Raw genomic sequence first — 144,179 nt, 5'->3', positions numbered from 1 at the left:
TTACATCAGGGTGCATTGTTTATACACCTGGCCTTTACAGCCGAGTTGTGTATGTGTATAATTTTCACTTTATTGCACCAGTGTGCACATTTTATACACTTGTTTGGTCACTTTATTGTATTTCCAGTGTGCACTATTTATAGCATTCTACTAGCGCTGAGTGCTTCTTGGGCTTTTCGCCATCAGGCGTCAGTGCTGCAAGTTTGCATGGTGGCAACTTGGTCGTCTGTGCACACGTTTACAAAATTCTACAAAGTAGAGCTGTTGGCATCTTCGGATGCTTCTTTTGGCCGCAAGGTTTTGCAGGCTACTGTTTAAAGAGAATCTTCTTTTGTTTCTATTTGAGGGAGTATGTTTGTTTTTTTTTTTTTTGTTTTTTTTTCTCCCCAAGGTGAGCTCCAATTGTTCCTGGTTCAGCTCCATGTTACCTGGTTGGCTAGGTTTAGCCTTTGGGGACTTGCATCCTCTTGCGTTGTCTGCCCACCCCTCATGTTTATACTGCTTTGGAACATCCCATTGGTCTAAAGATGATGGATCTGCATCTATCCATGAGCGATGGAGAAAACTGGATCTTTGTAAGAACTTACCATAAAATCCTTTTCTCTGAAGTACATCGACAGACGCAGCACCCGCCCCTCTACTTCTGAGTGAATGGGATTTTCTTGTCTTCTAAACACTGCTTGCAACTAAACTGATTGCTGATAGCAGAGTGTGTGGGGTTATACCTGCAGGGACAGTCCCATAGGTGTAGTTTAAACTTTTTTAGTGCCTATTCCAGGTAGGAGCAGCATAACCCATTGATCTAAAGATAAGGCTGCATATGTTGATGAACTTCAGAGAAAAGGATTTTACGGTGAGTTCTTACAAAAATCCAGGTTTTCCCCCTACAACTATTTACCAAATTAAAATGGTTTTACAAGCCATTTAAAGTTAACGCCGGAGAAGCATTCAGAACGAGGCCAGTTCTGGCAGCAGGTGGGAAGTGATCTGTACTGCTCGAAATACAGCACTGTATGTGGCTAGTGCTACTACAGTATCTTCTAGCGCACGTAGTATCCACTTAGTTATATAATAGACATGGTTTGTTTTAGGCCAACTTGCCCAAACAAAACTGGAGTCCTGCTTTTACACCAGATACAGTTGAATGGCTTTTTAAACACCGTCCAAATGCATATGCAAGAAATTTGAATTTCAACAAGGTGCTTTTCTTGTGTATTTAAAGAAAGAAAAAAAAAAGTACAGCATGTTGCATTTTTTTTCACCCATAAATGTAACTGATGCAACGCAAATGCATCTAAATGCAAAAAAAAAAAGCTTAAAAGTCTAAATGCACCACAATGCCAAAAAAGCCTAAAAACGCACCACAAACATAAGCGCATGTGGAACTGCACACTGAACGTGTGAGGATTGTGGTGTAAACAAGCCCTTGAAGATAACATTTTTATAGTTTATTTTTAAATAGAGATTTTACATTTTAATATAGGTTGTACCCGTGACACTGAAGTGACAGAGCACAACAACAGAAGGCTTTCTGTTGCCCCTCTAAATCAAGCAGACCAGAAGCAAAAAGGGTGGGGGGAATTTATTCATTGCCCAAACTTGTTCAGCTGTTTGCAAATTTAAGCTTGAATGGTCCAGCTTTGTAAACAGGCTTTTTCTTTCAACTGAGCAGCTAAGAATAAACTGGTCTATTATGAAGAAGGCTAGGGATTTACCTGCCAGCTAATGTAATACATGTATGTCACTTTTTTAATACTTGTAAAGGCTGAAAACTTTGTAATCAGGACTGTAATTAAGCCTAGGGTCACACTGTAGCGGGTCCTGTGTGCCGTGTTTGCACAGCAGCCTATTCGGCATGGAACCGCATGATTATAATCCTTTTGGCCTTGAAGGCCACACCTAAAAGGCAGAATAACATGGCACCTTTATATAATCAAAAATGCAAGTAGGAACTTACTCAAATGTAGCATCTAGCCCTACAATATGGTGCCCAGAGTATGTAGGTCATGAAGAGCAAACCGAATGTGGAGAAGTAACCAAATTACCAAATTGGCTGTGGTCCCTGCCCACTTCAGGCACCACAACACCATTTCTGTCTTTCTGCTCAATGGCAAAAATCCTAATTTCTCTAGCGCTCATTGACAGACGTAGTCCTCGGTGATACACCACCTTCGGGTTATGTTGCCTCCACAGGAGCAGGACTAGACAGGAAATTAAAAAGCTCTGGCCACACCCTAGGGGCAGTCCCAGAGGGTATATCCTCTCTCTCTCTGCCTCAGCAAATCAGTTATTTTCTGTCTAGTTAGGAGTAAGGACCTAGATACCTTGCTGGGATCTTAGGTCCTGGCAAGATTTTTTTCTTAAAGGATTTTTTAGACCGCTTTTTTTCTCCAGTGTTCCTGTGAGATCTTCAAGCAAGAAAGCTGAACTGGGGATCCGGTGGTCACCCCAGTTCAGCCTACGAGCGCGTGCAGGCCATAGCTCCGCGCTGGGTCGGCCGCGACAAAGTCCCATTAAAGGACTGACCCCGCGAGTTAAACGTCTCGCTGAAACGCCAAAGACCATGAGTCACGGCGTCCATATCGGTCGACAGCCCTCCCGCCCCGGTGGAGAGGGGTACTGTCAGGAGTTGGTGCCCACCTGGTTTCCGGTATGGTGAGTAGTATGTTCCCCCTTTTCCCCTGACGGGTCTTGTGGTGAACGCGGGCCCCTCTCTGTATGGTAAGATAGAGTCCCTCTCTATCCTATAAATGACACAGATCCTCCTACTTTGAGTGTGATTTTATGTGCAAAAAGCCAGGAGGCTTGGTTTGGGAGCTAACAATCTAATTGTATACATGTTAAAAAGATTATAATCTGTGGCATTCTGGGAATCTTACGGTGATAAGAATAAGCTACCTACCAGTCAGAAGCCACGGACATGTAGACTGCCTTCCTAATCAGATCTCCAGCTATTAGCAGGCCTCCCGAATGGCCATGCGGTCCGCCAGGGCCGGTACCGCCAACCACGCCAAATCCCCATGCAGAGAGAGTGTTGTGTGCCCTGCAGCACACCGCTATTCAGTACAGGCCGCCGCCATTTTTTTTTGCTGGATCGCACGAGCCGCCATTTTGGCGTAGCCTCGTGTCTCCAGCATGGGGGCGGCCATGTTTGAGGTGATCCAAACACCTCGTGGAGCTAGGGGAGGCGCCGGAAGGCGTGCAGAGGGGCGGAGCCGCCTCCTTTCTTCCTGGGCAGCCAGCCAAAAGACTTCCTGTTTGTCAAGACAGCGCTGTAACCTGTTGCAGTTAAACTCTGAGCATCAAGTGGTGAGCCTGGGGGTCTATCTCTCTCTCTCTCTCGATCGATAGGGATCCCTAGCAGGTAACACTAAGGGGCTTTTTGTGGCGCTGGGGGTCTGGGGAAAAAAAAAAAAAAAAAAGTTTTTTTATTTTTGAATTATATTATCCAGGAAGTGACTGGAATTATCATGGACCCTGCCACACATATTCCCCCACCTGTTTCCCTCGAGGGGGGCCACGGGACCCGCCGGTGCACAGAGTGTAGAGTCATTTACAGCAATTTTGGAGTCTATGGTGGCTCGGGTGGAGGCGGCCTGTCAGGGACGGGGGTCAAGGAAGCGACCCCCGCCTACCCCTATACTATCTGACACCTCTGACTCTGCTGATTCAGAGATGGTCACTGCAGTTGCAGGTTCCTCTGCAAAGGCTGTTATCCCAGGTAAAGCCCCCTCAGACAGTGAGGAGGACGCTTCTTCTCCTGCTATAATTCAGGAAGAAGCATTGGTGGACGCACTAGTTGTGGCAGTGCAGGAAACCTTAAAACTTGAGGCTTTACCGGCAGAGGCAACTGAAACAGAGATTCCTTTTGGTACTAATAAGCCCATCAAAACGGTGAAGGTTTTTCCTGTACCCAAATGTTTCGGTAATCAGATTAAAGGAGAATGGGAGCATTCTAAACGTACCTTTACTATTTCCAAGCGTATTGCTAGACGCTATCCGTTTGAGGAATCCATCATTAAGAAATGGACGGTACCACCAGTGGTGGATCCACCTATTTCCAGGCTGAATAAAGCCACGGTTATCCCAGTGGAGGACACTTCGTCCTTTAAGGATCCGGTGGATCGAAAGATGGAAGCAAAGTCCCGCACCATCTTCTCTCTGATAGGGTCAGCATTTAGACCAGTAATTGTTATTGGTCTAGTTTCCCAGACACTTACGGAATGGGCGAAAATGGTACGCCAAGACCTTAGGGGAAAAGATATTCCCCAGGAGACATCTGATTTGATGGAACAGATTATACAAGGGCTACAGTTTATCTGTGACGCAGCCTTGGACACTTCTCCCTTATTAGGGCATGCATCTATGTCAGCGGTCATCCTCAGACGTGTGCTGTGGTTAAAATGCTGGTCAGCTGACCTAGGTTCCAAAAAGACCTTGACAAATCTCCCTTTTCAGGGGAATCGTCTATTTGGGGCCAACCTAGATGAAATCATCAAGGATGCCACTGGGGGCAAGAGCACTTTTTTGCCACAGGCTGCTAAAGCTAAGGGACCTCGCAACAAGCGAGGACCTTTCTTTACCGCCCATAAAGGGCGCCCGGCTGGTACTAGCGGGAAAGGCAAGACTCCTCCAGTAGGGTTCAAGAAGGGCTGGTCGGACAAGCAGAGGACCAACCCAGCCAAACCCGAAGCAAAGGAGTACACAGCCTGAAGGTGCGCCCCCACCCGGTTTCAGGGTGGGGGGACGTTTTCACCGGTATTCAGGACATTAGATCGAGCTTCAACCACTACTACCGGTGCGATTCTTCCCTTCCAACATTTAAGTACTACAGGAAGCGGTAGTTACCGTTCCCTGAATAGATTTTTTCCTTTACCTTTTCCTAAGATTAGTCCCTATACCTCACAGGAATCGGATCTGGTTGACCAGATAGGCCAAGTAGCCTCTAGTCGGGTGACTTCGGTCCCTGAGGTTCAACCAGAAAAGATCACCCTTCCTGATAACAATCGGGTATCTGATAAATGTGTGGGAACAGAAAACGACCAGACTTTCTCGGATGGTCGGGGCCAGATACCTCTAGGGACGCCTGGTTCAGATTCTATCAGCGCCAGTGGTCCTAGAAATTCTAGGCTGGCCTCCTCAAGCCGGCCTGGCCGACTTGGACATGCTAGTCGCAGACGTTCCGTGGGAACTTCGTCTCAGGGAGTGTCTGTGGTCTCAAGGACCAATTTACCATCATGCTTTACAGTCGCTGGGTTTAATGGCCTGGCCATTGAGACCCAAGTACTGAAGGACAGAGGTTTGTCTACTTCAGTCATTCCTACCCTTATTAAAGCAAGGAAAGCGACTTCCAGCAAGGTCTATTATCACACATGGAAGACTTATATTGCGTGGTGCGAATCTTTAGGATTTCCTCCACGTACCTATTCGGTGACTCGAATATTGGCCTTTTTGCAACAAGGGGTTGAGCAGAAGCTAGCCTTGAGCACCATCAAGGGTCAAGTTTCAGCATTAGCAATCTTCTTTCAGAAACCTTTAGCTACCAAGTCCTTGGTGCGGAATTTCATCCAGGGGGTGCGGCACCTGGCTCCTCCAGTCCGCGCACCCTTACCGCCCTGGGATCTTAATTTGGTTTTGTCGGTTCTACAGAAACCTCCCTTTGAAAACATCAGGGAGATTCCCTTGCTTACTTTATCCCAGAAGGTGGCCTTCTTGGTGGCTATTACTTCTGCTCGCAGGGTGTCAGAACTGGCTGCATTATCATGCCAGTCCCCATACCTAGTGATTCATAGGGATAAGGTAGTACTTCATCCTAAGCCATCTTTTCTTCCTAAGGTGGTTTCAGATTTTCATCTGAATGAAGATATTGTACTACCTTCCTTGTGTCCTCAGCCCAAGCATCATCGGGAACATGCGTTGCATTCCGATGTGGTTCGGGCAATCAGGGTATACCTGAAAGCTACGGAATCATTCCGTAAGAGGGATTCACTTTTTGTGATCACGGATGGCCCCAGAAAGGGTTTGCCTGCATCTGCCGCGACCATTGCCAAATGGATTAGACAAACGGTGGTACAGGCTTATTCTATTAAGGGTCAGAGTCCTCCGTTCCCTGTTAGGGCGCACTCCACTCGAGCGCTCAGTACTTCCTGGGCCTTTCGCCATCAGGCGTCAGTGGTCCAGGTATGTAAGGCGGCCACCTGGTCGTCGGTACATACCTTTACAAAATTCTATAAAATTGATGTGACGGCATCGGCGGATGCCTCATTTGGCCGCAAGTTTTTGCAGGCCGCAATTTGAGGAGACCGGTGGTCTACCTCGAGGGTTTTTTTCTGTTTGAAAAAAAAAAAAAAAAAAATTTTTCTCTTTTTTGTTGAGTCTCATCATTAAGGATGAGCATTGTAAACTTCTAGTTGGCACCGGTTGGGCCTTCTAGATTGGGATTTGATTTCCATTTTCCCACCCCTCATTTGTGATACTGCTCTGGGACGTCCCGAAGGTGGTGTATCACCGAGGACTACGTCTGTCAATGAGCGCTAGAGAAAAATTGATTTTTGTAAAATCTTACCGTAAAATCCTTTTCTCTTAGCTCATTGACAGACGTAGTCCCCGCCCCTCTGTTTTTGAGTTGGGTTGGGTTAAAATCTCTAAAGACTGCTTTTTCACATAACTGATTTGCTGAGGCAGAGAGAGAGAGGATATACCCTCTGGGACTGCCCCTAGGGTGTGGCCAGAGCTTTTTAATTTCCTGTCTAGTCCTGCTCCTGTGGAGGCAACATAACCCGAAGGTGGTGTATCACCGAGGACTACGTCTGTCAATGAGCTAAGAGAAAAGGATTTTACGGTAAGATTTTACAAAAATCCATTTTTATGTGGAACGAAGGTATAGTGTCTGTAATAAGTTAAAGATACAGTTGTCCTTTAAGTCCGAAGGGACCACAGTGTTGCATCTCATACTGCAATCATTCAGAATTTTCATTTAGTTTGAAACAAGTTCTTTTACTGAGCACCTTTTTGTGTATTGGGTTTAGTACCCTGTTTTATGCATTTTAGTCCCGTTCGTTGATGCGCTGTTCGGGAAAACCGGACACTTTGCATGTGTTGCGCTTAACATATAATTCCCAGAGGTTACTGTAAACACATATTCAATTGATCAAGGAGCGACTTGACCTTTTTTTAGTGTTTTTTTTTTTTTTTTTTTTTTCTTTTAGCCTAGGTTCACATTTGGGCATGCACATTTGCGTGCGCACATATTTTTTTGCGTGGGCTGCTGTACCTGCAAGAAATACAGCAAAAGAAGTCCCCAACCCATTTTTTTTTATTTTTTTTTAAGTGCGTTGCATGGTACCACACGTCTGCTTAAAAGCCGCGTGTTATGAGCAGGTTGGAACTGCGTGATTAGGCGCACATTCCTGCCTTGCACATATGTGAACCTAACCCCTTCCCACCTACCTCAGCCCTTCAACTGGGTCTCAAAGTGACACTAAACGATGTCCTTTTATTCTTCAAAAAAATATCCATATACTTCCACTACTTAACGGTCTTGTAATTACTATATATATATATATATATATATATATATATATATATATATATATATATATATATATATATATATATATATATATATATATATATATATATATATATATATATATAATATAAAATAATAAATTGGACTTCCTAGTCACATGTCCACTGTAATATTGGCTATCAGGAGGCAGTTCTGATCAGAACTGGAGACCAGTCGCTGTGTTATGAATACTCTTATCACTGAAACCCCTGTCATCAAGGACCAACGTGTGGACTTTAGGGCTCACCCTCCTTGCCCCTACACACTTGGTCTGCAATAGGTTAAAGAGGTTGTAAACTCATACACCTTTTTTTTTTTTTTTTTTTTTTCGACCTGAAAGAGAAACACCTAATGAGCTAGTATGCATCGCATACTAGCTCATTATGCAATACTTACCTTAGAACAAGCCCCCGCCGTGCAGTCCGCTTACCTCTGACGGCAACATGTCCAGTCGCCCGTCTTCCGGGATCGCGGCATCCGGCCATCTGATTGGCCGGAACCGCGGTGACGTCACTCCCACACGCGGGAGCCGATGGTCACGGCATGGGACTCTGACGGAACGGCACCAGCGGCCGTTCCTTCAGAGCGCATGCGCCAGTGACGTCACTGGCTGCATGAAAGGTAAATATCTCCTAAACGGTACATGTTTAGGAGATATTTACAGTACCTATAGGTAAGCCTTATCATAGGCTTACCTATAGGTAAAAGTGTCAGAGGAGGGTTTACTTCCTCTTTAAGAACTTTGTTTTTTGTTTTGGTCTTTGATTTTAACATTTTTAACAGGGCAATGGATAAGACAATGTTTTTGGTTAGGAAAATAAGACCCTTTAGCGCCATGATTTTTGTTTTCTTATGTGCATATTTTGAAATTACTCATTGATAAAAGGTGAGCAGGACCCTGGACCAGATACCATTTTGCTTTCCATCACTACTCCATGGCTTTTCCCTATGAGTAAGGGAGAGGAGCAAATTCAATCAAACCCAACCAAAATGGATCATGGTGGTAAGACATTGCTTAGCCAGCTCAGAGAAGATAATGTCCTCCTTGCAGGCTGCTTACAGTCCTCTGCTTGAGTTCACAGTAGAAGCAAAAACCTCTTGTGTATTATATTTGTAGAATTTATGTGTTTTGTAAAGGTAAGTGGTGTTCCCCCCCAATTGTAATAAAACCCACCTTAAAAACAAATCAGTCAGGAAAGCATTTATTTGCAAGCAAGTTTTGGCAGCTAGTTGGAAGACACAGATACAAGGTTTCTCTACATCTTTCAGGTTCTGATCTAAGTAACCCTACATTCATGCCTTAATTTTCTGGCTCTACTAAATCGCTATTGAGTGACTACACGCAAGAGGCTTGTTTGCTGTGTGTTAGTTGAGCAACAAAATTCACACTTTTTTTTTTTTTTTTTAACTTTTTCCACCTTTTTTGCCTTAGGAAAACTGCCCATAGTAAATGACAGTGATGAACTAGTGGCCATCATTGCAAGGACAGACTTGAAGAAGAACCGTGACTACCCACTTGCCTCCAAGGACTGCCGGAAACAGCTGCTGTGTGGTGCAGCTATTGGAACCAGAGAAGATGACAAGTATCGGCTCGATCTTCTCACACAAGCTGGCGTGGATGTTGTAGTACTGGTATACATCAGAAATGTTCTTGTAGTTTTGTATAGAATTAGCCAGTGGGCTCCATTAGGTAGGTAGCTAATTAGTGTGTGTTTTTACTGATAGGACTCTTCCCAGGGCAATTCTGTTTATCAGATAAACATGATCCACTACATCAAACAGAAGTATCCTGATCTGCAAGTTGTAGGAGGAAATGGTGAGTTTGCTTATATCTCGGATTAGGCTTTGTTTTAAAGCTGCGTGGTTGATTGCGATTCAATGATTTTGCCTGATTTCACGGTTTTACTTATACGGTTTCCATTTTTCATTCTCATTAGCCTGTCTGTTTACAGATAATGAGCACACTTTCTGTACCTAAATAGACGTTTTGTGAAGGAAACTGTGATTTTAAGGCCTCTTGTCAGCTTTAATCTGTCCATGTGCACAAGATTTTGTCAGTTTTTGATGCCCAGGGATCCACATGTGGCACACACAGCCCACCATAGAATTGTATGACTGTACAGGCTGGTACGTGGATATACACCAATGCTTTTCTGCATTGCTGTAAAATGAGCATGTGTGAATTATGTATTTCCCTGAATGCAGGATCTCTGCGTTTTGGCAAATACGTTATACACCCATGCACATGTTTACATCAATGCACAAAAATGCAAGCGTGTACAGACATTTACCTCTATGGCTGGCTGTACATGCCATCCGCTGCTCTCTGGGCACGGAAATATGCTGGGATTCTAAGTCCATGCATTTTTTCGGTGTTAAAACCATCCTTGTACATGTGGCCTTTTATATCTATAAAATACATATATAATTTTAACTAACTTTTTTTTTTTTTTTTTATATATTCGTGTACAATAGTTGTAACGGCAGCACAGGCCAAGAATCTAATTGATGCTGGTGTGGATGCTCTTCGGGTAGGAATGGGATGTGGATCCATATGCATCACGCAGGAAGGTGAGAAAATTGTTAAACCTCATGTTTACTTGACAGATAAATTTCATTCTGTTTTGCCAGACTTGTGAATCAGGCATTCACCCAACCACACATTTTGGTTGATAACACAGCCTGCTATTTGGACATCAAGGGGCTGCATTGCTCCTCTCTCCTTCTGCCAGCACTTTAACATTGTATTTTTTTAATGTATATGCAACAGTGTAAATCTGGTTTATGTACTTTTAAATTTCCATTTTTTTTTTTTTTTTTTTTCTTAATCTAGTAGTGATTTTTTTTTTTTCCAGTACATTGTCAAAAACTTAGAATTTCTTTTGTCTTATTGTATTTATGGTACAATATTGCATGTGTCTAAATCTGACTTTGCTTGTTTACAGTAATGGCTTGTGGCAGGCCTCAGGGAACTGCAGTATATAAAGTTGCAGAGTATGCCCGCAGGTTCGGTGTCCCAGTTATAGCAGATGGAGGGATTCAAACAGTAGGACACGTGGTGAAAGCTTTGGCTCTGGGAGCCTCTACAGGTATGTTAGGGAGAAAACATTTTTACTTGTTCAACCAATGTTTGTAGTTCTCTCTAACTGTTCATCATCGATAACAAAAACTGCATGCCATTATTAACTTTTGGGGGCGGGGAACCTAACATTTACATATACATTTTCCAAGTTGAGTGCTGATTACTTTGACATGTGACCAAACACGTGCACACACACCACTTTATTTTTTTAAACCTGGAATTTCCAGTTATTACAAAGATCTTTTTTACTTTGTTTTTTTTGTTCAGTAATGATGGGTTCCTTGCTGGCTGCTACCACGGAAGCACCTGGTGAATATTTCTTCTCTGATGGTGTGAGGCTAAAGAAATACAGAGGGATGGGTTCGCTGGATGCCATGGAGAAAAATACCAGTAGCCAGAAGAGATATTTCAGGTATTTTCAGCTGCCTAATTTTTCACCAGTCATGTGATTTATTGATTTTCAGGAGAAAATAATTTTCTAATTTATCCAATAATGGGTATGAATACATTTTTAAACTTTTTCTTTTTTTTTTTTTTTTTTTCCCCCAGTGAACACCTTTTTAGATATCTGTAAAACTTTAAAGTATTTGTAAACATACAATGTTCTAGGCAATATCTAATACAGTTATATAAATGCAGGCACCTTAAGTGCTTTTTGCTTAAATTAAGATATGATCTTTTACCTTAGCTACAAGGTTGAAAAGCCCTGTCATGTGACTATTCATCACTTCTTCCTGATGGTGGGAGTTGGGTTACAGGAAACTGCAGACTTTATAGCCTGTTAAGCCTGAGGCAAGGTGCAGGCTGTGCTTGAGCAGGGGCCGTGTTCTACAGGGCGGGCTGTGATTGGGAGGGGGGTGTGCGGCAGAGGCGGGCTGTGATTGGGAGGGGGTGTGCAGCAGAGGTGAGCTGTGATTGGGAGGGGATGTGCAGCAGAGGTGAGCTGTGATTGGGAGGGGATGTGCAGCAGAGGCGGGCTGTGATTGGGAGGGGGGTGTGCGGCAGAGGCGGGCTGTGATTGGGAGGGGGTGTGCAGCTGAGGTGAGCTGTGATTGGGAGGGGGGGCGCGGCAGAGGCGGGCTGTGATTGGAAGGGGGTGTGGCAGAGGCGGGCTGTGATTGGAAGGGGGTGTGGCAGAGGCGGGCTGTGATTGGGAGGGGGGGTGTAGCAGAGACGGGCTGTGATTGGAAGGGGGGTGTGACAGAGGCGGGCTGTGATTGGGAGGGAGTGTGGCAGAGACGGCTGTGATTTGGGAGGGGGTGTGGCAGAGACGGCTGTGATTGGAAGGGGGGGTGGCAGAGACGGGCTGTGCTTTATTTGGGGGCACAGTGGCTGAACAAACTACCTCATACTGGTATGCGTTCTTCGGTTTCCTGTACCCCTGAATGGCAGCCAAAGCATGAACACTGACCACACAAAACAGATCAGCTTCTGTGTGGTCAGTTTAGAACAAGGAAGAAAGGTGACCGGCAATATCAACCAGGTACTTTAGATGGAAAAAGTACATGAAAATGGTAGACTGTTTTTGCTTTCAAATATTCTCTTTGGGACAAATCCTGGCCTTTTTGTAGATGGGCGTGGATCAGCATTTGGCCTTGAGTATGATCAAGAATCAGATCTTGGCACTTGCAATTTTGTTCCAAACCCTTACATTTTAAGACTTTTCTATAGGGTATTTCTAATCTGGCTTCCTACCAGTGTCATTCTTTCTCCACTCACGCACAAGGTTACCTTCCTTGTTGCCACCACCTGTGCGAGGCGAGTTTCTGAGCTGTAAGCTTTATTCTGTAAAGAACCTTTTCTAGTCTTAAACACTGAGACCTAGAGCTTTCTTCTGAAAAGTGATTTCAACCTTGCACCTCAAGCAGGACATTACTCTTTCATCCTCTCTCCAGCATCAGTTCAGGCAATTGCCTGAATGTAGTTTGTGTTGAATGCCTACCTCACAGCCACAGCTTTCATTGGAAAGACTGACTTTTTGCTATTTCTGATGGTCTCTTTATAGGGGTACCAACTTCCTTGGTGGATCAGACAACTAGAACAATAATCTAAACTTTAAGGTCTTAAGGATCAAGCTTTCCTGTCGAGGCATACTCTACTAGATCTGTGTGCTTCTTGGTCCTATTGGTATCAGGCAATAATTTCCCAGCATTGTTAGGCTGCTTTATCTAACGCCAGCTTTAGTCATAAGGTTTTTCAGGGCTCTGTTTGAGCTGCAGACAGTCCCCAGTTCTTTTTGTGTTGTTGTGGGCTTGTTAGTGTTTTGTCTTGTTTACCCTCCCTTTAGTTTGGTTTGCATGGACATTTCAAAAGCCTCTGAATTCCTGTGTCCCTCACTGAACGAGAGAGAAAATGGGGATTTCTCTACTGTTTGACACAGCTCTTGATCATCTTAACCATTGGGTTATACTGCCCCCCTACAGGAGAGGGACCCTAGGCAGAAAAAATCTTGACTACGCCTATGGGCTGTCCCAGGGGGTATACGTTCACTGTCGGCTATAGGCACAGGAGTAAGGACCTAGTTCCTTGCTGGGATCTTCGGTCCTGGCAATTTTTTTTTTTCCTTTTTTAATGGATTTTTCTATTTTTCCTGTGAGAATCTACAATCAACTGCTGGACTGGGCAATGGGCTGGATATTTGTTAAAATCCAGTGGTCACCCCAGTCTGGTCAGCGAGCATGTGCAGGCCTCAGCTCCGCGCTAGGTCTGCCTCCGACATAGCCCCGCTTTACTCACAGGCCAGCCCCCGTCAAGTCTCGCGTGGTCACATACAATCTGGCCTTGGCCTGAGTTGCAGCTTTCCTCCTGGCCGACAGCGCCCCCCCACCCCCATTTCAATGAAGAGGAGGTTCTGTCTGTAGCAGTGCCCACCCCTGGTATAGTAAGTAGCTGCCCCCCCCTCACCCTAGAGGGTTTTGGGGTCGACATGGGATGGGCCCCTCCCTGGGACGTTCGGACCCCCGGGTTCTCCTCCTTCCCATGCAGCGTCCCCTTTCTCTTGGTGGTCCCTGTGGACACTTCACCCCTCATCTGCCTACCCCCTTCCCCATGGGATGGCCATACCACCTTTTTCTGGTCAGTCTGGGGTGCTGAGTTGGCGATGGGGGGGTGGAGGTGAGGGGGGCTGCTGCCGGCAACTGGATCATTGGCCTTTGGGAGGGGGCTGTACCTGTGGCTGCAGAATCAGAGTCAGGATCTGATGAGGCGGGGGGGGGGGGGGATTGCTTTTTGCAAGCCCGTTTCCCCAGGACCAAATTCACCTTAGACACCAAAGACTCCAGGACCGCCGTCAGTGCAGTAAGGCATTGTGGGGACCCGGAGGGCCCAGCAGCCTCTGAGAAGGGGATCAGGTAGGGAAATGTGCTCTAGGGACTCCATGAGTGAAAAAAGGGGGACCCACAGAAAAGTGTAAAAACACTGCTAGGGACACCCCCACGGCGCTGGCAGCACCACAGGTCGCCAAGCACAGAGCACTGACCGATCCCATAACAAAGAAGGATCCACCAGACTCACCACCCACCGATCAGGCACCGCAGCACCAGGCTATCTGCACGCACATGCGGCGATCAGGAAGAGAAAGATCCAGGAGTCAGCACCAGGGGATAAGGAGGGGCGCCCACTGCCGAAATGTCCGCCCATATTTGCTTCAGTCATGGCTGCTGCTATTGGCAATAAGAAACCACTAGAAAATGCCCGCTGAGGCTACACAAACATGGCTGCTGAATCTACAGCACACAGGCTACAGGAAAATGGAAGCTCCCGTGGGCCCAGGGGGGGTCCTGAAAGCTCTGAAAATCGACACAAGCAGAAAGGGGGGCCCTGGCAGTTGTCCCAACCAGGTACAGCCCACTCCCAAAAGCCGATTGTCCGGTCCCTAAACGTTTTGCTATGCGGTACCCTTATGAGGACTAACTGCTTAAAAAGTGGACTGTCCCATCCTGTTTCTAGGTTAAACAAAGCAACCATGATTCCGGTTGAGGAGTCCTCAGCCTTTAAGGACCCGGATGACAGAAAAGCTGAGGCTGTGGCATACCATATGTACACTGTGGCTGGTTTTTCCTATTGCCCTGGTGTCAAACTCTGACCGAGTGGGCCAAGCTTTTACCCCGGGACCTGGAGGAGGAGCGGCTTCCCCCTGCCTTTGCTGACCTGGCAGACCAGTTAGTCCAGGGACTGCAATGTCTGTGATGCCTCTTTGGATGCGGCTCTGATTTGCGAGGCTCTCTCTCAGCAGTGGTTCTTAGGCGTGTTATTTAGCTTAAATGCTGGTCTATGGACCAGACTTCCAAGAAGGCCATATCTGATCTCCCCCTCCTAGGGGATCGCCTGTTTGGCACTTCCTTGGATGACATCATTAGGTACTCTTTCCCCCTGCCCCCCCCCCCCCCTTTGTGAGATCCTTATTTTCCACAGGCTAGTAAGGGCAAGGAGCCCTGTTGTAAACATTGGTCCATCCTTCTCGGCTCATACTTTTTTTTTTTTTTTTTTTTTTTTTTTTTTTTTTTTTTCCGTCCCTCAGGGTCTCAAAATAAAGGATCAAAATCCTTCAGGGCCTCCTCCATAGGATCCTGACGAACCTGGTCTGGCAAGCCAAGAGTCGGCTTCTCCAAACCTGTGGACAAGTCTCCCTCAGTATGAAGGGGCACCCTCACCCATAGCTGGGGTGGGCGGAGGCGTCCCTGGTACAGGACAAGTGGGGTCCACAAAGTAGTTTCGTTTTCTTCCCTCCAGGAAAGGTTGTTGTGTGTTGTTTTTTTTTTTTTTTTTTTTTTTTTTTTTTTTTGGCAGTAAACTGCTTTGCGTTGGTACAGAAGTTCCAAATGTAGTCCATTTGCACAGTAGTGGCATCCCTGCATCAGAGGGACCTTCTTGCTTCTATCGACATAAGGATGCTTACCTTCACATTCCAATAGGTGTTGGTCACCAGCGCTTCTTCTGCTTTGCCATGGGAGAGGGGCATTATCAGTTTGTGGCGTTATCCTTTTGGTCTTGCCTCCGCTCCTCGGGTCTTCACAAAAATGTTGACCCTGATGCTGGCATTGTTGCGTCAGCGGGGGATCGTGGTACTGGGGGTACCTGAATGATCTGCTGCTGCGAGCAGAGTCTCCATCTGCTCTGTTGGACAACTTGGAGATTACTCTGCAGACTCCGAAGGAGTTTGATTGGATCCTGAACCTTCAGAAGTCTATCTGGTTCTGATTCTGGACTCAGCCTTAGGAAGAGTGTTACTTCCTCTGGAAAAACTCAAACTGCAGGAAGCAATTTAACTTCTGTTCAGCAGAAAGTAATTTCTTCTGATCGCGCCTGCCTTCAAGGCAGTTCCGTTTTGCACAGTTTCACACGAGACCGCTGCAAAGAGAGATTGTGGTCAAATGGGACAAGAATCTACAGTCTATAGATAATGTGAGCCGGCTGTATTGGACGGTGGTCACCACGGATGCCTGCCTGTCTCGGTGGAGAAGCGTCCTCGGAAAAGATTCTGCTCTGGTGGTCTGGACACTAGAAGAGTCCAGACAGCCGATCAATGTACTGCAGCTCAGAGCGATCACACTTTGTCTGAATCATTGGACAGATCGTCTTCAAGAGTGTCCGGTGCAAATTCAATCGGACAATGCCACAGCTGGGGCCTATGTCAATCATCAAGGAGGCATAAGAAGTGTCCTGGCGGCTCGGGAAGTAGCCAGCATTCTAAGGTGGGCAGAATGTTTCGTTCAGCTATCTCTGCTGTACACATTCCGGGGGTGGAAAATTGGCTGCCCAGTTACCTCAGTCGACAGGCGTTGGACCTGGGGTAATGGTCACTTCATCTGGAGGTGTCATCAGTGGTGCTTCCACTGGGGTACTCCCAAGGTGGACCTGTTGTGCTCTCGTCGCAACAGGAAGGTGCAGAGGTTTGTGGCACGTTCTCGGGCCCCTCTGGCGGACACCACAGACGCGCTGCAGGCCCAATGAGGTCAGTATCCTCTGATTTACGCCTTTCCCCCTCTCTCGCTACTGCCAAAACTTCTGCTCAGGATCGAGGCAGAAGGGATTCCAGTCATCTTAGTGGCTTGGTACGACAATCTGGTACGGCTGGTCACCGATGATCCTTAGAGACTTCCTCTCAGGGAAGATGTGCTGTCCCAAGGGCCAATCTTCTATCCTGCTTTACAGTCGCTGTTTTTACGGCTTGGCTGTTGAAAACCAGGTGCTGAAAGATAGCAGTTTGTCTGATTCAGTGATTCCTACTCTATGAAAAGCTAGGAAATCTACTTCTAGGAAGATCTACCATCGTACATGAAAGTCGTACATTATGTGGTGTCAGTCTCTTGGGGTTCATCCTAGCTCCTTTTCTGTGGTTCAGATCTTGACCGTCCTCAAACGGGGGGGTTGAGCAGGGCCTGGCCTTGAGTACTATCAAAGGCCAGGTCTCGACCTTGACGGTCTTCTTTCAACAACCATTTGCCACACTTTCCTTGGTGCGTACTTTTATCCAGGGAGTTCGACACTTGGCTCCTCCGGTGCGGTCTCCCTTGCAGCCTTGGGACCTCAAATTGGTGCTTTCAGTCCTTCAGAAACCTCCTTTTTGAAAATCTTAGGGAGGTTCCCCTGCTTAAGTTATCCTAGAAGGTGGCCTTTTTGCTTGCAATCACTTCTGCGTGCAGGGTGTCGGAGCTGGCGGCATTGTCTTGTCGTTCCCCTTACTTGGTGGTTCTTCGCCCCTGTGCGTCGTTCCTTCCAAAGGTTGTCTCTGATTTTTCATTTGAATGAAGACATTGTGTTGCCTTCCTTGTGTCCCAGGCCAAAACATCCTAAGGAAATTGCTTTGCATTCCTTTGGATGTGAGTCAGGCAATTAGGGTGTACCTGGCAGCTACGGAGTCTTTTAGGAAGTCAACTATGGTTAGCCTTGGGGAATTTTTTTTTTTTTCTGCTGTTCCCAACCCTCATGTTTAACACTGCTTTGGGATGTCCCAATGGTTAAGAAGATCAGGAGCTGTCCATTAATGAACGATAAAGAAAATGGGATTTTTGTCTTACCGTAAAATCCATTTCTCTGATGTTCATTGACTGATACAGCACCCACCCCTCTGGAGTTGGATTTCTTCTGACACTGCTTGTAACAAAACGGAGTGCCTATAACAGAGTGGGAGTATAACCCCTTGGACTGCCCATGGGCGTAGTCAAGCTTTTTTTTTTTTTTTTTTTTTTTTTTTTTTTTTGTCTGCTTAGTGTCCTACTCCTGTAGGGGGCAGTATAACCCAATGGTTAAGTTTAGGAGCTGTGCCCAGTGAACATCAGAGAAATGGACTTTACAGTAATCCTTTTTTTATTTTTTTTTGGACCTAACTAAAATTATTTTGTTCGTTTTGAGAGACGAAGGTCCCATCCCTCGCTATAATGCTCCTAGTACTGATTTTTATTAACAAAACTGAGGCAAGCTGGGAGTAAGACTGGACTGGGGTTATGACCATCTTCAGCCAAAAACCAGCTAAACCACTTGCAAACCGCAATGTATATATACATATTGCAGGCGGCAAGTGGTTAAACAATTCCTATTAATGTTCTCCACCATCGCAGCATGTTTATTAGTCTGGTCAGTAAATGGCTTTCTTCTTTTTCTTCCTCCCAGTAAAATGGTGAGACAAATATGAGTTTGGAAAACTTTCCACAGTGCAATTTCTGTCGAGAGCAAAGCTGCAGTTTACAAATATTGTGCTACATCCGGACATGCCAGGGGTGCCCTAAAAACAGTAAAAGATTACATTTGGACCTAAATGAGGACCATAATGAAAGTGCAAGTAGCTTTTTTTCTCCAGAGTTCTCATTCCAGAAACACTTTCTGCTGCTTCTGATCATTACAAAGGGTTTCTTCACCAGCAGCATCTTCAAGTGGAAAGTGTTGCAAGCCAGTGCCTGCCAAAAATACACAATCCCTTCATTTTATAGAGAAAATTACACCTTAAAATTAGAACATTAATCAAACTCTTCATAGAGCCAAATATGTTTCTGGATCAGCATTGTCAAAAACTGAGTGCGTATTGGCAGGAAGCTTTTAAATTATTATGAGGGGGATGTTTACCTGTTTTCATGAATATCTGAAACCTTAACAGATACAGTTCGTGTTACTTCATTTGTAAAAAAAAAAAAAAAAAAAAAACAAAATTTAGTTTATTTACTGAATAAGCTGTATTTTTTATTTAAAGTAAAATTCCATTTATATACACTACATTTCATGTTCCCAATAAAATGACATTCAATTCGTAAAATACTCCACACCTTGATTTTTTTTTTTTTTTTTTTTTTTTTTTTTTTTCCCATTTTTTTCCAAAATTTCTTCCCCCGTTGCTTCTAAATTTCCTGATATTTTACATCTCTACTTATAAATAAAAAGGGCCATGGGTTAAAGCAGACTAATATTAATTAATCTATCTACTCTTGTCTTGTTAGCATATTGACTACCCTCAAATATGCATATAGCAAGACCAAATTGGCCTAGAGTTCTGGCTCTCTTACTTCTAGTCTTGACTGCTTTTTATACCCTGGATTACAGGAGATTGATATAAAAACAAACTCGGGTGCTTGCATGCATTGCATATAAGTTGAATTTGAATTTGTTTAAAATGATAGTCCCTTCTCTCGTCACACAACATACAAAACAATTTGGCTTTATCTGGGAAGGTGGGGGAGGGGATGACGTTTTTAATGTGTATATGGATTTGTAGATTATTTTTTTGTTCTTTTCCTCTAGTGAAGGGGATAAAGTAAAAGTGGCCCAAGGAGTTTCTGGTTCCATTCAAGACAAAGGGTCCATCCACAAGTTTGCACCATACCTGATTGCAGGCATTCAGCATGGCTGCCAAGACATAGGGGCCAAAAGTCTCTCCATACTACGGTAAGATTTGCGGTTAAAATACACTAGACCTGTGCTGTGTTTATTTTTTATATGTACCCAGCTCTTTACTTTCAAGTAACATTGGATATGTTCTTTGTATACCCATTTTTTACTTTTTTTGTATAAACTGACATTGTATAGAAATCCTTATACGAGTTGAATATTTATTATGAAAGTCAAGGCTTTCGTAAGTATTCAAAAACCAATCCTGAAAAATGAATTGCGCACAGTGTATTTTTACATGGTTAATATTGGCCCATCTTGGACCAGTTTACCTATGTATATATACCATGCCAGGCCGATGTCCCTGGAAGCTGGAAATTGCTAAAGTACACAGCCACTTCAGTGATCTCCAACTGCTTGCGGGTCCTGGGCTGAGCAGCTGTTTTGACACATTGTGGACACAGGAGGTTGACATGGGTACCATTCAGAGAATGAAAATTTTCAGAATGGATGATGTGGGAAGTGTGATGCCTCTCCTCTGTGTTCTCGATGCATTAGGCTTTCTTTTTGGTGGTATTTGATCACCGCTGAGATTTTTTTAGTTTTTGCGATTTTATAAAGGAAAAAATTATTTTTCGTTTATTGACTAACTCAGCTCCTAATCTTCATAACCATTTGGGTTATACTGCCCCCTACAGGAGTAGGACACTCGGCAGAGAAAATCTGGCCATGCCTATGGGAAGTCCCAGGGGCTATACTCCCTCTCCCTGCTATAGGTACTCAGTTTTTTTTTTTTTTTTTTCTGCCTAGGTTTCCGGTCATCGTAGTCACTCCGGACTGGCCTCGCCAGGCTTGGTATAGCTGGTCGCTAATGTTCCTTGGAAGCTTTCTCTCAGGGAGGATCTGCTGTCCCATGGACCGATCTTCCATCCTTTTTTACAGTCTCTGGCTTTAACAGCTTGGCTGTTGAACACCAGGTGCTGAAGGATAGAAGTCTATCTGGGTCGGTGATTCCTACACTGTTAAAAGCTAGGAAATCTACTTCTAGGAAGATCTACCATCATACGTGAAAGACGTACATTGCGTGGTGTAAGTCTCTTGGGGTTCTTTCTCACCCCTTCTTGTGGCTCTGATCTTGACCTTCCTTCAATGGGAGGTTGAACAGAAATTGGACTTGAGTACCATCAAGGGCCAGGTGTCGGCTTTGGCAGTCTTCTTCCAACGACCTTTGGTCACACACACCCTGGTGCGTACCTTTTGTCAGGGCATCTGACATTTGGTTCTTCCAGTGCGGTCTCCGTTACCGCCTTGAGACCTCAATTTGGTGACACGTCCCTTTGAGAATCTTCGGGAGATTCCACTGCTTACGCTGTCCCAGAAGGTGGCCTTTTTGGTGGCCATCACCTCTGCGCGCAGGGTATCGGTACTGGCGGCGTTATCCTGTCGTTCACCTTACCTGGTGCATCAGAGATGAGGTGGTTCTTCGCCCCTGTCTGTCATTATTCAAATGAAAATCAGAGAACTTTTGGAAGATATTGTGTTGCCTTCCCTCTCCCAGGCCTAAACATCCAAAGGAAATTGCCCTGCATGCCTTGGATGTGGTCCGGGCATTTGGGGTATACCTGGCAGCTACAGAGTCTTTCGGGAAGTGAATCTCCCTATTTGTGCTTGCTGATGGGCCTATTAAAGGGTTGTCTGCTTCGTCTGAGACCATTTCCAAAAGGATCAGACAGTGATTCAGGCCTATTCCATCAAAGGTCAGGTTCCTCTTTTCCTTGTTAAAGGCGCACTCTACTACAGCGCTTAGTGCCTCCTGGGCCTTCCGTCACCAGGCATCAGTGATGCAGGTTTGCAAGGCGGTCACCAGGTCGTCGGTGCACACTTTCACAGTTTTATAAAGCTGATATGTTGCCATCTGTGGATGCCTCATTTGGCCACAAGGTTTTGCAGACTGCTGTTGAGGACTTGATCCTCTTTTAGAGTGTATTGTTTTTTAGATAGGCTCCAGTTGTTTTGGTTGAGCTTCTGTTGGCTACTGTTTAGCCTTGGGAATTTTTTTGCTGTTCCCACCCCTCATTTTTTAACACTGCTTTGGGGCATCCCAATGGTTAAGAATATCAGGAGCTGGGTCCATCAATGAACGAAAGGGAAAATGGGATTTTTGAATTGACATAAAATCCATTTCTCTGATTTTCATTGACTGACACAGCACCCACCCCTCTATGGAGTTATAATTCTTCTGACACTGCTTGTAACACTGATTCCCTATAGCAGGGAGAGGTAGTATAACCCCTGGGACTGCCCATAGGCGTAGCCAGGTTTTTTTCTGCCTAGTGTCCTACTCTTGTAGGGGGGCACTATAACCCAATAGTGAAGACTATCAAGAGCTGTGTCAGTCAATGAACATCGGAGAAATGGATTTTACAGTAAGTCAAAAAATCAAATTTTTCTACTTTGTCATATAACATAACAAATAAAATCAAATTTGATCATATATTTTGCCCAAAATGTATTCTGCCCCATGTCTTTTGATTAAAAAAAAAAATAAAATTAAATCCCAATCATTATATATTAATTGTGTGACCGTTTATAGCATCTACAACTATGGTATGTATGTATGTGTTTGTTTTTTATTCTGGGCCGGCAAGTGGTTTATTGGCCAAGTGCTATTGGCTCTTGATATTTGCAGCCAACACAGCTTGATTGTAGCCTTTTCCTCTATTTTGCAGTTCTATGATGTATTCTGGAGAACTCAAACTGGAAAAAAGAACCATGTCTGCCCAAGTAGAAGGGGGAGTCCATGGTCTCCATTCGTAAGTTTATATCTGTTTTTTGTTTCATAGTGCCTCCATCGCCTTGTATTTTGTAATTTGTTGAATGTTATCTGGTAGTATTTGTGATTAGTATACAATTTGGTGGTGGTTTGTGGTGCTTTCTCTAAATTTAAGTGTTCCATCTCTAAAACATTTGCATAAAGTTCTCCATGGTGTCCTAAGCTCAAATTTTGAACAAAGTTCTGTATTTCTGCGCCAATAATTGGTTCACATGTTTTGTAATATACTACAGCAGGGTGAAAGCTGATGGATTTACTTGCGATTTGATACCATTAGCTGTTTCAAACTTGTTAATAGCAATCCTTCAAAAGGGTAAAATAACTCCCTAAAAGTCTAGACAGACAGTACAGACAGTCTGTCTCTATCTCTTTCCTTTCTATCATCTGTATTTCTGTCATGACGCTCTATCAATCTCATTTGTAACACTTAGTCCACTACACTATGCGCAAGCAACCATCTGAAAATATCAGAGGAAGACAGATTTTTGATTTTGATGTATTGCTTTGTCGTGATCCTTGTGATAATTGCTGTGGTTACAGCAAGAACACAGTGCAAATTTCAGTATGGGGTCCTACAGGTGTGCGTGTTTACTGCAGATACAACAAGAAAAAAAAACGCCGTGCCTCAGACCCTGAGCGCTGTGGATCCAGGTCCTGTTTGGGTAGGGTGAAGAGATAAATGATGCTAGGAGGCTAGCGCAGCTGACAATACACATTTGGAGAATGCAGCATAGAGACAAATGGCTGATAGACAACGCTCAATAGCCTGGATAGCCGGGAATGGGTGAGCCATATAAATTGAACCAGGAAGTAGATGAAACTGTATAGTTTATTATCCACAATATAAATGAGTAATTAAAAGCCAGCCATACCACACTGGTGTCCTGGGTGTTGATGGGTTATAAAAATCCAGTCCAACAACCGAACAGACATGGACCGGCTTGGTTCTCAACAGCTGACATCCATCTCCTTCCAGCGTGGGTATTGGCGCCCCTCCATGCTTGTTTGGTTGTTGGACTGGATATTTATTAATTATCAACACCCAGGACATCAGTGTGGTATTGTTGGCATTTAATTACTCATTTACATATGGTCTCCCATTAAAGTTCTCCTGTGCATGGACACCAGTCTCCACTCAATCCTTTGAGGGGGAAAAACGCACATTTCTAAACCGTGACATTCGAGGGAGACTGCTTCTAATATTTCAAACACACACACACTCCCCCCCCCCCCCCCCTTCTTCTTTTTTTTTTTTTTTATCATGGCCTACATAAAGCCGGCCCTTGCCTACATATTTGCCTATGCGTTTGCCTGCACTTGGCTAATCGCATGCAGATTACAAAGAAACCTTAAAGTGGTTGTAAACCGATTTTTTATATATATATATATATATATATATATATATCTCTCTATATCTATCTCCAGTGAAGTGAATATCCTCAGATTATACAGAGGTTAAACAAATACTCCTGTATAAGTTTTACTTGCTTATCTGCAGTCTTCTCTTGTCTACAACCCTTCAAAAGTGCAGATTTGTGCCAAAATCCTACAGCATCTCTGAGGAGTACAAAGGAGGGGGTGAAGAGCTGGATTTACAGCTGATTGGAAGAAATACACACCCGCCTCCCCAGAGCTGTATTCTGAATAGATCTGTGTGCTTATCCCCCTCCCAGTCACAAATTTTATCTCGCAAGTCGGGAAGGAAGCACCAGAGGGAAACTACACGCAGAGCTTTGTATGCATATTTGTGTGTGTATGTGTATGTGTGTGTGTGTGTGTATATGTGTGTGTGTGTATATATATATATATATATATATATATATATATATATATATATATATATATATATATAGTGTATGTGTATATGTATATATATATATATATATATATATATATATATATATATATATAATATAATGCTCTGGTCAGATTTCATGACTGGGGTTTACAACCGCTTTCATTTTCAGATGTGCAATTTGATGACCGTCACGTTAAGTGTTCCTAAAGGTGCTATTTGCTTACTCCATGATTCCTCAGGCTGTTCTAATACCGATCTGAACAAGCTTCTGCGTCTTATTTCTGTCAAATTGGCCAACTACCAGAGGTTCATATGTAGCGTTTTTATCGCCAAATGGATAGTTATTAGTCTCCTATTTGATCGTAAGAAAGCAAACATACCCAATTGTGTACGGAATACTTCATGGTACATGACAAAGTATTCTTCTTTAAGCAAAAAATATTATTATTTTATGATCAATTCAAAAACTATGACTGCAGCACAACTATTTTTTTTATTTATTTTTTTTTTTTTAATGCTTAAAGAAATTAAACTTTGGTTAAAAAAAAAATAAAATTTAGTGTGTATTAAGTATCTTCTGTTGATCCCATCCTCCTCCCTAAATCTCTAAATTCTTCGTGTGAGGGGGGGAAAGAAGGCGTAGAAGCTCACAGAGGTCATTACAAAGAAGCAGAGAATCGCAGGAAATCATTTTGTAATAAAAAGATTATTTTTTTGGGGAATAAGCTTATTTAGTGTCATTCATTTACCAGTTAAAATACTAATTTCTCTTTCGCTCACGGATACAGCTCCTGGTATTCCGGTTCACACTGATCCGACTTGTCAGGCGACTTGGTCGCCTGACAAGTAGCTTCCAATGCTGTGCAATGGAACCGTTCTAATCAGAGCGACTCAAGTCGCTCCGACTTAGAAAAAGGTTCCTGCACTATTTTTTTTGCAAAGTCGGAGCGACTTGCATTGACTTCCATTATGAGAAGTCGTTGCAAGCCGCGCCGAAGTCGCACTGCACGGGCGACTTCATTAGTTGCCCGAAGTCGGGGCGACTTCGAGTCGGATCAGTGTGAACCGACACTTAACCATTGGTTTATACTGCCCCTTACAGGAGGAGGACACTAGGCAGAAAAAGTCTGGCTACTCCTATGGCAAGTCCGAGGGGGATATAATCCCTCTCTCTGCTATAGGTACTTCAGTTTTATTCTGCCTAGTCAGGAGTAAGGACCTAGTTCCTTGCTGGGATCTCTGGTCCTGGAAAAATTTTTTTTTTTTTTTTTTTTTTTTTTTTCCCTTTTTTTTTTTTTTTTTTCTGCAAGATCTTCAATCAACTGCCGGACTGGGCGACGGGCTGGATAATATAGATCCAGTGGTCACCACAGTCTGGCCAGCATGTGCAAGCAGACCTCAGCTCCACGCTAGGTTGGCCGGACGGGCTAGTCTGCGAGTTAAACTCCTTGCATACGACCGTGGTCTCGGCCTGAGCGTTTCTCCTGATCGTCAGCCCCCCATTTTGATGGAGAGGAGGTTCTGTCTGGAGCAGTGCCCACCTGGTTCCTGGTATGGGGAGTAGCTGTCTCCCCCCTAGAGGGTTTTGGGGTGGATGCGGGCCCCTCCATGGGACAGTCGTTCCCACTCCTTCCTGTTTAGGCAGCCCCCTCATCTGTCCCCCTATCCCACTCCACTAATGCTGGGACTGTGTGGGTGGTCTGGTACACCTCCCAGGGCGGGGGCAGGGCGCTATGCGAGCGATGGGGCAGGGGGGTGTGCCGCCGGCGACTGGACGATCAGCTGTGCGGGAGGGAGGGTTTTACCTGGTGGCAGTTCTGAGGAAGAGGCCCTGAAAAGTCATCTCAATTGTGAGTATGCTCTAGAAATATCTTTTTAATAAAATTATTGCAAAGGTAATGCACTAGGCTGGTGCGCCCTCTGTATTCTTTTATTCTAAAGACCATTTGGGTTTCCCTGACCTGTTTTTTGGGAGTGGCAGCACAGCCATTACAGCGGCCAAACAAGTGGAGTCGCTCGTATATAAGATCAAGCTTTTTACAAGTCTCAAGCGCAGGAGCACTTATTCCTTTTTTTTCTTGGGGGCTCCCACCTGCCTGTGCCTGTCCTGAAGCCTAGGGATCCCCCCTGGGTCCCTGGGAGCCTCTTGGGGGCTGCCATTTTCTTATAGCCTTTGTGCTGCAATGCACGGCTGTCATGTTTGTGTAGTCCGGTGGCCATTTTGCGGTGGTTTGCCGTAGAAAACAGCGGCGGCCATGACAGTGGAGCCCCATGGGTGACGATCTTGGCGGTGAGGGCTTCTTATCCCCTGGTGCTTACTCCCGGATCCTGATCGCTGTACTTGCAGGTGCAGATTCTCCTGGTTTCTGCGGGGTGGTTGAACCTGGTGGGGTCCTCTCCCTCTCTGCTTAGGATTGATTGGGGCTCTGTGACTGGCAACCGGGTGTGCTGCCAGAGCAGTGGGGGTGTCCCTTAGTAGTGTTTGTTACTTTTTTGTGTGGTCCCCCTGGAGAGCACATCTCCCCACCTGATCCCCTCTCTGGGCCCTCCAGGTCCCAACCATCCAACGACGTACTGACAGCGGTCCTGGAGTCCTTTGTGTCCCGGTTGGCGTTGGCCTTTGGGTGACGAGCTGGCAAAAAAAGCACCACCCTGCCTCATCTGTCCCCTCAGATCCTGAATCTGATTCGGCTGCTGCGGTCATGGGTTACCATGCATGGGAGGAGGATTCCTCCACTTCTGCAACCGCGCACGAAAAGGCGCGCAGCTGTGACAGAGGCGCAGGTCTCCTTTGGCACTCACAAGCCATCCAGAGCCGCAAAGGTGTAACCTTTCCCCTCCTATTGACAGAATTGTCACTAAAGGGTAGGGATGACCAATGCGTCCCTTTGGGTCCCTAAGTGCTTTGCGAGGTGATACCTCCTATAAAGAGTCCCTTCTTAAGAAGGGGAATGTTCAATGACCCTTGGCCACACACTCCCTGATGCGTACCTTTTCTTCAGGGTTTTCGCCATTTGAGATTTTTCAGGAAATTCCCTTATTTACGCTGTCTCAGAAGGAGGGAATGAAGACATTGTATTGTTTGGTCCTTTGAAGACGCTGTGTGTGACGGCAAAACGCGTTGACGCACTTCCGGTTGCGGACATAATGTCATTTCCGGTTGGGAACTTCCTGTATGTGGAACGCACGCTACGAGCGGCGCCACTTGCTTTGTTTGATACATGCTTTTTTAACCTTTTTATCCTGTAAGTATTGAATCGCTTTTTGGGGAAATAAAATATATCTACGTACTTCACGATGTATGGCCCTTTTTTCTTTTAATGGTGACATCGGAGACGATTTCAACTTGGAGGTCACATCGGAGGAAACCCACATCAGATCCTGGGCAAATGTGCAATAAAACCAAGGGCTTTTTTACAATCTAAGGGCTCTTTCACACGGGCGGTCCGATCAGATCCGCCTGTCAGTTTTTTAGGCGGATCTGATCGGATCCTCCATGCAGCTCTATGGGGCAGCGGGTGTCAGCGGAGGTCACCTCCGCTGACACCCGCTGCCATCCGCATCCGATCCTGTGCTGAAATCTGGACGGATGGAAACCCTATTTTTCCATCCGTTCAGTAATCGGAGCGGAGCAGATCTGATGAGAGCGGACAAGCGGTCCGCTCTCCTCCGATCCCCCATAGAGGGCAGCGGGTGCTGAGACACCTCCCTCTCCGCTCTGCAAGCGGAGACGGAGCTGTCATCCGCCCGGCTCAGCGGGGATCGCGGATCGATCCCCGCTGAGCAACACGGATCCGCCTGCGGAGGCGGACCGTGTGAAAGAGCCCTTAATCCGGTGAGTGGGGAACCAAGAGGGCACCTTCACCTATAAGCACCTTTATTCACTTGGCACCTATTGGATCATCAATAAGGACTTTTTTCACCAAATTATTTATTTATGCACTTTAATCTCTTCGCTTGAAAATTATATTCAATTTTTTTAGTTTATCATGCACTTTATATAATTATTGCAGTAATTTTATGCACTTAATGTGATTGATACAATATATTATTATTCTTTGAATTTATATGATATAGATTGGTTTTATCATAATATCATATTTTTACTTATTTATTGCTAGCGCTGTATAAATTTTGTTTTTAATCATTGTATTGACTGGCAGCGTTATCCTGTCGTTCACCTTGCTTGGTGGTTCAGAGATAAGGTGGTTCTTCACCCCTGTCTGTCATTCCTTCCAAAGGTTGTCTCCTGATTTCCATTTGAATGAAGACCTTGTGTTGCCTTCCCTGTGTGGCCAAAACATCCTAAGGAAATTGCCCTGTGCATGCCTTGGATGTGGTTCGGGCAATTAGGGTGTAGCTGGCAGCTATGGAGTCTTTTAGGAAGTCAGACTCGCTATTTGCGCTTGCGAATGGGTCTCTGTTGTCCGCTTCCTCTGTGACCATTCCCAGATGGATCAGACAGATGGCACCTGCCCCTTTTTAGTGCTGTGGGACCATTAGGGTACCCTGTCTCTGCATCCTTTTTAAGGGGGCTATTTCCTTTTATGCCCTCTACGGAGGGCTACCCCCCTTGTATTTTTGCAGGGTCCATTCGTGGGCCCTTGGTCGGCATCCACTTTGGGGGATCGCAGTGGCGGCCTCCCCTGATCGTTATGTTTTCGGGGTGAGCATGGTATATACAGTGGGGATCGAAAGTTTGGGCATCCCAGGTAAAAATTTGTATTAATGTGCATAAGAAGCCAAGGAAAGATGGGAAAAATCTCCAAAAGGCATCAAATTAAAGATTAGACATTCTTGTATGTCAACAAAAGTTAGATTTAATTTCCATCATTTACACTTTCAAAATAACAGAAAACAAAAAAATGGTGTCTGCAAAAGTTTGGGCACCCTGCAGAGTTAATATCTTGTACTGCCCCCTTTGGCAAGTATCACAGCTTGTAAATGCTTTTTGTAGCCAGCCAAGAGTCTTTCAATTCTTGTTTGAGGTATCTTTGCCCATTCTTCCTTACAAAAGTCTTCCAGTTCTTTGAGATTTCTGGGCTGTCTGTCAAGCACTGCTCTTTTAAGGTCTATCCATAGATTTTCAATTATGTTGAGGTCAGGAGATTGTGAAGGCCATGGCAAAACCTTCAGTTTACGCCTCTTGATGTAATCCCCTGTGGATTTCCAGGTGTGTTTAGGATCATTATCCATTTGTAGAAGCCATCCTCTCTAACTTCAGCTTTTTCACAGATAGCATCAAGTTACCTTCCAAAATTTGCTGAAATTGTATTGAATCCATTTTTCCTTCTACTCGTGAGATGTTCTATGTGCCACTGGCTGCAATACAACCCCAAAGCATGATTGATCCACCCCCATGCTTAACAGTTGGACTGAGGTTCTTTTCATTAAATTCTGTGCCCCTTCTTCTCCAAACGTACCTTTTGCTCTCCCATTTTAAGTCTGCATCTCCCCAAGGTAATACTTAAAATCTGGCCTGTTAGTGGGCCCTGAGGACCGGAGTTGAGGACCACCGGTTTAGAGGACCTGGTCCTTTTTTGAGGGGGTATTTATTTTTTTATTTTTTTCAGGTGCACTTCAGTTGTCTATGGTTGAGCTCCATGTTACCTGGTTGGCTAAGGTTAGCCTTGGGATTTTTTTTCTGCTGTTTCCCACCCCTCCCAATGGTTAAGAATCAGGAGCTGTGTCTGTCAATGAACGAAAGAGAAAATTTAGATTTTTGACTTGCCTTTTAAAATCCAGTTCTCTGATGGTCATTGATGGACATTGCACCCACCCCTCTGTGGATTTCTTTCTTCTGACACTGCTTGTCTCAAAACTGAGTGCCTATAGCTGAGAGTGGGTGTATACCCCCTGGGACTGCCCATAGGCATAGTCGAGCTTTTTCCTGCCTAGTGCCCTACTCCTCTAGGGGACAGTATAACCCAATGGTTAAGAAGAATCAGGAGCTGTGCCTGTCAATGAACATAAGAGAAATGGATTTTACGGTAATAAACAAAAATCTAATTTTTCTGTTAGTTAACTGGCATGCCGAGGTGGTCTGATTTGTTACCTGAAAACAGTCCAGTTATCCTCTGAATGTGGCAAAATGCTGAATTTGGTAGTTCACTAGTCATTACACATCAACCACATAGTGTATTGCTCTTCTATGCTGTTTTTGTATCAATCTTGTCTAATTGCTATTTCAAGGTTAGGAATGCATCATCATTGGATGTCTACGCGTTATTGATTATTCTTGTTGGCAAAAGTGTACCCATTTCAGAATGTGCAAGGTTGGGGCTGCAGTGCTGCGCAAGAGAGAACCATGGAGTTTATAAGAGCAGTTAGTATGTACTGGAGAGGCGTATGAGGTGGGTATGTTGGTGTATAGCATGTGCACAGGGGAGGAATGAAGAGGCTATGACAACAAGGTACTCTGTGCAGGAAAGGAGTGTGGAGGGTATGATGAAGGCTAGAGTATGTCCAGGAGAGAAATGGCAAGGGTATGACAATGGAGTTATTGTTGGCTGTTTAGGTCAAGGAGAGGCAAATGTGGAAGGATAGGTTAGAATGCATGCATTTGTTTAATTAATTATTTCTTATGGTTATCATTGATTTCTTTATAAAGACATTGGAGGTCTATTCGGCCCTGATACCTCCTCTGTGTTCATTGGATTCAGGTCCGGGACAGAGCCCTGGCACACTGAAGGGGAAAACTTTGGAAGTGCTCTTTCTGAATTGTGACTCAATGCTGTCCTAATGACTGCTGTGAGTATCAATCCAATGAACACAGGGTGACAACAAAGGAGAAGAGAAGCCAATATAGGAAACTGAAACCTGGCAGGGGTAATGCAACAGAAGAAGAGAAGATGAGGACTGCATGAGCTGTTTAAGTGTAAGAACCTGTTTTGATAGGCTTTTATTCACACTAGATGGGTTTTGTATGCTTCTAAAAGTCAGTAGGATGACAAAAGCAACCAAATGCAGGTCAAAAAGAGGTCCGCTGCAGGTCAATATGCACCTACCAATAAATTATATCTCGTAAGCATCTCAGGCTGATGCCATTGCCAAAAGCCCAAAGCCTCTCAACACAGGCCCTAAAGCTGACAGTTCAGCAAGCTTGTAGTTGGCAAACAGGAGCTTGTTTTCTGCAAAGTAGGCTACATTCACAAAGGCACATAGGGGGGCGACCGTTGGCAAGAATCTGCATGCACACAATGTGTGCCACCACCAGCAACTGTTGGAGACCGCTATCAGAATTGCACGCTCTACTATTCAGTAGCCGGAGTCACCACTGTTGCATGTTACTGCTCCTTTGTCACATGCAGATAGAGCCTTCAACCAACCCCTGATGCAGATAGTGGTTGTCCAGGATTGGTGTTTCTGAATTTCAGCTAATCAGTGTTTGCTGCACCCAGAGGTGGTGTTTTAGTTGCTTTGAAACCCAGCAAAGTATCGGCACCCCTGTGCCCGTGTGAATGTAGCCAAGGAGGGATTAAATTGATGGGAAAGAGTATTTCGGGAAAGCAGAGTATGTATGTTTGAGGATGCAATGCTGAATGTACACTGAAGAGTACTTTGTCCTACAGGAAGAAAGCAGTAGGGTAGCTGAGAGTACTGAAGAGGACATCTCACAGCTGCGAGATGGAGATAGGTTAGAGGGAAAGGACTAATGCTAGTGGTGTGATCTTGGTGCACTGGAAGCAGAATCCCTCATCTGACAGTTTTACTTAGCATTAGGACCGTTTTTGATTTAGTACTCCTTGAAGCAACAGGGATGTTGGAAAGTATTCAATTGTCTGGTTGGTTATTATTCCAAAATCTGAATCTTTGTGGGCTGTGTGGACAGTAACTGGATACAATTTCGGTGCTTCTACTATTGTGATCAGAGCAATGAAGCAGTTGGGCTTGTGAATATTATTTGATTCATTTTAATTTTTTTTTTTTTTTTTTTTTCTTCCTGTAGGTCACTTAGGGTTAGTGGAACAAATAGAAATTTGTATTTTCCTGTAAATTTTGCCAATTCATATTAATGCAGTTTCTAGTTTGCATATCCCTAAATTTTTACCCCAAAATATAGACTGTTTTCTGATTAAAAGGATGTCGCATAATTTTCACTGGTTTGCGATCACTGAGGTTCAGCAGGACCAGCTAAATTTTGATCCATGTATGGCCACTGTGGTTAAACAGAAGTCAACCTACCAATCGACTTCTGTTCAATGGCCCTGTTGGAAAATTGCCACTTGACCAGCGCTGCATGCTATAGATTGTAGCTCTGATCTGTGCATTCTGACAATGAGAAAGTCTCCCCACTGTTAGAATACAATGACAGAGCAGGGAGGATTTGCAGTCGAATCAACTTTTGTGTTGAGCAAAATGAAAAAAAACTGACTCCTCTATGGCCAGCCTAAGCTCCTAAAAGGCATTGAACTTGCTTACAGGAGCATTTGCCACTTTTTTATAGTACTTGCAGATGTGATCACAGTAAATGTAAGATGTTATCAGCATTTGATGTAATTGTTTTGACCTCAATTTTAATTTTGAGAGATAATGTATTTTAATATAGTAAATATATACAGCCCGTTACAGTACATGGCACGCAATAGATTCCTATAGCAATGATCTGTTGCTGCAAAGTAACCCTAGCTGCTTTACAGGTGATGTTACATTTCCTCTATACACAATGTAGATGCAATGGTTCGTTATGGAGCACTCCAAGTTCCCACTTTTTAGTCAGATTGCAGGCCCAGAAGTTGATATTTAACCCACGGCAGCAGCCAAGTTTAGTTTTTAAAATGGCCATTTAACTACCTCTACAAAACAAAAAGCAACAAGGGTGCACCAGCCTAGTGCATCATCCAAGGCACCATTTATTAGCGAATGAAAGAAACAAATATACTCCCAAACATAAGTAGATAATAAGCTCGTCACATATGACAGAAGAAACTTTGACCAGGGCTGCTGCCTATGGTCCCAGAAAGCCACAGATGACCTCTATAAGCATTTAAGGTAGATGCTGATGTGTTTCAAGGGTATCCCCTCTTTCTCAGGGCTGTTTTGTTGTGAAATGTTCTGGATCACTCCTGTGTAAGGAGAACTGCAAGGTGTATAGTAAGTACCTGATCTCGAATATTGAAGCCAATAAGCGTACTGGAAGTGGAGACCAGCTAGGTCCACTCTATGTATTATGCTTGAGCGCAGGATAGTGTGTATTTTTCTTTTACTATACCGCCTCTGTTTTAAATCGGCACCTGGGAATGAAAAGAACAAGAGAGCACCTGTACAAAAAGAATGCGGAGGTTGTCATTGCTGAACTCTTTGGGAATGCTAGCTGCTTGACTCAGTGATACAGGGAGGGCTAAATTACACAGCACAAGCACTGTGCTGTATAACCTGTGCTTTGTTAAAAAAAAAAAAAAATGCTTTAATATGAAATACTTGAAAAAATCAGGTGGGTTGACAGAGTAAGCAACAGGGCTACAATGTTTACTGCTGTCACCTTTCTAGCTAACCAATCAATGGTTTCCAAATGAAGGGTGGTATATATAAAATATATTTATTTTATTTGTTTGGCTGGAGCCTTGCTTTAATTCAACATTTAATGTGTCCTTCCCTGATCTAGGAAATTTTGTATTTGTGCTTCTTGTGGTGATGGTGGTGGGAAAGCTCAAATTAATAAAATCCCCGACAGCTTTTAATCTTCTCTTTTTCTTTTGTACATGCATCCATTCTAGATATACATTCCTACCATGTAAGTAACAGAGTGTTTTATGTCTTGTGTTCTGGAAAGTCCCTGGACAAATAGATGGGGTTATATAATTTTAGACCTCCTGTAAAAAAAAAAATGGCGGGGGGAATATTAAACTTGGTCTACAACAGAGAAATATGGCCCTAAAGTAAGACCAACACGAAGGCCCAATAATTCCTCTTATCCTACAAATGCGTAATAATATGCATATCAGTATATGATACCAAGGTATATTCTTACCATGGTTAATAGTCCACATTGCTGTTGCTAGAATACCTAAGCAGTATGGTATTCGTTCTCACTGCCATTGCTAAAACGACTAAACTGGTTACGATTATTTAGGCGTTCAATAAATTACCAAGATATTTAAGTTTTTAGGTTATATGTATCACTAAGGCCTATTACACTACGGGTGAGCCCACTCTCCTCCTATGGGCACTAGTCCGTTGACACCCGACTGCCATCGGATCAGCCAGACGGATGGGGAATGGATCCCCATCTGTCTTGTTTTTAGTGGATCGGATGTTAGCGGATGACAACAGACACCCATGTCCATTGACACCTGCCCACTCCATAGAGGAATCTGGAGGGTCTGATCAGGTTTGCCTAAAAAACGAACAGGCAAACCCAACTGGTCTGCTAGTGTAAAAGGGCCCTAAAGTGTATGGATGGTGTATGTACATTTAGATGCAAACTCTGGATCAGTTTTTATTAGGGTTCACTTTAAGCAAAAAGGTTTTGGCTTTTTTTAAATGTTTTACTTTGATTGTCAACTCAGTGTGAAACCACCCCTCAGTGTTCAAAGGCTGCATGATGACATCTGTACTTAAGTTACAGATAGACTCTTGTAAAGTTTAAAGTAATGCCTAGTACACACAATGAGAATATTGGATAAAAAAATAAAATAATTTGGAGCAATCATCTGATAATCTGATCATTAGTACACAGCTTTCGATGGTCGATCATGACCGTTCATGCGAAAATATAAAGGGACAAGCACGAAAATTTTTCTTACAGAACAAACCATTTTCGTGTGATTTTAGTATAGTAGTATTATGAAACAAAATTACGTGACCAAAACTACACGTTTGGAAATGAGAGCATACAATACATGACATCACTTCTGCAGTTGTATTCTGGTTAATGGGAATTTTCTTAACTTTAGTATCCTATTCATTTTTTTTAAATGAGACTAGCATGCAAAAAAAGACTATCATTCAGCCGCTATTCTCATTGTGTGTACTAGGCTTTTAGAATAACCAATATCCCATCACCATTGTACGCAGGACTAAAAGTTAAAACAGTTTTTTTTTTTTTTAAGAATTGCAGAAAGTGGTGGTATATGTAAATGTACCCCCCATGTTACCAGACCTGTCCAAAAAGCAGCCAGCTGGGATGTGACCACTGAACTTGCTTGGCTCCTGAGGCCCAGTGCGTCAGGCCCTGCCAGCACCCTAAGTGTTTGGCCCATCACAGGCCACACATAGAGTGCTGACAGGCAGCAGGAAGCCAATGACTGAATCTGAAAATTTCATATTTTTGCCCACAAATGGAATGTTTGAATTTTACTTTGAGGTCCCGTTAACATTAGACTAGACAATTTGGAGTCTTTGGTGCTTGAATGGGCAGCCCTAGGCGCGAAAATTACACAACAAAAATCGCAAGTTGCAATTCTCGTTCCTGCTGCCCGATATATGAACGGGCCTGAAGGGAATTTTTAGAGCCATTTTTTTTTTTTTTTTTTATGTGAATGTAAAATGACTTTCTTTTTGCATCTGCACAGTGTCTGACTTTTGTCTCTCATCATTTGTATGTTACGTTACACAAACTGTGGCTTTGTGACATTTTACCATTGTGATATTTTACCAAACACAATTCTGTTTTATTTTGTTTTAAGGTTTAATTACCAAGTGGTTTTTCAAAGCCTAACACTATTTCCCAGGAGTTGGTTTATTGTGTTATTTGCATGCCCCATTTTTACACCGTCATGGTCTTAGATGTACTTTTTTTTTTTTTTTTTATTTTGAATTCCTTTTATTTAGGCAATTTATATGCATAAAACCAACAAATTACCAGTAAATATAGAGTATTGGGTATTCGCTTAAGAGAATGCAATGTCATGCAGACAATATGAGAACAATCAACATAACCTAGCCAGGCTGTTACTGTTTTGATTCCTTCATGTAGACTCCATTTCACTGGGTACTTGATTTTATGGCTGTGTATTATTCTTTAGTCCTGTTTTATCGTGTGAAGTACATAAGCCAAAAGGCATTGTTTGCAAATTTCAACTGCACATTCTCTAAACTAGTTTTCCTGCAGTATAAAGCCTAGTAGACGTGGTCCGAATGCCAGGCTGCTTGAATTGGCGGACATTTGGCCCATGTGTATGGCAGCTGGTCCAACCAAATAGTCTGCTGACCAGAGTGTTCCGACATCCCCCTGTCAGAACACAATAGCACAGCAGGGGAGATTGCTGTACTAACATTGGATTGTTGGTACAGCTGCTCCGACCTAAGCTGTCTTTTTTTTTTTTTTTTTCCTTTTTTTTTTCCTTATACCCACTAAGTTGAGAGAAAAAAACCTAGTAGTGTGTACTAGCCTTAAGGCTACATTTGCACAGACTGCTGGTGCTGCTGCGAATGCCATTGCCAGAAATCTGCTAATCCCTGCAGTAGTTTCAGCCACCTGTGGGTGACTAGCCGCAGCCAAGCCCTGTACACTTTAATGACCGCTATCTGTCTCTCTGCCCAGCCAGCGATTACCTGTGGCGATCACCGCAGGTAATCGCTGTCTGGGCAGACAGCCACAGTTAGCCGCAATTTCTGTTCTTATGCACACAATTGTGATTAAAGGGGCTGCGTTTGCAGAGATCACTACGTTTATGGCCACCTTTCTTTCTTCTTTTTTTTTTTTTTTTTTTGTATTGCTGAGTTTAGAAACCAGATTTATCTTTGTGTGCTGGAAATAAAGGTTTGGCATTGCTTTGCAGCCCTACATGAAACTTTCATTGTATGTTCTGCCTTTCTAGTCCAGTCAGATACAGAATACGTTTTATAATTAGTAGCCATAGATTTAAGGCCTGGTTCACACTGGTGCAACGGAGTTGCACAAAATTGCATTCTTTTCAATGGTGCCTGTTCTAATCAATGCTGCTCAGAAGGGTGCAATTTACAGTGACTTAGCCCCATAGAATAACAGTCACACCACATAATCAGTGTAAAGCGCATCAAATTTGCATTGCAGTAGTGTGAAGCAAACATAATGGAGCTTTGACTATTTTCTGTAATTCAAATCAAAGTCTAACTCCCTTTTTGGAACTTTCAACTTCCTTTTTTGGTAGAACCTTTCCCATATTTGGAAGTTGCTTTGTCATGCATACAGAGTAAAATAAGCTGTTTCTATAAATCATATCGTATGGGACATTCTAGTAAGGGTTAAATTACTAATAAAATATGATCAGTTCTGATTTACAATTAGAAATATTGCAGTCCTCCATCTCTGCAGATGTGCAAAGTGAGCCCCACTGCAGTACAGCTCAGGTGACTACTCAGACTTGCAAGGATACATTCTGAGATGTCCTGTTTTTTGTATTTGGTATTTTCAGAATACCCTAGAAAACTGTAAATTTGGTAAATAGAAAGGTACTTTGTTGTTTTAATAAAATCAGTTGTAGCAGTTGTGTAGTTTGTTTTATTGCACAAAATTATTATATCGGTCACTAACCTAATAATTGTGCAACCAATGAGGACTCATTTACAGCTGTATAATGTAGCAATCAGACTTTTCTAAAAAAAACTTCAAATTCAACATAGGATATCATACCAAAAGCTTATTGAAGACCTTGTGTAGTACCTTTTTTTAGTAAAGACTTTTAGGGCTCTTTCACATGGTCCGCCTCCGTAGGCGGATCCGTGCTGCTCAGCGGGGATCGATACGCGATCCCCGTTGAGCCGACGGATGACAGCTCCTTCTCCGCTTGCAGTGTGGAGAGGGAGGTGTCACAGCTCCTGCTGCTCTCTATGGGGAATCGGATGAGAGCGGACCGCCTGTCCACTCTCCTCCGATCCGATCCCCAGGACGGATGGAAAATAGGGTTTCCATCCGTCCAGATTTCACGGACAGGATCGGATGCGGGTGTCAGCGGACATGTCACCGCTGACATCCGCTGCTCCATAGGGCTGAATGGGGCATCCGATCAGATCCGCCTAAAAAAGTGACAGGCGGATCTGATCGGACCGCCCTTGTGAAAGAGCCCTTAGTCTTTTGTTCTAAATTTACCTAAACAGCTGCATCATTGAGTTTTCAGACTTCACTTTACGAAACATTTTACCTTTTGGTAATGTCCCCCACTGCAATTCTACTTTAAAAATCAAATTCATTGTCTTACCAGTATCCTTGAGAATTCCTGTGGAGTGAACTGATGTCTAAATGTTGTTAGCTTTCTCCGCTATCTTCTGTGAACTACAAAAAAGGAGATGTTTTTAGTCCAAATCAGGCATGCAATCTGTTGACATACAGTACAGTGAGTGAATAGTCACCCAAGTGTTACTGGCTGGATCACTAGCTGGAAATAAAGGTAAAAAGCTTGAACCCCCAAAACAAAATGTGCTATATAACATGTAATGGATTGGTAAGCTACAATACAATAGTTTCTTTTTACATTCGATACATTTTATCAATATCCAGTTTAATAAGGAAAGGCAAAGAGAAAAATATAATTCCTATGAGTCACTTTGCCCGTTCAGTTAAATTATTTGCTCCATTCCCACTATTATTTAACATACTGTATACCCAGTCCTTTTGTGTGCCACGTGTAAGTCCCTCCAGAGTTTACACAGGACTTAATGACCGTCCCCTCCATTTGCCATGTACTGCGTCAAGAGTGGAAATGGAGAGGGTCACATGGTCCCCGTTCCTGAAATGACCTGGTGTTTTAAGGGCTTTGACATGTGAGTAAGATTAAGGTAAGTTTTTTAGTGTGGTTGGGGAGACATGGTATATCTCATCTGTTAAAGGAAAAGTTTGAGATAATTAAAACAAAAAAACATCCTATTCATTCTGCAGCATTGGTGTGAAACTACTACTGCCCACGTCAACTCAAAGACTGAGTGATCACATAGCTGCTGACCACTCGGCTCCTGATCTTCATACAATGGAGACCAGTGACTGTCATTACTGCTCCTCCAGCACTTATTGGTGTGTAATGCTGGAGAGAGAGGGTGGGCCTGGCCGCTTGGATCCTGACAACATTTTCTGAATGCTTTGTGAGCCTGATACAATAGTGCCCCATCAGCTGATAGTGGGCAGTAAATCACTGCCAGCTAACTTCGGGTCACCGAACAAACGTATATGTACTTCCGTGACCATCAATAAAAAAAAAGAAATGGTTCCTTTTGGTAAAAGTGTCGGGTTTCATTTAAATGCGGGCCTGTATTTGTAATTGAGAGCAGAAGACCTTGTTTTTGACTGTGTGTGGTTCACTAGTGTGATGATGCAGCTCCGGTCTCAGACTGTTAGGCTGTCATAACTTCTTATACTTTGCTGCAATTCTAGATTATCAGCTTAGCATTTACTAACTGGATAAACATTCCTCAAACTATGTATTTTCTGTTTTTGTTTTTCAGTTACGAGAAACGACTATACTGAAACTGGGAGACGTAGCCATCGCCAGTCTACCCCCAATGTTCCCTCTCTGGTCCCAACCAAACCCACATGATGCATTGAAGAGACCCTCCTCCATTGTCCCCAGCTCTTCGCCTTTTCCCTTTCCCTGAATTATGCAGGAAATCCAACTCGGCAATGTTTACTGACTCACTGCATGGGGTGATATTTGCACTAAGGACACCATTCTGTAGGGTGTGTAAGAAAGACTTGAAAGAAAAGACCAACTGCTGCCATGCTGAAATACCAACTGATCATTGTGCTGAATAAGCAGTACTTCAAAATACATTTGTTACATTTGCATCTGTGTGCAATTACAGTATGTACATTGATAATTCTCTGGGTTCTCCATTTGGAGTGGATGGAGACGCATTGCTTTTGGATCAATACAAGAAACAACGATCATGTTAATTCAATGTGTCATACTCCGAATTCTTAGATATGTGTATGTGATGGAAACACTGTCAATCTGCAGATTTTGCTTTCTTCCATATGGTGTTCAGAAAATGGGATTGTGATGACAACAGCGGGTCGGTTTTTCAATGAAGGTAGCTCAGATGGCTAACAAACTGTGGGTTGTACATGTGAAGATAATCTTGTCCGGCAGCCCTGTTTGGGTTGCATTAGCTATTTTTTCCTTTGATGCAAGCTTGGCCTAACTTGGCAATTTGACTGTACAGTATATGCTAATTTGTCAATTATAATATATTGGCATTCAGCCCTGTGGAAGAGGGATATATCTGAGGTCAAAAATCTAGCATGGTCTGCGGTCTTAGATCTTGTCAGCTGATGCATCTTGTTTACATAGGTCTCACTCATTTAGCACAATCTACCATAAAATAGCATCTGTATTCCTATGGCTAAATGGTCTGTAAACAGATGTGACATGGCAGAAGATGAGGAAGCAAGTGCTTTTCTTTACTACATTTGTTCATGGTATAGTACTGGTAGTGAACTGAAGGAAAGCAAGTTGGAATTCCATCAATTTTGTGTTGTTTTATCCAAAAGAAAAAAAAAAAAAAGTGCTCTATTTGGACATTTTTCCTTCTGTTCCTCACTGCTAACTGGCATCAGAATAGAATGTGAGTGGTTATTCACGAATACGTGAGCATTCTTGACATAGATGTGGTTAAAAGTTGATGGAGGTTTCTAACCATTTGCCACATTAGCTAAAACCAAATCTACAGAATTTGCTTAAAAATTAAATTAAAAAAAAAAAGAGTCGGATTTTGTACCAATAACAACCCTTCTCATAATCTTGTGTGGCAGCAATTGGCCAATGTGTCTGAACAGTCTAATGGGCACCAACAAGGCCACATTCACTATTACACTGCCTGCTTATAGACCCTATAAGAGGTGGCTTTTCCCTGTACAGTTACTGGCAACAAATTTCTCTTTTCCCCTCAACATTGCTAGAAATACATTCTTCTGATATAGGGTTATTTACAGCATTTTTACTGTGCAGCCCAGTGCACCCCGAAATCTAACAAACCTAGTCGAATACATCTTCTCAACGGCAAGTCTGTGTGAGAACGTGACGAGAGGCATGCCTGTTAACGATGCCAACATAAAGCACTGGAGTGAAAATTCTGGGTTCTCATTTTTACTGGGTGCCAACATTATTTTTAGGCATGTCGAAGTGCAATCTGGTTGCTTAAAGTAACACAAAAACAATCAGCGCAGACAGGGAATATATAAAAATCTAAAGGCAGAAATGCATCCTGAACACTGACCTAGGAAACAGTGTAAATCCCAGACAGAATAATTGTATTTATTCTGTCTGGGATTTACACTGTGTTTCTTGGTTGCTTATAGTGACTGTAAAGTCTTTGTTTAAAAAACAAAATCATGTTATACTTACCACCTCTGTGCAGTTGGTTTTGCACAGAGCAGCCCGGATCCTCCTCTTCTCGGGTCCCTCATTGCTGCTCCTGGCCACTCCCTCCTGTTGCGTGCCCCCACAGCAAGCAGTTTGCTATGGGGGCACCTGAGCCAAGCTGCAGCTCCATGTATCTATTCAGACACAGAGCTGTGGTCCAGTCCCGCCTCCGCTCTCTCCTGATTAGCTGACTTTGACAGCCGCTGGAGCTAATGGTGCCGCGGCTGTGTCTCAGCTAATCAGGAGGGAAGAGTCCCGGATGGCCAAGGGACTGGATAGCGATGGGGCTCGGGTAAGTATTAGGGGGTGCTGGGGAGGCTGCTTCACACAGAAGGCATTAGTGCATAGAATGCATTAAGATAAAAAAAACCTTCTGACTTTACAACCCCTTTAACATCTCAGGCAAAGAGCTGTTCAAAGGGGGTAAAAAAATGACTTTAAATGTGCTTTCAAGTCCAACTCCAGCCCAAAACATTTAACATTTGTTCTTTTTGAACTTGGATAGACTTTCCAAGAGTAAAAACTTTTTTTTTTTTTTTTTTTTTTTTTTATATCTCTTATTGCTGTTAGTATTTTTCCAAGAAGGGTTACAAACTCTTTTTACAATTTGACTTAAGATCACAAATCTCAGGGGAAAAAAAAAACATCTTAAACTCCAAATTAAAATTTAAGATGATGATACATAAAAAAAAAAGTGTTGGCTAGCTGCAAAATATTTCAGCCTGTGATTATCCTCTGATATCTATGCAGGTTACTTTATGGTAATTACTTGTGCCCCAGATATGTTAAGCTTGCTAAACATTTCTGTAGAGATCACTCAGCTAACCTGTTCATGAAAAATATAAAAGTTGATCGTCAAACATGATTTTGATACTGCATTTCCAGTCTTTGACAGCCCTCCACGGCAGACTACATAATATATTGGAGCTTGAAAAGAACATTTAGGGGAAAAGTACTGCGTACAGTCTTTGGTGTTTTTCATTATTTTTTGCTTGCAATGGTACCTAACCTGCTGGATTGTTAACTCTTCCATTTTCCTTACCCTAACCAAAATAGAATTTAAACAAAAAAAGCAATAAATGCAGATTTGAAGCTGTCCATGTGTTCTGAATAATGTGATTTATATGTTGATTAACAATGAAGCTTTATTTGTGTAGCATTTTTTTAAAGTTTACATGTTTTAGCTTCTAGAGTTATGCTGCGTTCATTACTGGCCATGAATTGACACTAGCTTTGACAATTGAAGATGCCATATACCATTGGAGCTTTTGTGGCTTGTTGGTTATGGCACTAAATGCATAAAGCAGTCTGCTTAGAAGTGTTACATTGCCATTTTATACACACTGTGCTATATACTGACCAGGGGAATCTCGTATGTCTCTCCACTACCCCCCCCCCCCCCCCCCACCCACATCATCCCAATAAAAAGTACACAATCATTTCATACAGTGCTAATTGTACATTTAGTAATTTTCTGTTTTTTTTTTTTTTTTTTTTTTTTTTTCATTAAAAGTAATTGGAAATAGCAGATTTCCATTTTCTAGTATGTTTAAAAATGTACATTGTATTTACAGATTGAATAAAAATATGTATTTGTAGGGCATGTAATGCCTATGGCATTCAGTGATTGGATGTCGGTTACCCTGAACACATCAACTTTTGAAATTCTAGCTAAACGTTAGATTATCTTTTATTTCGTGGTAATGTGTTTTTGAGGAAGGTTGTTTTAAGAATTGTTTTGTATTTTCGATTATAACTGGACGAACTTGCATGCTTTTGATACCGGCTTTATCATAAAATTAAAAAAAAAAATGGTCAAATGTTAGCTCCTGGTTTGCACTAAATATTCTTTATTGCATTTCTCTTATTGTACAAACCTCACATCCCAGTGGTTTTGCAGAACCATTGCTTTATTTAATAGCCCCATATTGAGTAGATTTTCTTTTTTTTTTTTTTTTTTCTTGTTGGTTTTGGTTTAAATTTTTCGTACACACAAAAAGAAAATAACTAGGGCAATAAACCAGAAAGTTAGAGAAATTGCATAGAAAGCAAGTACATCACCCAAGAGGTGCATGAGTATTAGAAGTCTGAAGGACTGCACATAGCCCTCAAACGCATTGGTGACAGTACCAAGGAGATATAAATGCCAAAAACCACCAAAAAGCATGCATGCATACTCGTGCTACAATCCCCATCTTGCCGCCTCCATGTTTCACCAGATGTGGGTTTCTTTTGGGTTAATTCGAGCAGCTGTCAGACTTAACTTGTAGTGAGCTGTGGATCGGGGCAGTGTTTTTATTGCATTGCAGTGTTGATTTATTTATTTTTTGTAATATTTGAAGTTTTAAGAGTGACACTTTATTCAGGTGACATGTGGTGCCTTCCTGTGCACTGCTGTAAAATGCTGCATTTTACCACAGCTCACCTCATGTTGCAGTGTGAACTGGGCACAAAGAAAGCAATTGTTTTCTATACACCCTAGCAGTGATTGGCTTTTATGCAGTGCTGAAAAAGCTAGTCGCTGCATTCTGTGATCGAGCCGTTGGGATGGCTGATGCTGTGTGCTTTGGCTGTTTGTACAACTTGATAAACGGAGAGCTTTGAAGGAACTGTAGTTTTTTTTTTTTTTGTATCCATGCAGCAAGTTAAATGCAATTTATGAAAGTTCAGGAAAAGCTGAAAGCAGAGGGATGTGTATTCCTGCACCAGGGTTCTGCTGAGCATTCATTTCAGATGCTCAGGTATATTACTGATATTTTTTCTGTAGAATGTAAAAGCTGAAAATCTTCCTGGGATGTAGGTTCAGTAACATTTCATATTAAATCGCACATTCTGCGATTTGCTTCATAGTGTCGAAATGCTCACTGCATCGATGATAGGTCCTCTTCACAGCTCTGGACTAACAATGGGGGGGGGGGGGAGGGTTAATTTTCCTGGCTCTAATACTGTATGGGGCATTTCTACACCAAGGAGCAATGAGAAGGATGTGGACTGTACTTGGCGATAAGTAATGCTTCTGATCCTACATTCCAGAACAAAAAGAAATCAAACCACAAATATCGTGGGGTTTTTTTTTTTTTTTTCAGTTAAATTTGTAAGAACACTTGAAACCTTTTCGTAAGGGTAGCCCCTTTAAATAAATAAGTGAATAAATGTTTTCTAGAAGATTTCAAAATGTGATTTTGGATATTAAGTCACGTGAAATATTTCGGAGCTATGTTTTATTATGAAGTTCTCATGTTAAATCCGTAGGGGTATTTACTAAAACTGAACGTGCAAAATCTGGTGTAGCTCTGCACAGAAACCAATCTGCTTCCAGGTTTTATTTTATTGTCAAAGCTTGAAGCGGAGTTCTGCCTCCCTCTCCAAAAATTAAGTCAGCAGCTACACATACTGTAGCTGCAGACTTAATATTAGGACACTTACCTGTCCTGGAGTCCAGCGATGCCGGCACCACAGCTGATGTTTCCATCGGCTGTCGGGTGCTGCGGCTGCCATTGCCGGTAAGGGAACCCGGCAGTGAAACAGGTACCCCTTCCCACCTCCCCCCTGAAAGGTGCCAAATGTAGCACCGGAGGGGAGGAGGAAACAAAAAGTTCCACTTTTGGGTGGAACTCCGCTTTAAATGAACAAGCTGAAGTTGATTGGCTGCCATGCACAGCTGCACCAGATTCTGTGTGCTCCAGTTTTAGTAAATCTCCCCCTTTGCGTTTAATATGTTGCTTTGCACACCAGGTGGCACTTTGATCTGTATATAGATGGTTGCGCCTTTGGTCAGCCATGACAATCAGCCTGTGGATCACCAGAAGTAAAATAAGGAAATGCTGCCCCTTTTTACTTGCTGGGATTCTATGTTTTGCCACCCATTCTAGCTGGAGTTCCACAGGTTGGCTTCTTTCCTCATATTTCTGCCATGTCATTTTCTTAAATTGCTTATTAACTGACATTTGTTTTGCGTCTTTGAAACCTACATGAAACGCAATCTGTATTTTGCAAGTCTTTCAAATGCAATCTGTTACGTTTTGGATAAATTTACTGCAGGCAGTGTAAGTGTATTATGAAAATAAGAATATTTAGAATTTCACTGTATTAGATTTTCCCTTCCTTTTATGACTAATTAGTATATATGCTTGAAGTTGACCAACTTATTTCATTTTTTTTTTTTTAAAGTTATATACCCATTTATACATCTGTCACTTCCATAACAACAAATCTTACACATTAATCATGAAGATGTATTTGTGTACAGTAGAAAGTGTAAAATATGAGACTTAATGTATTTTGTGGTTGTATAGAATAAACACACATAAGCCACAGCTATTCAATATATAATATGACAATAGATTGGATGGTTTCTATTACACTCCTACATCATTTCTAATGTTCTGTTAACCTCTCAGCTAATAATGAAGTCTTGAGAGATGAAGATTAATGACTGAACCAAGTCATGCAATTATGCGCCATATATTCAAAACGGTACATATATTAACCAGAACATTTATTATACATTTCAGAGTGCATTGTGATCTTCCCAGCTCCTGTTTGTTTGAACTGGTCAGTCTTGTGTCCTTAAAGTGATTTTGAAGGTTTTTTTTTTTTTAAAGAACAAACATGTTCTACTCACCTGCTCTGTGGATTGGTTTTGCACAGAGTAGCCCTGATCCTTCTCTTCTTGGGTCCCTCGTCGGCGCTCTTGGCCCCTCCCTCTTGCCTAGTGCTCCCAGAGCAAGCAGCTGGCAAATGAGGGCACCCAAGCAGGCTCATTCCCCAGCTGAGGCTCTGTGTGTCCATTCGCACACAGCTGTGGCTCGGCCCTGTCTCTTCCCCCCCCCCCCCTCCTTTCTCATTGGCTGTGATTGACAGTAGTGGGAGCCAATGGCTTCCACTGCTGTCCCAGCCCATGAGTGAGAGAGAGTCCCTGGAGAGCCAAGGCTCTCGTGCACATTGCTGGATCAAGATGGGGCTCAGGAAAGTATTAGGGGGGGGGGGGGCTGCGTCAGTTTGTTTGTTTTTTTTTGTTTTTTTTTTTTTGGTTTTGTTTTGTTTTGTTTTTTTGAGCCTTTAGAACCACTTTAATCCGATCTATACTCCAGCATCCTCTTATGTAAGTGCATCAGTCCTCCAATTTAATTACAATATATAGGCTAGCAATATATTCTCAGGTCGTCCAGCTAGTATGCAGGCAATCTCTACAACATTAGTTCTGCAGTAAAATACAGGGTACTCTCTTAATATATTTTAGAAGTCTTGCCAATTTGGCTCTATGCTTCCTACATTGCACAACTTTTCTTGCCCTGCAGTTACCCATGTTAAATATGTGTTCTTACTTAATCCATACACTAGCTCATTAAAATTAAACTTGCCGGGACCGTAATGTTGAAGCTAAGCTGTCCTTTACATCCCTCCCCTGCTCCTTAAACACATGTTTTAAAGCAGATAACCTGTATAACTACAACTGTTCTCCAGTCTATAAATCCTTAGCCATGACTCCTAGCAAAAGTTACAGTATACATTAAAACAGGATGTACAGTATACATTAAAACAGGATGTTGTCTAGAATCCTTTGCACTCTGAGACCTATTTAGTGATTCATGATTTGAAATTGTCTAATTCATTTTTAGCACCTGACATTCCCAAAGGTCAATCTGAAACAAAAAAATATTAGGCAGTGTTAGACACTATCAGGGATCTTTTACCTTAACCTTTTTCCAATTTGATGTTTACTTTTGTGTATCATGTTTGCAAAGTATGTTGGCATCATATACATATATCTCAAAGCTTTAACTGTACACAATTGGGTCCAATTCTTTGTGCAAATGTGAATAAAAATAAAGACAATAAAGTGGATTTATTATTTTGTTGCCTTTCTATGTTTTTCTATTTTATTTTTTATTTTTACTACAGAAGTGCAAATATACTTGAATGGGCAGTTTCTAAATGATAGAAATTGTGGTCAGATTAAAAAAACCTGTACAAGTTCTGATGTTAGTTTTTTACTATGTAATGTAATAAGGAGTTTACGAGTTTGAGGCTTGATGCAGGTTCGTGTCAAAGGTAAGGATCAGCATTTCTCGCACGTTCATTGACTGACACCACTCCTGACCTTCATAACCATTGGGTTATACTGCCCCCTACACAAGTAGGACACTAGTCAGAAAAAATCTGGGCAGGCCCAGGGGGGTATACTTACTCTCTGCCATAGGTACTCCAGTTTTTTTTTTTTTCCTGCCAAGTTGGTAGTAAGAACCTAGTTACTTGCTGGGATCTCTGGTCCTGCCAATATTTTTTTTACTACATAGAAATTTTTTCTCCTGTTTTTTTCCTGTGAGATCTACAATCAACTGCCGGACTGGGCGTCGGGTTGGATAACCTAGATCCAGTGGTCACCCTATTCTGGCAAGCGAGAGTGCGCAGACCTTAGCTCTGTGCTAGGTTGGCCATGACCTAGCCCCACTGGAAGGGGGCTGGCCTTCTAGCTAAACGCCTTGCGAAGTCGCATATGACTGGGTCTTGGCCCGAGTTGCAGCTTTCCTCCTGGCTGACCCCATTTAGATGGCAAGGGGTTCTGTCAGGAGCGGTGCCCGCCTGGTTCCTGGTAGGGTGAGTAGTTGTCCCCTCCCCCCCCCCTTCTCCCTAGAAAGTTTTGGGGTGGACGTGGACCCCTCCTTGGGACAGTCGGACCCCTGTGTCCCCCTTCCTCCTGTCAGGCACCCCCTTTAATCTGTCCCCCATCCTACCCCCACTCCAGTTATGCTGGGGGCTATGTGGGTGGTCTGGTCCACCTCCTAGGGTGGGGGTAGGGGCTATGCTGTGATGGGGGGTGCGCAGGGGGTTGTACCTGGTGGGGGCCCCTGGGCCTGTCCTTGAGGCCAAAGGATCCATCTTGGGTCTTTGGGAGCTTTGATGGGCCACCATTTTACTGTAGCTCGTGTTTCTATGCACAGTGGCCATGTTTGTGTAGTTGGGTGGCCATTCTGCGGTGGTTTGCCATTGAAAATGGTGACAGTGGAGCCTTGTGGGTGACGATTTTAGCAGTGGGAGCCCCTCCTCATTCCCTGGTGCTGACTCCTGGATCTTTCACTTGTTGATCACTGCATGTGGAGTGCAGATTATCCTGGTGGCTGCAGATGCCTGTTTTCTGCTGGGTGGTGGGGTTCTCTCCCTCGCTGCTGAAGATCACTTGGTGCTTTGTGCCTGGCAACTGTGTGTTGCTGCAAGCGTGGTAGGGGTTGTCCCTTTGCAGCGTTTACATTTTTTGAGGGGTCCCCCCTGATGAGTCATGGAGTACATCTCCCCACCTGATCCCCCTCTCTGAGGCTGCGGAGCCCTCCAGGTCCCAACGATCCATCGATGCACTGAATGCAGTCCTGGTGTCCTTTGTGTCCCATGTGGAGGTGGCTTTTGGGCATCGGAGTAGCAAAAAGCACCCCCCCTTCTCAACAGATCCGGAATCTGTTTCAGCCGCCGCAGACATGGGTCACCCTGCTGGGTCTGGGACCATGTGCTCGGAATCCTTAGATAGCATAATTCCTCCATCTGCAGCCGTGCTCAAAAAGGCGCTGGTGGAAGCACTGATTGTATCCTTTAGATGAGACCTTGAAGACTGAGGACGCAGCTGTGACGGAGGCGCTGGTTCCCTTTGGCACTCAAAGCCATCCAGAGCGGCAAAGGTGTTTCCTTTCTTGCCTAGTTTGACAGAATTGTCGCTAAAAAGTGGGGATGACCAAAGTGTCCACTCGGGGTCCCTAAGCGATTTTTATTAGGCGTTGCTCCTATGAGAAGTTCCTTCTTAAGAAGTGGACTGTTCCACCCTCTGGTTTCCAGATTAAACAAGGCAACCATGATTCCGGTTGAAGAGTCCCCGGCCTTTAAGGATCCAGCTGACGGGAAGGCGGAGGCTGTGGCCTGAAATATGTACACTCTGGCTGGTTTGGCACTGAGGCCAGTATTCACCATTGCCCTGGTGTCGCAAACTGCAAACTCTGACCAGCTTTTATGCTGTGACCTGGAGTAGGAACAGTTCCCCCAACCCCCCCCCCCCCGGCCTTTGCTGAGCTGGTGGACCAGCTGGTCCAGGGGCTAAAGTTTATCTGTGATGCCTCTTTGGATGCGGCTCCCCTAGTGGCTCGGCTCTCTATTTCAGCAGTGGTCCAGTGTGTCTTTTGGCTTTAATGCTGGTCTGGGGAACAGACTTCTAAAAAGGCCTTGACGGATCGCCTGTTTGGGGCTACCCTGGATGACATTAAAGGTCCCACAAAGGGAAAGAGTACTTTTCTTCCGCAGGCTACTGCGGGCAAGGAACCTTGTTGTAGACGTGGGCCCTCCTTAGTTCATAAGAACTTTTTTTTCGTCCCTCAGGGTCGACTGACCAGACCCGCGGACAAGGCTCCTTCAGCATAAAGGTGCGCCCTCACCCGTATTGGGGGGTGGGGCAACGTCTTTGGTTTCTGGACCGTGGACTTCCCTAGTACAAGCCAAGTGGATCCATGAAGGAAGGCAAGGTGCATCCAATCCTAGACCTTAAGGTGCTGAACTGCTTTGTGTGGGTGCAGAAGTTCAGGATCGAGGCCATTCCCACTGTGGTGGCATCCCTGCATCGGGGGGTTTTTCTTGCCTCTATCGACATCAAGGATACTTGCTTTTCTCTGTCGCTCATTGACAGACGCAGTCCTCTTTGATTAATATCAGTAGGGTTATACTGCCCCCTACAGGAGTAGGATACTAGGCAGGAAAAGCGTTCTGGCCACACCTTTTAGGGGCAGTCCCAGAGGGTATATCCTCTCTCTCCCTGCTACAGGATGTCAGTTTTTTTTCTGCCTAGTCAGGAGTATGGACCTAAGTTCCTTGCTGAGATCTCTGGTCCTGGCAAGCTTTTTTAGATAAATCTTTTTTTAGTTAGCTTTTTCCTGTGAGATCTTCAAGCAATTATGCTGGATCTAGGCGACGGGCTGGATGTTGAGATCCAGTGGTCACCCCAGCCGGCCTACGAGCGTGTGCAGGCCCTAGCTCCGTGCTGGGTCGGCCGCGACATAGTCCCATTGGACGGGGACTGGCCCCGCGAGTTAAACGCCTCGCCAGGGCGCCCACGACCAGTCTGAATCGCTCCCCCCGGCAGTATCGGACTTGCTGGAGCAGATGGTACAAGGGCTACAGTTTGACTGTGACGCCGCCCTGGACGCCGCTCCATTAATGGGGCGCGTATCGATCTTGGCGGTGGTCCTTAGGCGTATGCTGTGGTTAAAATGCTGGTCGGCGGATCAAGCTTCCAAAAAAGCCTTGGCTAATCTCCCCTTTCAAGGGGATCGCCTGTTTGGTGCCACCTTGGATGAGATCATCAAGGGTCTCACTTGTGGCAAGAGCACCTTTTTACCACAGGCTATTAAGGGGAAAGGACCTCGTCGCAGACGGGGACCTTCCTTTTCCGCTCATAAAAAGTTTTTTTCGCTCCTCTGAGGCGGGCGATAAGGCGAAGTCCTCCAAAGCCCCCCCCCCCCCAGGGGGTTTCAAAGGGCGCTGGTCGGGTAAACAAAGGTCCGGCTCTGCCAGACCTGAAGATAAGACCACTACAGCCTGAAGGTGCGCTCCCACCCATATCTGGGGTGGGGGGACGTCTTCACCGGTTTCCGGACCCATGGCTCTCCAGGATTCCAGACAAGTGGGTTCAAGAGGTCATACGGTCGGGATACAAGATCGAGTTTCGATCACTTCCACCGGTGCGGTTCTTCCCTTCCAATATCCGACTATCCCCGGATCGCTTAGAAGCTTTGCGGGGGCAGTGACGGATTTGATGCAACAAGGGGTGGTGGTCCCCGTTCCTTGGACAGAACGTTTTCAGGGGTTCTATTCGAACCTATTCACAATACCCAGGAAAGAGGGCAAGGTGCGTCCAATTCTGGACTTGAGAGCGCTCAATTAATTTGTCCGGGTGCAAAAATTCAAGATGGAGTCCATTCGCACAGTGGTGGCCTCCCTGCATCAGGGGATTTTCTGGCATCCATAGACATCAAGAATGCCTATCTTCACATTCCCATTTACGCAGGACATCAGCGGTTTCTGCGCTTTGCCGTGGGAGAGAACCATTATCAGTTTGCGGCGTTACCCTTTGGTCTCGCCTCTGCTCCCCGGGTCTTCACAAAGGTTTTGGCCCCAGTTTTGGCGCTGTTGCGACGGCGGGGCATATCGATTCTAGGCTACCTAGACGACCACCTTCTCCGTGCGGAATCTCCGCAGGCTCTATTGCTAAACTTGGAGATCTCTTTGGAAGAGTTTGGGTGGCTGGTGAACCTGCACAAGTCATCCCCGGTTCCCACCAGGAAACTGAACTATCTGGGCCTAACCTTGGACACGTCCTTGGCAAAAGTGTTTCTCCCAGGCTTAGTTATTATTGACCGTCAACTGGCCTTCCCTGCGGACTTGCATGAGGGTTCTGGGACTAATGGTGGCCTCCTTCGAGGCAGTACCGTTTGCCCAGTCCCATACCCAGATTCTTCAAAAGGAGATTCTTCTCAAATGGAACCGGAATCCCGATTCCCTGGACAATCGGATCCGGCTGAGCGAATGGACCAGGGAATCTCTGGTTTGGTGGCTTCGGTCGCCGATGCTCAGTCAGGGGTAGTCATTTCTTCCAATCTATTGGACGATTGTCACCATGGATGCCAGTCTATCCGGGTGGGGTGGGGTTCTCGGCAGACGATCTGCTCAGGGGCTCTGGTCCCTGGAAGAATCCAGGTTACCGATTAAATGTATTGGAACTGAGAGCGATCAGACTTTGTCTGATTCACTGGACCGAGCAGCTCCGGGGCAGCCCGGTGCGGATCCAGTCGGACAATGCCACGGCCGTGGCTAACGTCAATCACCAGGGGGGCACCAAGAGTGTCCTGGCGGCTGTAGAAGTGGCCGACATCCTTCGTTGGGCAGAACGATTTGTTCCAGCTCTCTCCGCGGTATTCATTCCGGGGGTGGAAAATTGGCAAGCAGATTTTCTCAGCCATCAGATTCTGGATCAAGGGGAATGGTCTCTTCATCCAGAGGTATTTCACCAATTGTGCCTTCGTTGGGGCACCCGGATGTGGATCTGTTGGCATCTCGGCTCAACAGGAAGGTGCGGAGGTTTGTAGCCCGCTCCCGCGATCCTCTAGCGGACGCCGCAGACGCGCTGGTCGCCCCATGGGGGCAGTATCAGCTACTGTATGCCTTCCCTCCTCTCAAGTTGCTGCTGAAACTTCTTCGCAGGATAGAGGTGGAGGGAATTCCAGTTATCCTTGTGGCTCCGGACTGGCCTCGTCGGGCCTGGTACGCCGACTTGGTAAGGCTGGTCGCGGACGCTCCTTGGCGACTTCCTCTCAGGGAGGATCTGCTGTCTCAGGGACCGATATTCCATCCTGCTTTACGATCGCTGGCTTTAACGGCCTGGCTGTTCAGACCCAGGTGCTGAAGGACAAAGGGTTGTCAGCTTCAGTTATCCCTACTCTAATTAAAGCGAGGAAAGCGACTTCCAGAAAGGTCTATCATCGCACATGGAAGTCTTATATCACGTTCTTACTCGGTGGCCCGGATATTGGCTTTTCTGCAACAAGGGGTTGAGCAGAAACTGGCCTTGAGCACTATCAAGGGTCAGGTTTCAGCGTTAGCAATCTTCTTTCAGAAGTCTCTGGCTACTCAGTCCTTGGTGCGGAATTTCATCCAGGGGGTGCGGCACCTGGCTCTGCCGGTGCGCACGCCCTTGCCGCCCTGGGATCTTAATCTGGTGTTGTCGGTTCTTCAGAAACCTCCCTTTGAAAATATTAGGGAGATTCCCTTGCTTACCTTATCCCAGAAGGTGGCCTTTTTGGTGGTTATCACTTCTGCACGCAGGGTGTCAGAACTGGCCGCATTGTCCTGTCGTTCCCCATATCTGGTGGTTCATAGGGATAAGGTGGTTCTTCGTCCGAATCCATCCTTTCTTCCTAAGGTGGGTTCAGAGTTTCATCTAAATGGGGATATTGTGCTACCTTCCCTGTGTCCTAAGCCCAGCAGGGAGAGAGAGTTTGCGTTACACTCCTTGGATGTGGTTCGGGCGATCAGGGTGTACTTGACTACTACAGACTCTTTTCGTAAGACTGATTCACTTTTTGTGATCACGGATGGCCCTAGAAAGGGGTTGCCTGCGTCTGCTGCGACTATCTCTAGATGGATCAGACAGACGGTGGTACAGGCTTATTCTATTAAGGGTCGGGTTCCTCCGTTCCCTGTTAAGGCGCACTCCACTCAGGCGCTTATTGCTTCCTGGGCCTTCCGCCATCAGGCGTCGGTGCTTCAGCTTTGCAAGGCGGCTACCTGGTCGTCGGTTCATACCTTTACAAAATTTTATAAAGTTGATGTGCTGGCATCGGCGGATGCCTCTTTTGGCCGCAAAGTTCTGCAGGCCGCTGTTTGAGGGGACCGTTGGTCTACCTCGAGGGTTTTTTTCTGTTGGGTTTTCAGTTGAGCTCATCCTTTTGTCCGATGAGCCTTTAAGACTTCTGGTTGGTTCCGGTTGGGCCTTCTGGATTGGATTTTGATTTCCGTTATCCCACCCCTCTTTTGTGGCACTGCTTTGGGACGTCCCTACTGATATTAATCAAAGAGGACTGCGTCTGTCAATGAGCAACAGAGAAAATTTGGATTTTTGACTTACCGTAAAATCCTTTTCTCTTAAGCTCATTGACAGACGCAGTACCCGCCCCTCTATTTTTGAGTTGGGTTGGGTTAAATTCTCTGACACTGCTTTGTTACATAACTGACATCCTGTAGCAGGGAGAGAGAGAGGATATTCCCTCTGGGACTGCCCCTAAGGTGTGGCCAGAACGTTTTTCCTGCCTAGTGTCCTACTCCTGTAGGGGGCAGTATAACCCTACTGATATTAATCAAAGAGGACTGCGTCTGTCAATGAGCTTAAGAGAAAAGGATTTTACAGTAAGTCAAAAATCCAATTTTCTCTTATGTCCTCTGACAGTTGCCGCCCACTCATACAGTCTTCACCAATGGGTATTGACCTCTTATCCACAGGCGCAAGCTAGGCATAAGACTTGTTAAAAACAAAGCAATTTACATAGACACACCTGTAGGGGGCTGTCCCTTTGGTCCAATACCCCCCTGCTATCAGCCTTCCCAACTCAGTTTGTCTTCTGCCTAGTTAGGAGTAAGATAGGCTTCCCGGTGCTGGGGCTACATGTCTCCGCCTTTCTTCTGTTTTTTTATTTTCTGCATAAGTGTTTTCTTTGCACTACTAGCTTTTTATTTGTCTGTGCTTAGTCGGATCTTTGGAAGACTACAGCGTTTGCGGAGCTGGGAATCGGACTGGTCGTCCTGGTACTCCAGGACAGAGGATCTTATGGAATCCCAGACCGCCATAGAGCGTTTAGCGGGCTATGCGTGCGCCCTGGACTAGCAAAAGACCTGCCTCTGTCCTCAGGGGCAAAAGCCTGCGAGGTGGCTACCTCGCCGGGATGCCTCAACATGTAGTTTCTTGATCGTGTGACGCATCCTATTTCGGCTGCCGGCCCCCCCGCCTTCTGGGGTGGGGGGGTTCCCGCGATATTGGGGCGACCACGCCATATAGAGCGGTAAGTAGCTTCTGTGTGGGGCCTCTGTTTGGGGATGACAGTTTGCTGATATCTGTGCTCTCCCCTCATGTCTGTGTCCGGGGCTCGCATCCCTCCCGGTCCCTGCGGGGGCCTCATGGTGCATGTATCGCCGTGGGGGGGTTTTTGGGGGTCCCTATCCCTGTCCACTTTATCAGTGTGTTTGGGGGTGCAGACATGGCGGTGCGAAAAACCGATGGTCCGCCATTTTGGGTTTGGGCAGCTGCTCTGGCCTCACTGTGGGCACTTTCTGCAGCTCTCTATGTAGTGTTTTTTGGCGCCTTCGGGCTCCATCTTGTGTGTGGCAAGGTGTTCTTCTTTGCACATGTTCGGGGGCCATTTTCCCGGAGCCTCCCATTCAGATGCATTGGCAACCATTTTCCCTTGGACAGATTCCTGTTCAGCCTCTTGCGGATGACATCACTTCCTTTCCTGTATGCAGAGATCGTTTCTAGCAGTGTGGTAACACTTCTAGGGGTTCTTTTTGCTGGTTTTGGGGAATATTCTTCTGTTTTCAGTGCTTTTCCCATCTCGGGGGTACCTTAGTGTAATCCTTCTTGCAGTACATTGCGGTGGGTCACTGCGATCGCGTCTTAAAGGGCCAGCGATAGTGATTTTTCTCATGGAGTCCCAGGACTGCAAATTCCCCCCAGCCTTGGTGAGTGATTCAGGTACTCCTGAATCTTCACCTTCCCTTGCTGCTGCACTTGTGACTTTAGCGTCCAAGGTGGATTTGTTGATGTCAGAGCGGGATTCTACGAAAAGAGCTAGGACTTCATTGTCTGATTCTGAGTCTGATATGGTTGCCCTGGACTGTTTACCCCCTGAGGGGTCACAGTCCTTGCATTCTGATTATAGAGGGGGAGGAGGAGGATGATCCTTCTCCTTGAAGCGGCTAAAGAACGCGCGGCTGTGTCTGCGCTCATTTGCGTCTCTTAAGGAGACACTACATTTAGAGGATGAGCCCAACCCACCGGGTAAGCAGTCTTCCTTTTTGGGACTCGCAGAACCCGAAAAGCGCACAGGTGTTTTCCTTGTCCCGCTGAGTTTCACGAAACAGTGAACGAACAATGGCGCTCAACATATTGGAACTGCAAGCGATCAGACTGTGCTTGCTCCATTGGTCGGATCAACTTCGGGGCTGCCCTGTGCGGGTGCAGATGGATAATGTCACTGCGGTGGCATACATCAATCACCAAGGGGGCACCAGCAGTGCCTGGGCGGCCTGGGAAGTGACCAACATTCTGTCTTGGGCTGAGACACACGTCCCGGCGATTTCGGCAGTTCACATTCCAGGTGTGGAGAATTTGTAGGCCGATTCTCTGAGCTGCCTGACCCTGGACCAGGGAGAGTGGTCCCTACACCCGGAGGTGTTTCAGATGCTGTGTGCGAGATGGGGAACCCCAGATGTGGATCTGTTTGCATCTCGGCTAAACAACAAGGTGGGAAAGTTCATGGCAAGAACGTGTGATTCACTGGCAGACGCCTCGGATGCGCTGGTGGTGCCTTGGCATCAGTATCGCCTGATTTATGCCTTTCCCCCAATTCAGTTGTTGTCCAGGTTCCTTCACAGGTTGGTCTCGCAACTGAAGTTGGTGATTCTGGTGGCCCCCGGACTGGCCGCGCCGGTCTTTGGTACGCGGACATCATACAACTGGTCGTCGAGCCTCCATGGCAGCTCCCATTATGGGACGATCTGCTGTCTCAGGGGCCGATCTTCCATCCTGCTTTACAGTCGCTGGCTTTAACGGCATTGCTGTCGAAAACTAGGTCCTAAGAGACAGGGGTCTCTCCTCTGAGGTCATTACTACCCTGCTTAAGGCTAGGAAGGCCTCGTCCGGTAAGATCTATTACCGTACCTGGAAGGCTTATTTTGCCTGGTGTGAATCCAGGGGCATCCCTCCTCGCTCCTTTTCGGTGTCGACGGTGTTGGCCTTCCTGCAAGCTGGTGTGGACCAGCGCCTTGCGTTGACCACGATAAGGGCCAGTTATCTGCACTGGCTGTCCTTTTCCAGCGCCTGTTGGCATCTAATTCTTTGATACGCACCTTTTATTCAAGGAGTGCGTCATTTGGCTCCTCCTCGGAGAGCGCCTTTACCTCCTTGGGACTTGAACTTGATTCTGTCCGTTTTGCAACGTCCTCCCTTTGAAAACCTCAGGGAAATTTCTCTGCCTCTGCTGTTACCAAAGGTTGCCTTTGTGATCACATCTGCCCGCAGAGTGTCAGAGTTGGCGGCCCTGTCTCGCCGCTCCCCTTACCTGGTGGTTCATCGGGATAGGGTGGTCTTGCGACCTAAACAATCTTTCCTTCCTAAGGTGGTTTCTGATTTTCACCTTAACGAGGATATTGTCTTGCCTTTGCTGTGTGCAAATCCCAAGCATCCTAAGGAGTTTGCCTTGCATTCCTTGGATGTTGTCCGGGCGATCATCCACTGAATCCTTTAGGAAGTCGGATTCTCTTTTTGTCCTTCCTGAGGGACCTCGGAAGGGTATGGATGCGTCTGCGGCAACCATTTCAAGATGGATCAGACAGACGATTGTACAGGCCTACTTGCTTAAGGAACGGGTACCGCCCTTTCCTGTCAAGGCGCACACTACCAGAGCGGTGAGTGCGTCCTGGGCCTACTGGCATCAGGCTTCGGTGGCCCAGGTGTGCAAGGCTGTGACTTGGTCGTTCGTGCACACTTTCTCCAAATTTTACAAAATTGATGTTCTGGCATCAGCAGATGCCTCCTTTTTGGCTGCAAAGTTCTGTGTGTGGCTGTACCTTGAGGGGGCCCTGGCTTCGCCGGTCTCTGACTGTTGGGTTTCTTTTCCCCTTGTTTATTTTGCTTTCCTGGGTTGTTGCTCCAGTTGAGCTTTTTTTGTTACCCAGAGGGTTTACCTTTCTGTTCAGTTAATGTTCCTTTCTCTGACCTGGGTGCTGCGTTGCCTTTGTGACGTTTGCGCTTCCCACCCCTCATGTCTACACTGCTTTGGGACATCCCATTGGTGAAGACTGTATGAGTGGGCGGCGACTGTCAGAGGACGTAAGAGAAAACTGCATTTTTGTAAAATCTTACCGTAAAATTCCTTTCTCTGAGTCCTCTGACAGTCGCCGCCCCCGCCCCTCTTTTGGGGTTTTATGGACTCTAACTGCTTGCTACCAAACTGAGTTGGGAAGGCTGATAGCAGGGGGATATTGGACCAAAGGGACAGCCCCCTACTGGTGTGTCTATGTAAATTGCTTTGTTTTTAACAAGACTTATGCCTAGCTTTACGGTAAGATTTTACAAAAATTCTGTTTTACATTCCAATATGCACCGATCACCAGCGCTTCCTCTGCTTTGCCGTGGAAGAGGAGCATTATCAGTTTATGGCGTTACCCTTTGGTCTTGCCTCTGCTCCTCGGGTCTTCACAAAAGTGTTGGCCTCGGTGCTAGCATTGTTACGCCAACGGGGATTGCAGTTCTGGGCTACTTGAGATGACCACATTCTGTGAGCGGAGTCTCCTATTGCTCTGGTCGAAAACCTGGAACTTGCCATACAAACTCTGGGGGGAGTTTGGCTGGATTATGAATTTTCAGACGTCTGCTCTGGTTCTGTCCACAAAGCTAGACTATCTGGGTCTGACTCTGGACTCGGCCTTAGCCAGAGTGTGCCTTCTCTCCTCTCAAGCTTCTGCCAAGACTGCCACATGTGATCCAGATAGCAGGGATTCTGTTCATCTTAGTTGCTCAGGTCTGGCCTCCCTAGGCTTGGTACGCTGATCTGTTGCGGCTGGTCGTCAATATTCCTTGGAAGCTTCCTCTCAGGGAAATCTGCTGTCCCAAGGACCAATCTTCCATCCTGCTTTACAGTCACTGGCTTTGCTGATGGATAGAGGTTTATCTGGTTTGGTGATTCAACGCTGTTAAAAAAGCTAAGGAATCCTACCTCTAGGAATCTCTACCATCGTACGTGGAAAACTTACATTGGGTGATGTGAGTCGTGGAGTTCATCCTCGCTTCTTCTCGGTGGCTTGGATTTTGACCTTCCTTCACAGGGGATTATAGTCAAGCACATTGCGACAAACACACAGCATTGTAAAATATAAGAAAGTATAGGGAACACCTCTACCCCTCCCACCCGAGCCAAGATTGAGCATATACATCTCTCAAAAAATTACCGTGACAAACGGTCCAGGATAAGATCATCAGGGGCCATGCCTGGGCTGTTCAGCCACACATCCCATACCTTAGAGAATTTCTGAGGCACCCCCCTATGTTGATATATAACCTTCTCCATACGTAAAGTAGAAGCCATCTGTGCCAGCCCCATCCCATACGTGGGTGGCTCCTGCGCTATCCAGTGTCTCAGGATCAGTAGACGGGCCTGAAAAAGTGCCCGGCTGGCGGCCTCTCGCAAAAACTTATCTTCCACTACCGCTTCCAGTATCCCCAAAATGCAATGTCTGGGATCCCCAGGGATAGCCACCCCCAGAGTTCCATTAATGGCAGACAGCACCGTGGACCAGTATCTGTGCAGCTTTGGACATCGCCACAGCAAGTGAACCAAGTCCCCCACCTCTCTCCGGCATCGTCCACAGAGGTCATCGTCATGAAGACCCATGGCATAGAGTTTCCGGGGAGTGTGATGCACTCTTAGCAGGATGTAAAGCTGCGACACCTGGTGTGAAGCATTGAGAGAGCAGCTACGGACTCCCTCCAAGGCCTCCTCCCACTGTTCCCCCGGGATCTCCCCCACATCCATGCTCCAACGGTCACAAGCCTGGCTCGGGTACTTTTCCAGGAAAGATCCCAGAAGAGAGGCATAGCAGCCTGATATGAATCCCTTGGTGTCCTGATATTGTTGCATAAGGAAAAAAACAGGGGTCGGGGACAGAAAAAGCTGTCCCAGAGTTGCCTGTGCCCTCCATGCGTGTTGCAATTGGAAATAATAAAATCTCATACTGTCCGGGAGCGAGAAGCGCTCCTGAAGCTGTTCAAAGGTCAACAGGGACCCCTCCCGCACAACATGTGTAAGGTGTGTCACCCCATATACTCGCCACCTGTCACCCTGTTCCAACTTGCATAATTCCGGATAAGTCCTATTGTCCCATATCGGGCTAAAGTTAGTATAACCCAATGCTTGCTGAAGTTGTTTCGTTTTGTCCCATATTTTTTGTAGTAATCTATATGTCGGGAAGCGCTTATTAGGTTTAGAAAAAAGTTGCGCCTCAAGTCCCTCCGGCACCCCTCGCGCGCCAACAAACCACTGCATAACCGTCAGTGCCGCGCCCGTACTCGACCCGGATACCGCCCCCACCAGATGTTGCAACTGTGAGGCCAAATAGTACAACCACGGATTAGGAAGGGCAAGGCCCCCCCCCTCACGAGGCTTCTGTAGCTGCTCCATATGTACTCTAGCTGCCTTACCCTTCCACATAAGAGTCCGGAAAAGGGTGTTAACTATGCAGAAAGTTTTCAGTGGAATAACGATAGGAGAATTATGGAGGAAATATAGCAATTGTGGCATCAAAACCATCTTTATAAGGTTCACCCTCCCGGCTAGTGATAGCCAGAGTTTGTTCCAAGTCCTGATTTTGTCCCGAAACCTGGTAAGAAGGGGGCTAAGATTGAGTAAGCTATACTGGGTCGGGTCCGCTGAGACCACGACCCCCAGGTATTTAAACTGCTGAACCGAGGGGACCGGGCAGTGTGGACCCAAGGAAGCAGCATCGGTCCTGTCCAGTTGCAAGAGGGCGGACTTGGACCAGTTTATAGTGAGTCCGGAAAACCGACCGAACTCCGTAATAACTGACATAGCCGAGCTCAGGGAAACATCAGTGTCACCCAATGTCAGGAGCATATCGTCCGCGTAGAGCAGGACTTTATCCTCAAATGGTCCATACCGGAACCCCACAATGGATTGCTGAGCTCTTATGCGCATCGCAAGAGGCTCTATCGCTATGGCAAACAATAGGGGTGATAGAGGGCACCCCTGTCTCGTCCCCCTTCCCAGTGAAAAACGTGTGGATACCCTGCCCCCCTCCCTAATGGTAGCCGTTGGTTGAGAGTACAATAACTTCACCCACGACAGGAATATAGGGCCAAAACCAAATGATTCCATGGTGGCCCCGAGGTATCCCCATTCCACGCTGTCAAATGCCTTATTGGCATCCAGGGACAGCAGTGCCCTCTCCCCCGCGTTATCCGCCGGCGTCTGGATCGCAACAAACAGGCAACGTAAGTTAAGGGCCATAGATCTATTGGGCATAAAACCCGCCTGGTCTTCATGAATGATATGCGTTATAACTTTGTTAACTCTACGCGCCAGAACTTTAGCCAGTAACTTGACATCCGCCTGGAGCAGAGAGATGGGCCTGTATGATCCCGGGTCCGTAGGAGATTTATCTGGTTTGAGTAATAATATGATGCTAGCCCTAGTCATAGACTCCGGAAGGGTCCCCACCTCCCTCGCCCTCTGGAACACCTCCAACAATCTTGGCAGTAACAGCCCAGAATAATTCTGGTATATTTCAGCAGGAAGGCCATCATCCCCAGGAGCCTTAGGAGAGGGCCACCGCTTCCAGCAACTCCTGCTCCGTAATCGGGGCCTCAAGTTGCAGCCGCTGTTCCTCTGTCAACTGCGGTAGAGGAGTGGCACCCAGAAAGTCCTGCAGCTCCTCCGGACTGTAGTGAGCCCGCGAGGAGTACAGGTCCCTGTAAAACCTCACCAGCTCAGCCATAATGTCATCCTGCTTATTAACCAAAGCACCACCCGGTATCCTGAGAGCCCCTATGGGAGGAACCGAAGGGCGTGTCCCCACCATTCTGGACAGCATACGGCCCGTGCGTTCCCCTTCTTCGTAAAATGCTGTTTTGGCAAAAAAACGCTTTTTGTCTGCCTTCGAGCGAACCTCCCCAACCCACACCGACTGAGCCGAGAGCCATGCCGCCCTCGTATCATCAGTGGGGTTGTTCAAGTATTCCTGCTCCAGTCGCCGTGCGCACTGGGACAGATGTTCCTCAAAATCTTTAGACTTGGTCTGGACCCTCTTAACATTAGCAATGAGGACCCCGCGGAGAAAGCTCTTAAAAGCCTCCCATCTCAGGAGCACATCCCCGAAACGGTCATGCTCCTCAAAAAAGTTTGCGATGGCTGCTGGAATGTCATTGTCCGGCGGAAACAGTTTTAGCCAAAAGGCATTTAAGCGCCAGGGAGCTCTACGCAAGTCCACCCGAGGGCGGACCTGCAATCTGACCACCAGCGGGGAGTGGTCCGAGATCCCCCTACGGGCATACCCAATGTCCTCCACTATGGCCACGGCCTCCCTGTTACCCACACATAAATCTATACGTGACAATGCAGCCGTGTCAGGGTTTCTAAGGCGCCACACCTCACACCAATCCACCTCCGTCAAAAAACGGGAGAGCGCCGTACCTCTGGCAACACCCCCGGAGGGCGGTGGAGGGTGTCTGTCCCTGGCAGGGTCCAGTACCCCATTAAAGTCCCCTATAACAAACAATGGCAATCCAACCTTGTCCATAGTAAAATTAAGGAACTCCCTGAGCACCCCAGAGGAGAATGGGGGCGGAATGTACACTATTGCTATCACACACATAACTTGAAAAAGCACACATACCTCCCCTCAGAGTCCACCTGGACCCCCAGTTCCCGGAAGGCCAGCGACCCGTGAATCAGCAAACTGACCCCCCGGGAATATGAGGAGTGGGTGGAGTGATAGCCCCATCCCACCCATGCATATCGTAGGCATCCAACAGAGTCCCCCACCAAATGAGTCTCCTGCAAGGCAATAATGGCCGGGTGGTACTTTCGTAGATGATCGGCCATCATAGCCCTCTTGAGTGGGCAGCCCAGGCCACGAACATTCCAAGAAACTACCGGTATCCCTGCCATGAGAAAAACCAACGAAGATAGCCGAGTGAAGACCAGAGGCCCCCACCAAGGCAACCAAGGCAAAGACATAGAAGGTCCCCTGAGGAGTCCTGGCGTGGAAATGTGGCAGCTTGATAGTGTCCAGTGAAACATGTAGTGTGAATCTTCCCAAAAACAAAAGTCAGTGAAACTGAAACTCAGTAGGTCAAGGCACAACGGCACCCTGACAAAGAACCGCCTGAAAACTGGCGGCTCACTCCAGACGGGTTCGACCGCAGCCCCACCGTCCAGATGGGAGCCACCCGGCCAACATGCACAACGGTGCAAACATAAAAGCAGGTTCCAAAGCAGAGCCATGGAAAAACACATCTTCGCTCGTCCACACTCGTCATAGTCTGAGCTGTAGATTCCAAATCAAACTCAGTAAACGTCCCCGGCCGGGTCAAAAGCAGACAGCGTGCAAGAACACGCGCAAAATGTAGGACAGCCCCACTCCGGATAGATGCGGTCACTGAGAAAATCCGGATCACTCTCCAGGCTCATCCCCCCTCCTGCGACCGAGAGCCGGTTCGTGGACATCCAGCCAGCTCGCCGCATCCGCAGCAGTGTCAAAAAAGTGCGCCCTGCCCTCCGCCGTAACTCTCAAACGGGCAGGGTACAGCATAGCATACACCAGGCCAATTCGACTGAGTCGTTTCTTCACATCGATGAATTTAGCCCTTTGTTTTTGTACATCCGCCGAAAAGTCCGGGTAAAAGGACACCCTGGCACCATTATATCTGATTTCTGCCTTTTCACGGGCGAGACGTAATATCTTCTCCTTGTCCCGGTAATGTAAAATCTTAGCGGGCATGGGCCTGGGAGCATTGCTGGGCAACGCCCTGGTGGGAACACAGTGTGCGCGTTCCACCGCGTATAAAGAAGAAAAGGACTCCCGTCCGAAGATCTCACATAGCCAGTTCTCAACAAAGTCCATGGGGTCCCTTCCCTCCACCTTCTCAGGTAACCCCACAATATGAACATTATTTCTGCGCAGGCGGTTCTCGATGTCATCTGTCTTGTTCCTGTTAGCCTGAGCCTGCCTGGCTGTTTCCCTGGATTCCGTTATTAAAGTGGGCATCTGGTCCTCCAAGTCAAGTCACAGATGCGACTTTCGGCAGCTGTGGTGCGTTCCCGCATTTTTTGTAAATCCTGACGCAATAGGGCTACTTCCTCTGTGAGACCCCCCAGTCTGTCCTTGACAATGTTCACGGAGGCTGTGCATTGCTGCACAGCCGGAAGAATGCGACTCAGGGTGGGCTGAGTCCCCGCCAACACGTCTCCCTCCAGCTCATCACTGAGCTCAGACTGCTCAGGTACCTTCACATCCCCCGTGCCCTGCTGAATGTCCCCGAGTACCTGTGCCCCTGCCAAGGGTGGAGTCGTCACCTCGCTCGTGCCCGGGAGGTCGCACAGCTTCTTAGCATACAGCAGGATGTCACCAGCACTGTCCTTTCCCCCTGAGCGCACCGTTTTGTGCTTTGTGCCCATGTCCTTCTGCCTTTCAGGGCGACGGGATGATTGCTGCGGAGTCCCCAGGCCGGCACCCTCCTGGCCGGCTGAGCCAGGGACAGGGCCATCCTTTTGCTTGCACCCTCTGGTCATGGCTGCGCCCGAACGGGACATGCAGAGCGGCAACAGAGTATGTGTGGGTCAAGGGCGATGGGCAGGTCAGGAAGAGCAACAGGCCAAAGAAATAGGGGCAACAGCTCACCGAATCCACGTCCGCCAAGGCGCCGCCGCGATCGGCCGCCCGCCGTAGGAAAGGCCGCGGCTTCAACTGAAAACTAGGCCTCAGCCTGGATCTCCGCGGATCGTGGTCCCCCACGGAAAATACAGCCAGATATCAGCAGCAGGGATGAAGGAGAGTCCCCCCTAGGCGAGCTGGAGCCAGATGATTTAAGGTAAGGACAGGATGGCAGCCGATTGCAATCCGGCGGAGTGGAGCTCTCCCCACGGTCCCGGACCTCAGGTTATCCGGCACCCATCCGACATCCAGAGGCAGCAACAGACTCAGGGCACTTTCCTGAGTAATATCTGTCCACAATTTACGATCGTCCGGCCGGGGAAGGATGAAATTGCAGGATTAAGACAGGGAGCTCCGTGAGCTAGGTCTGCTCGCATGCCTGGTCCGGCCACGCCCCCTTCACAGGGGATTGAACTGAAATTTGCCTTAAGTGTCAGCAAAAGGGCAGGTGTGGCTTTGTCTGTCTTCTTTCAATGGCCCATGGCCACACACTCCCTGGTGCGTATATCTTTCTTCAGGGCGTTCGGGGTTGGTTCCTCCAGTGCAGTCTCTGTTGCCGCTTTGGGACCTCAATTTGGTGCTTTTGGTCCTCCAAATGCCTCCCTTTGAGAATCTTCAGGAGATTCCCTTGCTTATGCTGTCGCATAAATTGTTTTTTTTTTTTTTGGGGTGCTATCGCCTTTGCACGCAGGTATGTTGGAACTGGCAGCATTCTCCTTTTCGTTTGCCTTACTTGGTGATTCACAGTAATAAGGTTGTTCTATACCCTGGTCTGTCGTTCCTCCCAAAGGTTGTCTCTGATTTTTTTTTATTTGAATGAAGACATTGTGTTGTCCCAGTCCAAAACATCTGAAGGAAATTGCCTTGCACGTGGTCCATGCAATTGGGGTGTACCTGGCAGTTACGGAGTCTTTGAGCAAGTCACACTCATTATTTGTGCTCTCGGATGATTCTCGGGAAGGGTTGTCTGCTTCCTCTGTGACCATTTCCAGATGTATCAGACAGCTGCTTATTCAAGCCTTTTCCATCGGGTCAGGTTCCTCCTTTCCCTGTCAAGGCACACACTACTCGGGCTCTTAGTGCCTCCTGGGCCTTCAGTGACACAGGTTTTCAAGGCAGCTACCTGGTCGTCGGTACACGCTTTCACAAAGTTCTATAAAGTGGATGTGTTGGCATCTGGTGATGCTTCTTTTGGCTGTAAGGTTTTGCAGGCTGCTGTTTAGAGGACCTGATCCTCTTTGAGGGTGTATTTTTTTTTTTTTTCAGGTTAGCTCCTGTTGCCTGGGTTGGCTACTGTTTAGCCCTGGAAATTTTTTTTTTTTTTTTTGCTGTTCCCACTTCTTATGTTTAACCACTTCTGGACCAGAAGGATTTGCCTAAAATGCCATTTTTTTTCTGCGATTTGGCACTGCGTTATTTTAACGAACAATTGTGCGGTCGTGTGATGCTGTACCCAATAAAAAAAATTGATATCTTCTTTTTCGGGACTGCGACTGCGGCGGCCAGATCGGATCCCTAACTGACATATTTTTGACACTTTTGGCGGGGGGGAAACCAGTGACATTACTACAGTAATCAGTGCTAAAAATATGTACTGTTACTGGAATAATGACACTGGCAGGGAAGGGGTTAACACAGTGGGTGATGAGGGGTTAAATGTAAGCCTAGGGAAGTGATTCTAACTGTAAGACCTGTGAGCCTTTCTGGCGAGTGGGGGTGCATGCTAGCCCCCTATGGTGCAGGCGCGTGCCCGACGTAGAGTTACGTCAGTTTGCGCAGGAGGGGCTTACTGCCGCAGTAAAACTGCGGTAGGTGGTCTGGAAGTGGTTAACACTGTTTGGGGATGTCCCAATTGTGTCTGAAGCTGAAGGGAGCTATAACACGACATTCCCCAGTAATGCAGTTTTCATCCTCCCAGGTACTTATAGCTCCCTTTACCATTTTTTAACATTCCTTTAACAGTGTTTTCACAAACATTTTAACCTAATTTTTACTGGTATTTTTTATTAGTTTTTTACTAGTTTTATTAGGTTTTAAAAAAGTCTAAAAAAGCCTATTTACTACTATGTCTTTCTACAAATAAATTGTATGTGTTTGCCTCAGCTATACAAACTCCATTTGCCATTTGAAACTCCATTTGCCTCTTCAAGGTAATCTTTTATTACCCAGTCATTAATTTTTAATATTTTTTAAATAAATGTTCTAAAAACTTGCCTCACTAAAAGATTAAAGCCTTCTCGTCCAACATCACCATAAGATACGAATGGTTAACAACATATTAAAACACTCTACACTAACCAAATTCTGATTAATATACAAAAATACTATGATTAATATACAAAAATACTAAGTGCCTCCCATAGAACAAACCCATGTGCCAAGGAACGGATTCTTGCCGCACTTATTTGAGCTTGTCCCAACTCTATTGTTTTGTCACTTTATATATCCTGAGGCAGGCCCACTATTCCCCATGATTCCCCATGGTTGGTTGTAAATAGAATTCAAGAAAGTTTTTTTCCTGATGAACCTTCTCATCCAACATCAGTATATAGTAGATGACATATGGATTAGTGCTATATACATTTGTTCGCCTAGTAGTGGTTTCAAACCCCTTTATTGAATAGAATGGATATATATTGAATTTGAGCTCTAATATTTGGGGATACCTAAGTTATGACTCAAAACGGACTGAGTTCTTGTTTTTATAATTTTTTCTTATATATTTTTTATATTTTCGTTTGATCCTTAATATTTTTATTGTCCTTTTGTCCGCAATTGATGACAGATACTTTGTTGCATGACCCTCTCTGTTCCCCATAAAAACTTTAGAGTGGTATTTTAGCAAAGACGATATGATCAAAATTCCTTCAATTGATATTTTTATCTACATTTTTCTTTATTTTTTCTTTTTATTTTTCAAATTTTAAAAGTTTTGGGTTGTATAATAAAGCCTTTTATTTTTTGCCATTTTTTGCAATTTTTTGCATTTTCTTACTTTAATTATGATCGGTACAGGCTGTCCCGAAATGATGAGGGATTAGTTGCCACTCCATCGAAAATTAGGCTGGCATTGCAGCGAGGCATAACATGTCCTCTGACCAGCTTCTATTTGCGAGCACCAATATGGCGGCGGAGGAGGCCGTATGATTGCTAGGAGACGTTGCAGCTATTTAATAGCCGGGAGTTCGATATGTTGACGCCGCTCCAGCAGACGTCCTCTGATGAAACGCGTAGGGTGGAGTCATACGTCATTACGTCACTTCCGGTTTTGGAGCCAGGGCCGTGGAACGCGGAAGCTTCCCGGCTTCTCTGCTGATCGTGGACAGAGAATCACTATTATCACTGGTACATCACGCTGCTTAACAGCAGGCTCTTTTTAAATAAATTCACCGTTTTTTGGAATCTATTTAGTTCATTTATCAAATTGATTTTATGAACTGGATTTATGTCACTATTTTGACTGCACAATTTCAGATTAAAACCAAACAATTTCAGATGACCTGGACCCCCATTGGAATCGGAAGAAAAAAACAATTTATAAAGTGGTCATCATACCATAGGAAGGACTCAATCATGATAAGAATAATGTTATCAGGTATAGTTATTGTAACACTTCACCAGGTATTTGGTAATTGGGTAAAAAATATGCAGTTAAAAGATATCACATAGTGGAAAGATCAGGCCATACCACAAACTTAACACTGGGGGGATATAATATTAAAATATTAAATGAATGGAGATATCTACAATTAAAACCCTTTGGGAGAGCTCTGCCTCAACCCATTGTATCCGAGAAAGAGATAAACCTTGTGGAAAAGCTCTGTAACCCATTAACAAAAGTAAAACATAATATATCGCACCTATATAACATGTTAACCAAGCTGGAGGGCTCAAGAAAACTTCCATTCCTAGAAACTTGGGAAAAAGAGATAGGATCACGTTTAAAAGAACACAAAGCAAGGGCTGTACTGAGAGCAGTACATTGCTCTGCTATAGATGTGAAAACCATTGAAATTAATTACAAATGTTTATTGAGATGGTACCTAATGCCAGTAAAAGTACATAAATGTCAGCCAGAGAAATCAAACCTGTGCTGGAGGGGATGTGGGGGCGCAGGGTACAATGTTTCATATTTGGTGGGAATGCCCTAAGATTCAGGAATACTGGCTGAAAGTGCAACAATTCTGGCTGAAAGTGCAACAATTCATTCGTTGGAATCACAGGAATGAACATCATAGAAGAACCATGGACATGTTTGTTTCACAGAACAGATAGATCTTTAAAGCAGTATAAAAACACAAACCTACTGCATGCAGCAAAAGGGACAATTCCAAAAAAAAAAAAAATGGCTAGAGACAGAAGGCCCCACTATAGAGTGGTGCTATAGACAGTGCCATGTTCAGAGCCTTATAGGCCCCCGGGCAATGCAGTGCACTGGGGCCCCGAGAGAGAATAGGATGCCACACACAGAGGATATATAGGGCAGGAAAAGGATGGCACAGACAGTCGATGGAGAGAGAGTGAGAAAAAAGAAATCAAGCAGCTGCAGCAGTCTGCTTACCTTCCACAACGGCTGCACAGCACATGAAGGGAGGAGGTGGGTGGAGCCCATCTTCTAGGCGCGGAGAGAGGAGGACGAGCCGACAAGGAGGATCCTCCTCCGCTGTGCATGATGGGTCCTCTCAGAACGTCACTGGTTGCTAGATGCCAATCGGCTGGCCTTCCTAGCAACCAGTGTGCAGGGAGACTCAGAGCCACCGGCGGACAACGGGGGGGGGGGGGGGGTCCTAGACCACCAGGTAAACTAATCTGGAGACTGGCCTGGGGGGGACAGTGTAATTGCCACCCTGTGTGTGGGGCCCCTCGGCAAGTGGGGCCCCCGGGCAACCGCCGGGTGTGCCCAATGGAAAAGATGGCCCTGGCTACAGAATTGAATATATAAATAAACATGGAATATCTGAGCAGTGGAGATGAGGAACACGTAGATAGCTTTTCTTAATAAATGGAGAAAATGGGCAGACTTCAAAAACGACTACATAGAAATATGGATGGATTAAAGCACATGTGTCAAACACAGGGCCTGTGGGCCAAATTAGGCCCTCCAGGCCTTTTTATGTGGCCCTCACACCTCTCCTGCAGCTGTGGCGACCCCCTAGTTTCTGCCCCCACCTTGTCTTACCAGCCGGCAGCAGAGAGGAGAACAGAATTTCGCCACCAGATCCTAGGCTTCTCCGTGCTGCTGCAGAGAGGCTGGTCTCTGCCCTCCCCTATCTCAGCAGTCAGCATCAGAGAGGAGAACAAGACTCCTCTTACAGATCCTGAGGCTCTCTGTGCAGTTCCTGCTTCCCCTGGTCTCATCCTTTAGCTAACTCCAGTAGCTGACTCCAGTCCTCCTCCAGACCCTGCACTTTCTGCTTCCCAACTTCACCCCCAGCTTCTTCCCAGCAGCAGCACAATGTAAGGGGGTGTACAGACATGTAAGAGAGGGTAGAGGTCTTTTGACTTCTGATGGTAGGAGGGCTCTTGATATCTGATTTAAGGAAGTAGTGGGGTGCTCCGGACATCTAGTCTGAAAGATACAACTGGCCCTTTGAGGGCAACAATAATAATGATGCGGCCGTGAGGAAATTTAGTTTGACACCCCAGGATTAGAAGGGTAACTGGGGATTGGGGACAGTAGGGATTCGTAAATGTAAATAGAGAAGGAGGGCAACACAGAGAAAGAGTGGTAAAAGAAATGGGGGGGGGGGATACTGGTAGTGGATTATAGGGGGTATTGAGTTGTGTTTGAAATACGTGGAATATTTTTACAATTGTTTGTATACATTGTATTGAAAATTATAAAAATTTGAGAAAAAAAAAGTTATTGTAACACTTAAAAATCTTATGATTTTGTGATCTGAATGCTTCAGAAGTGAGAGAGAAAATTACGATGTGATAATTACCCAGATGTCTTATGGAGGGTCAATAATTACCTCAGAATTGATATGTTGATAAGTCCTGCATGAATTCACAAAAATCGTATGAAAAAAATAAAGGAACATAGAGATAGAAGACCATGTAATATCCACATCGGGGACCTCATCCACAATATTCCGAGAGTGCTATATGTAGAATAAACCCCTGGATGAAAATATAATGTCCCAGATAGGGTTAATTTATTTATTTTTTGAAAATTCTATATTGTTTGCAATAACATTGTATAAAAAAAAAAAAAAAAACAATACAATCGGGGGGAACAGTAAGAAGGGAGTAAACAGAATCTCTGGTCTCGCAGGACTAACCTGTTGACTTATGCCTCGTACACACGCATCGATTATTGGCCGGGAATTTTCGGCCAACGTCCGATCGGCCGATTTTCGGCTTGTTAGTATGATGCTTTCAACAACCGACTCTGACTTTTCGGCCAAATAAAATCTGGTGTGCATGCTATAAAATTTTTGTTGGCCGTCAACAGAACGGCCGATTGTTCGTCAGTCAGTACAGATTTCGGCAGACAAAAATCTGATGAGCAAGACTGGGCATGCTCAGAGAAGAAAAACACACGAAAAGTAAACCAGCACATGACATCACTTCTGAAGTAGATTTTTGTTGGCCGAGAAAATTCGTGTGCAGTCTAGGCACATTCCAACCAACAAAACACCACTCTGGACTAAAGTCGGACGATCAGTTGGCCGATAGTCGTTGCGTGTGTACGAGGCATTAGGCCCCTTTCCACAGGCTCTCCGTCAGGTCCACTTGTCAGTTTTTCTGGTGGACCTGATTGGAATCTGCCTTGTCCTCTATGGAGGGAGGGATGTCTGCTGACACCCGCCGCCATCCGATCTGATCCTGCCCGTCAAAAACAGACGGATGGTAGTCTGATATTCTATCCGTCTGGAGGATCGGCTCAGATAGAAATATACAGGTGGTCTGTTTCCATCCGATTGCCTCATAGAGAAGAACAGGACTGTGTCCACCCTGCATAGTGGAACGGAAAAGGACCTGTCATCCGCCTGCTTACCGGGGATCAGCAGAAAGATCCCCTGCTGAGCAAGTGGATTCCGCTTGGCGGAGGTGCCATGTGAAAGGGGCCTTAATTTCTTAATGTAATGAGTAATGACACACATTTTCTGAATGGCTCTAATCTCCATTCACATGTGCAGAGTCTTGTGGCTCAGGGCCTGATCGGCTGAACCTGCCTGTTAGGCCCTGTGGTCTTCCAGTCCAGCCAGTGGGTCAGCGGTGACATAGCCCCACTGGATGGGGAAACTGAATGTCTCGCGAGGACACACAGACCTGCTCATCGCCTGTGTCACAGCATGGCTCTGGCCCACAGCACTACCATTCCGATGGTGCAGTGGTCTGCCTGGAGTGGTGCCCACCCATTTTCTATGGTGTGGTGCATAGTGTCCCCCCTCTCCCTGGTGGCTGCATTCGTTTTCCTTTTTTAGGCCCCACTTTGGATGAATGAGCAAAGGGACACAGCAGCATTGTCAGTTTTGGGGGAAGGGAGTGTAATATGTACTATCAGATACACTAACAAATTAAAGCCAAACTCCGGCTAACAGTGCAGTTACAGCAACCATTGTTTTTTTCCTTTTTGAGATAAAGGTTTTACATAGATAACTAAAAGCTGAGCATTGTAAGCACCACTGTCAGTGGTAAATGTTTTGTCTCAACACTGATACATTTGCAGGAGAGCTTTTTTGATGAAAAACAACAAACTTGTTGATAATTAATAGATAAAAACACCGCTCCTCCTGCAGGTTTAACCAATTAATGACTTTACTATTGCTTTAGGCCTGGTTCACATGTATGCGGGTTGGGGGCCCACATTTGCACAGGCATAGCAGCCCATTGATGTGAATGGGCTTGAGCTGCTATGCCTGCGTTTTCAGCTGAAAAAAGGTGCATGCAGAATTTAAAAAAATGCAGTGGCCATGAAATCCATCCTTCTTTTGCACCATGCGACTTACCTGCCATTGCTGCACACGCAAACTGTTTTTAAATGCCGTGCCCACGTATACAAAAAATGCAGAAAGCTTGCCAGAGCAGGAACTGCAGGTTAGTCGCATGGTGCAAAAGCAGGATGGATTTCAAGGCCACTGAATTTTAAAAAAATGCTGCATGCACCTTTTTTCTGCGGATAATGAGGGCATAGCAGCCCGTTCAAATCAATGGGCTGCTATGCCTGTGCAAATGTGGGCCGCCAACCCGCATACATGTGAACCGCCAACCCGCATACATGTGAACCACCAACCCGCATACATGTGAACCGGGCCTAAAGCAATAGTAAAGTAATTTATAAACAACACCTCCTTCAGGTTTAACCACTTCTTGACCACAAGGATTTGCCCTCTTAATGACCAGGCCATCGGATCGGAGCCGAGCGCCAGGACCAGTTATCACCAGGTAGGCCAGACACTGCTTGATGACCTATTTTAGGCCTGGTTCACAGAGTCTGTACTGACTGACTATATAATAATGTGCATAAGTGAACCAAAGCCCCTAAATTCAGCAATGAAATTGAAGTGAGGTGGAAATTTAATAATAGAATACCGTGATAATACCGTATACCGTGGCAAAACCTTAATCAATTAATCGCAGCATGAAAATCTGATACCGTCACAAGCCTAGCTGCAGCACGGATCATATTATTCTGGCAGTAGGGGTGTCCAGCTGACTTCTCCCCTGTCCAAATAAAATGACACAATGGGAAGGACTGCGTGGATGGGGATATTAAGAATTTTTTTTTGCTCAGCCCGTTGGCTGAGTGAAAAAAAAACACAGAGCCGTGTATAGCCAGCTTTTCTACAGAGTAGTGTATGGTTATAGGGGTATATCCAAGGAGGGTGTGTCTAAAAGCTCCACCGCTGTCCAATCACCTGAAAGTATCCAGCCTGGGTCCTGTACTGTACTCCAAGATGTGGAGTTAACAAGACTGTCAATATTCTTTTATTTTTTTTTTTCAAGCTTAACCACTTGCCGACTGCTCACAGTATATTTACTTCGGCAGTCAGCCCCTCACAGGCAGAGCGATGTAGGTCTACGTCGCTAGCCTGTGAGACTCTGGGGAGCGAGTGCGCGCCGCCGGAGGCGCGCTCCCGCGCGGTCACGGACCCCCCTGCGCGTGTGACCGGCGGACCCGATGTCCGCCGGTCACTAGGCGATCGTCGGGGGAGAGGGAAAAAGGCAGACAGCTAGTGTAAACAAGCCGCCTGTCATTCTCCCCTGTGTAGAAACAATGATCATACGGTTCCACTATGTAGAACCGTTGCATTGGGGCCCTGCCTACACAATCACCCACAAGAATAAAAATGCAAACTATCGATAAGGCAATATTTATTGGTACAGCAGTGCCATGCTAATGACAGCTTCCAAGTTCCAGTGAACACACACACGGACGGTAGTCAGACAAAAAAAACGGCATGGGGTCCCCCCGAAAAAAATCCATGCCAGACCCGAAGGGCCTGGTTTGGAACCTGGGGGGGACCCCCACGCCATTTTTTTTCCATTTTGACGTGGAGTTCCCCCTCAAGATTCTCAGCGCAAGTCTCACCGCAAGCCGGATCATCCTGATCCGGCTTGCGATGTGCCTTCCATTCAAATCAATAGGCTCCCATAGGGAACCATTGATTTTTAATGGAAGCAGAAAAAACGCTGCTAAAAGCAACATGGCCAAACGTGCAATAACGCCAATGGAAAAAGCTACTAAAAGCACGTTTTTACAGCTGCTTTTTCCTGGCATTAGAAGTGGCTCTGCAGCTCGTTTTTTCTGATGCCCTGTGTGCATGGGGCCTTAGACACAGAATCACAGAAGATCTGGTGGTCAAAATAGGCCTCGCTCATTATAAAAACAGAATGGCTGAAATGGCAAAGTTTGATCAAGTGTACCTTTTACATCCGTGGTTATAGCAAATTGGCCCCTAAGGCCTGGTTCCCCCCCTATGCAGATGGCTTTTGATCCATTTCTGCAGTGCTTTTTGCTTTTTTGTACACGCATTTTTTGATGCATTTTGCATTTTTATGCTTCTTTTTTGGCCAATTTGTTTTTAGGCAGATTAAAAAATGGACAATGCGTCAAAAATGCACTACATACTTTTCTGCAGCATCTCAATTGAAGTCTACTGAACCAAAAATGCACCGCTTTGCATATTAAAAAGTCCCTGACCCTTTGTAAAAATGCAGCATAGTTGTCCATGTCCATAGTTAAACATGTCCCATAGGAAACCAGGCCTCAGAAAGACTGGGAAGCTTGGGTCTGGAAGGCAAATGCAACCAACTGGCCCTTTTATGGTAGGGATCATTTCCTGTGAACCAAAGAAAGCACACTACACAACGTGGCCTGTGGTTGCTGCTATAGAGAAACATGGTTTATTGTAACACTAAAAATTCTAAATTGTAAAAGATCAACTGGGAGGGCGGAAGTACTTCATAAACTTAAGCTCACAACTGTTTTGTGAAAATGATATGGATTCAACCAACTAAAATACTAAATATGGTGGCTTCTGCATGACGCCGGCTGGATGTGGTTGATCCGAGCTCCGACTGAACTCCGGCATACTTACCTCGAACAATGCCTGCTAAGACTCCTGGATCCCGCTCCGCCTTCGGTAAGAAGTCAGGGAGGGATACGGCAGTCAAAAAATCTACCTCCGGCTCCATAAAGCTGTTTCTATCCACTGACAGCCCCAGCATGCTGAGCGGACAGGCCCAAGCCTTGAGGTTGAGTATATCTCCCTCTGCACACGGAGCGTCCCCACCCAGAGCCTCGCCTGCCTCCACTTGCAGCTCAGAGCTGGTGGAAGAACAGTACAGTCTCTCAGACACTAACAAGGCTAAGGGTGTGAACATATCCTTTCAACTCTCGGACATGTTGGCTGATAACCATGGTCGTTATCTGTTTTTGAGGGGAACTATAGGCAACACCTAACGTACCCTGGTGAATATTTACTGTCCGAACAATAACCAACCCACCTTCATGTCCCAAATTTTAACAAAACTTTTGGACTTTAGTAAGGGAATGATAATTTTAGCGGGAGACATTAACATGCCCTTAGATCCCATACTGGACATTTCACAAGCCCGCTCCGCTCTTTCCTTCAAAAAGCTATCTTTCATTAGGAAAAAAACTTCATGACTTACAATTGATGGATGCATGGCACCTATTACACCCCAAAACGAATAACCATTCTTATTACTCTAAAACTCACGATTCCTTGATAATATTTTTATTGACCACTTTCATCTCCCTCTTTTGTGTTCGGCCTCTATTGGTACAGCTTCCATTTCGGATCATGCACCTGTCTCAATTAGCCTGACCGTGCCCTCTTTACCAACTCATGCTAACAACTGGAAATTGAACGATTCACTTCTTTCCAATTCTGCAGATGTTTCCATGTTGTCCACCTCTATGCGACAGTACTTTATAGAAAATTCTTCAGCAGACACAGCTGCATCTCTCGTATGGGAGGCCCATAAGGCCACCATGAGGGGTAAACTAATTGAGCACGGTGCGAGGAAAAAAAGGGAGCACGGTCAACTAATCGGGGAGGCAGCAAAACAGGTCGCTGATCTGGAAAACGCCCACAAGCTGACATTACGTAAATCACATTTGGAGGAGCTAACAGAGAAGAGAAAAGAGCTCAAAGATCTCCTTAATCTAGAGGGTAAGAGACAATTTCACCTAATTTCACAAAAAAACATATGAATGGGACAATAAACAGAGTAAACAGTGTAACGCTCCTGCGTTTTTATTGTAAGCTGGATTTGCAGCTGCAGAATCTCCACTCAGTAGTCATGTAGAGATGTGTTGGAATACCAGATCCAACTCTCCAGACTCATCACTGTGGGCCTGTCTGCTTCAGCATACAGATATACACACACTCAATAAGATGTTCCTGGAGTGATAGGATGTATATGATAGTATGGAGGTGATGTGCTGAAGGGACAGGTGTGAGCAGTGACAGTAATGATAAGCACTTGATAGTAATGTTCAGGAGAGTAGTAGATGGTAATAGGTAGAATGCAGATAGGTTAGTAATCATGTATGGTAACAGGTGGTAAGGACAGCAGATGACATATACAGGATAGACTAACCCAGTGCAAGGATAGATGGTAGTAGACTCAAGAGCTAGCAATCTATGTAACAGTGCAGATGGTAGAATTAGTATGCATAGATAGTAACAGTCCTTAATGCGCAGAAGATGATAGTGTAAGTTAGTTATGGAGGATTCCCCTGTGGGGTACTTATCACTAGTAAGGTTTAGTAAGTAGAGGGGTCCAGTAGTGAGAGAGTGATCCGGTAGCGAGATACGGGATCAGTAGCGAGGTTCCGGTCTGTTCCAGGTAAAGGCAAATAGCTGGAGGTTCCGACAGCAAGACAAGGCTTGTAAGCATGTAGGCACACATTGAACGAACAACGTGAGATTGAAATAGCCGCTCAGCGGCGCTCAGCGATGACGTCATCCGTCTTAAAGGTGTATGCGTTCCACCTAACTAGAAAGGTGGGACGCAATGTTGAAAGGAAAATGGTAAATAAGGGTACCAAAGGTACCAGAATCTTACAAACAGTTGGCTAGATCCTTGCACGCTAAAAAGTCAGCAACATTTGCACGCTAAAAAGTCAGCAACATTTATATCAAAAATTAAACTCCCCTCGGGAGAATTAGCACATTCCTCACCAAAAATTGCCTCAGCTTTCAAGGAATTTTACACCAGCCTATATAACATCAAGCAATCCCACTGAAGATAGACGTAAACACATAGATTCCTTCCTTAAACAGGCCAAACTGCCCAAGCTCCCTAAAGAATCTTTGTTAAAATTGGAGGCAGATTTTTCAGTGGAAGAATTTCAGGCTGCCCTACAGTCCATGACACGGGGCAAAGCCCCAGGACCAGACAGCTTCAAAGCCAAGTATTATAAGACCTTCAGCGATGTTTTATTACTGCACCTGACAACATATGCAAATTATGTTACAAACAGCAGAGACTTACGCACAGAATCTCTTTCTGCTCGATAATGCCGAAGTCAGGCAAGGACCCTACTTGCTGCAGTAGCTACCGCCCGATTTCACTATTAGGTGTGGATGTGAAACTTTACTCAGAGGTCTTACTCAGAGGATCTCTGCTGACCAATCAAGATTCATTCCAGACAGAGAAGCCAGAGACAACTCCCTACGCACCCTCTCCATAATCCACTTTGTCTGCAGATGTTCCCAACCCACCTTGGTATTGTGTAGATGCTGAGAAGGCTTTTGATAGGATGGATTGGGACTACCATATGTCAATGCTTCAACACTTTGGTATAGGACCGAAAATGTTTAACTGGATTTATTCCCTGTACTCTGATCCTTCAGCCAGAATACGTGTTAACGACCTGCTCAGTGAATCCTTTTTCCTACATAATGGTACCAGGCAAGGCTGTCCTCTTTCCTCAATACTGTTTGCCATATCACTAGAACCTTTCCTCGCCTCCATTAGACATAATAAGGATATAAACAGTGTGACCATAGGCCCAAGAACCCACAAATATGCCACATATGCGGAAGACATCTTGTTCTTCATTCAGCAACCACGTATTTTCCTCCCTAACTTAATGAAAACTTTTCATACCTTCCAACTTCTCTCCGATTTTAAAATCAACCTCACGAAATCGGAAATTTTAAACATTGATATAGCACCCGCTAAAACCCCTCTTTCCTTTTCAGTGGAGGTCCAACAACTTAAAATATCTAGGTATCTTCCTCACCTCACATCCACACTCACTCTTCAAACACAATTACATCCCTTTGCTAAATAACATTAAATCCGACCTCAGGAAATGGGCATCTTTGTCACATTTGTGGCTGGGATAAATGCCATAAGGATGAACATGCTCCCAAGGATTCTGTTCGTCTTTCAAATATTACCATCGGGTGTGCCTATAGGCTTCTTTTCGATATTGCAAAACATGATCTCACTATATATTTGGCGAGATAAACATCCACGAATATCTAGATCGACCCTATTTCGCTCTAAGCAATCTGGAGGACTTGCTCTTCCAAACATTAAAGCATATTACCATGCTATTGTTTTAACTCGTCTGCTGGATTGGAAGTTCGCTAGGGAAACCAAATTATGGGTTCAACTTGAAACACACCTGTGCGGTATGGGTCTGACCACTGCTCCTTGGATACCAAGATCAGCAAGGAATCTCTCTATATCAACCTCACCTCTAACCACTTCATCAAACCTCTTCAATCTCTAATGAAGTCCAAGCCAGCTTTGTTTATGGATAGTTTGAGATACAACCAACTACTTCAATTTGTATGCGCTTTACCACAACCGTTAAGGGACTTAAGTGACTTGACTACAGTGGAACTTATATTTAATCACAAAAGCCCCCTATCACATGGTGTATAATTGTTCTACAGGGCACTTGTTGAACTGGACTGCCCTTCATACCCTGAATACCTGGATAAATGGCAATTGGAACTTCAAACTTACTTAACTGATAATAGAGAAAGACAATATTCTACTTCTCTCACAATCTTCATCCATTTCCTCAAAAATGGCTGAAACTAACTACAAACTTTTGGCCAGATGGCATTCCCCCCCCACTAAAGCTACACAAGATGTTCCCATCTAACTCCCCGTTGTGTTGGAGGAGTTGTGGGGGCATTGCTTCACATTCACATATATGGTGGGAATGCCCACTAATTCAACCCTACTGGACTGATGTCATCTGTCTTATACACCAGATCACAAAGCTCTCCATTTCATCTAACCCTTGGTTTATACTATTTCATTGTACTCATGAGCCAGTGGCCCTTTATAGGCGTTCTCTCGTGCCCCATCTGCTAAACACTGCTAAGGCCCTCATACCGTCTTTGTGTGGCCGTCCCGAGACTCCTATGTTAAAGCAATAGCTTCATAAAATAAACGAAGTGTGTTTCTTAGAAGAACTTACCTACATTGTTAAGGGCGATACTGATTCTCACGCTAGAATATGGGCCCACTGGTTCGCCTTCAAAAATTCCTAAAGATATAAACTGATAACGGTGGACATACCTCAAGCAACAGCTTCAGGTGAACCAGGTAGTATGATCTCTTCAGGGTTCTAACAGGTGTTACTATTTGGTTACCTATGTATTAAGCTTTTATAGATACTTGCTCCACTGAAATCCAACCCCCCCCCCCCTTGCACTTTTCCTGCTTTTCTTCGCTCTATCTTATCTTCTTTTTCCTCTTTCTTGACTTCCTACTATAGTATTTTTCTTCTATCTTACTGCATTAAAGTTATAATATCATCCACAAAACATTGGTCCAAACCCAGGATCCTGAGTTTCTCAAAATTTTCTTTTATATGTGCTATAGTGCTATATTGATAACCCTGATGGTTTGGGAGTAGAATATGTGTGTATGTATCTCCTTCTATAATGTGGAAACTGTTTAACTGGTTAAGTACATCTTTGTATTTTTTTTTTTTTTAATAAACAAATATAAAAAAAAAAAAAAATACTAAATATAATATTGCATGCCATTATCACAAAATAATATTTGCACAAGCCTCGGAATGCCCCCCCCCCCCCCCCCCCAGTCCATTTTTTTTCTAGAATTTTATGCTAAGCACTTTTTCTCATGGTTATTTTTATGTAATCTACATTCATGTTTACAAAGAACTAAAAATCCCTACATCCAATGTCACCAAGGATAAAAAAATAAATGAAAATCAAGGTAACAAAAAAAAAAAAATGAATACCATATTTTTTTTTGTAAGTAATCTTTTATTTCCTTGATTTGGACTTGTTCAGAGAGTTGAGATGTTCATCTCCAGGAAGTTGTGGCTGATCCTAAAAGCTTTTAGGTGTATCCCTAATGGCTTAGACGCTAATCTTCTTTGTGCACAGAAATTCCCTATGTTTACCTGATGAAAATAGAACTTCAGGCATGGTAAATGCTCTGTTGACCTGCTTTACCCTCTTTATATAGTTCACATATGTTATATAAGTAATGATCTCCTCCCATCCTGTATAGTAGGTGTATGGTGACCTATGTACAAGCACACAAGTGCAGGTAAATTGTCTAAAATCCATCTGATTTATAGGTCTGGATTTTCTGCATGTGGCCATTAGCAACCTTGTCATTTGGGTCAATAACAGATGGGAGATATGACAGAAATACCTGGAAAAAGGACAGCTTAAAGAAGATATTTCCTGCCAAGGCCACTGTTTGCCTGAAATTCATAAGTTCTCCACATATCTGTATGTTTTTGACCCTGCCTCCTTCGTCATGTTAATTGACTTCCTTCCAAACTGCCAGTAGTTGGTGGTGATGGCTACATTAACCCGAATCGGTGAACAGGGATGCACTGAACCCCTGCTGTGAGCCGGAGCCACAGCATGTGTGAACCTGGAATCAAATGTTTTTTTGAATCAGATCATTTTTATTGAAGAAAATAAACGGTACAACGAGATGAGTACAATAGACACAAAACTACTACATGGTCATCAAACAATAAGCCATCAAGCCTAAGTTTGCGTGTAGGTACATAGATTCATATTCTGCACAATACCAAGCAGGTAGGCTACGTCATCTCGGCCTAGAAACATAACATAGTATATACCTGTTTTAAATTTTATAACTAACTGTGCTCCTGAAACTGGAGCAAACCAAAACAAAAACACTAGAACAAGTTGCCTCTGCTTGAGCTATCTCCTGCACCCTTGTCACCGCGAGGGTGATTATTCCCAGCATCATTATTAATTGTTCTCAGTGAGTGGATCTCTATTTAGTGACCAGAAGGGTCATGTGTCCCTTGAGCTGAGGAGGTCATTCCTCCAAGGATTCTAGTAGACTAGAGACTAGCTGTACCGGGGCCAACCCTGGGACATCCAACCAGGCTTCCCGTTCACTAATAGATTTCCTAGAGCTTCCTCTGTGCTGGTAGGTAAGATGCTCTCAGAGGAGCATCACGTTCACCTCCCCAACCCACTCAGAATGACTGGGAGGGGAAGGGGAGAGCCACTTCCTTGCTATAAGTTTCCTAGCTAGAAACAATACTCTTAGAATCGCTAGCTGCATGTGAGGAGGATACATCTCTTCATCCAAACAGCCCAGTAAACATAATTTAGGGTCAAGGGGAATAGTAATATTCCATGTGTTATTAACAAAGGATATTATCGTTTTCCAGTATCGAGTAAGCTTAGGGCATTTCCATAACATATGTAAGAGTGTAACGGTATGGATCTTACACCGGGGACATAGCGGGAATCCCTCCTCGGCCATTTATGTAATCGAAGAGGGGTATGATAAGTATGGTGCAAAATGAATAGCTGTGTAAGCTTCTGGGTAGAGGAGAGAGAGACCCCAAGGACATTATCCAAAATGGTAGACCATTCATCATTAGAGATATGACCGATATCCTCTTCCCACCCCTTCCTGCATTCCAATGACATTGCTTTAGAGACGTGTGTCAAAATAGAGCTGTAAAGAGAGCAAATGAGGCCCCTTTAACGGACGCTCCCAAAAGCCTACTCAGTACCGCCAGGTCAGACAGGGTCCAACAAGAGATCCTCATCTGAGCGGAGATAGCATGTCTCAACTGCAAATACTGAAAGAACAAGACGTTTGGGAATCCGAATTCTGCCCTGAGCGTTTGAAAGTCCTTCAATATTGTGCCCTTTATAATTGTGGGACATATGGCAAACTGGAACTCCACCCTTAACTGCAACTGGAACCTGTTTACTCTCTCTGTGTATTTGTGCTTTTGGTATGTGCCCTTTTTATCTGTTGCCCTGTGTGCATTACCATGATGTTTTTGTTGTTCTGAAGTGTCTTATAATGCTTTACGAGCAGGCCTTATTTTTATAGTCATTCTTGCCCCTTTCCAGTCTGACTTTAGAAGTAAAAGATCCACTCTGTTAGACATCCTTATATCCACTCATGATTAATTAACCAATTTCCACCCCCACCCAGTATACCAGTATAAATTTAGTGTACCCTTAAGGGTCAGCACATTGCTGGGGTAGTACATTGCTGGGCATCTTTCCTTTAAGGCTTCTTTCTGTAAGTGATTCTTTCTACAAGCGATACGCACTTCAAGCTCTTTAGCGATTGCACAAGGCGAACATATACAGCAAATAACACCAACAAGCACCAAACTGGCTGCAGGTGACCTTGTCTCTCTATTCAGCTCATTGCACACTCTGTAACATGCACTCCCTACCACTCCTGCTGACAGTTGTGTCCTCTCTTCTCAAACTCACTCACCTTCACCCCTCTTCTCCACCCCACAGCTTATATATACCTCCCCTTCTCCTGCGCCCTCTGGAACGGCCGCTCCATCTGTAACAAACTCACCTCCCTCCACGACCTCTTCATCACAAATTCCTTTAACATTCTCGCCATCACCGAAACCTGGCTTCATAATTTCGATACTACTTCTCCTTCTTCCCTCTCCCATGGCGGCCTCCTCTAGACTCACTCCCCTAGACCAGGTGGACGGAAGGGAGGTGGAGTTGGAATCCTTCTAGCCCCATACAGCACCTATCAGCTACTTCACCCACCTCCCTCTCTGACATTCTCCTCTTTTGAGGTGCATTGCATTTGTTTATTTTCTCCTGTTTCTTTAAGAATCGCTGTCATCTACCGGCCCGCTGGACCAGTATCAACCTTCCTTGATGACTTTTCGGCCTGGCTACCCTACTTTCTCTCTTCTGAAATCCCCACAATCATTCTTGGTGACTTCAACATCCCTGTTAATGCCAATACTACTACTGCTTCTAAACTTCTCAGCCTGCACAGGCTGGGATTGCATTGGCAACTATTATCGTGGATAAAGTATTAATATTGGATTAAGTATTACACTTCTGCTCAGCACTTCAGCGAATGCACAAAGCATACAACTGCAAGCCAACAGACAGACTACAGGTGATCTGAGACTCTATACTGCTTTTCCATCTCACATTCAGTTTACATCTCAATCTCACCACCCTGTATTATGCAATCCCTAATTCTCCTTCTCATGTTTGCATCCTCTCTCCTAAAACTTTCTCTCCTTCACCCCTCATCTCCGCCCCACAGCTTGTATATATCACCCTCACTCCTATCTTCACCTTTATACTGCACTCATCAACTCCTGCTGATTCTGAACCCACACACCAATAAAATCTACAGGACACTGAGATGTGTCCCCCCTCATAAATCATACTCACATATCACCTCCCTCACCCTTTTGCTTCTCCTAACCTCTGGAGATATTTCCCCAAATCCTGGACCCCCATCATTTACCTTTGGCAGACATACCCATCACCCCCTATCCTCTGACACCAGCCGAAATCCACACAATCTGGTTTCTATTCCTCTTCTGCCTCAAGCCAACCTCCCCTTCTCCTGCGCCCTCTGGAATGCCCGCTCTGTTTGCAACAAACTCACCTCTGTCCATGACCTATTTATCACAAACTCCTTCAACCTGCTTGCAATTACTGAGACCTGGCTTCAAGACTCTGACTCTCCTTCTCCTGCTGCCCTCTCCCATGGTGGCCTCCTGTGGACTCACTCTCCCAGGCCTAGTGGACGGAAAGGAGGTGGGGTTGGAATTCTGCTTTCCCCTCAAAGCACTTTTCAGGTTCTTCATCCACCGCCTTCTCTGTCTCTCTCCTCATTTGAAGCTCACTGTATTCGTCTATTTTCTCCAGTTTCGTTTAGAATTGCTGTGATCTATCGGCCTCCTGGACCGGTATCAGGCTTCCTTGATGACTTCTCTGCCTGGCTACCCTACTTTCTCTCTTCTGAAATTCCCACAATCATTCTTGGAGACTTCAACATCCCTGTTAATCTTAACACTCCTGCTACTTCTAAACTTTTGAGCTTAACCTCCTCTTTTGACCTAAAACAATGGACACATGCTTCTACTCACTCTAATGGCAACAGCCTTGACCTCATGTTCTCCTACCTATGCACCCCTCACAACCTCTCCAACATTCCATTCCCTCTCTCTGATCACCACCTCATTAGTTTCAGTCTCTCCTTGTCCTCCTCCTTACCTTCCAACTACCGAACAATTACCCGTAGAAACCTTCGCCATCTGAACCCTTCACTTCTTTTTTCTGCTACAGATGGTCTCTTCAACACAATCTCATCCCTCTCCTGCCCCAACATGGCCACTTCTGTCTACAACAGTTCACTGTCATCTACCCTGGATGCTTTGGCCCCCCTCACTACACACAGAATCAGGCCCCGACCGCTTCAACCCTGGCAGACAGACAATACCAGAAGCCTCAAAAAACGTAGTCGTGCTCTTGAGCGTCTGTGGCGTAAGACTAAGTCACAGCAAGATTTCAGTCAATATAAATCTGCCCTCCAAAAATACAGTTCCTGCCTCCACACTGCCAAACAGACCTACTTTATTACTCTCATTAACACCCTCTCACACAGTCCCCGTCAACTCTTTTCTACCTTCAACGCTCTACTTCGTCCTCCATTGCCTCCACCCACTAACTTACTCACTGCCCAAGAGATTGCCAATCACTTCAAAAATAAGATCGATACAATTCGTGAAGAGATTTTTACACTAAAGATATCTCCCTCACCTTACACACCTTTTCCTCCTGCACAATCAATACTTCCCTTGTTTAACCCAACTACTGTAGAGGAAGTTACTAAAATTTTTTCAAATGCCCAACTAACTTCCTGCCCCCTGGACCCTGTTCCTTCTCAAATACTACGGTCACCCTCTGACTCTATCCTACACTCTTTAACTCATATCTTCAACCTCTCCCTCTTCACTGGGATCTTCCCCAGCTCTCTAAAACATGCGCTAGTAACTCCCATACCAAAGAAAGCCTCGCTAGACCCCTCCAATCTTAATAACTTAAGACCCATCTCCTTACTCCCTTTTGCTTCCAAGCTCCTTGAACGTTTAGTCTACAACCGCCTGAGCAAGCACCTCATTGAGAATAACCTCCTTGATCCCCTTCAGTCTGGATTTCGCCAGCAACACTCCACAGAAACTTCTCTCCTAAAACTTACAAATGACTTACTAACAGCAAAAACCAATGGTCACTACTCGATACTCTTACTCTTGGACCTCTCGGCTGCCTTTGATACTGTTGACCACCCCCTCCTTCTCAAAAAACTCAGTTTGCTCGGTCTCCGTGACTGTGCTCTCCACTGGTTCGAATCTTACCTATCTCACCGCACCTTCAGTATCACTTACAATTCCACTTACTCCTCTGCAACTCCTCTTACTGTTGGGGTCCCCCAAGGTTCTGTCCTTGGACCACTACTATTCTCAATCTATACCTCCTCCCTGGGTCAGCTAATAGCCTCCCATGGCTTCCACTACCATTTTTATGCTGATGACACCCAAATCTACCTCTCTACCCCTCAGCTCACCCCATCAGTCTCCTCCCGCATCACTGATCTACTAACAGACATATCAGCCTGGATGTCTCACCACTTCCTCAAACTGAATCTATCTAAAACCGAGCTCATAATATTTCCTCCTCTACGTGCCCCTTCCCCAGAATTCTCTGTCAAGATCAATGGAATAACTATTAGTCCTTCCACACATGCCAGGGTGCTAGGGGTAACCCTGGACTCTGCACTGTCCTTTCAGGCTCACATCCAATCCCTGTCCAAATCATGCCGCCTTAACCTCTGCAACATCGCTAGAATACGGCCCTTTTTAACCAATGACACCACCAAGCTCTTAATTCACGCCCTGGTTATCTCTCGCCTCGACTATTGCAACTCCCTCCTCATTGGATTACCCTTACATAGATTGTCCCCCCTTCAATCCATAATGAATGCAGCTGCAAGACTTATCCACCTTACCAACCGTTCAGTGTCCTCCAACCCTCTCTGCCAATCCCTTCATTGGCTTCCACTCACCCAACGAATAAAATTCAAAGTGCTAACAACAGTTTACAAAGCCATCCACAACTCTGCCCCCAGCTACATCACTAACCTGATCTCAAAATATCAACCTAGCCGCTCTCTTCGGTCCTCCCAAGACCTCCTGCTCTCTAGCTCCCTTGTCACCTCTTCCCATGCTCGCCTCCAGGATTTCTCCAGAGCTTCTCCCATTCTTTGGAACTCTCTACCCCAATCTGTCCGACTGTCCCCTAATCTATCCATCTTTAGACGATCCCTGAAAACCCTTCTCTTTAAAGAAGCCTACCCGGCTACTAACTAATAACGCTGTTTCTCTTGCTCCATCAGCGCATCCCCCACAGCTATTGCCTTTTGTATCAATTGACCCTCCCTTTTAGATTGTAAGCTCTAACGAGCAGGGCCCTCTGATTCCTTTTGTTCCAAATTGTAGTGTAACTGTAATGTCTGCCCTCATTTTGTTAAGCGCTGCGCAAACTGTTGGCGCTATATAAATCCTGTATAATAATAATAATAATAATAATAATCTCTTGACCTGAAGCAATGAATACAGGCTCCTATACACTCCACTGGCAACACCCTTGACCTTGTCTTCTCCTATCTATACACTCCATGCAACCTCTCCAACAAACCTCTCCAACTCTCTGATCACCACCTTATTAGTTTCGCACTCTCCCTGTCTTCCAACTCCTCTCCCTCCAACCGCCTAACAGTTACCTCAACCCTTCTATGCTCTACTCTGCTACTGGCCATCTATATGACAAAATATCACCCCTGTCATGCCCCAACCTAGCCACTTTCATCTATAACAGCTCACTCTCATCCTCCCTAGACAAGCTCGCTCCCCTCACTACACGCAGAATTCGGCCCCCGACCACTACAACTCTGGAAAACAGATGACACCAGAAGTCTCAGAAAACGTAGCCGTGCTCTTGAGCGCCTGTGGAAGACTTCAACCAATATAAATCTTCCCTTCTAAAATACTATTCCTACCTCCTCACTGGCAAGCAAACCTATTTTTATCACACTCATCCAAACATTCTCTTCTAGTCCCCGTTATCTCTTCTATACCTTTAACTCTCTACTCTGTCCTCCACCAACTCCACGCTCTAACTCGCTCACTGCCCAGGAGATCGCCAATCACTTCAAAAATAAGATCAATACAATTTGCGAGGAGTTCTCCAATGTGCAGAAACCTCCCCCACTTAACAACACATATCCACAGGTACAATTACATTACTTCCCTTGTTCCACCCTACTAGTATTAAGGAGGTTGCCGTACTTTTATCTAATACCCATCTAACCACCTGCCCCCTGGATCCTGCTCCCTCGCACATGCTACGCCCCCCACTGACTCTATTCTACGCTCTCTAACTCACATCTTCAACCTCTCCCTCTCTTCTGGCATCTTGCCTAATTCTCTAAAACACACGCTAGTCACTCCCATCCTTAAAAAGCCCTCACTGGACCCCACCAACCTTCACAATCTACGCCTCATCTCCTTACTCCCCTTCTCTTCCAAACACCTTGAACGACAACCAACTGAGCGACCATCTGACTAAGAACAAACTTCTTGATCCCCTTCAGTCTGGATTTCGCCCTCAACATTCCACTGAAACTGCTCTCCTTAAACTCACAAAAGACCTACTAACAGCAAACACCAATGGACACTATTCTGTACTACTCCTCCTGGACCTCTTTGCTGCCTTTGACACAGTAGACCACCCTCTCCTCCTCAAAAAACTCCACTCCTTTGGCCTCCGTGACCGTACTCTTCACTGGTTCTCATCCTACCTATCCCAACGCACCTTCAGTGCTACTTACAACTCTACTACCTCCTCTCCTCTTCCTTTCTCTGTCAGGGTCCCCCAAGGTTCTGTCCTTGGACCACTCCTTTTCTCAATCTACACTTCCTCCCTGGGTCAGCTGATTGCCTCCCATGGCTTCCAATATCATCTCTACGCTGATGACACCCAAATCTATCTCTCCACCCCTCAGCTCACTCCATCAGTCTCCTCACGCATCACCAGCTTACTGACAGACATATCAGCCTGGATGTCACATCACTTTCTCAAACTCGACCTACCCAAAACCGAGCTCATGATATTTCCTCCCCCATGGTCCTCCTCCCCTGATTTCTCTGTCAACATCAACGGTACAACTATAAACCCGTCCACCCATGCCAAGGTCCTAGGTATAATCCTGGACTCTGAACTATCCTTTCGGCCACACATCCAGTTACTGTCTAAAGCTTGCCGCCTCAACCTCCGCAACATCTCCAAGACACGTTCCTTCCTAACCAAAAAAACAACAATTGGATGGGAATAAAAGCGCTGCCCAAAACAGATGCAAGTGGGCACAGGAGTCACAAATAAAGTGTCACAATGATGAATAGTCACAATGATAAAATGTCTCGTTTAATATAAAACTTGGCATGAATGCTGGTGAGCAGGATATGGCCAATGGATAGGCAGTACCTGTGATGGAAGTCAGGGAGGCAGATGGAAACATCTCTCAGATCTCACAGATGGTGGAGACAACCCAGGGAGTGACCACACATGAGGAGTGGAGGAGAGGGAGATCCGTGGCCTGAGGGTGGTGGGAAGAAGCACATCTCCCTGTGGAACAAGTCGGCCGCACAACTGCAACAAGCCGGCGTCTCCTCGCCTCAGCGGTCTCGAGCGGCGCCGGCAGATGACGTCGACGGCAGGCGACGGTCAGCTCACGGGAGTCCGTTCCAGGCTGCAAGGCGGGTGGTAAATGCAGCCCCACAGTGCTTGGTGTATCACACACCAACAATGGACATATCCAGGAAGTGAGGGGATGATGGTGGGATATAAATTGAACGCCACAAGGGGGGAGGTGGTAATGGAGATTACATGTTTCGGGACAAGCCCTTCGTCTTCCTAACCAATGATACCACAAAGCTTCTAATCCACTCCCTGGTCATCTCTTATCTCGATTACTGCAACTCCCTTCTCATTGGCTTACCTTTAAAAAGACTATCCCCCCTTCAGTCCATCATGAATGCTGCTGCCAGGCTCACCCACCTTGCAAACAGCTCTGTGTCTGCCACCCCTCTTTGCCAATCCCTGCATTGGCTGCCACTCAACCAACAAATTAAATTCAAGTTAACATCCATAACTTACGAAGCCATCCATAGCTTGGCGCCCAGCTACATCACTAATCTGGTCTCCTGGTCTCAAAATACCGACCAACTCGTTCTCTTCGTTCCTCCCAGGACTTCCTGCTCTCTAGCTCCTTTGTAACCACTTCCCATGCTTGCCTCCAGGACTTCTCCCGAGCTTCTCCCAACCTCTGGAATGCTCTACCCCCATCTGTCTGACTATCTCCTACTTTGTCTACTTTCAGACGATCCCTGAAAACACATCTTTTCAGAGAAACCTATCTGGCATCCACCTAACAACTGTACTTTTATTTTCTCCATCAGCCCATCCCCCACAGTCATTACCTCTTGTATCCCTCTTAGATTGTAAGCTCTAATGAGCAGGGCCTTCTGAATCCTACTGTATTAAAGTGTATTGTATTTGTATAAAATTAGGAGTAGGATAAAATCAATCACAAAAGAAACCCACTCACCCAGCGCTCAAAGGAAACAAAACAAATGGTCCTAATAACCATAAACACTATAAAACGGACCATAAGCTGCTACTATAAAAACAATAAAATGGCAAATAGGTGTATTCCAAAGGTAATTATAAACATGCACATCACCACCTCAAATAATACACTAGCAGCGCTGGTATATCATAAATATACAAATCCAATGAATAATAGAGTCTCTGATGTTGGTATTATCAAAGTATTGTATTTGTACTGTCTACCCTAAAGTTGTAAAGCGATGCGTAAACTGTCGGTGCTATATAAATCCTTTATAATATAATAATATTCAGACCAAGCAGAGAAACCCTTCCTGGCCTCAAATGTTGCCTAAATGATACATCCTCCTCATTGCTGAGAGAACTGAAGATTATTGATGAGTTTAGCACCTTCTCTGTGATTAAGGTTAACTACACATCCCAAATTGGCTACGAACACCCCGCTTTGCTGGGTAGATGCAATTAAATGCCTTGGGATTCACGTGGGTAGCACCCAGATGTTGGAACTTCTCCCACCTACAAAGTATCCTGGATCCACAGCTGTGGGCAGCTCATGAAGTGGTGGGCCTGAAGCATATTATATCAGACAGAAGACTGATGGGGTTGATCTCAATCATCCTAATATGATTGAGATCCTTGTATGTTTTTCAGATATTTGCAGTTCAGGTGCAATTCCCTGCCCCGGTCACTGTTAGGGTGCTGGTGGTAACCTGACGACAGAGATAGGCCCCGATGTCTGCTAGAGGGCGGAGCTTGGACGGAACCCCCAAGGTAAGTGACACAGGCTAGCCTGAGGTGCGGAGTCTAAGTATCCACCGGTTTTCGCCAGAGCCTCTGGTGGTGAGGATGGACTTCGCTGCGTGTGGATACCAGGTCGCGGTCCTCAGGGTCGCCCCACCAAGGGAGAACCGATCAAGGTCCGAAGGCGGGTAAACAGACAAGGGAGATCCGAGAGAATGGTCAAACAAGCCGGGGTCAGGATGGGCAGCAGACGAGCGGAGTCAGGAACAAGCCAAAAGGTCAACAGGAAATCAGCAGCAAACAGGTCACAGGTTCAGGAACAACGGCAGGAGCTGAAGACAAGACAGCACTGAACCTGTGTGCTAATCCAGCTTAAAAAGTGCTCTTTCTTGATGAGAAGGGTGGAGCCGGAATAGCCTGTGAGTTTTAACTCATCCTCTGCCAGAGCCTTCCTGACAGGTTCCTAAAAGTCACTCTTGCGTCTGATCCTAATGAGCAATTGCTTACCTCGTGCATGTTGGGGGCTTAGACTCACTCTGGCTTACACCACTAACTCGAATTGCAGCTACCAGGAATGGAATGCTGACTTGTCATATTTGGATAAGGAAGAACATTATGTTATGTATATGGTGTCCACTAGAGACAGGTTTTGGAAGCTAAAATTCCTCCATAGAGCATATTTCACCCCACAATGGGTGGCCACTATCTCACATTAGTCTGATCCTTCCTGTACACATTGCCATTGCTCTGTAAACTCCTTCCTACACATGATGTGGACATGCCCCTCAGTTAAGCCTTTCTAGATGGCAGTGGTAGTTGAAATTAACAGGCTCTGTGACTCAACCTTTGGTTTGCACTCTAAGGTGCTCCTACTGGGTATCTTAGACAGAGTGGACCTGGGTTGTTATGTTAAGTTGTTTATTTTTGTAACACCCTACCAGGTAGGTGCTAGGCAAAGTATAGTGGGCCTTGGCTGCCTTACAGCAGGGCCATGATTTTCAGCTGGGCTGTTATGTCTCCTAGGTGTTGCTATTGAGGCTGGGGAGTCTCCCCACCCAGCTCCATGAGAAGGTTTCTCATTGGGCAGTGGAGGAAACCCAATCAGTGGCACATTCAGGCCTGTATCTACCCCAGAAAGGCAGACTCTGCCGCACAGGATTCTGGGAGTGGATATAAGTCTGAGGGGAACGCATGACGCATCGTCTTTGGCGGGAAGCAGGGTCCCATGAGGGAGGGTACAGCTGTCTCTCCTCCTGTCAGAAGGATCGGGTGTCTCGGGTGGCTGCCTGAGAGTCCAGAGAGAGAGCTGAGCTGAGTTGCATAGAGGATCTGGTGTGCCAAGGACCAGCGGAGATAGAGGGGCTCAGTTTCAGGAAAGCATGCCAAGTTCGTGAGTACTGTGAATTGCCCCTGAGGGTCTGCTTAGTGTAGAGGGGACAACTCCGGTGAAGGTCCCAGGGATCCAGGAGCCAGCTAGTGTCAAGGGGGTGCCTAGTGAGAGGACCCTGAAGTGTCAGAGGGGGTGCCTAGTGAGAGGACCCTGGAAGTGTAGAGGAGGCGCCAGAGTTTAGGCCCTGAAGAGTCAAGTGTACAGTGTTAAGGGTTGCAGCAGCACAAGCAGTTACAAGGAGCTACCTCAGTCAGTGAAGGGCAGGAGGGAACCATTCGCAGGACTTTTGAGCTAGACAGAGTGCAAGAGTCAAGATTTACTACAGTCCGGGATCTTCTGAGTTAACCAAGGAGTTAAAGTCGAAGTTTCAGCACATTTCAGAAAGACAGTATTTTCAAGGGCCAGGAAGCTTTGGTCGGCATTCAGCTGGCGTCAGGACAACGCTAACAGGCATTTTTCCTACAAAGTGTCCCAGTTAAACCTAGTTGAGCCATAGGAGTATCCCACTCATTCCCTTCTCACATTCCCATTACAAAACAAACCAAAGATGCCGGAATGGTCATTGTCTCAGCTCTCACACTTGGGTTTTCAACTTAAATGTGTTGGAAGTGTTACCGGTAACAATGGCAGACCCACATCAGGCCCAATGCCTGGAAATCCTGCTGCATTTTATGTGCTGTATTCTACACCTGCAGAGAAATTCTCTTTAAATGGAAGTCACCTCACCCTCCCACTTTGTCTTCATAGCGTGCTGCTATTGATAACGCTTTTCGATGTGTAGGTCAATTTGTACAAGAAGTTTAATAAGATATGGTCCATTAGGTACTGTAAAGTAGTAGAATTCTACTTACACTAAAAAAAAAAACTCCAGCGCCAAAACCAGGGGTAATCTTCTATCGCTTCTATGCACAATGCCGCTGAAGGGTGCAGCCTTCCACAGATGGGGAAGTCTTCAAAACACACTGCAAAAAAAACACACAGGAGAGCCTAAATACCTTGTGCATTACCATAGATAGATTTATTTAAATCTAAAACAACAAATGGATACTCACATGCTGGTAAAAAAATGCAAGAAACACTGATACATTCCAGCTGAATGCAGTGAAACTCATCCTAGGACCAAATAGTTGGAAAGCTGACGTGTTTCAGGGGTCAAGCCCCTTTCCTCAGAGCTGAAGCAACCCTACACACAGTGGCCTTTTAGGTTGAATATATTTTTATTATCATCAATACTTTCAGGTAGTGTGCATCAAAACATATGATGGTACAAAAAGAAGAAATAGGGAAGAGGGAAAAGTATGAGGTACATAATAAAACAAGGGTACAGTAGAGCCCTAAGCCCCACATATGCTAAACTTAACAATGAATTATATAAAAAAAATTACCTTGTGTGTGGTATCAAATAGGGAGAATAAAGAAGGAGGGAGGAAGCAGAAGGAATAGGAAAAGAGAGAAAGAAAGAAATAAGGAAAGAAACCAATTAAGTTGACACAATACATGCTATAGGGATTAAACATTCCCCAAAGGACCATCATATACTGTACATCATTGCCTGAGGGAAAAGAACATCCTAGCTAGATAAAAAATAATCTTTTAAAACGTATTCAAGTTCAAGTAATGAATCCAAATACTCCACAGCCTGTTATGTTTTTCCCAATTGTCCAACTTTCTAGCCTGTATCTCTTGCATAAGCATGGTATCATTAATAAGGTCAACCCATAGATTGAGGCTGGGTTCACACTGGTGCGAACTGAATGCGGGTTTCCCCGGTCACATGTCAGGAGACTGTGACCGGCTCTCAATGGAGCCGATTCACACAGCTCTGAGACAGCTGCGCAGCAGTTTGCAGAAAGGTCCTGTGCATCTTCTGGTCTGTTTCAGGTCCAAATTCAGCAAAATATTCGAACTAAATTCTGACCTGAAACGTGAACGGGGACGCAGCAGACCCCCTGCTGCGAGCCGCTCCACGCAGTGTGAACCCCGCCTCAAGGGAAGAGCAGTCATTGTCTTCCAGAATCTGGAGATAAGTTGACGAGCCACTGAGAGAAAAAATCTAAGGAGACTGGATTTCTGCGACTTGACAGACCCCAGAAGGATAAAAGAGCTGTCTTAGTTGAAGGGACGAGAGATTCGTCATGGATTTCATTATATATTTGAAAAATAAGTTTCCAAAAAGGACGGATGCGTTCACATTCCCACCAAATGTGCAAAAATGTTCCTCTCACTCAGGGACAGTGCCAGCAGGTGTCTGAAGAATAAGGAAAGATCTTATTTATGGAAAGCGGGTCTCTGTACCAAACAGTGGCGTTTTAAAATGATTTTTAAAATCATCATCAGATTTAAATCATCATCAGATTTCCAACCATTTGGTCCTATTTCACTTTATTCAGTTTGAGTGGATACAGGATGAGATTCACTGCATCCAGCTTGAGTGTATCAGTGTTGGCTTTAATTTGTTACCAGCATGTGAGTATTTGTCCATATATCCATTTGTCGTTTTGGATTTAAACAAATCTATTTATGGTAATGTACTAGGTGTTTCCACCCTCCTGTATGTTTTTTGCAGTGGAATTCTGCTACTTAGTGGCTGTTTACTTATGAGACATCAGGTCCACTAGATTTTTGTATTGGGCTACCCTGGAGGCCCTATTGTGAACTGTTTTTTTTTTTTTTTTGGGGGGTTAGACTATAATAGGCATCCTTCCAAGGCACAGAGATAGACATGATAAGTGCCTCTCTAACTCAGATGACGATGATAGGAGACTTATTATGGGAAAATTTTCTCTCCTTTTCTTTTTTTTTTTTCTTCTCTTTCTTCACTGATTTTTCACACTGCAATTAAATAAGGTTTTTATTACCTAGGGAGTTTGTATCTTTATCACGTTGCATTAAGTTTGAATTTGCATTTTAAATATTTTTGACACGAGGAGGAAATCACAATGTGTATGTATCACACGGTTTAAACACCCTTTTTTTTTTCCTATCAAGATGTTTATTATTCACATTTTTTCACTGATTATGATGTGGGATTTTATCCACATTTCCCTCTGACAAGAACACCTGTAGCACAACAATTAAAATATTGTAGGCAAACACTTATGGTGAAATTTTTTTTTTCTTTTGATTTATTTGTCTCCTTTTTCATGATCGTTTCTGTATAAAGGGTAACTGTTCCATGGAAAATGTATATTTTGTATTTTGTTTTTTGTTATATTTTGATTGAAAAAAATAATAAAAATGATTAAATTAAAAAAAAAATAAAAAATAGACATCAGGTCATTTCATTTCTGTGGCTCTCTTACTTCCCTTCTTCCCCCATACTTCTCCTTCCCTTTACCCTGTGTGTATTGTTCTCTGCCCTTCTTCCCACCCCACTCCCCCCCCCCCCCCCCCTCTCCCTTTCCCAATCTTCTGCAGTTTCGAGAATGTCCTGATGTTATCTCATAGTCTTCTGTAGACAATATGCTGCCTATATTATTTTTTCAATGAACATTTTCTACAAGAAATTACAGATTGGCCCTACCCCAGGACGATGGCAGATTGTGACGAAACCCATCAGAAAGAGGGACATGCTGACGTCCCTGCGCTGTTTGATGATCCTGGAAAGACGGGCGTTTTATCTGAGCCAGTTGGCTTTTTCATTCCATGAATAATCAATGCGTTCTTCATGTAAATGCAACTTTTGTTTTAATCTTAATAAAATTAGTTTGGTATTACACTATGGCGAGTATTATCTTTTTTTGGGTACCGGTGTGAGACCTTCTATCTGAGAGAGGATCCTCGCCTCTAGCGTTCCCTACTACCATCCTTGCTGTGTCCATTTGCTATGAATCCCGAGTAGTGTGTGATACCAGCTACACTAAAAAGCATGAGCAAAGGCCCTGGCTGGGTATTAGCCACAAGCGTCTTCGACTCTCTGTGATAGGGGGTCCTTATCAGCTAGTAAGAATGCAATATATAAGCTGGAGGCTGCACTCTATTGGTGGTGTTTGGATACATATAGCACTGGAGAAATTTTGTTTTCAACATTGTCACTTTTTTCACGGGTGATATGATAATCATCTATGATTGATTATCTTTTTGTGGGACTATTCAGCTATTGGGTCTTTATTTTAGCAATAGTGTATAAATATTGAATTTGTTTAACACTATTCATATGTATATTTAACACTATTCATATGTGTATTTAACACTATTCATATGTGTATTTAACACTATTCATATTTGTATTTAGCGCAGCTCTACCTGTAATCCTGTCTTTTCACTGTGTCTATCTCACAAGGGAGTTGCTGTTTTTAGGTTATGTTTACTATTTAGCGTAGTTTTTTTTTAATTTCACATTAAAATCAAGCATTGCAACCGACTGTTCTGATTAAGGATGGACCGATATGTTTTTTTCAGGGGCGATACCGATATTTTGGACACAACGTATCGGTATCGGCGGATATGTTGTACATTTAAAGTTTTGAAAAATAAAGAAAATTTTTGAAACAAATCTGGTACTGAACATGTACATTTTTGTTTAATGCTTAATGGCTGGCTTGCTGGCACCCTGTGGTGGGTGGCTGGCTGGCACCCTGTGGTGGGTGGGTGGCTGCCTGGCACCCTGTGGTGGGTGACATGCAGTGGAAATTGTGGAACCGCACACAGGTAGATGAAAGCAAAATAATGTCTTTATTCTTCAAAAAATCATGAACAGACAGACAGTGTGAGGAACAGACGAGTCCAAGGTTGACGCGTTTCACGGCACGAACGGCCGCTTACTCATAACCACCAAACTGTGTGCGGTTCCACAATTTCCACTGCATGTTTCCGGATGGCGGATCTAACCAGCACCAGGTTGGGCTTACACCTGAGCGGCTTCTCTTCTTCTGATTACCCTGTGGTGGGTGGCTGGCTTGCTGGCACCCTGTGGTGGATGGCTGGCTGGCTTGCTGGCACCCTGTGGTGGGTGGCTGGCTGCAGGGCCGGTGCCAGACTATTTTGCTCCCTAGGCAAGGCCAGCTACTTGCGCCCCCCCAAAAAGAAAACATTTTAAAACATTTTAAAAACAGGGTCACTGCACTATGGGTGAGCAGGGTTTTGGGTAGAAATGCATCTGTGGTGTCACTGAAATAAAAAATTCCCTGCATTGGTGGTTTCACCGGAAGGATAAAAATGTCCGTGTTCTCACTGGAAGAAAACAATTTCCCTGCGTCCATCATTTATGATGTGCACCACAAAATTTAAGGGGCTTGGGTGGTAGGAAGCTGGTAGTGGGGTGGTGGGAAGATGACAGGGGGGATGAAGATAACAGGGGGGATGAAGATGATTGGATTTGGGGTGGTGGGAAGATGACAGGGGGGATGGAGATGACAGGGGGATAAGGATGACAGGGGGTATGAAGATAACAGGGGGGATGAAGATGACAGGGGGTGGGATGGTGGGAAGATGACAGGGGGGGTGAAGATTACAGGGGGGGTGAAGATGACAGGGGGGATGGAGATGACAGGGGGGATGAAGATGACAGGGGGGATGAAGATGACAGGGGGTGGGATGGTGGGAAGATGACAGGGGGGATGAAGATGAGGGGGTGGGATGGTGGGAAGATGACAGGGGGGATGAAGATGACAGGGGGGATGAAGATGACAGAGGGTGGGATGGTGGGAAGATGACAGGGGGGATGAAGATGACAGGTGGTGGGATGGTGGGATGATGACAGGGGGGATGAAGATGACAGGGGGTGGGATGGTGGGAACATGACAGGGGGATGAAGATGACAGGGGGTGGGATGGTAGGAAGATGACAGGGGGGATGAAGATGACAGGGGGTGGGATGGTAGGAAGATGAACGGGCGTGGGATGGTGGGAAGATGACAGGGGGGATGAAGATGACAGGGGGTGGGATGTTGGGAAGATGACAGGGGGGGTGAAGATGACAGGGGGTGGGATGGTGGGAAGATGACAGGGGGATGAAGATGACAGGGGGTGGGATGGTGGGAAGATGACAGGGGGATGAAGATGACAGGGGGTGGGATGGTGGGAAGATGACAGGGGGGATGAAGATGACAGGGGGTGGGATGGTAGGAAGATGACAGGGGGGATGAAGATGACAGGGGGTGGGATGGTAGGAAGATGACAGGGGGGATGAAGATGACAGGGGGTGGGATGGTAGGAAGATGACAGGGATGAAGATGACAGGGGGTGGGATGGTAGGAAGATGGATAGGGGGGTGAAGATGACAGGGGATGGGATGGTAGGAAGATAACAGGGGGTGGGATGGTAGGAAGCTGACAGGGATGAAGATGACAGGGGGTGGGATGGTGGGAAGATGAAGATGACAGGGGGTGGGGTGGTAGGAAGATGACACACACCCCCCCCAGCTCCATACCCCCCCCCCAGCTTCACACACCCCTCCATCTCCATACACCCCCCCTCCATCTACCCCTCCATCTCCATACACCCCCCCCAGCTTCACACACCCCTCCATCTCCATACAGCCCCCCCATCTCCACCCCCCTAGCTTCATACACTCCCCCCCTGCAAGTTAGTTATGGTTATAATTATCACAGACCTCTTGTTGCAGAGAGTGAAGAGCTTCTACCCGCCTATCTCCTCTGTGTACAGGAAACACACAGGAAAGGGGAGGGGCGGGTTCAGTGCTCGTCTCTGCTCTGCACTGACACAGGCAGCTGGGGAGAGAGACCAGCTGCCGTGTGTGTAACTCGCGGGCGGCATGCGGGAACTAAGCTGCCCGCACCGCCGCGAGCATCCCGGGACTCAGCCCTGATTTGCCGGGGGCGATCCCGGCGAAACAGGGACACTTGGGAGCGGGAGGTATGGCTGCGCCCTAGGCGGCAGTGCGCCCTAGGCGGCTGCCTTGTTTGCCTAGCGGTAACACCGGCCCTGGCTGGCTGACACCCTGTGGTGGATGGCTGGCTAGCTGGCACCCTGTGGTGGGTGGCTGGCGGGCTGGTACCCTGTGGTGGGTGGCTGGCACCCTGTGGTATGTGAGTGGCTGGCACAGGGGCTGTGGGTGGCTGGCTGGTACAGGGCCTGTGCGCGGCTGGCTGGTACAGGGCCTATGGGTGGCTGGCTGTCTGGCACCCTGTCTGGGGGTAGCTGGCTGTCTGGCACCCTGTGATGGGTGGCTGGCTGTTTGGCACCCTGTGGTGGGTGGGTGGCTGGCACAGGGGCTGTGGGTGGGTGGCTGGCTGGTACAGGGCCTGTGGGTGATACACTCCCGCGAGACTAGTCCGGACTCCAGACGAGGCTGTCCATGGCGAGGGAGGTGGCCTAAGAAGGCAGAACGATGTCACAGAAATATCGGCAATATGGGCCAGTTCCGGGGCCGATACCGATATATCGTGGAAAGTGCATATCAACCCCCGATATATCTGCCTTGCCGCTAATCGGTTTATTCCTAGTTCTGATTACTGCAAATTTCAGGCTTTACAGGGAGTGAGCGTGAACATATTACCTCATCAGAAGCTGCCTTTGTCACACATAGAGGTTGGCTTCTTATTTTGCTTCTAATTGGTAAAAGGAGCAAAGATATTAAAGCACGTGTAGGCTCACATTGGAATAAAAAAAAAGCCATCAGGGGGGCACATCTTGTTTTAGTTACGGTAGATTTTTTCAACCTCTTCATTTATACGTTGTGTAGCAGAATTTCCAGCATTGTTGCTGGGGATGGGTCTGCCAGGGTTACCGCTAACCAGTGGCGGCTGGTGAAGTTTTAAGATGGTGGGGCGCAAGACCCCGCCCTTCAATTTTGACCCCTCCCATTTCTCAGAAGCCCCACCCCTTATAGACTCCACCCATTTTGTCCCCTGTATTTTGCTTGCGTGAACAAATTCTCCCAATATATCACATATTAAGGGGTCCATCAGTACTAGTATATCCCATAATAGGGAGCAGGGGCCCTATTATGGGATATACTGACTGAGAGTGGCACAAACCCCACAGAACAGACCCCCCAGCACAAATCCCTCAAGCACATTCCCGCACAAACCCCTCAAGCACAGACCCCCTAGCACAAACCCCACAGTACAGGCCCCCTAGCACAAACCCCACAGTACAGGCCTCCTAGCACAAACCCCACAGTACAGACCCCCTAGAACAAACCCCACAGTACAGGCCCCCTAGCACAAACCCCACAGTACAGGCCCCCTAGCACTAATCCCACAGTACAGGCCCCCTAGCACAAACCCCACAGTACAGGCCCCCTAGCACAAACCCCACAGTACAGGCCCCCTAGCACAAACCCCACAGTACAGGCCCCCTTTCAATGCAGTGACCAGCGTACATGCCCTCTTTCAATGCAGTGACCAGCGTACATGCCCCCTTTCAATGCAGTGACCAGTGTACACGCCCCCTTCAATGTAGTGACCAGCATACATGCCCCCTTCAATGTAGTGACCAGCATACATGCCCGCTTCAATGTAGTGACCAGCATACATGCCCCCTTCAATGTAGTGACCAGCATACATGCCCCCTTCAATGTAGTGACCAGCATACATGCCCCCTTTCAATGTAGTGACCAGCATACATGCCCCCTTCAATGTAGTGACCAGCATACATGCCCCCTTCAATGTAGTGACCAACATACATGCCCCCTTTCAATGTAGTGACCAACATACATGCCCCCTTTCAATGTAGTGACCAGCATACATGCCCCCTTCAATGTAGTGACCAGCATACATGCCCCTTTTCAATGCAGTGACCAGCGTACATGCCCCCTTCAATGTAGTGACCAACATACATGCCCCTTTCAATGTAGTGACCAACATACATGCCCCCTTTCAATGCAGACACCAGTGTGCATGCCCCCATGATCATCAATGAATGCAGTGACCACCAGCTTGCCGTGCCCCCATCATCAATGGCAATGCAGTGACCATTGACCACCAGCTTGTCTGCCGTGCCCCCCCCCACCATCAATGCAGAAACCAGCGTGCGTGCCTGCCCCCTTCAAAGCAGACAGTGTCAGTGTGCGGGCCGGGCCCCCCCCGAGGCATCACTTACCTCCCTCACGGACGGTCTGCTGCTGCTGCTGAGTGCGGGACTACTGGCTGTCTGCGCCTGCGGACTCTGCAAAGAAGTGGGGAGACTGGTCACACTCACTGCCTGGAGACGAACGTTCTCACACTCTTCTTCGAATCTTCTGACTTCCGACTCCGAGTTCCGACTCCTCACGCGCGGCTCTCCTCTCTGCTCTCTCGGCGCTGCCGGGCGGGAAGGTGATCACGTGACGCTGGGATGGTGAGTGACTGGCGCACGCACCGCCCCACGCGTCACGTCACCAGGTCCCGGGATGTCCTCCTGTGTGATTGGTCCAGGCTGCAGTCTGGACCAATCACAGGCAGGACATCGCTAAAGTGGGGAGTGTCGGGGCGCATTGCTCTGCGCCCCGATGACCCCCAGAAGGCGGCCAATCTGCGCCTCTGCCCGCCGCACGTGGGGTGAAAAACCCCACCCCCCCATACCCACCACTAGGTCCGGCGCCCCCTAGTGGGCTAAAAATTTAATTTTTTTCTTTTTTTTTTTCTTTTTTTCCTCTGCCCACAGATTGAGCCCCCTATGGACCGGCTGCCGCTGCCGCTAACACCAACAACACTTTAAAGCTTGTTGCCCAAATGTGAGAACTGAGACAGTGAACAGTCCGGCATGTTTGTTTTTTTTTTATTTGATATGGGGATGGGAGAAGGGAAAGAGTGGGATACTCCTCTGGCTCAACTAGTTACAAAAATGGGACACTTGAGAAAAGATGCCTTCTAGCGCTGACTTGGCGCCGGCTGAATGCTGACAAACACTTATTGGCGCTTGTGAACACTGACTTGCTGTCACTGAACTGAAACTGACGTCTGACGCTTTCGTTAGCTCAAACGTCCTTTGCACTGTTTCCTCCAGTCCTCCCTGACTGAGGTAGCCACTTGTAGTTACTACTGCAACTCTCAACACTTTAACACCTCAGGGCCCAACCGCTGGCGCCCCCTTTACTCTTCAGGGCATACACTGGCACACCCTTTGCTACACTTCCACACTGGCTAGCTAGCTCCTGGATCCCTCCAACCCTTTCTGGAGTGGTCCCCTCTCCTAGGCAGACCCCCAGGGGCAGTTTACAGTACTCACGACTCAGAATGCTTTCCTGAAACTTTTCCCCAACAGCTCTGCTGATCCTCAGCACCCTGGATCCTTCTCTGCAGCTCAGCTCAGCCCTGTATCCCCTCAGGCAAGCCGCCTGGGACACCCGTTTCTCCTGACAGGAGGAGAGACAGCTGTCACCTCCCTCCCGGGACTCTGATTCCCGCCAAAGACGCTGCGTCATGTGCTCCCCTCAGACTTATAGCCTCTCCCAGGATGCATTGCGGCAGAATCTGCCCTCTGGGAAAGATACAAGCCCCGGAGTGCTATTGGCCAGGTTTCCTCCACTGTCCAATGAGAGCCCTCATTGGATACAGTGGGGAGACTCCCCAGAAACAACAGTCACCCCTGAAAACACTTGACAGCCTAGCTGAACAATCAATGCCCTTCTGATAAGCAGACAAGGGCCCCTCTATAGTTTGCCTAGCACCCACCTATGAGGGTGCTACACGTTGCAATATTACTTACCTTTCTATTGTGCAGGTACTATACTTGTATACTGGGATCTCTAAACTTCGCCTGCTGCAAGATTTTATATGGCCCTCTGATATGGGGGGAGGGGGGGCTTTAACGGGGACTCTGATGTGACGCGGGACTCTGGTGGACTCAAGTTTTATTGGAATGTCTTTGCTTTGTTTTACTGAAGTTTTTTCTCTGTTGTTCTAAGAGTCGGTTCACACTATGGCGACTCGACTCTGTACTACTTCGGGGGCGATTTGTGAAGTCCCGTGCACCGCGACTTCGGCGCGACTTGCACGGACTTCATATAATGAATGTCTATGCAAGTCGCTCCGAGGTCGCCCCGAAGTAGTACAGGACCCTTTCTCTAAGTCGGAGCGACTTGTGTCACTCCTATTAGAATGGGTCATGTAGCAGTCAATGGACCGCGAGGGACCGCGACTTGTCAGGCTGACAAGTCGCCTGACAAGTCGCGGTAGTGTGGACCGAGTCTAAATCATATGAATATAAAAATAGCCCAAAGTACAATGATTTTTTTTTTATTTAACCACTTGAGCTCCAGAAGATTTTACCCCCTTCATGACCAGGCCATGTTTTGCTGTTTGGCCCTATGCTAACTTAAATGGTAATTGTGCGGTCATGCAATGCTGTACCCAAACAAAATTTGTATAATTTTCTTTCACACAAACAGAGCTTTCTTTTGGTGGTATTTGATCGCCATTGTATTTGATATTGTTGTTACTGATTGTTTTGTAGTATCCTGTGACCCTAAACAACTCTCCTGTTAAAGTTCTTCAGCAATAAATACTAAAAAGACATTTCTTAGACTGAGCCTGAATTGTCGGTGTGTGTAGGACTGTGCTTGTGTTAGTGGCAGCCTCTGTACTACTTGGGAGAACCTGGGCACATTCTCAGCGGGGTGAGCGCTACAAATATACCTAAGCTATAGCAAGTGAGATAGAATCCAACTCATCTCTTGGCTGAAGGGTGCTAGCATAGTCTGCATGCAAGTGCAGCCTGCTTAGGAAAACCCATTTCTTCAGACTGACATCCACCCTTAGGCCCCTTTCACACACTCTGTCCGTCGGGCGGACTCCGTTTCTCTCAGCGGGGGATCGATCCGCCGATCCCCCTCTGAGCAGGAGGATGACAGCTGTTCTCCGCACGGAGACACAACTGTCAGTTCCCCATACATCTCTATGGGGGAACTGACAATGCACCTGAAAAAAAGTTGCATTTATTATTTTTTTTTAAAAAAAGGTAAGCTTATCCTTTAATGCAAAATGGCCAGATGATCTACTGCACGTTTTTGTGTGTCATTTCCTGGATATAGATTGTTACACAGTTGTAATGAATGTGCAATGTATGGCAATCTTGTCTTATTTTGTTTTTTGGCCTTGTGGAATAGATGCTATAGTAATGAAGGATAATGAGATAACAAGATCTTGTAGGATTATCCACCTTTGCAGAGCAGGATCAATTAACACAAAGACTAGATAAGTATCTTAGCAGGCCTCAAATTTAAATGGGTTTTCTATAAACACAGCAAAACTAGTACACACACCAGAAGCAGTACAACACAGTTTTCTATCACACATACACTATATTGTCAAAAGTATTGGGACACCTGTCTTAAAGCGGACTTCCGGGCTCAAAAACAACTTTGGCGCATCCGCTTGCTCTGTGAATGCCCTAAAAATCAAATGGATACTCCCGAATTTTTTTTTACTTATCTTGTTTTTTAAGAAAGTATTCTTACCTTCCTTCTACTTCCTCCCTCTTCAGCCACGGCCCGCGCCATCACTTCCTGCTTGCGATGACTCCTGGGAGCTGAACGTCATCGCTCCCAGGAGTCAATGCGCCTGCACCGGCCCCGCTCGTCAGTTCCGGTGCAGGCGCGTCATTCCCTGCTAAACAGTTTCTGGGCATGCCCAGAAGCTGTGCAGGGATGACGCGGCGGCCCCGGAAGTGATGAGCGGGGCCGGTGCAGGCGTATTCTGGGACGAAGAGGACACGGAAGAGGACGCAGAAGAGGATGCGGTGGCTTCAGCTGCCCACAGCCGAGATGGCAGCGCTGGAGAAGACATTTTCAAGGTAAGTATTTCTTCTAAAAGGTAAGTGCAACCTGGGACAGTTCAGAGGCTATCCATTATGGAACGTACTAGCCCTGACTGTCCCGGGGGTATTTTTATCTAAATTTCATCTACGAGGCCGGAACTCCACTTTAACACGCACATGAACTTTAACGGCATCCCAGTCTTAGTCCGTAGGGTTCAATATTGAGTTGTCCCACCCTTTGCAGCTATAACAGTTTCAACTCTTCTGGGAAGGCTGTCCATAAGGTTTAGGAGTGTGTCTATGGGAATGTTTAACCATTATTCCAGAAGCACATTTGTGAGGTCAGGCACTGATGTTGGACAAGAAGGCCTGGCTCGCAGTCTCCGCTCTAATTCATCCTAAAGGTGTTCTATCGGGTTGAGGTCAGGACTTTGTTCAGGCCAGTCAAGTTCCTCCACCCAAAACTCCCTTATCCATGTCTTTAAGGACCTTGCTTTGTGCACTAGTCCAAATAAATTGGTGGATGGGGGATTATGGTGTGGGGTTGTTTTTCAGGGGTTGGCCCTTAGTTCCGGTGAAGGGAACTCTTAAGGTGTCAGCATGCAGAGACATTTTGGACAATTTCATGCTCCCAACTTTGTGGGAACAGTTTGGGGATGGCCCCTTTCTGTTCCAACATGACTGCGCACCAGTGCACAAAGCAAGGTCCATAAAGAGATGGATGAGCGAGTTTGGAGTGGAGGAACTTGACTGGCCTGCACAGAGTCATGACCTCCACCCCGAGAGAACACCTTTTGAATTAGCGAAGACTTGAAACCAAGCCTTCTCGTCCGATATCAGTGTCTGACCTCGCAAATACGCTTTTGGAAGAATGGCCAAACATTCCCATAGAAACACTCCTAAACCTTATGGACAGCCTTCCCAGAAGAGTTGAAACTGTTATAGCTGCAAAGGATGGGCCAACTCAATATTAAACCCGACGGACTAAGACTGGGATGCCATTAAAGTTCATGTGTGTGTAAAGGCAGGCGTCCTAATATTTTTCTTTTTAAATCAGAAAAGAAGTTTATTGAAAAACACCAAACAACGTACAGTTCAGACAAGCCCCGAAGAGCAATACCCCAAAATAACATCTTGTCATCACAGCAATACAAGTACATAGACCCATGTTCTGTAAACAGCATTAAAACATACAATTTATATTCTTTCTAGCCCCGTCCACCACCCATTACAGACTTAAACAAGGTAAGAGAAATTATTGCAATATTCTATCCAGAACCAAATCTGCTGGAGCTAGACCCGGAACAGCCAGCCACCCGTTCCATATCCTGTCATACCTAGTTGGGACTCCCCAATGTTGATAAATCAGGCATTCACATCTCAGTGTTGCTCCCATGTGAGTTACCCACATCTCCTGTGTTGGAGGAGACTGTGAGCTCCAGTGCTGCAGTATGAGCTTTTGAGTCTGGAACAGTGTTCTAGACACCGCTATCCTGACATTAGCATCCTATGTGTACCCCTCCACTATGCCAAGTATACACGGTTTTGGATCTAGTGGAACTGAGGCTTGATAAGCATTATCAGGGCTGCTGTTAGAAATTGCGGGGCCCCGTACAGACTACCTGGCAGGGCCCCCCCAAGAAAATATTAAAGATATATTTAGCTAAAATTACAACAAAGTCACTATTATCAGACACAAATATAACATAACTCGCATAATTTCTGCTAAATCTAAAAAAAAACCTATGTTAAATAAAAAAGAAGATGAGATGAGAAAAATATACAGGCTGGGCAGTTGGAGCTCAGTGATCAGAGAGACAGAGAGAGAGAAACAAAGTTACAATTTACAAATAAACTCCTGAGCAGAAATAAGTGCTGGGAGGGGGGTCCACACAAGGCAGGGGGATTAGTGAGGGACGACTGTCTCTTTCTCAACAGATAAAAGCTGATAGCAGGGAGAGGGACAGATCAGATTCAGGTGCTGGAGGAAGATTTCTGTATTTGTTGTCCATCACTAATCCCCCTCTCTGTGTGGGCCCCCCGTGTGCTCGGGCCCCCTACAAGAGGGCTGGTGGCCCCCCCCTATCAGCGGCCCTGAGCATTATTAATGGTCTGAACTTCCAACGTCCAGTATCTGTGTAATTTTGGGCACCTCCACAGGAGGTGTATAAGGTCTCCACTATCTCTGTTACACCTGGTGCACAACGGGTCCGCTCTCAATCCCATGCCATGCAATCTGACAGGAGTACGATGTACTCAAAGGAGTATATACAGTTGTGAAATTCTTTTAGCTACGTCCTAATATTTTTGGTAATATAATGTACATGTGTATATACTCCTACCAGTACTCATCTTATTTTTCAATGTTATATTAAGGTTTTATGAAAAAAGGGAGAGTATACAGCTCATACACAAACAATAGTATCAAAATAGAGATAAGAAAAAGTCCCACAGCGCAGGTGGGTGATATCAGTATATCAATGGTGGACCTAACCAGCAAAATAGCATATCGTAATATCAACTTCAATCAATAGTTAAACACAAAAACTTGTCTATCACACAGAGATAAGCCTCCCTATCAGGGTGTTTGGAAAGCCCACTCAGGAGACATAGGAAAACAAAATAGTTCAGCATTTTCATAACCCACCAGCCAACCGACGTGGGTCACAAGCCCTTTCAAGTATTCCATTTCAAATAGCAATAATGGAAACAATAGAAGTCTAAAGTAGAAAAGAGAAAGAGAAAAGAAAGCAAAAAGAAGATGGGGAGGCAAGGGAGAATTGCCCAAGAGGTCCGTCAGAGAGCCCACTGCCCAAATCTGCACTCTTCAAGTGTCCGAAGGTTGGAGGTATTTAAGCCAAGGGTCCCAAACATGATCAAACCTAGCGGATTAGTCTTTCAGTATACTGACCAGCTTTTCGTGCACCATGATCCAGGTCAGCTTATGTTTCATAACCACCAAGTCTACTACTGGTTTCTTCCAGGCAGTCGGTATAGGGATTTTTACCACAATAAACATAAAATAGATAAGAGTCTGCTCATTGCGTAGGGCCAATCTGGGATTCGTCACTATGTTTACACGTGTCATGGAGTAGGTCAGCGTATGAACTCTCACCCACAACTGATGGACATTAGCACATGACCTCCAGGTATGAAACATCATGCCTGGCTGCAGTACCCATCTTATAATGGTTAACTTGTGCTTCAAAATCTAGTTGAAAGGGAGGTAAAACAAACAAAAGCAAAACAACATAAATCAGTTGCCATTATGCATCAACACATGTCTAATCCAATTGGTTATGGAGCTACAGCATGTAAAATTTCTCCACCTGGACTCACCTTGCAATAAAAGTCTAGTGGACGGCATAATCCTTCTTCCCCGCTCTAACGTATTGGCTGGCATCTCAATTAGTGGACTTTGCCTGGTACCAGAAAGCAGGGTTGGCATATAAGGGGTTCTTTCACACTCATGGTGGAGTGCAGTACCCTATACGATTAGGTCACTTTTCAGAGGGTACATAAGTACCATGCGATTCTGGTGTTGTGCATTTAACAAAGTAGTGCATGCACTACTTTTGGTGCGATTCACATGCAGTTCCTAGTGTGAATGGGCCTTAGATGTACGCACAGCCATGGTGTCTATCTTTGGTTTGTACAGGCCCCTGGCTATGGGTGTGCACAAACACTGGGTACAGAAATACGCGGAATTCTGTTGATGTGCGTCATTCTGCGTTGTGTGAATAAGCCCAAATCCATCCCAGCACAGCCTAACACCCTCATTGTAATCCATGCATAGTTGCCAACATTTGAAAAACATTTCCAGGGACACTTTGCAGCACAGCTATCAATAACTTGCCACACCCACTTCCATGAAGCTCCGCCCACTTCACCTACTTATCAGATTATAGGGTCTGCTCAATATAGAGAGAATTACAGGAATTTAAAAAGGGAATTTCAAACTTAAGGTCAAAGTAGCAGAGTTGGAATAAGTCTCCCATTCAACTGCACGGTCTCTTCCAGGGACAATATAAATTACCTGGGACATGCTCCTTTTTGCTGGGACTGTCCCTGGAAAAAAGGGACAGTTGGCAAGTGTGCCCATGGGGAGGTAGGAATATTGGTTGTGGTGATTTATTTTGGCTGCAAATTCTCTGGGTCAGTTAACCAATTGCCGACCGTATACAGTACAAATACGGCGGCAAGGCGGCTCTTCTGCGCGGGATCATGTACCTAGACCACGATCAGTGCGCCAGGCTAGGGAGCGCCCCCACCGCCCTGGCTTTGCTGCGATTGGCTGCAGCACGGGGCAATCAGCGGGTGCCAGCCTCTGATTGGTCGCTGGCACCCGGCGATGGGCTCCGGACTTTACCGAAGAGAACCCTGTGTAGGTAAACAAACTCTTCTGACAGCAGCAATGGGCTGTTTTTTGCTTCCTGCAAAGCACATTGCTTAGTAAAAACAGCACACACGTTTTAACCCTTTGATCACCCTAGTTGTTAACCCCTTCCCTGCCAGTGTCATTAGTAAAGTGACAGTGGATATTTTTAACACTGATCACTGTATTGGTGTCACTGGTTTTCCAAAAAAGTGTCAAAAGTGTTAGTTTGTGTCCGATTTGTCCGCCGCAACATCGCAGCCCCGCTATAAGTTGCTGATTGCCGCCATTACTAGTAAAAAATAAATAAATAAATAAAAATACCATACATCTATCCCATAGTTTTTGGACTCCTTAACTTTTGCGCAAATCAATCAATATACGCTTATTGGGATTTGTTTTACTGAAAATATGTAGCAGAATACATATTGGCCTAAATTAATGAAGAAATGTGATTTTTTACATTTTTTATTGGATATGTTTTATATCATAATGTAAAACAAATATATATATATATATATATATATATATATATATACTTTTTTTTTTTTTTTTAATTGTTGGCCTTTTTTTGTTTATAGTGCAAAATATAAAAACCGCAGACGTAATCAAATACCACCAAAAGAAATCTCTATTTGTGGGGGGAAAAAGGATATAATGTACATTTAATTTGGGTACAGTGTCACAGGACCGGGCAATTGTCAGTTAAAATAACACAGTGCCATATTGCAAAAAATGGTCTGGTCATGAAGGGGGGTAAATCTTCCAAAGGTCAAGTGGTTAAGATTGGCCATCATGTCCTGAGAAAAGGTACTTATTGGCTTCTGTGTTTAAATTCTGCATCTATATTTCTATGCATTTATGATATTTCTTCAAATAGTTGAATATGCCTTTAAAAATTCAACATTAGACAATGCCAAACCTTCTGAATAGGAAAAATACACGGAGCTTTCTTATTTATTATACATCAGAGAGGATGATAATGATGAGGGATGAGGGAAGTGAGTGGAAATAGATTGTCTCTCAGTAAGCAGCTGTGGATGCACTTTGTTACCTCTCTGAGTTACTTCTCTCTTCTTTCCAGGAGGGAGCAAACCTAAAATATACATATGAGGAGAAATAATATAAAAACAAACTATACTTGGTTTATAGCAATAGGAAAACTAGTATATATATCGGCTCGTTGGTCTAGGGGTATGATTCTCGCTTTGGGTGCGAGAGGTCCCGGGTTCAAATCCCGGACGAGCCCTCGTTTTTTTCTAATTTGTATTAAATAATGGCGGTAGGTTCGCTTGAAGTATTTGTATGTAATCCAATTTTACTTTTTAGTTCAACGTCTATTGTTCGGTTCTTTCATGTATTTGCACTCATGTTTACAAACTAGAAACCGTCACAACCAGTATAAGGAGGAAATACAATGAAAAGAAACAATGTAGCAAAGTGATGAGCAGTATTTTTCCCTATGTTTTCTGAATAGAATTGTCCTGAGATTACCGGGGTTTATAGCGAGCTGACAACTGAACAACGTTAAACAGTGATAACTATGTTTTTTTTCTAATGTGAAGAAAAACAGGGCTCGTCCGGGATTTGAACCCGGGACCTCTCGCACCCAAAGCGAGAATCATACCCCTAGACCAACGAGCCAGTTATCTATATCAGTTTTATATCCAAGGAAAGTCTCATATAATAGCTTTTTATATATTTCATATTATTTCTTGTTGTGTCTTGTTGTATACATTTCTCCATCTGGACTTACCTTGCAATAAAAGTCTAGTAGAGAGCATAATCCTTCTCCCCCGCTCCAACATATTGGCAGGCAACTCTATTAGTGGATTTTGCCTGGTACCAGAAACCAGGGTTGGCATATAAGTGGTTCTCTTACACTTGTACCCTCTACGCTTTGAATTACTTTTCAGAGGGCATTTGACAGGTGGTGGTTATATTGCCTCCTTACCCCCCCCCCCCTCGGATTTAACCCTATAATGCAGCATTGAACTCAGTGGACGAATTTGACAAGCGCTTGACAAACTCTGCTCCCCAAGGTAAAAAATGTCGTGACCACGGTGACCACAACATGTGAACAGCGCTGTCAGACTGTTATTTTACAGTTTGGGTGGGCAGCTGGGAGCGCTGGTGCACAGTCATGTTGGAACAGAAAGGAGCCATCCCCAAAATGTTCACACAAAGTTGGGAGCATGAAATTGTCCGAAATGTCTTGGTGTGCTGGCGCCTTAAAGAGGAAGTAAACCCTCCTCTGACACTTGTACCTATAGGTAAGCCTATGATAAGGCTTACCCATAGGTACTGTAAATATCTCCTAAACATGTACCGTTTAGGAGATATTTACCTTACATGCAGCCAGTGACGTCACTGGGGCATGCACTCTGAAGGAACGGCCGCTGGTGCCGTTCCTTCAGAGGCCCGTGCCGTGACCGCCAGCTCCCGCGCGCGTGCGCGGGAGTGACGTCACCGCGGCTCCGGCCAATCAGACGGCCGGATGCCGCGATCCCGGAAGACAGGCGACTGATCATGTCGCCCATCATACAGGTAAGCGGGCGGCACGGCGGGGGCTCGTTCTAAGGTAAGTATTTCATAATGAGCTAGTATGCGATGCATACTAGCTCATTATGTGTTTCTCTTTCAGGTTGAAAGAAAATAAAAATTTGAATGGGTTTACAACCTGTTTAAGTTTTCCCTTCACTGGAACTAAGGGGCCAAGCCTAACCCCTGAAAAACAACCCCACACCATAATTAGAGTGGAGACTGCGAGCCAGGCCTTCTCTTTCTGACCTCACAAATGCGTTCTGGAAGAATGGTCAAACATTCCCATGGACACACTCCTAAACCTTGTGGGCAGCCTTCCCAGAAGAGTTGAATCTGTTATAGCTGCAAAGGATGGGCCAACTCAATATTGAACCCTACAGACTTGGACTGGGATGCCATTAAAGTTTATGAGCGTGTAAAGACGGACGCCCCAATACTTTTGACAATATAGTGTAGGCTAACATGGAGGGGATTTTAGAGCAGCTGCATAAACGTTCTGTGTACATGAGGCCTTAAAATAATACTTCCTGCTTTACATGGATAACTTTTTATTACATTCACAATATTAATGTACTATGTAATAACTGAATTCTATGACTTGAGTAGGAAAGGTTTACCCTACTCAGACTTGTTTTTCCGTGTCCTAATCTCCCCCTCCAGTGCTCATTATCTGTGATTCTACATCCACCATGTTAAGAACATCCATAAATCTTTTGTGAGTAAGATTACTGGCTGATCCTGATGAGTACTTAAAAGGATTGCAATGAGAAAAGGCCCTATATAATGGAACGTGAGGGTGACCCAGGGACAGAGGTTTGTTTGTACACAGAAAGGGAGGAATGTTGGGTGACGAAGACTTCTACCTCTTTAAGAATGTGTCCGATGTATTGCCATGGGATGGTCCTCAGTACCATATTGCACCAAGATGGGCCTTCACCCTCCAGGCAATTTTTATGGGTCTAGTCTTTATTATTGGCACGCCACTAAATGCCATTGTATTGGTGGTGACGGTGAAATACAAGAAACTTCGGCAACCACTCAACTACATCCTAGTAAACATCTCAGTGGGTGGCCTTCTCATATGCCTCTTTTCCATTTTTGTAGTTTTTGTAAACAGTTGGCAAGGCTACTTTTTTTTTGGGAAGGCGTTTTGTGCTATTGAGGCTTTTGTGGGTACACTTGCAGGTAAGACAGAAATATTGTGACCTAAAATCTAAAATTAAAGTATAACTAAAGGAAAAACCTTATTGTACATGTGGATTGAGTGGTTGGTGGGTTGTAAATGCTGTCTGTGTCCGCATTAAGGTGATTTGCTCTCTCTAATTGTCCTGATCATAACTGTCACCAGAAATGAAAGTTAGGAGGCTAAATCCAAAATCTGGAGTTGCCACCGTAACTAGAATTGAGGGAAAAGCTTCAAATAGGGACATTTGTTCAAGTGACAATAGTCTAAGATGGGATATCCCTCACATTAGAAAGATATACTTCCACTTCCTGTTGGGTATACAGGGCAGGAAGTGAAGGGAAGACCTCCTTATGAGACACAGATGGCAAAAAAAGATGGCTCTCCTACTCCATCCAAAATGGAAAAGGGCTTCAGATGTATTTTAAAATGTTGTTTTGCTTCGTTTCAAAAAGTCTTGCTGGTTTTAAGTTTCAATATCTGAGTTGTAGTAGTAACCGTCTTATACAGCCATATTTGTTCAAGACTTTCCAGTCTCTTTCTGTTGCTCAGAAATTTACAACTTTAATTTTCATCAATCACTTTTAATCCATGTAACTTTGACTAACTTCATTTAGCATTGTTGTTATTTAATGAATGTGTAGTTCATTGTTTATTTGACAGCTTGCGGAAGGAGTGAGAATAAAATAAATCTGCTTTTGTTATTGCCCAAGGTTGCTATGTGTCACATTCTGTAGGTTTACTTAAGCCCCGTACACACGTACCGATTGTCGGCCGACCTTTTGTCCGGTGCTGTTTTGTTGGTTGAAAAGTGCTTAAGACTGCACACGAATTTTGTCGGCCAACAACAACCAACTTCAGAAGTGATGTCATGTTCTGGTTTACTTTTCGTGTGTTTTTTCTTCACTGAGCATGCCCAGTCTTGATCACCACATTTTTGTCAGCCGAAATCTGTATTGACTGACGAACAATCGGCCGTTCTTTGTTGGCCAACAAAAATTTTATAGCATGCACACCAGATTTTGTTCGGCCGAAAAGTCGCAGTCTGTTGTCGGAAGCATCATACTAACAAGCCGACAATCGGCCGATCGGACGTTGGCCAAACATTTACGGCCGACAATCAGTACGTGTGTACGGGGCTTTACTAGCGTTTTAATGTCCCATGCTTTTTAAGTCAGCCTACAGTTCAGCCTCTCTCAACTTTTTTACCCTAGAGCAGTAATGGCGGACCTTGGCACCCCATATGTTTTGGAACTACATTTCCCATGATGCTCAACTATACTGCAGAGTGCACAAGCATCATGGGAAATGTAGTTCCAAACTATCCGGGGTGCCAAGGTTAGCCATCACTCACTACCCTTGAATTGATTTTTAGATCTCAGGGTCAGGAAACCCTTACTAAAACCAGTTGTCAGTGGAAAAATTTCCCCTTCCCTTACATTGGTGTTCAGTGAGAAGAATGCCTTCTTACAGGTAGCTAAAAAGATGGTATCATGCTGCTGACTCTGCCAAGAGGCATTGACTCTGGAACTATGCTGGAACCATTAAATGGGAGTTCAATCCGCTCACAGCTAAGGGAATCTCCAGCTACCTCTGAAGGAACTCTAGGGCTCTAGTTGCCCCCCCCCCCCCTGCTGTGAAGCATCATGGTAGTTCATTAAGTCTTCCTATCAGCTAGTATTGGCTTACCCGTACATGGCCTGCATGACATCAGAGCTCTGCTCTATCAGCTGCCAGGAGTAAATGGACTTCGCTTTCTGTTTACATCCAACTATCCTCCAATCCGATCTGCCTAAACAACATGGGTCAAATTCCCTTCTGCTTTCACTTGCCTGTCCATATTAAAGTGGAGTTCCACCCTGGGAAAGCTTTTTTAATAAAAATACCCCCGGGACAGTCAGGGCTAGTGCATTCCACAATGGATAGCCTCTGATCTGTCCCGGGTTGCACCTACCTTTTAGAAGAAATACTTACCTTGAAAATGTATTGTCCAGCGCTGCCATCTCAGGTGTGGGCAGCTTGAAGCCAGCGCAATCCTCTTCTGTGTCCTCTTCCATCTTCTTCGGTCCCACGATGCACTGCACCGGCCCGCCGTCACTTCCGGTTCTGCAGCGTCATCCCTGCACAGCTTCTGGGCATGCCCAGAAGCTGTTTAGCAAGGTATTATGGCGCCTGCACCAGAACTAACGTCGGAGCCAGTGCAGGCGCATTGATTCCTGTGAGCGATGACGTTCAGCTCCCAGGAATCATTGCAAGCCAGGAAGTGACGAATCGCCGTGGCCGCCGAGGGGAGGAAGAGGAAGTAAGGTAAGTATATTTTCTTCTAAACCAGGTAAGTAAAAAAAAAAAAAATTGCGATTATCCATTTGTTTTTCAGGTGACCCGGGCCATGAAGATGGAGGTAAGTTTAATTTTAGGGTGGAACTCCGCTTTAAGGCATGGACCTTCCGATCAGGTCCGCCTGAAAAAATGAACATGGAACCTGATCAGATCACCTATGTGAAAGAGGCCTGAGAGCCAATTAATACCAGCAGGACCACATTAAGCTGTAAAGGAGGGGTATAATGCTTTGTTACAAATGTATCAAACTGTTTATATATATATTTTGTTTTTTTTACTTTAATGAAATACCACACATAGATATTTCATTTAACTTTATGCACTGAGTAGTCTTCGCTCTAATTCATCCCACAGGTGTTCTATCGGGTTGAGGTCAGGCCAGTCAAGTTCCTCCACCCCAAACTCACTCATCCATGTCTTTATGGACCTTGCTTTGTGCATTGGTGCGCAGTCATGTTGGAACAGGAAGGAACAACCCCAAACTGTTCCCACAAAGTTGGGAGCATGAAATTGTCCAAAATGTCTTGGTTTGCTGACGCCTTAAGAGTTCCCTTCACTGGAACTAAGGGGCTAAGCCCAACCCCCGAAAAACAACCCCACACCATAATCCCCGCTCCACCAAATGATTTGGACCAGTGCACAAAGCAAGGTCCATAAAGACATGGATGAGCGAGTTTGGGGTGGAGGAAGTTGACTGGCCTGCACAGAGTCCTGACCTCAACCCGATAGAACACCTTTGGGATGAATTAGAGCTGAGACTGTGAGTCAGGCCTTCTTGTCCAACATCAGTGCCTGACCTCACAAATGCGATTCTGGAAGAATGGTCAAACATTCCCATAGACACACTCCTAAACCTTGTAGACAGTCTTCCCAGAAGAGTTGAAGCTGTTATAGTTGCAAAGGGTGGGCCAACTCAATATTGAACCCTACGGACTAAGACTGGGATGCCATTAAAGTTTATGTGCATGTAAAGGCAGGCGTCCCAAACATTTTAGGAATAGGGGGTGGTGGAATGGGCCCTAAACCACTTACACCAAAGCGTTGCCTGAAGTTACATTTCTTAAAAATCTCACATGCGGAATTTTACTTCAATCAGTTGGTATTTCTCAATGAATAGGGTCCTAAGGCCTCATGTACACTGCTGATAAATGGACGTTTAGGAGCAGTTGGACGCTTTTATCAGCAGCCCTTGAACTCTCCTCTGTTATATTATCTGTCCATGGACACTGAGAGGTTTAAAGTCGTTTAGAGGCAGTTGGGTATAGTGGCATTTTTTTAAAGCAAAAAAATGCGTTCAGACGGAAGTTTATTGGAAATGCTTGTAACGGCGCGCAAACGCGTCTAAATGCAGTAACTTGGGTTTATAAGCGTTTCGTTTATAGGTGTTTTCAATGGGGATATATTTCTGACCATTTTACAAAGTAAAAACGCTTCTAAACGCAAACGCCGGTAAACGCAGCATGTAAACATGGCAAAACGGACGTTTTTAACCATAATGCGCAAAAAAACGCTTGCAAAAGGATAACGATGTGGCTATCAAAAAATATGTATCACCAGTGTTGTAGCAATAAATGAAGTGCAATCGGGCTAAATACAGTTTTTAACCGTCGGTTATTGGCTGCAAGCGTTCAGGAGAGGTTTTCAAACGTCCCATGTACATGAAGGCTAAAGACACGCAAAACATGCTTTGGTGGCTGTACATAGGTGCCTGTTCCTCTTCAGTGAACACAAACGTTCTTACATTTTACTTTTTTATTATTATTATTATTATTATTATGAGAGGATATTGCTGAAAAATGTTATTTTCACACAGAATAGCAGACACTAATCTCCTTAATATTGCCTTCACCACAGAATGAAGGGCAAGGTGTGTGTATCTGAGGGGAAAGTGTGTGTATCTGAGGGGCAAGGTGTGTGTGAGGTGACATTGGGGGACAATGCAGAGGAGAAGGTGTGTGTGAGGTGACATTGGGGGACAATGCTGTGTCTGGCTGGTTATGACTACTCTGCTGTTATTCCTCATTTCCACTTCTTCTTCCTCTAGGTTTAGTCACAGGCTGGTCTCTGGCCTTCCTGGCCTTCGAGAGGTATATTGTTATCTGCAAACCCATGGGGACCTTCACTTTCACCTCTAAGCACGCCTTGGCGGTAGTGCTGAGTACCTGGATGATTGGGATCGCAGTGTCAGTACCCCCTTTCTTTGGGTGGAGTAGGTAAGTCAGTATTTGGTCTTATATTAGTATTTCACCTACACGGCATTGATGCATGAACTGGCAGGTTGCATAGTACACGGAATCAGACTTTGTAAATCACATTGTGAGCACAGCAGCTCTCATTTCTATTGAGCAATGGTGGGAGGCTCTATAGAGCCGGTTACAGCATGTGGGGCGCTGTGGCTTAGTTGGTTAAAGCGCCTGTCTAGTAAACAGGAGATCCTGAGTTCGAATCTCAGCAGTGCCTTACCCATTATTTTTTCCTATTGCCGCCTACAAAATCACAGCTCCAGATAGACCAAATAACTGCATACAAATTCGTTTTTACAAACACATTTACAAACCGACACTGTCTATTATGATGGCCCCATTCATTTCAAATGACGCAGAAGCATTGTGTCTTTCGTACAGATGTTTTTCCCCGCGGTTTTGGAGTGACACTGTTCAAATGAGTGGGCTGCCCTCCGCTTCAAAAGCGAATCGAAGTAGCTCTGGTTCCATTCTTGGAGGCGACTTTGGTGCATTTTTGAACCGCGTGACAGGACGCATGGTTACACAACAAAATGCCCACTTTCTTATCACATTTGGGGTGTCATTAAGAATTAATGGCTCCCAAACACGCTCTGCACTTCTTGCTGCGATTTTTGCGCAATCTGGAAACGGAGGCAGAATCATGCAATTCTGCCCATGATTCCTAGTCGCTCAGATGTTAACAGGTTGTAGAATGGGGATAAGGAAAAAAAATGAGTTTTATGGCACAACAACTCTCAAAAGGTAATTTAAAAAAATAGATATTTTATTGAACATACAAAATGTATCATTTAAAAAACTTTTTGTAGCAATAGGCTAGACATGTAGCAATCTCCTAACACTGAAATATACCATCAATCATGTGGTTTGAATTACATATAGTATGTAGCATACGGATACAAAATCCTACTATAAACTGTCCAAGAGTGACCAACAATGGGGTGATGATATCCAGTTTTTGGGGTTCAGCTCGACATGTTTCGCACAGCCTGCACTTTTTCAGGGACTTAGTTCATAAAAAACTATAGATATTTCTGAATGTAAATAAAGGGCACAATCAATGTCCATTTGCATACTCATTATTTATACATTCTACAACCTATGCCAGTGATCCTGGCTGTACTTACAGGAAAATCTATAGTAAATAGATGATAAATTATACATTTTATATATTCAATAAAATATTTAAAATTAGCTTTTGAGAGCTGTTGTAGTGCCATAAAAGTAAATTTTTTCTTATATGGTTGGTTGGAATGTGCCTAGACTGCACACAAATTTTCTCGGCCAACAAAAATCTACTTCAGAAGTGATGTCATGTGCTGGTTTACTTTCCGTGTGTTTTTTCTTCTCTGAGCATGCCCAGTCTTGCTCATCAGATTTTTGTCTGCCGAAATCTGTACTGACTGACGGAAAATCGGGCGTTGTGTTGACGGCCAACAAAAATTTTATAGCCTGCAAGCCAGATTTTATTCGGCCGAAAAGTCGGAGTGGGTTGTCGAAAGCATCATACTAACAAGCCGAAAATCGGCCGATCGGACGTTGGCTGAAAATTCCCGGCCAATAATCGATGCGTGTGTACGAGGCATAAGTCACACTTTTTTCCGTACAAATACCATACTAATTACACGGAAATAGTTCTTTCTGTTATCGTACGGGAACATTTTTAGTGCTTGTCTCTTCAGATATTTTGAATGAACTGTCGTGATTGTCTCTTGAAAGCTGTTTCCTAACAATCAGATTATTGGACGATCGCTCTGAAAGCGTTATTTTTCATCTGATTATCTCAAGGATAAGTTCCCCTTTGGGAACATGTTACAGGTTCCACCCGATTTTAGGGTGGAACCTGTAACATGTTCCCACTGCTGCAACCGCTGCCCGCTTTTCCCCCTCCCTGTGGCAGCAGTACAGGGAGAAGTTTCTGTACTTCTGCCACTATTTCAGAGCAGCGCGGGGCTCCACCCACACAGCCGCGTCATTCAGACACACAGCTCTTTGTGTCTGAACGAACTGCAAGCCCCAAAATCCTTAGTGGCTGTCAGCTTGTAGTTCTCAATGAACTTCCATGGTGCTGTGAAGCGCCATGGCAATTAATTGAGTGTTCCTGTTAGGGAGTATTGGCTTACCCGTATGGGATGTACAGGTAAGCCCATACACTGTGGGCAGGAGACCTGCATGGCATCAGTGATCTGCTGATCGCTGGTGCAATACTTTCCAACAAAAAATAATAAATGCACATTTTTATTACCTGCAAAAAAATGTGCGTTTATTATTTTTTTTAAAAAGGTGAACTTATCCTTTAAGGCTCGCATCTCTGGTTTTTGACAACTACAGTACTATTGTTTCCAATGGCCTAATTAATATGGGTGTCCCTAAAGAGGAAGTATAGTCATTTTTTTTAATTAAAAGTCACCAGCTTCAAATACTGTTGCCTCTGACTTTTAGGAAACAGCTTTGGGTGAAGACACCCAGCTCTGTCTTCACCCGGGCTGGTGCTTTGATGGCATTCGGATCTCCAGTGTTGCTACCCTGCAATCAATGTGACAGACAGCCAGACGGGTGTACAGCCCCAAGTGTTCACTGTCTGCTGCTGTGTCCCTATTGACAAGAATGTGACTGCCTGCACAGGGATATATGGAACACCTGTGCTTCCCCATGCAGGCAAACACAGTCCTCGCATGGCCATACACTGAAAGTGATCGGGGGGCTGTATCATTTTTGCCATGCTATGATGCAAACCATTGTGGCCATGGCTTGTGTATACCCCCCCCCCCCATATGTCTGCCTTTGCGTCTTGGAGGGGAGGGAGCTAAACTGCCTGTTTTACTCCCCCCCCCCCCCCCCCCCTCCTCCCCTAACTGGCTGCTTCTAATACAATATTTTCTAAAGAACATTGATGCAGCTAATAAAATTAGAGAGAATTCACATTTCCAAATGGAAATACACAGGGCTCTATGTAGACATCATGCTAAGTAAGGTTTCCTTTACACCAAAAAACTGCAGGTATGTTTTCCTGTCCACTGGTATATTTGAACCCAAAACTTTTTTTTTTTCATTTTTAAAAATTAAAATTGATAATTGTTTTGTATTTGTGTCTCATTAGGGATATTTTACTTCCTTTGCTGAAGACTCAACAGGAAATGAGAATATCTTTCCAATGTGAAGGAAATCCCCTCTCCAGCCTGCCCGTAGATGGACCGAAATTTGGCCGGTTCAGCAGGAACCAGCCAAAATTCGATCCATCTATTGGCAGGCTGGTTGTACTGAAGTCGATCCATCGATCTAATTCGGTATAACCAGCCTGTTGTTTTTTTATTGCACAGTCACTGTCGGTGGCTATTTTTGCCAGCAGCGATCACTGTATTTTGCCGGAGGGGAAGGCTTCCCGCACTCCCCGCTGGCAAAACACAATAGCGTTGCGGGAGGGATTCCCCCATTAACACTAACTGTGTTGATGGGGGAATCAAGCCATTTTATTTTTCTTTCAACCCATGTATGGCCTGCCCAGTGCCTGGTACACAAAAAAAACTTAGGAGCATGCAAGGAGGTCTCTGTGCCAACTATGCAATGCTAAGCCCCGTACACACGATCAGATTATCGAACGATCTGTCGTCAGTTTTTTGTGGCATGTTAGTCTGATGTGGAAAGTGAAGAGGTTATTTTCATACGAATTTTCCCATACGACAGAATTCTACTTCAGAAGTGATGTCATGTGTTGGATTGTTTTGTATGTGTTCTTTTGTTTCTGAGCATGCCTAGTCTTGCTCTTAAGATTTTTTTCCTTTGAAATCTGTACTAATGAGACGAAGATCGGACGTTGTTTTGACGGACGACAAAAATTATATAGCCTGCACATCAGGATTTTGTCAGCCGAAAAGTCGGAGTCGGCTGTTGAAAGCACCATACTAACAATCTGAAAATCGGCAGATCGGTCGTCGGACGAATTTTCCCTATAGGTTTTCTTATCGTGTGTACGGGCCTTTAGTATAGTGATATCTTCGCTGAGCTGTTGTGTTTCTGACAGGGGGACTGCCCCTTTCATCCTGTTGCTTTGAATGAGCTAAAATCACACTGGATTGCACCAAAAGTAATGCATGCACTATGCGGGTTTCCTGCACCATGTGTCGATGTGAATGGGCGCTTAAAGGGAAACTGCTGTCAATATCGAATATTGACTCTTGAGATTTTTACAGTGAGATAATCCCACCTGTTTAGTAGTTCAGTTTTCCATCCAGACCTTGCTTTATCGCAGCAGTACATCCTACTCCCTTTGTCTGCAATTTAATAACCTTCCTTGCTGCCTCTTGCGCTCACAAAGATTGAGACAAAAAATAAATAATCGCCAGCAGTAAGGAGTTTCTCAGCCACCCATTAGATTTGATTCTACAGTGTATTACACAGAGCTCATATAAGGGTAAACTGAGTGAATGTCTTTCTTGTGCATAGTTACTATATTGTAGGATATTGTTTCATCTCACTGAATGCTTTAACTTGTTTTGAATTGCTATTTACATTTTTTTTTTGCCACTTTTCTTATTCAGGTATATCCCAGAAGGTTTGCAATGTTCCTGTGGCCCTGATTGGTATACTGTTGGTACAAAATATCGCAGTGAATATTACACGTGGTTCATATTTGTGTTCTGCTTTATTATCCCTCTGAGTCTGATCTGTTACTCTTATGCAAGACTGTTGGGAGCACTGCGGGCGGTGAGTGCGGGACAAATATGGAAGGCTTGCAATTAATCTGATTTATTATGTTTTTTTTTTTTCCTTTAGATATTTTCTATTTTTCTAACCCCTGCAAAAACATCCGTAACATAATACTGTACTATGGAGAACAGACCTTTGCATGTGTTTATGTTTTCTCATTAAATGATTTGCATGAAAGTTTTACCACTTTTTTTAATAGTGGACATAATGTCATATCATATTGCTGTAGCCTTTTGAAGATTTTGACTTAAGCCTCGTACACACACAACGATTATCGGCCGACCGATCGTCCGACTTTTGTCCAAGTTGTGTTTTGTTGGTTGGAATGTGCCTAGACTGCACATGAATTTTCTCAGCCAACAAAATTCTACTTCAGAAGTGATGTCATGTGTTGGTTTGTTTTCTTTGTGTTTTTTCTTCACTGAGCATGCCTAGGCTTGCTCATCAGATTTTTCCTTGTCGAAATCTGTACTGACTGCACGAAAATCGGCCGTTGTGTTGACGGCCAACAAAAATTTTATAGTCTGCACACCAGATTTTTTTCGGCCAAAAAGTCGGAGTTGGTTGTTGGAAGCATCGTACTAACAAGCCGAAAATCGGCAGATCGGACGTTGGCCGAAAATACCCTGCCAATTTTCGACGCGTGTGTACGGGGCTTTACTTCCTGTCCTGGTGTTGTCATCAAGACCGAAAGTGAGTGATGGAGACACAGGGGGCCCTGTTCTTTCCCTACACTACCCAAAAAGTTATTTTTATTGCCTGTGTCCCTCTTGCAGATTTACTCCACATTCTCTACTCCTATTGAAATATTATGACATAGACAGTAAATGAAGTGAAATCTTTGTAAAATGTTTATGAAAAATCTCACCTGGTTTTTAAGTGAGCCATACTTTAAAGAAGAACTTAATCAGTGAAGTTATTCCCTAATCCCTCTGAGTGCAGCCCACCAGAATAATACTAACTTTCCTCTTCAATTTAGCAAAATTTCCTCCAGATTGGGCCAATCAATCTGGTAAGGAAATATGTATGAAGAGACATATATAATAATCTGTTGGATATTTCACAATATTGCATAATATTTCTATGCACTGTACTTAAAGGGACCACTGGATGCTGGAGGCCATTAGGGGCCCTAAGAATGAATGGGGTTTCAGCGCATGTGCAGTATAAAGAGGAACCGAGCTGGTCCTCACTAGAGGAAAGATTGCTGGTTTGGGGAAGTCGAAGTCGGAAGCACTTAGGTGCAGTTGAAGAGACAAGAACTCACTGCTCAAGGTGGTGTAATTGCCTGATGACTCACACTGGTGCATGCCCCGGCTCGCCTCCGTGAAAACTTGATAAAGGAAAAGGAATTGGCAGTACTCCAGGTTGAGTCAAAATCCAGATTTATTGACTGGACATCCAAATATGACAATCGTGACAAGGTAGACGCGTTTCACACACTGACTGTGTGCTTAATAATTAATGATTAAGCACACAGTCAGTGTGTGAAACGCGTCTACCTTGTCACGATTGTCATATTTGGATGTCCAGTCAATAAATCTGGATTTTGACTCAACCTGGAGTGCTGCCAATTCCTTTTCCTTTACTTAGGTGCAGTATTCAGAGAGATGTTTGCATGTGTGTGAATGGGGAGGGGGAATTTATTTATAAATATAAGACCTTTTTCCTGAAAATTAATAAACAGTTGGATTAAAATGTAACCACACTTGCCAGAGCTGTCCTCTATCATCATCCATTGAGATAGTCCTCTGTAGTAACCCCAAGGCCTAGTGCCCAATAAACTGGGAGAATTGGTGGCATGGTATGCAGATGCAATGCTCCTGTTTTTGCAAGACCTGGACCTTTCTTTAAAGGCTGCTCTGTTGACTTTAGACAAGTACTTCTCAAACCTTAGTTAACTGGGGCAAGTCTCAAATACTTCCCCTTGACCCTGTGCTGCCTGTGAAGAGCAGAGATAGGTTATTACCTCTTCAGCGCGTGACCTTGGTGTTTCAGTGACTAAAAAAGTTGCAGACTTTGTACCTTTGAACTTTATGCTTCTTTGCAACTAGTAAAGTCTAGATTTCAAACTTGGAAATCTCTTCTCCTATCTCTAGCTGGCAAGGTTAACCTAATAAAAATTTAACTTTTTTCAGTCTTCCTATATGTTCTCAGAAACGCCCGTCTGGATCTCCTATCCTTGTTCAAACAGCTCAATGGTTTGATTTCTTTCTTTCAATGGAGTAATAGAGCACCAAAACATAGTCTGCTCACTCTGAAACAGCCCACAGATTTTGGAGGCTTGGCTGTACCAAACCTTTACCAGTATTTCCTAGATGGAAAACGGATACATACAAATACCTGATTTATGTTACAGATGGATAAAGCATTAGTTGTGGTGGAGGCTGCTTTTCTGGGATCATATGAAGTGCTACAATTCCTTCAATATTGAGATGGCTGCTCCCTATATCAACTCACCCGTACTATGAGAGCCACCGTTAGGGCATGGCATAAGACTTGGCTGTTCCCTTTAGCCAACACGAACCGCTGGTCACCCCATATTCCTCTGTGGAACAATCCAAATCTCCACCACTTCTTTCAATTCCGGGACCCTGCATTCTGGGTGTCAGGGGGAATTAGGGTCTTAAAGGATTTGTTTTTTGATGGTGAATTCTCTTCATTTCATGTAGTAAAAGCTAAGGAAATCCTCCTCAACTGGTATCCTTTCTAAAATATCCAATTACGACATGCTTGGTCTTTCCAGTTTGACTTTTGCCTCATTCCATTTATTTTCCACTAGCATGGTAGTACTGTGGCAAGAGGAGGCTTTATCTAAAGACCATTCAAAGCTGGATAAAACTTTGCAACGACCAACGTCACAAGGCTTAGTTATATGTAGGGATGCATGGACCCTAGACCTGCAAACCTTAGATAATGATGACTAGGATGATTTATAGGAATATTTGTTTTATCAATGCTAGAGATAGGATTAAAAAGTTAAAATTATTCAGAGATACTACCATACACCAGCTAGCCTTGGTAAATTCTCAGCTGACCATACCAGTGCATGTTGGAGATGCTCCTGTATAAATGCAGATTTCATCCATACATTTTGGATGTACCCTGTAATAGAGATATACTGGTCACAGATTCTCTAAATTGTGTTTGAGGAAAGGACTGTCTGAGTACCTCATGATATATCATTCTGCCTATTGGTTCATATGGAATCCTTGGCCCAGGAGAAGGGCAATCAGAACATTACTTTGTATATTACTGTTCTATGTTAGTAAAATACTTGTTTTACATTGGAAATCTTCTGGATTACCAATTATTTATTGATTTTTCAGGCATTGTTTGTGAAAAAGACCTGAGCTTACATATATGAATGCCCATTGCTGATGTGGATATTGAATATTGCATCTTGCCTCCATTTGTAGCTGATGATCTGTTTGGTAATATGGAGAACATCAGTTTTCTTGCAAGATGTTTTGACAGTGGTGCCATACTGATTAGTTTTATAATATTTTTTTTTTAAAAAACTCAATAAATTGAATTTACTAAATAAAAACAGAAATCCACCATCTGGCTCGTTGGTCTAGGGGTATGATTCTCGCTTAGGGTGCGAGAGGTCCCGGGTTCAAATCCCGGACGAGCCCTGTTTTCTATGTGATTTATCTAAGGTATGTGAATTCATTTTACGCCAGGTAAATTTCTCACGTAAACCCTTTTCAAACCTTGGAGGTACAGTGTTCAGATCCCCTTTACTTTTTAAAATATTGTTCTAATTACTAGCTAGCTCACCATAGCAGCGCACCCGTGCCCCCAATTACTTTATTTCATATTACAGTTGTGTAAATTCTTTTTTTTCCTGGGGCCTCCATGGCAGCATACACATGGTTGGTTGCTTCGCCCACAACCAACCCACAGGACCACTTTAACTCTATAAAATAAATAGTTGCCCCCCCACGTCATTTTTTTTTCTGTCCTCAAGCCTGCAGGATCACCCGGATAAGCCCTTACCTCACCACCATGCTGGTGTTACCATTACAGGTTCATGCTCCCCTGTAGTATGGAGCCCCAGGACTTAGGCTGCTAAGTCCCGCATATCGCATATATTAGGCTGCATATCGGCCTCCGATAATCTGTCTATCCCTGATTGAGACCCCTTACAAAAACACTTGAAATTTAGCTCAGGTGCCTCCCATTTCTCCTGATTGTTGCTGTGATGTTTCTACACCTTGATTGGAGCCAACCTGTGGTAAATTATGTAAATTGATTGGACATGATTTGGAACGGCACACACCTCTCTATAAAAGGTCTCACAGCTGACAATGCATACTGTGTCAGAGCAAAAGCCATGAGGTCAAAGGAACTGCTTGCAGAGGTCAGAGACATGGATAATTGCAAGGCACAGATCTTGGGAAAGCTGTAAAAAAAAAAAAAAAACTGCACTGAAAGAGTGGCCTCCATAATTCTGAAATGGAAGAAGATTGGCACAACCAGAACTCTTACAAGAGCTGGTCACCTGTCCAAGCTGAACAATCGGGGGGGAAGGGCCTTAGTAAAAGAGTGGACCAAAAACTAGATGGAACAAAGTTCCAGAAGGACAACCCATGCAGCCCTTCACTGACCTGGCATTTATGGCAATGTGGCTAGATGGAAGCCTCTCCTCCATGCAAAATGCATTAACACCCACTTGGAGTTTGCAAAAAAGGACCTGAAGGGCTCTCAGACTGTGAGGAACAAAATTCTCTGGGAGTAAGAGACTGTTCGACGACTATGATGCTCAATGAACAAATGTCCAGTATTCTTAATAACTCTCACGCCAAGTTAATACAAATTTGGGAACCCTGATTGGCATAAGCCTTTCCTGCTCCCCCCCCCCAACTAGTGTGGCCTGGCTGGATGATCGTGAGTCCCTGTCTTCCACAGCCTCTCTTACCTCACCTCCTCTCCTCTTTCTTGTCTCTTTTTTTGTGTTCTTCCTTTCTTGTCGGGACCCTGTGCCCGCTTTTTATACGTGCCCAGGACAAATTTCAATGTTGTATGGAACTTCACAAGGCCTGGTTTACACCACCAGCTAAAGGGGATCTTCCCTGAACCTTTTTTTGTTCCGTATTTAGGTTTATCAACGATTGACTATGGAGGATGTTCTTCTCTTTTTTTGTTCATACTGTGTAAGCCTGTCTATACCCATGTTGCCAGTCCTAGCCCCTGCGTGGGCAGACTGGGTGCTTTTTCTTGTTATTCTGTTTTAAATGAATAAAAATGATTGAACCAGAAAACCAGAGGGTATATCTCATTGTACAGGTTCTGCTGCTCTGGAACTGTGGAGGAAGGGGAGAGGCCAAGGCAGTAATTCTGACAATGATACCTAGCAGAGATCTCTGATATATAACTAATTGAAATATAGCCACATTTCCATTATGTTCCTACCCTGAGACCTTTTTCTCTACATTTACAGGTTGCAGCACAGCAACAAGAATCAGCCAGTACCCAAAAGGCTGAGAAGGAAGTTTCCCGTATGGTCATAGTTATGATTGGATCCTTCTGTCTGTGTTATGTTCCCTATGCAGCTATGGCAATGTATATGATTACTAATCGAAACCATGGACTGGACTTGCGATTTGTAACCATCCCTGCTTTTTTTTCCAAGAGCGCCTGTGTCTACAATCCCATCATATACACCTTCATGAACAAACAGGTAACGCTGTGACATCACGTGTTTATTTTGGATGTGAGTGCTGAAGGTACCAGGTTTTTATTGTCGTCTGTGCCTCCATTAGGAGGTTTAGGGTTTCCCCAGTTTGTCCCTATTAGAGAGAATTTCAAGCACTTCCTGTCCTTCTGAGCCACTGGCACCAGTACAGAAGTCAAGGGAAATTTGCCCAACTGGACACAGAGAGCAAACCAACTCTTTTGAAACCCTTTCTAATTCCATGCTGAAGAAAAATAATTTAGCTGAAGTTGCAGATAGGAACACTAGTCTAATGTAAATATATCCCTCTCTAGGGTTTGACTTTCCTTCCTTGGCACCAAAGCCAAAAGTTAAGTGATTTTATTTCCTACAGCTGTTCAGCCATCATTAGCCTGTTAACACTTGCCATTGGTTTATTAATATTCCTCAGCACAATGTATCCTGTACTGGGGATACATGTCCTCTTCAAGAGTCAGCAGCTGACACTGTGCATGGCTGCTGGCTTGCAATCCTAGATGTTGCGGACAGCTCGGGTCCTCAGTGATCATTGGAAACCAATCAGAATTGTTTCTGATCATGGGATCCCTATGCTAGTTATGACATAGGAGTGTATTTTTTTTTTTAATGGCAGAGCTATTCGTCCTGTGAAACTGCATGTACATTTGCTCTGTGCAATTTGGGGCAAGATTATATGTTACTAGGTTATTTTCTTTCCAGGTCCAATGTTTCTTCATACGGAATTGCGTGGCTTGGGAAATTACTACAATATGATTAATAGGTGGAGCTAATGATCATAGAAAATATTTACTATAATTGTCGGTTCCATCTAGTGGCCAAGATGCATTATTTTCCCAAACCACACTATTTTTTTAAGAAATAACATTCAACACGGAGAGAAAAAAGCCTAATAACACTACAGTTTGCCCCAATTTGCACAGAATGAACACAGGCATTCTCATAGGATAAATAGCTTTCTGAATATTTTATAAATATACCACATAGTGAGCACATGAAGGCTGGAGTCTTCATTGAAGAAAAAAATAAACCTTCAGCCTGCAGTGTTCATCTGCAGAGCACAGCAGATGAACATTGCAGGTTGAAGGTTTATTTTTTTTTTTCAAGCACAGCCCCTTCTCCTTAGCCCCTCCTTCTCTGTGACAGCGGGTGGGGGTTCCTCTCCCCTGAAGCTGCTGTCATTATTGAAACCACCCCCACAGCAGACAGACTTGTAGTTTCAATGAAATGCAAATATCATAATTAGCACAGTTGTAGTCCATTCACACTTCCTACAGCTCTGACACTGACAGCCCAAAGAGAGGTATGATGAAAGAGTGTGCAGGGGCCACCTGACATTATACACACGATCCACTGATCCCAGGTGTAATGTTCTGTAGGCTCCTGTGAAAAAAAATAAATGCAATTTTATTGCTTTTGTGTGTAAATGTGAGATCTGAGGTCTTTTTGACCCCCCAGATCTAGCATTAAAGAGAACCTGTCATGATTATTTCTATTACAAGGGATGTTTACATTCCTTGTAATAGGAATAAAAGTGATCAATTTTTTTTTTTTAAAGGGACAGTGTAAAAATAAAAAGTATAATAAAAATTTTTTTAAAGCTCCCCATTCCTTCGAGCTCGTGCACAGAAGCAAACGCATACGCAAGTTGCGCCCACATATGTAAACAATGTACAAACTACTTAAAGCAAGTGCAATTATTCTAGCCCTAGACCTCCTCTGTAACTCTAAACTGGTAACCTGTAGAAATTTTTACATCGCCTATAGAGATTTTTAAGTACCAAAGTTTGTTGCCATTCCATGACCATGAGCAATTTTGAAGCATGACATGTTAGGTATCAATTTACTCGGCATAACATTATCTTTCACATTATAGAAAAAATTGGGCTAACTTTACGACTTTCTTATTTTTTAATTTAAAAAGAGTGTACTGCTGCACACAAATACAGTATGACAAAGTATTGCAAGGATCTCCAAGGATCTCCATTTTATTCTCTAGGGTCTCTGCTAAAAAAAAAAAAAAAAAGTATATATATATATATATATATATATATATATATATATATATATATATAATGTTTTGGGGGTTCTAAGTAATTTTCTAGCAAAAAATACTGATTTTAACTTGTAAACAACAAAATGTTAGAAATAGGCCTGGTCCTTAAGTGGTTAATAGGCACCTTGCGCTTTTAAAGCTCATCTGTTGTGCCTAGAAATGCAGGGAGAAACAAAGTGGGATGGAATAATATAATAATAAAAATAAAATAGTTAGGTATGCAGTTTGGATTTACTAGTGAGTTAAAATGTAAGTGACCCTATGCAATTTTAGCTGGGTATATAGGCAACAATAATGTCTGGCACCAAAAGGGTCAAATAGAATAATGTTGTTTCAACACATACAAATTTGAATTATTATTGCACATTTTACCTGAAAATTTGTTTGTATGTGACTTTCACATTTTCTTGCTTACTGTGCTTAATTTTTTCTAAAGTTGTTGGTATGTGAAAGTTTACTGCGATATAAGCAGAGTAGCCATCAGAAATTTTGGGGCCACTTACACAGCCCCCCAGAATCCGCCCGCTTGCCATCCCACTGAGTCTGCATTGTAATACCATAATCCTTATCCCTCTCTGTAATGTATCCCCATCCCCGCCCAGAATTATCCATCCTTCCTCTCTACAATGTTTCCTCATCCCAGCTCAGAATTATCCATTCCTCCTCTCTAAAATGTATCCTCATTCCCGCCCAGAATCAATCCCTCCTCCCTACAATGTATCCCCCATCTCCGCCCAGAATCATCCATCCCTCCTCTCTACAATGTATCCCCATCCCCGCCCAGAATCATCCATCCTTCTCCTGGAGGGATGGATGATTCTGGGTTGGGGGTGGGGATATATTGTGGAGAGGAAAGGATGATTCTAGGTGGGGATACATTGTAGAGAGGAGGGATGGATAATTCTGGGCGGAGATGGGGATATATTGTGGAGAGGGATGGATGATTCTGGGTGGGAATACATTGTAGAGAGGAGTAATGGATAATTCTGGGCGGGGATGGGGATATATTGTGGAGAGGGATGGATGATTCTGGGTGGGGATGATGGAGTTGCATTGTGAAAATGGATGAGGATGACTCTGGGTGGGGATGAGAGTTACACAGTGAAGAGCCTCTCCACAGTGTAACTCTCATTCCCACCCAGAATCATTCCCATCCATTTTTACAATGCAACTCTATCATGCCAGCTTGTCAGGTGTCCCATCTGAGTAGATTAAATAAAGTGAGTCAACAAAGTGAATCTACAGCACAGCAGCACGCCGCTGCACACGCACAGTAACTTATCCTCCATGCTGCTCTCTCGCATTTGCATGCACCTGAGAGGGCTGGGTCCACTCCCACCACTGAAAAGCTGACCACAAATTCTCCCCAAGTCCTGTCCAATCAGATTACCAATCAGTAACCTAGCAGCAGCAGGCTTCGCCTTAGCAGGAAAGGAAGTGAAGCGAGTGCTGGACCACCTGCGGGCGGGGGAAACGAACAGGGAGGAGGAATGAGCAACTTCAGGAGCCTCTTGTGTTTCATTCTCTATTGCGGTCACCACACGAGCTAGCAGGTTCCTGCAGGTCTAAGTGTCAAGTGCTAACAGTTTAATTTCATATGCTGCTGTAGGGGGTGCAGGCTAGCTGTTCCCCTTGAGACGCTCGGGACTAGGCTTGCCACCTCATCCCTTTAAACTAGGACACACATTAATTACACAGGTTCTGTGGCTGATTAAGGTGGTAATTAAACTCACTTGGTGCCTTATGTGCATTATATCAGCCTCAGAACCTGTGTTATTAATATGTGTTCTGGATTAAAGGGATGAGGTGGCAACCCTAATCGGGACCCTTACAAGTGTATTGCCTGTACTACCCTGATGGCGACCCTGGGTATAAGATAGATGGCACTGCCAGATGTGTGAAAGTTTGTAGTATGGAACCAATCTGATATAAAAGTAGTTCCCAATCATTCATTAGGGGACACAGGGTTGGAAGGAATTCTGAAACGTATGGGTTATACTACTACCTACAGAGAATGAGACACGGGCAACAGAAAATAATCCCTCCCACTTGCATCATGCTTCAGTTTCTTGCTAATGCCCCTAGGAGAATGGGTGTCTTTTCCACTTTGAGAAAATCTGCAACCATTTTTTTTTCTTCAATCAAATGCCTTCATTCACTGCAGAGCCAAGAAAGCTCCCTTTGAAGTTTTCTGTATTGGCTGACCCTCAACTTTACTTTAGTGGCCATATCTGGATCCAGCCATGGAGAAGATGTTGGACCAGCCTAAAATGTGACATTGGACACTCAGTTCTGCCAAGCATATTGCTGTCCAGCTGTTCATGAGACATTTGTTAAGAAGTGGATCCTTCCCGTGTTGAACCCATCTATTTATTTTCTTAACAAAACCCTGACTGTTCCTGTTGAAGACATTCTGATATTTAGAGACCCAGTCAATAAAAGGTTGAAAATCCTTGCCATCCTTACCCTTTTCCCTAGCAGACCCTGTTCTACTACCTGCTATTGCTGTCATTGACATTTGCCAGAACTCTGTACATTTGCAGACAGCTCTCTAGCTAAAATGTGCATGTCTGATGTTGAATGACTCTTTGATACTTCCCTGGGCAACTTTATTAAGGATTTCACTAAGAGAAATATTACCCTTTTACCCCAGAAAAATGCTCTAGCTCAAGCTGGAATACCCTCTTCCTATGGCAATTAGAAGAGTTCCTTTTGTTTGTCCCAGGTCTCTGACTCTTTTTGTCATTTCTTAGGGTCCTTTGTAAGGGTCAAGCTGCCTCTTGCTCAGCAATGTCTAAAAGTTTGTAAAAGACAAAATATGTATATAAAAGATGTATTCAAGGCCTAAGGATAAAGTTCCACGTTTTCCTGTCAAGACACATTTTACTAGATCAGGTTGTTCACTTTTAAGTTTCATTCGTTTACCAGATTTGCAAGGCTGCCACCCGGTTCTATGTTTGCATCTGCACACTTTAATCTCACTTTAGGTGCAGTGTGTTAAAGGATGTTTACCTGTAGTAACATGTTACACCCATATTTAGGGGGTAACATGTTATTAAACTAGCAGCCCCCCATCTATCGTTGTGACAGGGGACCGGGTATCTTCTCCCTGCACACACTGTCACTATTTAAAAAAAAAAAAGGGCTCTGCCCACCTGGCAACATCATACATTTACAGAGTTCTGTGAATAGTACTAGTACTACAACTATCGTCAGCCATTGTGGCAGACAGCTTATAGTTCTCAATGAACTACCAGGGCACTATTGAGTGCTCTAGGTAGTTAATTGAACCTTCCTGTCATTCAGGAACTGCCTGCCCATACGAGGTATGGATAGACAGCTACACTGACAGTCTCCAGGAGCCTGAGATTGCACCCTGATCTGCTGATCACATGTGCTTTACAGGCTTACATGATATTATCATAATATATCTATCTATCTATCTATCTATCTATCTATCTATCTATCTATCTATCTATCTATCTATCTATCTATCTATCTATATATATATATATATATAATATGATAATAAATCAACATTTTTTTTTTTACTTGCAAAAAGGTGCGCATTTATCTTTTTGTTTTAAAAGATGAACTTATCCTTTAAAAAAATCCTGCATCTTTGATGCACTTTCAATACAGTGCAGATTAAAAAGTGTTCAATGGTAATGCACCTACAGCGCATGTAAAACGCACTTCAAGCACAATGCACAGATGGGAACCTAGCCTAAGTTTTAGTAGGTGGATGTTCAGGCCAATGCAAGCTTTGGCTGTAGGGTCCTTCAGGCAAACTCATTTTTACCTGGTTGTTTGAGGGCGTTTTAATTGTTTGCTTGCTGTGCTGCTTTTGGATATCCTATACTTTTCAGAATTCCCTCTGGCTGTTTACAATTAAGAAAACAAGATTTTTGACTTCCCATTAAATAAAATCATTTTCGAATTGTTCATTAAGGGACTTACATGGGCCCTGCCCTCTGTCTTATGATCACTCTTACGATTGCTTTTGCATGTGTTTCATATATATCTATATATCTCCAAGGAACAACTTTTGCAGTAAGTAAAAAAAAAATCCTGTCATATTAGATAAAAACAATATATCCTGATGTGAATATAAATGTAAAAAAGAATACATTTTCAGGTTAACATATTCATTCTCTCTTTTACACCCAGTTCCGTGGATGTATCATGGAGACAGCATGTGGTAGACCTATGACCGATGATTCCACACTGTCTAGCACCAGCCAAAAAACTGAAGTTTCTACTGTATCCCACAGCCAGGTCAGCCCATCTGCCAGCTAGCAACATTTTTTTTTTTTTTTTTTTATTAACAAACTCCTAAGACAGATAGTTGCTTCTATGTTTCACTGTAACTTGTTTTAAAGTGGTGTCACAGTAAAACCATTCTCAGTTGCATCTTCTAAAATGTGTCTAATGATATTAATATAAAACAAGAAATGTCTGTGGTATTATATGTAGAAAAAGAGGCAAAAAAGGAACTGCAAAAATGTAGTCAAACAGCAGCCATTACCCATTTTAACAGAATTTTTACCAATACTTTCTGTGGCACACTAGACTGCAGTAACAGAAGTTTAAACTCTTGGCATCCATTGAGGGTCGCGAGAATTCAGACACTGTTGGGTTATGCTACTACCTACATGATTTGACGCTAGAAAACAAAGTAACCCCTCCTACTCTCAGCATGTCTCAGTTTTGTGGCAACGCAGCTCCAAGAGGTGCCAATCAGTACCATTAATAGCGGGATATGATCTGTGTACTTCAATAAACTCCTAGAAAAGGAAATTCTATTTTCTCTCTCATCCACATAGAGATTCTGGAATTTAAATATTGTTGGAACAACCATAAATAGTCCAACTGATGGGTGGGAAAAATGGCAACACCTACCTAACGGGTCCAGTGAGGGAACTGGGGACATGGTGTAGCCCAGGAGCCATCTGAAGACCCAAGGCATGAATATGAACTGGATCAGGCTGAGTCTACTACCAATTATGAGAACCTCCCAAGATGACCACAGGGAGGGCACCAAAAATTAACCTGATGCTCATGACCTAGATCAGTGTTTCTCAACTCTGGTCCTCAGGGCACACTAACAGGCCAGTCTTTAACCACTTGCCGTCTGCTCACTCGAGCACTACTGCGGCAAAGTGGTTGGTTATCGTCTGGCGACGTAGACCTACGTCGCCAGACAATCCCCCTTCTCTCTCTGTGTTCAGTCACAGCGGGAGTCGGGCCAGGGGAGGAGCAGCGGCGATCGCCGCTGCTCTTCCCCGATCGTCGGGGAATCGAGTGTGGAGATCCGCCTGCTTGTGTGAACAAAGCGGGCGGATCTCCTAAGTGACAGGCAGGGTCAGATTGCAGAGTTCAGCATAGCTGAACCCTGGATCTGTACTTGTGTCACACAGTCACCTCCCCCCACACACGTTAGTAAGCACCAGGCATACATTAACCCCTTCCTCTCCAATAAAATTAACCCCTTTCCTGCCAGTGTCATTTTTACAGTAACAGTGCATATATATAGCACTGATTACTGTAGTAATGTCACTGGTACCCCCAAAAGTGTCAAAAATGTCAGTCAGGGGTCCGATCTGTCCGCCACAATGTCGCAGTCCCGCAAAAAAAAAATCGCAGATCGCCGCCATTACTCGTTAAAAAAACAAAACACCAAAAATGACAGAAATCTTTCCCTTAGTTAGTAAACGCAACAACTTTTGCGCAAACCAATCAAAATACGCTTTTTGCGATTTTTTTTACCAAACATATGTAGCATAAAACAAATTGGCCAAAAATTTAAAAAAAATTTGATTTTTACATTTTTTTTGGGGGGAATTTCATATAAAAAAATGTGAAAAATATTGTTATTTTTTCAAAATTTACGCTCTTTTTTTGTTTATAGTGCAAACAGTAAAAATCGCACAGGTGATCAAATACCACCAAATGAAAGCTCTGTTTGTGGAAAAAAAAGGACGTAAATTTAGTTTGGGTATGACGTCGCACGACTGCGCAATTGTCAGTTAAAGTCGCACAGTGCCGAATCGCAAAAAGTGGCTCAGACGTAAGACAGCAAAATCCTCTAGTGGTAAAGTGGTTAAGTATTACTTTGGGGATACTGAAATTGCTGAGCAGCAAATGATATCACCTGTGATGCATTTCGGTTTTCTTGCAAACCTGGCCTGTTAGTGTGCCCTGAGGACTGGAATTGAGAAACCCTGAGCTAGATAGAAAGGTCACCACCAGAGGGAAAAGCTTTCACAAGGAAGCGAACAACAAACAGGGTTTGTAACGGTTAAAAAAAAAAAAAAAAATTGATCCGGTTTCTTTAAAGCATGTTATACAGAACAGTGCTTAAAAAAAAAAAAAAGAACAGTGCTTGTGCTGTGAATTTGGTCACTTGTAACACCTATACCTGGCTGATCCTGTCCCCCCGTAAACTGATCACAGTTTATCATGGCTGTTGAGCCCTGACACTGTGGTCAGTGTATGTGCTTCCGTCATCCCCTGCTCTCCTCTGTTCTCTCTCCCCCCTCCCTCCCTCCCTGCCTGCCTGCCTGCTCCAAACCGCTCCCTGGCCCTCTCCTCCTGCTGCTATAATTTCTTGCTAAAATCTTATCTGTTATATTGAACAATGTGCCCCAGAGTATGTTTTGTAAAAAAAATAAGCCACTGTAAACCTTATTTTGTAATGCCCCACGTGACCGGCTGCCTCCCTCCTCCTCTCCTGTCAGCTGACATCAGCAGGGGATTCTCAGCCCCTCCCACTGTAGCTATCAGACCGAGAGAGGAGAGAAGCGGCTGGCCCTGTGAGCGCCACTGGGTTTTTATTTTTTTCTAAACAAAAAAAAAAACTGAATTAAAAAAAAAAAAAGTTTGTTATAAAATTTTACAAACAGGTAATTTTTCTACTTCACGGATACAGTTAGGTCCATATATATTTGGACACAGGCACAATTTTCATACTTTTGGCTCTGTATGCCACCAAAATTGAAACAAAACAATCCAAATGAATTTGAAGTGCAGACTTTCTGCTTTAATTAACCACTTGCCGACCGCCGCACGCCGATCTACGTCGGCGGTCAAGCCCCTCACAGGTAAAGTGACGTAGGGCTACGTCACTAGCTTGTGAGGGTCTAGGGAGCGAGCGCGCGCCGCCGGAGGCGCGCTCCCGCGTGGTCACGGACCCCCCCGCGCGTGTGACCGGCGGACCCGATGTCCGCCGGCCACTCTGCGATCGGCGGGGGAGAGGGAGAAAGTCAGGCAGCTTGTGTAAACAAGCTGCCTGTCATTCTCCCCTCTGTATGAGAGCTGATCATATGGATCTACTATGTAGATCCGTTGATCACTCTGCATACAGCTGAAGCCACAGCCAATCACAGTAAGAATCACGCCCCTAGGGACACACACAGCCCCTCCCTATCAAATAAAGTTAACCCCTTCACTACCAGTGTATTTTTACAGTAACAGTGCATATATATAGCACTGATTACTGTAGAAATGTCACTGGTAACCCCAAAAGTGTCAAAAATGTCAGTCAAGGGTCCGATCTGTCCGCCGCAATGTCGCAGTACCGCAAAAAAAAATCGCAGATCGCCGCCATTACGCGTTAAAAAAAAAAACAACAAAAATGACAAAAATCTTTCCCTTAGTCAGTAAACGCAATAACTTTTGCGCAAACCAATCAAAATACGCTTTTTGCGATTTTTTTTACCAAACATAGGTAGCATAAAACAAATTTAAAACAAATTTTTTAAATTTTTTTTGGGGGGAATTTCATATAAAAAAAAGGGAAAAATATTGCTATTTTTGCAAAATTGACGCTCTTTTTTTGTTTATAGCGCGTGATCAAAAAATCGCACAGGTGATCAAATACCGCCAAAAGAAAGCTCTGTTTGTGGGAAAAAAAGGACGCCAAATTCGTTTAGGTACAGCGTCGCACGTCCGCGCAATTGTCCGTTAAAGTCACGCAGTGCCGAATCGCAAAATACCCCCTGGTCGTTTAGCAGCCAAATCCTCCGGGGCTTAAGTGGTTAAAAGGGGTTGAACATAAATATTAAGTACAAATTTTAGGAACTTCAACTATTTTTATTCACAGTCCCCCCCCCCCCCCATTTTCAGAGGCTCAAATTTAATTGGACAAATGAAAATATTCATAAATAAAATGTTCATTTTTAATATTTTGTTGAGAGTTCTTTACTGGCAATGACTGCCTGAAGTCTGGAACCCACGGACATTACCAAAGACTGGGTTTCCTCCTTTCTGATGCTTTGCCATGCTCTAACTGCAGCTATCTTCAGTTGCTCTTGGTTTGTGGGTTTTTCTGCCTTTAGTTTTGCCTTCAGCAAGTGAAATGCATTCTCAACTGGGTTGAGATCAGGTGATTGACTCGGCCATTGCAGAATATTCCACTTCTTTTCCTTTAAAAGCTCCTGGGTTGCTTTTGCGGTGTGTTTTGGATCATTGTCCATTTGTACTGTGAAGCCTTGTCCAATCAACTTTTCTGCATTTGGCTAAATCTGGGCTGACAGTATATCTCTAAACACTGCAAAATTCATCCGGCTGCTTTGGTCTTCTGTCACATCATCATAAACACCAATGACCCGATGCCACTGAAAGCCATGCATGCCATCACACTGCCTCCACCATGTTTTACAGATGACGTTGTGTGCTTTGGATCATGAGCTGTTCCAAGCCTTCTCCACACTTTTCCACCCGTCGCTCTGGTACAGATTAATCTTAGTTTTATCCCTCCAAAGAATGCTTTTCCAGAACTGGTCTGGCTTTTTTAGATTTTTTTTTTGGCAAAGTCTAATCTGGCTTTTCTATTCTTCAGGCTTATGAATGGTTTGCACCTTGTGGTGAACCCTCTGTATTTCCTCTCATGAAGTCTTCTCTTGATTGTAGACTTTGACAATGATACGCCCACCTCTTGGAGAGTGTCCTACACTTGTGTGGATGTTGTGAATGGGTTTTTCTTTACCATAGAGAGGATCCTGAGATTATCTACCACTGTTGTCTTCCTTGGACGTCCAGGCCTTTTTATGTTGCTGAGCTCACCAGTGCGTTTCCTCAGCATGTACCAAACTGTTGATTTGGCCACTCCTAATGTTGCTTCTATCACTCTGATAGATTTGTTTAGTTTTTGAAGCCTTACAATGAACTGTTTCACTTGCATGGACAGCTCCTTTGAATCCATGATGTAGGTTTACAGCAATAGATTCCAAATGCAAATACCACATTTAATGCCTGTACAGACGATAAGAAAATCGGAAGTAAAATTTTGTCCGACGATCTGCCGATTTTCGGATCATTAATACTTTCGACAGTTACGGATTTTCGTAGGACAAAAACTGGATGTGCAGGCTATACCTTTTATATCGTAAGTGAACACAACGTCCGATTTTAGTTTAATTAGTACAGTTTTCGTCCGAAAAAAATCAGAGCAAGACTAGACATGCTCGGAAAGAATACATACAAAACAATTCAACACGTGACATCACTTCTGAAGTTGAATTCTGTCGTACAAGAATTTTCGTATGAAAGTAACCTCTTCACTTTCCATATGAGACTAGCATGCAACAAAAAACTAAAGAAAATTCATCCGATAATCTGATCGTGTGTACGAGGCTTAAAGCCCCGTACACACGATCAGATTATCGAACGATCTGTCGTCCGTTTTTTGTTGCATGCTAGTTTCATGTCGAAAGTGAAGACGTTATTTTCATATGAAATTTCCCGTAAGACAAAATTCAAATTCAAATGTCATGTGTTGAATTGATTTGTATGTGTTCTTTCCTTTCTGAGCATGCCTAGTCTTGCTCTTAAGATTTTTTTCAGATGAAAACTGTACTAATTAAGCGAAAATCAGACGTTGTGTTGACGTACGATAAAAATTTTAGAGCCTGCACATCCAGTTTTTGTCGTCCGAAAATCCGTAATCGGCTGATCGTTTGTCAGACGAAATTTCCCTTTCCGATTTTCATATCGTGTGTACGGGCCTTTAGAATCAACTCCAGACCTTTTACCTGCTTAATTGATGAAGAAATAACAAAGGAGTAGCCCACACCTGGCCATGAAACAGCTTTTCATTAAATTGTCCAATTACTTTTGGTCCCTTAAAAAAAGGTAATGGCTATTCTTAAGAGCTGTAATTCCTAAACCCGTCCTCAGATTTGGATGTACATACCCTCAAATTAAACCTGAGAGTGTGCACTTTCAGCCCGTATCTATTATATAACTTATGAGGTGGCACTGATAAGTGACACTAATGATGAGGCACTGATAGGCAATGATTAGCAGTACTGATGGGTGCCGATAGGTGGCACTGGTGGCCAAAGCTGTGACCAATGTCCTTTTAACAGAAGCAGATTATTGGCTTTCTTCTTTTATCCACACGCTGTCAGCGGGGAGGGAAAAAAAAGCCAATAACCAGCTTCTGTTTACATTGTGTCATTGGCTGACAGCTGTTACATGGTGAAAGGCCGATGTTATTGGCCCTTTACCCTGATCTGTGATTAGCAAAGTCCAAAGGACTCAGCAATCACAGGGCGCGCAGGCAGTGGGAGCATGGGAGGACGTCCATGGACGCCCTCCCTGCCTTGTAAGCCCATGCTGTAGCTGCCTTTCAGCTATAGCATAGGTAGGAAATGGCTAAAGGAGTGTTTCCAACTACCTGTCAATCTTTTAAAAAAAAAAGATTTCCCAAAACAGTTACATTCAAGACATGCCATGAATGATAATGGTTACAGTTGCTTAAATAGCTGGTGCCATAACTGATCACATTTAATTAAAGTGGAAGTAAACCCATCGATTTAACAGTTTAAAAAAGAGTTGCATTCCTGGCAGACTGGGAATGCTGTCACATTGGTTGTGCTCAACCAAACGGTCAAACCGTCCAATGGCTGAGTCATAACTGATCCCATGTGCAGCATCATGGCAGTTGAAGATGAAACTGATACCAAGATGGCAGCTTACTTGGCTGAAAACGATAGGAGGGTTTACTTCAAATTTAGGGTGGGTCACTGGCAGAACTACAGTAGATATTAACCCTCATTTTCAATTCCCAGTCCAAAGGATACAGCTCTAACACACCCTGAGATGGGGCACAGGACCCTTCAGGGTGCTTACAGACTGCATAGAGGCATACGGTAGTAGATGTAAGAAAACGTTTTTTTGCAGCTTTGAAAGACCTAAATCTGCAGATGGCAGGTTGATCCTCCAAATGAAATGTAGTATGAATAAGGTCTGCTCCTTGTAATTCTTAGGTAAAGGCAGAAGCCTGCAGTGCCTTAGGTCTCTGACTGATTGAACAGAGTCAGAGATGTTCACAGTAAAGGGTGGTCCAGCCTGTTCACACACAGAGTTGAGGGGATGATTCTGGGGCGTGCTTAGAGCTTCTAGTATCCGTGAGTATTGAGTATCTAGTATCCATGAGGAATGGGGTGAATGTATTCAAAATCTGGAGTGGCTGCAGTAGAGGCCTCTGATGACTGGGTTACATAGTTAGTAAGGTCAAAAAAAGACCAGTCCAACCTATGATGAGTGTGTGTTTGCTGTCATTAGTACATCATATACCCCTGTATGTTGTGGTTGTTAAGGTGTCCATCAAATAGTTTTTTTACACTGCTCGACGTTCCCTGCTGATACCACTGTTTGTGCAAGAGAATTCCACATCCTTACCGCTCTGACGGTAAAGAACCCTTTGTGCAGTTTAAGGTTAAACCGCTTCTCGTCTAATTTTAGTAAATGGCCGCATGTCTTTTTATATTCCCTTTTGCAGAAAAGTTTGTTCCCTATGCTAGGGTCGCCAGTACGGCATTTCTACACATTATATCCCTTCTCAAGCATCTTCTCTCCAGAGAGAAGTTCAATGCTTGTAGTCTTATCTCATAGCATAAGTCCTCCATTCCGTTTATTAGCTTTTTTTGCCCTTCTCTGGACATTTTCCAGGTCCAGCACATCCTTCCTGAGGACCGGTGCACAGACCTAGACGGCATACTCGAGATGCGTCCAGACCAGAGTCTTGCAAAGTGGGAGAATTATTGTTTTATCTCTGGAGTGAATCCCCCTTTTTTTTTTTTTAAACATGCCAGTATTCTGTTGGCTTTGCTTGCAGCAGCTTGGCATCGCATGCCATTGCGGAGCTTGTCGTCTACTAGGACCCCCGGGTCCTTTTCCATCTTAAGATTCCCCCAAATGTTCTCCCCCAAATAAGTAACTTGCATTCAGATTTCCAGCATTACCTTACATTTTCCAACATTAAACCTCATTTGCCATGTAGATGCTGCCCCCCCCCCCCCCCCATTATTTTGTTCAGATCTTCTTGTAAGGTTTCCACATCGTATGTAGAAGTTATTGTGGCCTGCTTAATTTAGTATTGTCTTTAAATACTGAGTTTAGGCTGTTTATCCCATCCTCTAGATCATTTTTGAATAAATTAAACAGGATTCCACACCAGACAATTCTGATTACTTGCAATTTATTACCACCCTCTGGACTCACCCCTGAAGCTAGTTTTCAATCTAGGTACTCATCCTATGGTCAATACCTACATACCTTAGTTTGTACAGTAAACGTTTGTGGAGAACTGTATCAAATGCCTTTGCAAAGTCCAGATACACCACATCCACCAGCCTTCCTTTATCTAGATGGCAGCTCACTTCTTCATAGAAGCTTAATAGATTGGTCATGGGACTCTGCCTCATCCAATGGAGCTGAAGGAGACTCCAAGGACATAGACCGTAGAAACGACACAGTAGCGGAATTCCATATTGTAAACATCGGTGCCCTCAGAAGATACCACGCAGAAACCCCTGGAAAGTATGGGCTCTGCACTTGAAAAGCGTTCCGCAGCCAACAGGTACGTGATATTTGTAAAGCACCACAAGCAGAAACTAATGCCTTAAGGTCATATTCTAGGCTAATCCCCCAATGTCCACTTTAGTGGAGTCCAGGTACAGCATTGCAAAGTCAAGCTGTGGAAAGGCTGATCCAGATAAGTGACTATGTAAAGATCAGGATAATCAGCAGTGCAGTTAAAAATCTTGATTAAAGTCAGAGTAAAAAGATTCTGAAAATCAAACCAAGGAAAAAAAAAAAAAAAAAAAAAAGAAAAAACTAGAACAAAATCGGTTAGATTTTTCTGAGTAGTGCTTAAGATAAAACTAGCACAAAACTGAGACATTCCGCGTAGAAGAGGTTATTATCCTGGGCTGCTTTACATTTTTTTTGGTTGCCAGTATTTAATCCTCCTGTAGGTGGTAAATAACCCTACACTATCTGAATCCTGTGTCCCTCAGTGTGCGAGAAAGCAAGGTTCTCATACTAGAACTAGGGCCATGCTTAAACTTGGGTACAAGTAATCTTCACAACCGAGTAACAGGTATCCTAAACAAAACCGGTTATCACTGGTGAGTTGTTTTCAAAATGTACAAAGTGATACCGCCTTCACTAACCTGGAACAAGTGAGCACTTAGAGACATTGGAACTTCAGACAGCTACCAATAGATTTGAGTGTACAGTTTTTGGAAAGCTGAAAAATCTACAAAACACAAGCACATTTAAGCCCATCTGAATTTAAGGAATATGGTCTATACACCTATTATATAGCCTCAATTATATGTATGTACTTTTTCACATGAACTATATGATGTGAAGTAGATGACTTTACACTTGAATGTTGTGTAAAGCCGCTTAACAGTGTAGCAGGAAAAATACACCTTTTAAAATGATTTCTTCATCCGAGTATCCCGAAGAGGTCTTAAATTGTTGATATATTATTCTACAGGATTTACTGTATATAGCTCTGCGCTTTACAATGTGAGGGAATACAATACAATTCAAAACAGGAGGAACTAGAGGGCCCTGCTCGTTAGAGCTTACAGTCATAAGTCTCTAGTTACAGGCACTTCTAGCCAACTTTTAGGGGGATTTCAAGGTCTCTCAAAAGGAGCCTTTTTAAAGGAAGCATCCAATCAGTAAGGCTAACAGCATAACCACACATTGACTTAGGAAAAGGTTCACTGGAGAAACAATCTAACGATTTTTTGTATCTCTTGATAACTGATAGCTCTGGTCCTGAGTTCAATACACACCCGCATGGGTGCTAGGCAGAATCACACTTTACCTGCTACATTTTATTTATTTTTCATTATGGAA

At 44.7% G+C, this 144,179-nt stretch overlaps 3 protein-coding genes across 5 annotated transcripts in view; all 3 read left to right on the top strand.

Moving 5' to 3' along the window:
- The window catches only part of IMPDH1 (inosine monophosphate dehydrogenase 1), a 260,089-nt gene extending 219,982 nt beyond the window's left edge, over positions 1 to 40,107 (top strand). For 2 of the 3 annotated variants that reach the window (XM_082254948.1, XM_082254950.1), the window contains exons 8-16: positions 9,003 to 9,202; positions 9,296 to 9,386; positions 10,046 to 10,141; positions 10,516 to 10,659; positions 10,920 to 11,064; positions 19,383 to 19,526; positions 22,199 to 22,282; positions 33,817 to 33,833; positions 39,458 to 40,107. In XM_082254948.1, the coding sequence (XP_082111074.1) occupies positions 9,003 to 9,202; positions 9,296 to 9,386; positions 10,046 to 10,141; positions 10,516 to 10,659; positions 10,920 to 11,064; positions 19,383 to 19,526; positions 22,199 to 22,282; positions 33,817 to 33,833; positions 39,458 to 39,549 (1,013 nt within the window). In that variant the 3' untranslated portion in view covers positions 39,550 to 40,107. The remainder of the gene's footprint in view (positions 1 to 9,002; positions 9,203 to 9,295; positions 9,387 to 10,045; positions 10,142 to 10,515; positions 10,660 to 10,919; positions 11,065 to 19,382; positions 19,527 to 22,198; positions 22,283 to 33,816; positions 33,834 to 39,457) is intronic. The other variant, XM_082254949.1, reaches the window with a different exon arrangement.
- A 35,071-nt stretch (positions 40,108 to 75,178) lies between these two features.
- Positions 75,179 to 110,776, top strand: LOC309552562 (uncharacterized protein; the record flags this gene model as incomplete). Its single annotated transcript, XM_082253514.1, has 6 exons — positions 75,179 to 75,215; positions 75,993 to 76,271; positions 80,493 to 80,535; positions 83,761 to 84,415; positions 106,083 to 106,115; positions 110,723 to 110,776. 6 exons carry the CDS (start codon positions 75,179 to 75,181, stop codon positions 110,774 to 110,776), a joined length of 1,101 nt encoding a protein of 366 aa, XP_082109640.1.
- Positions 110,777 to 112,628: 1,852 nt separating this feature from the next.
- Positions 112,629 to 134,431, top strand: OPN1SW (opsin 1, short wave sensitive; the record flags this gene model as incomplete). Its single annotated transcript, XM_082255539.1, has 5 exons — positions 112,629 to 112,974; positions 117,357 to 117,525; positions 122,094 to 122,259; positions 127,709 to 127,948; positions 134,184 to 134,431. The coding sequence occupies 5 exons, from the start codon at positions 112,629 to 112,631 to the stop codon at positions 134,310 to 134,312; spliced, it is 1,050 nt and encodes a 349-aa protein (XP_082111665.1). The 3' UTR covers positions 134,313 to 134,431.
- Between the last annotated feature and the right edge of the window lie 9,748 nt (positions 134,432 to 144,179).

Source organism: Pelophylax lessonae (genome assembly GCF_965119305.1).
Source record: "Pelophylax lessonae genome assembly, chromosome: 4".
NCBI lineage: Eukaryota > Metazoa > Chordata > Amphibia > Anura > Ranidae > Pelophylax > Pelophylax lessonae.
Note: the sequence above shows the minus strand (reverse complement) of the source record. Positions and strands in the feature narration are given on the sequence as shown.